The 139,141-nt window shown below is 42.7% G+C and overlaps 12 protein-coding genes across 21 annotated transcripts in view; 8 read left to right on the forward strand and 4 right to left on the reverse strand.

Moving 5' to 3' along the window:
- Positions 1–7,286: 7,286 nt before the first annotated feature.
- LOC118794796 (insulin-like growth factor-binding protein complex acid labile subunit) lies at positions 7,287–11,291 on the reverse strand. Of its 2 annotated transcripts, none has more exons than XM_036553062.1 (2): positions 11,221–11,291; positions 7,287–10,536 (listed from the first exon to the last, which is right to left on the reverse strand). In XM_036553062.1, exon 2 carries the CDS (start codon positions 10,529–10,531, stop codon positions 8,729–8,731), a length of 1,803 nt encoding a protein of 600 aa, XP_036408955.1. In that variant the 5' UTR covers positions 10,532–10,536; positions 11,221–11,291; the 3' UTR covers positions 7,287–8,728. The 2 variants fall into 2 exon arrangements, with proteins under 2 accessions (XP_036408955.1, XP_036408956.1); XM_036553063.1 differs by having other exon boundaries at positions 7,287–10,531; positions 11,221–11,273.
- Positions 11,292–19,474: 8,183 nt separating this feature from the next.
- setd1a (SET domain containing 1A, histone lysine methyltransferase) lies at positions 19,475–37,893 on the forward strand. Its single transcript, XM_036552471.1, has 21 exons — positions 19,475–19,495; positions 20,654–20,798; positions 21,328–21,426; positions 21,542–21,812; positions 22,095–22,219; positions 22,384–22,634; positions 23,518–25,390; positions 25,651–26,697; positions 27,968–28,150; positions 28,543–28,630; positions 28,751–28,920; positions 29,348–29,393; positions 29,488–29,698; positions 30,705–30,793; positions 30,968–32,487; positions 33,593–33,935; positions 34,303–34,475; positions 35,025–35,135; positions 35,363–35,482; positions 35,992–36,129; positions 36,370–37,893. The coding sequence occupies exons 2-21, from the start codon at positions 20,661–20,663 to the stop codon at positions 36,541–36,543; spliced, it is 7,170 nt and encodes a 2,389-aa protein (XP_036408364.1). The 5' UTR covers positions 19,475–19,495; positions 20,654–20,660; the 3' UTR covers positions 36,544–37,893.
- Positions 37,894–40,346: 2,453 nt separating this feature from the next.
- On the forward strand, positions 40,347–57,376 carry hsd3b7 (hydroxy-delta-5-steroid dehydrogenase, 3 beta- and steroid delta-isomerase). Of its 2 annotated transcripts, XM_036552474.1 has the most exons (8): positions 40,347–40,447; positions 41,581–41,734; positions 45,061–45,384; positions 47,492–47,647; positions 49,515–49,623; positions 52,876–52,975; positions 54,831–54,993; positions 56,862–57,376. In XM_036552474.1, the coding sequence occupies exons 3-8, from the start codon at positions 45,228–45,230 to the stop codon at positions 57,269–57,271; spliced, it is 1,095 nt and encodes a 364-aa protein (XP_036408367.1). In that variant the 5' UTR covers positions 40,347–40,447; positions 41,581–41,734; positions 45,061–45,227; the 3' UTR covers positions 57,272–57,376. The 2 variants fall into 2 exon arrangements, with proteins under 2 accessions (XP_036408367.1, XP_036408366.1); XM_036552473.1 differs by lacking the exon at positions 40,347–40,447 and having other exon boundaries at positions 41,492–41,734.
- Positions 57,377–64,611: 7,235 nt separating this feature from the next.
- LOC118794257 (TBC1 domain family member 10B-like) lies at positions 64,612–80,341 on the forward strand. Its single transcript, XM_036552472.1, has 10 exons — positions 64,612–65,040; positions 68,148–69,089; positions 70,303–70,402; positions 71,178–71,285; positions 71,949–72,055; positions 72,438–72,552; positions 72,729–72,794; positions 73,381–73,570; positions 73,759–73,913; positions 75,868–80,341. The coding sequence occupies exons 2-10, from the start codon at positions 68,170–68,172 to the stop codon at positions 76,765–76,767; spliced, it is 2,661 nt and encodes an 886-aa protein (XP_036408365.1). The 5' UTR covers positions 64,612–65,040; positions 68,148–68,169; the 3' UTR covers positions 76,768–80,341.
- A 2,732-nt stretch (positions 80,342–83,073) lies between these two features.
- On the reverse strand, positions 83,074–88,595 carry LOC118794211 (myosin regulatory light chain 2, skeletal muscle isoform type 2-like). The gene is made up of 7 exons (XM_036552417.1): positions 88,552–88,595; positions 87,117–87,212; positions 84,982–85,057; positions 84,281–84,385; positions 83,975–84,053; positions 83,676–83,724; positions 83,074–83,570 (listed from the first exon to the last, which is right to left on the reverse strand). The coding sequence occupies exons 1-7, from the start codon at positions 88,552–88,554 to the stop codon at positions 83,469–83,471; spliced, it is 510 nt and encodes a 169-aa protein (XP_036408310.1). The 5' UTR covers positions 88,555–88,595; the 3' UTR covers positions 83,074–83,468.
- A 4,184-nt stretch (positions 88,596–92,779) lies between these two features.
- On the forward strand, positions 92,780–100,122 carry cd2bp2 (CD2 (cytoplasmic tail) binding protein 2). 2 transcript variants are annotated; one of them, XM_036553057.1, is made up of 7 exons: positions 92,780–92,831; positions 93,515–93,590; positions 94,153–94,285; positions 94,502–94,659; positions 96,157–96,715; positions 97,798–97,883; positions 99,518–100,122. In XM_036553057.1, the coding sequence occupies exons 2-7, from the start codon at positions 93,516–93,518 to the stop codon at positions 99,626–99,628; spliced, it is 1,122 nt and encodes a 373-aa protein (XP_036408950.1). In that variant the 5' UTR covers positions 92,780–92,831; position 93,515; the 3' UTR covers positions 99,629–100,122. The 2 variants fall into 2 exon arrangements, with proteins under 2 accessions (XP_036408950.1, XP_036408951.1); XM_036553058.1 differs by lacking the exon at positions 92,780–92,831 and adding an exon at positions 92,858–92,987.
- Positions 100,123–101,459: 1,337 nt separating this feature from the next.
- prr14 (proline rich 14) lies at positions 101,460–113,150 on the forward strand. The gene is made up of 10 exons (XM_036552846.1): positions 101,460–101,581; positions 102,690–102,862; positions 103,330–103,501; positions 106,198–106,238; positions 106,375–108,620; positions 109,284–110,310; positions 110,636–110,771; positions 112,122–112,234; positions 112,566–112,634; positions 112,820–113,150. Exons 2-10 carry the CDS (start codon positions 102,720–102,722, stop codon positions 113,148–113,150), a joined length of 4,278 nt encoding a protein of 1,425 aa, XP_036408739.1. The 5' UTR covers positions 101,460–101,581; positions 102,690–102,719.
- Positions 113,151–114,764: 1,614 nt separating this feature from the next.
- Positions 114,765–118,392, reverse strand: LOC118795137 (transmembrane protein 265-like). Of its 2 annotated transcripts, XR_005005784.1 has the most exons (3): positions 118,058–118,392; positions 116,857–117,214; positions 114,765–115,454 (listed from the first exon to the last, which is right to left on the reverse strand). XR_005005784.1 is itself a non-coding variant. In XM_036553511.1 (2 exons), the coding sequence occupies exons 1-2, from the start codon at positions 117,055–117,057 to the stop codon at positions 115,296–115,298; spliced, it is 360 nt and encodes a 119-aa protein (XP_036409404.1). In that variant the 5' UTR covers positions 117,058–117,419; the 3' UTR covers positions 114,765–115,295. The 2 variants fall into 2 exon arrangements, 1 of the variants encoding a protein (XP_036409404.1); XM_036553511.1 differs by lacking the exon at positions 118,058–118,392 and having other exon boundaries at positions 116,857–117,419.
- A 1,558-nt stretch (positions 118,393–119,950) lies between these two features.
- rusf1 (RUS family member 1) lies at positions 119,951–125,904 on the forward strand. Of its 3 annotated transcripts, XM_036553218.1 has the most exons (15): positions 119,951–119,979; positions 120,503–120,664; positions 120,981–121,058; positions 121,546–121,660; positions 122,030–122,075; positions 122,176–122,208; positions 122,308–122,413; positions 122,838–122,939; positions 123,369–123,439; positions 123,724–123,908; positions 124,074–124,131; positions 124,380–124,444; positions 124,555–124,701; positions 124,819–124,884; positions 125,563–125,904. In XM_036553218.1, the coding sequence occupies exons 2-15, from the start codon at positions 120,521–120,523 to the stop codon at positions 125,646–125,648; spliced, it is 1,302 nt and encodes a 433-aa protein (XP_036409111.1). In that variant the 5' UTR covers positions 119,951–119,979; positions 120,503–120,520; the 3' UTR covers positions 125,649–125,904. The 3 variants fall into 3 exon arrangements, with proteins under 3 accessions (XP_036409111.1, XP_036409110.1, XP_036409112.1); XM_036553217.1 differs by lacking the exon at positions 119,951–119,979 and having other exon boundaries at positions 120,091–120,664; XM_036553219.1 differs by lacking the exons at positions 119,951–119,979; positions 120,503–120,664; positions 120,981–121,058 and having other exon boundaries at positions 121,246–121,660; positions 121,968–122,075.
- Positions 125,905–126,161: 257 nt separating this feature from the next.
- zgc:113090 (uncharacterized protein LOC553741 homolog) lies at positions 126,162–129,683 on the reverse strand. Of its 2 annotated transcripts, none has more exons than XM_036552550.1 (3): positions 129,606–129,683; positions 128,104–128,302; positions 126,162–127,854 (listed from the first exon to the last, which is right to left on the reverse strand). In XM_036552550.1, exons 2-3 carry the CDS (start codon positions 128,291–128,293, stop codon positions 126,917–126,919), a joined length of 1,128 nt encoding a protein of 375 aa, XP_036408443.1. In that variant the 5' UTR covers positions 128,294–128,302; positions 129,606–129,683; the 3' UTR covers positions 126,162–126,916. The 2 variants fall into 2 exon arrangements, with proteins under 2 accessions (XP_036408443.1, XP_036408442.1); XM_036552549.1 differs by having other exon boundaries at positions 128,104–128,305.
- Positions 129,684–131,056: 1,373 nt separating this feature from the next.
- Positions 131,057–136,199, forward strand: elob (elongin B). Its single transcript, XM_036552558.1, has 4 exons — positions 131,057–131,127; positions 133,256–133,390; positions 133,955–134,063; positions 134,803–136,199. The coding sequence occupies exons 1-4, from the start codon at positions 131,125–131,127 to the stop codon at positions 134,913–134,915; spliced, it is 360 nt and encodes a 119-aa protein (XP_036408451.1). The 5' UTR covers positions 131,057–131,124; the 3' UTR covers positions 134,916–136,199.
- Positions 136,200–137,819: 1,620 nt separating this feature from the next.
- The window catches only part of LOC118794315 (protein ALP1-like), a 2,910-nt gene continuing 1,588 nt past the window's right edge, over positions 137,820–139,141 (forward strand). The window contains exons 1-3 of one of the 3 annotated variants that reach the window (XM_036552546.1): positions 137,820–137,942; positions 138,342–138,445; positions 138,919–139,141. The exon at positions 138,919–139,141 is cut by the window's right edge and continues 99 nt beyond it. In XM_036552546.1, coding sequence (XP_036408439.1) covers positions 138,926–139,141 — 216 coding nt within the window. In that variant the 5' untranslated portion in view covers positions 137,820–137,942; positions 138,342–138,445; positions 138,919–138,925. Of the gene's footprint in view, positions 137,943–138,302; positions 138,446–138,918 lie in introns of those variants that run through there. The other 2 variants (XM_036552545.1, XM_036552547.1) reach the window with 2 other exon arrangements.

A 139,141-nucleotide genomic window follows, 5' to 3' on the forward strand; every position in this document is an offset into this window, starting at 1 on the left:
AAGAATGCTAGACATTATACAATTTAGCACTGTAAGAGTGATTCCTCACTCGCCACAAAGGATGAGTTTCCCACTCCCTTTTCTCTGCTTGAGATCAGTGTGTGTTTGTGTGTGTTTTAGGAGTAGCCCAAACTGGCACAGCCCCTCACTCTGAGATTCTTGCCCAGAGGCACTGCAGCCATTGTTCTGCCTCTGCTGGTGCCGCACTGTGAATCACTGATCTTGATTTGCAAATACAACATAATTACCTCCCCTGCTGGATGAAGCACAAGACTGTGTATATATTTATCCTCAGCTCATGATCAGGAACAGGCTCAGCACGTGATACAGCCACAACAATTTAAAGGAGACCAGTTCTCATTATTAGCACTATATTTAAATCCTTCATCACTTTGGGCTATTGAATTGAAGTCAACAATGAAGTCGAAGCTGGTGACAACATTGTTCCTTTGTAGGGCAGGGATGAGACAGATGCCTTCCAACACTTCAGAACAGAGTAGACAGACATTACAGTTTAACAATGGCATTTTTGCTTAATTACCAAATTAAGCTAAGTACATGAATGCAATGAGTTCTGTGAGCTGAAATTGACGGCTTTTTACAAGAAGTGTCCCCAGCAATGCCACTCACAACGCCATAGTTCTCAGACAGCCAGGGGGCTTCACTGTTATGCCGACTGTGTCACATCAAATGTACTTATCCTCCCTGCCACTAGGAGGCAGCCTCTGCCCAGCAGCTGGCCCAGCAGGTGCAGGTGCCTCTGCAGTTGAGAGAGAATCAGCAGAAAGGTGGTTTGGCAGAGAGCACTGTGCGCCGTCATCTCTAACACATACGCACACACGCAGACACAACAGTGGTACAGCACAACAGAGCGTTGAGAGAAACACAGAAAAGCAAACGCAGTCCAGGACCACTGGAACAGAATTTTTATTTCCACCCTCTCTCAACATTGTTTTTGGCAGTGCGAGAAAGCACTGGGTTTTGTGCAAGTGCTTTGGATGCGCTTGGTGCCTTTTGAGCCTTCCAGACTGACCTCGTCTGCTGTAGAGCTTCAGCGTCTGGACCCCCCTCAGACTGAACCCTCTCCTCTTGCACCCAGCGCTGTAGGAGTGGGGAAACCCCAGTAGGAGACACCAGGAGGACACCATAGACATTGGATCCATCCGTCCTCCTGGCCATCTGTGGGTCTGAGGGGCCTGTTATACCCCACCATATTGAGTGAGCATTGGGGGCCCTGAGAGTTAAGGTCAGCACATGCTGCAGGCCACACTCCTGCTCATATTGCATTACATTACATTCATTTAGTAGAAATTCTTATCCAGAGTGACTTCCAGCACAAAAGAACAGAACTGTATCCATTCAAGCTGAATAAGCAAGTGTCAGACCAGGCTAACAACACTCCCAGACTAGTGAGTGTGAGCATAACACTGTTCTTGTTAACTTGTGCAACTCGCCTAGACAAGTGAAGCCAAGTACGCCACCATACATCACAGTCACTAGATCACATAATCCAAAGCATGTGGAACTGACATGTAGTCTGCCAGGCTTGCTGTAAGACAGCGGTGTCACTCGGAACGTTGAACACTTACATTGTTTTCTTTTCAGGAATAGATAGATATTTACCTGGTGCAGCTGGAGGGGGCTGTGAGGTATCAGGAACTCTTCAGACGGCAGCCTACAGCCCAGAGCCATCAACACCTTTCAACCAACAAATGCAGCACCCAACAGAGCCAACATTTCCCATCATCACAAGGCTTTCGAATATACATAATTCAGAGATGTATTTTTCCAACAGAGCACATGTTTCCGAGGGAGGAAAAGTAATGATATGAGCATTGGCTGGGTGGTTATGTTTGAACATAGACACTCCTGTGGTCTTGTGGTTAAAGACCTTGCTTAACCTCAATTGCCTCAGTAAATTTCCAGTCATTATAAATGGACAAGAAAGACAAAAAAGACCAAAAAAGTCAGGTGGTCCAAGGCAGACTTTTTACTGAGTAAAAAAAAATTTAAAAGCCTCTTTTCACATGGCTATACACTTACACATTTTGGCACACTTGCCTTTATTCAGGGTGTACTGAGACATTAAAAAGGCAAGAAAGCACTCCTTCATTTTATCTTTTATTATAAATGAATAACTTTAGAAATGAAAGCTATGTAAGTTATTCTAGATAAGTGAGTTTGCAAAATGATGAAATAATCCAACAGTAACCTTAGATCTGTACAGTTGGGCTGCTTGTATTATGGGAGTGGGTTTACTTCAGACAGAACAGTGGCGTGGGAAATAAGAACGCAATGTCAATGAGAGGAGTGAATGGCGAAATCTGCTTTAAAGCCTGGATGGGGGTTACTGACTGCTGTTGTTGACAATGCTGAATCACAATGGTATGGCTCCTCTCTGAAAGTGTGTTTGCCTCTCCGCTTAAGATTTGCAGCTGGCTTGTGTTCTTCCATTTATCTGCACACAGATTGAGTTTGTCATGTATATTAGCTGTACCCACAGTGCTAATTTGCTTTTCAAGATATCAGACCCCTTTTTTGCAGCCCTGGGGAGCTTGTACAAATACAATTCTGATAGAAATCAGCACAGGATGGCCTCTGTACTGTTATCACATCTTTCATGTCATCAGTATTATTATCTGATTAATGACCTTTTTATCTGTTATATCTGATTACTGATCTTATGATGCAGCGTCATTTTCTATTCTGATTAATGATAGCTATTTGCACATACATTTGATTGTCCAAACAAAAATTTGTGTTGGCTTCCCATTATTATTTTTATTTATTTACTTATTTATTTTTGGGTTGGGGGGCAGGGTTTGGGATGACAACCTGAAAAAATAATCGCCCCTTTAAGTAGATAAAGCACGTAAGTATCAGACAAAAACCACTGCATAATCTCCCACCAGGGGCTGAGTGTATAGTGCCAGTCAAAATTGTGTAGATACCTGATTAAGATAGTGGGAAACATGCATTCAAAGTCATTGTGATCTAAAGACTTATGCTTAAATGGTTGAAATTTGTTTCTTAGACAAATACAAATAGTGAAACAAAAAGTTTATGCCTATGCATGAATTTACTTACAAAAACAATAATAATTCTAAAAAATATTTTCCGCTCCTTTGAAATGATAAGATAGTTCTGATTTGTTTAGCACTTTTTGGTCACTGCATAATTCCATTTGTGTTAATTCAAAGTTTTTACGGCTTTACTATTATTGTGAAATGTTTAAATAGTAAAAGTAAACCCCTTCTATGTGTAGGTGTGTCCAAACTGTGTCCTGACTGGTACTGTATTCTCACCTCAGTGTGAGGGGCCATAGTGCCCACCGCCTCTGACCTCTCGCAGATCTGCTCCTCCATCTCCAGCTTCTGCCTGTTAAATCCCGCGCTCATCCCTAAGGCCCTCTGCAAAGCCTGAGGCGCATCACAGCCTCGCACCGCTCACTGTTCCAGACAGCAGGAGCACAGGGACAGTAATGTTTCTGTTAGGTTGGACAGAGATGAAGCAGTAAGAGACAGGCTGCGGACAAGTGGACAGGCATGCCATGGGCCTCCTGCTCCAGCCAGTGGTTGAGTAGTGGCAGCCAGGGGGCGACGGCTCCAAGGGGTGTGTGGAACAGGATTCTGAAGCTGGTACCACCTTGTCTGCTGTTCCCTGACCTTAAATTTTTTTCGGGGGAAAGCTGGCATTCAGTCAGTCATTCATCTAAACCTATCCAGAGAATTAAAACCACTGAGTGCCCCCCTGAGAATGTTTTTCCAAAGTACGGGTACAGGTTCTGCTTCCTGTAAAAACTGGTTCTCAGAAGCAGTTGCTGTAGAATGAACATCAATGTCAATATTTCTGAAGCAATTGTGTCCATTCTCAGACAGACTCAGTAGTATAGAGTCAGTCTCATGTTTGTCCAATACTATACAGTAGCTTTCGGCCCGATTTTGGCTTAGCAGTTCTGAACTAGCAGAGGCCTCTGTTATACGTGTTTCAAGGGTTCCTAATGCCGGCCCTGTGGAAATGTGGAAACACATATGATCCTGGATACAATGGCCACAGGACATCTTACCAGAATGGTATGCTCAAGACCCTGTCTTCGACATCAGCAGCCCCTGTTAAAGAAGGGTACTCATAAGCAACTTTTATAAATTTAAGAGACCTCTCCAATCTTCAATGATCGGCAATTAGGATTTCAGTGTGAAATGACCTCTCCCCAGAACGTGCACAGCAGATTCTCTGTCTCCTCAAGAAGAGGGGAGTACTGAGGTTTGCAAAATGTGAACACCTCCACACAATTCAACTGGGAAAGGAAAGCATGGGTGTTCATGTCTGTGTGTGCGCAGGCTTTCTTTCATAAAGAGTAGGGTCGATGGAGGGCTGGAAGCATTTCCACTTTTTACACCTAGATGGTTTGAGTGAAAGCCGAGAGAAACAAATATTAAGGAGATTTTACAATGGGACTGCACTGCAATCAATGACGAGAAAACATTTCTCATTTTTAATGCCTTTAGACATATGCGTTCATCAAGCCTGAGCAGAACAGAGAGGGGCACAGATAACTGAGATTTCTATTTCTGTGTGTGGATTTCAGTACTGTGTAAACTGTGAGCTACTGTATGTATGTCACTTGTATCAGGGCCTCTGTTAAGCAAATAAAAGTAAAAGTAATGCCCTTCTCACCAATGGTCCTGCCTCTGTTTGTTAAGCAAATTTAGGACAAGCTTGTGTAGTGATATCTTTACAGTACATATAACATCAAGATTTGTCACCCGTTTGGTTACGTTTAACTTTTTATAGCCTCTTTCAATTTGGTGATTAGCTGCTACTTTTCATTACTGTTTGTCTATGATAGAGAGTATTCTTGCAATGGAAAGAGGCCATCCTATATGAAAATGAAATACACTATAATATATTGTTCAGCACAAGAATGTATAGCAAATACATTTAAAATACATTAATGCAAAGCAGAAATACTGTATATTAAACATATTAAAATGGTAATATTTGCATAGTTTCAATATTATTGAATGAGCTAAAATATATATTCCCTAAAATGTGTTCCCATTATGTTACTTTTTTGAATGGCATCATCTCCACAAGAGGCAGATTTATTCTTTGATTTATTATCTGTCTTTATTCTTTACATCTGTGTCTTTGCCTTTTGTCTTTACATGCTTGTATTTTATTATTGAAGAAAAATCTTCTTTTATCTATATTAAAACACTCCATTCTTTAGCTCTATACTAATTTGATACCCCTTTGCAGTGTGAATGTGGATCCAGGCTAGCATGGCTCCATGAGCTGGGGCCGTAGTGAACTGATTGAAATATGCTGTGTTTTATTTCCCCACTTTGTATATTTTCCTACCTTGCAGACTGTGCAGGTGCAGCAAGAATTTTGCCCAGTCTCAGTACGTTTTTGTCCACAGCAGCATATTTCCAGTCTTGATCTACTTCCTACATAAGTATTTTTAATTACATCAAAATGGTTTCTGAAAATATTATGCTCTAATTCATATCGACTCACGTTCTGTTTCAGGGGGTTTCTTCACAAAGCAGCAAAATCTGATTTAATGTTGCAGCTTTGATCAAGTACACGTTATACTTTGCTGTGGTAGAAAATTCTAAAAAAATAACACCACATTGGTACAGCATAATTGCATTTCCACATCCGAGTAAGAGCTGTAGCATGTGATGTCATAGTGAATCCTGGCATCTGCCCAGGCTGACATGACTACCTGGAGTTTGCCTGCCATCAAAGACTGAGATTTCCCCGAAAAAAACTAAATTCCCTATTAGTGTTGACACCAATGGAGGCCATGCTGGTATGCAGTCTGCTGACCCCAGCCATGGCTCTCTTGTAAGTAGGCCAGGACTAGTAATAAAGCAAGTGGGCTGAACTGAAATGGGTCAGGGTGGCAACAGTGATTGTGAAAAAACACCCAGAACTTGAGCTAAGTGAACCAGCCAGATTCCACCATGACTGTGTGAAAGGAGCAGAAAACATCATTTTGAGACATGAAGTTTCCTGCAAGGGTTGGATCAAAGCTATACTTATATATTTTATACTGTATTGAGAATGCTTTTGCCATCATGGGCAAGCTTCCCAGAAAGTCAGGGGCACGGGCTCATCGGGGACATGATAAGTGTACCACAGGTCATCAGCTACCCACACGGTTATATACTACTGAAAGTTGTGACTATGAATGCTGAGAAGATGGAGCTGATACACCAATAAGGATCAGGTCGGAGCTATGAGACTCACACTGTGTAAACTCCCCACACTTGCTTAGAGAACAACTTCCATTCCACAACTATCCATTACTGCCTTGGCAGTAAAATTCAACATGCATAACAACATTATTTCAAATTTGAACATTTCTCAAATGGTTATACATAGTTGTCAATATTTACCTCCAAATGTGTTAGATGTTATTATTACAGTTATATACACTTATCAAAGTAAACTGGGGGAAGTTCAGGTAGTACCATATATGAAAAGTTGTTAATGTCAATGAGAAAGTTTTTTGGCTGCCAGGCAGGAATGGAACCAATTGTGTGGTAGATTGTAAGACATGTCAACCTGTTAATGTCATCGGATCTTGAAACCATGACTTACACAGAGTTAATCCTGGTGTGTTTTACTTTTCATCGTGTCTCTGTCAGTGGTTGCATGAATGACATTCATGATTTCTTTCACATACTAAAGCAGGTAATATAGAAATAAAAAACCTAAAGTCTCCAGTATCTCATCTGGTCCTCGTTCCTTTAATTGTGGACAGCTAATATTGTTTGCTGTAATAATCATTTGCAGAAGTCAATATTTAGTCTAATCTCATTTCTGCCGGAACACATTGAACCCGCTCCTCTCAGTAACATTTATTTAAGGGGGAAAGTAAACAGTCATTGTTTAACCTTACCTTCAGTTTTTACTGCAAGAGAAGATTGCTAAAATTGAGGATTCCAGACAACCATACAATACAATGAGAACAGATAATATTTGGATTTACAGTGTTTTTAAGAATTTTATATAAGCATTGCAAAAGCATTTTAGACAGTATGTACATCATGTTATTTTCTACATGGTAATTTTCATCCAAACAACTGAAACTGATTTAACAATTGTTACAAATATGTATATACTTGATACAAATATGCAGATACTACTTAGATATGGTACTTGGTACTAGGTACTAGGTAGTACTATGATACTAGGTAGATGCAACAGTGGTACTCCTTACTAAAAGACAGGTGAAGTAGATTTGAAACAATGTTTTGATATTTGCAGAGGTTTAGATCAGTTCTTATGTAAATGCACTGATACTTATCATTTTGTGCAGAGCTGTGAATAGCACAAGGAATCACAGTGAACAGTTTCATGACATTCATTACTGATAACAGTATCATAGGATAACTATCCAAATGATAATTGTGGCAGATGTGATTTAAAGCATTAATTTCTATTGAATTTGTGCCCTCTGTAAAGGTTTGGAACCAAACAAAGCCATGATGTTGTTAATGTGGATATTCATCAACTGCAAAGCATGGCTTGTATTTGATGTTCTGTCACAGTGGGTTCTCTGTTGACATTTTGGTTTGTTGGACACTCACATATTTGAGTCTTGGCTCCAACACCCGCACCACTATATTTTGGAGAATGTCTAAAAATAGCCTGGCTATTGGATCTAAATTTATTAGAAACAGGCTTAGCAGAAAAGGGTATTTTATCTCTATGTGGGTCTGACACCTGGGCATTAAAGTATCAACACGTAAGAAAGAGGATTGCCAGTTTTACATGCATTTTGTTCAAATGTGGAATCTATCATCTATCATCTATCAAGTGTAAATTAATCCTGATTAAAAATCATACTATGAGAGTCAGTGAGTCAAAAATGATTTGTGTCCATGGAGATTAGGGTTGTGTGATATCCGTGTTTTCCTATAGTCCATTTTGTGAAAATATTGCTATATAATATATTCTGCAATCATGGAGAGTAGGGGTAGGGGTGTTTATTAAACTTTGTAGTAGGGTGACAACTTTCACTTTGAATTATCACTATATTGCCATGTTAAATACATTATCGCTACACTAATCTTACAATATACAACAAATAATGAATCTTGAAAAGGACATTTTAAATGTTTATTTTTAAATAAGATAAATAACTGTAAGGTATCAATTCGGTATGTCTCATTTTGCAATATGCAGCCATAGCTGTACCTGCCCCCATATTGTGTGAACTGCGAAGGATTTGATTTACAAGCAAGAATGAGGGGCTGTTGTATACCCATCTTTTGATGAAACTTGCTTTCTGCAAAGCTGACAGGTAACATTGCTGATGACAATCGTCTCTTTGAACCAAAAGAAACTCCCAACTTGTCAAAGCTTTCCTTTGTTACAAAGTCATTCCTTTATCTCAATCCAAGTGCAGGCAACTACAACAGTAGTTAAAGTCTCATTAGTATAAACAGGGGCAAAATGATGGCAAGATGAGAGAAATGGCCTGTTTTGTTCATTTAAATGGGTTTCTGTCCTGTTCTTATGGCTTAGCAACAGGGAGTATGGATGGAAACAAGCGAGGTTGTAGAAAAAAATATTAAAACAGCAATCTCGGAGAACCACAGCGACAGAGAACAACAAGAAAGCCTTGTATATTTTATCATGGACGACAGAAAAAGAGATTCGTCCTGCACCCACCAGCTCCTACTGTGGCACATGTGTTTAAGGGGGCTCAGCAGTTGTGGAAGTGTTCGCTGCTGACGTCCCTCAGGTCAGTGCCGGCCAGGCTGGGAGGGCTGCTGCAGGTGATGTTGTTGTAGATACTGATCACAGTGTGCGGTTCCTCTCCCTCCACCAGGGTCTCCACCTGCCGGGGCACCACCAGTGGCTTGCTCAGACTGTAGTCCCGGAGGAACTTGGCGCTACAGTCACACTGCCAGTGGTTACCCGTGAGCCACAGCTGATCCAAGCTGTCGGGAATGGCTGAGGGAAGGCTGCTGAAGGCATTGTCCTTCAGGTTGAGGTAGCGCAGCCTGGGGAGCAGCTGCAGGGTGTCGTTCTGCAGGGAATCCAGGTTGTTGCCGGACAGGTCCAGCCAGGAGAGGCGCTTCAGGGGAAGCATGGACTCGGGGGGAAGCTGCTGGAGCTGGTTGCCAGACAGCAGCAGGTAGTCCAGGTTCTTCAGGCCGGAGAAGGTGTGGGAGGACAGGGACTCCAGCCGGTTGAACCTGAGGTCCAGCTGCTGAAGGCCCTGGAGGTCCATAAAGCTTTGGCGCTCCACCACGGAGATGTTGTTGTGCTGGAGAAAGAGTCGCCGTAGCCCTGTCAGTCCGACAAATGCTTGGGTGGAGACCTTGGCGAGACAGCTTTTGTCCAAGTGAAGACTGTGGAGCTTCGAGAGGCCCTTGAAGACCTGGTCGGGAAGAGTCTGGAAACAGCTGCCAGACAGATTGATCACAGCCACGTGAGACAGGCCCACAAAGGTCCCCATCCTCGCCTCTTGGACCTGGTTGTGCTCAAGCTCCAGCACCTCCAGGTGACCCAGGCCTTCAAAGATCCTCTCCCCAAGCGCTCTTATCCGATTGTGGCTGAGACGGAGCTCCTCCAGGTACTGCAAGTCACGGAAGGTCCTGGGTCTCAGGGTGGCGATGGAGTTATTGGAGAGCCGCAGCACGTGCAGGCTGTGCAGTCCCAAGAAGGTCTCGTCGTGTAAATCGGTGAGCCGGTTGTTTGTCAGGTCCAGCCAACGGAGGGACTTCATGCCCACAAAAGCCCTGGGTGCCACAGTAACAATCTGATTCTGGGCCAGATAGAGCTTCTGCAGCTTTGGAAGCTTGAGGAATACATTAGCCTTGATAACCTTTAGGCAATTTCCTGTTAGGTCCAGCTCCCTGAGGTCAGTCAGACCATGGAAGAGTTGTGGCTGCAGGTAGGCCAACCTGTTCCCCGCCAGAATAAGCTCCCGGAGGCCCTGGAGGTCCTGGAAAACATTTTCAGGCAGCACAGCCAGTGAATTCCAGCCCAGATTGAGCAGCCACATGTTTGAAAGCTTGGCAAACAGCCTTTCCTCAATGCGCATCAGCTGGTTGTTATGCAGGCTGAGGGAAGCAAGGCTCAGCGTGTTTTGGAAGACAGTGGCAGGGACAGAACGGAGGCGGTTGCGCTCCAGGTGAAGGTGAGCCAGTGAGCGGAGCCCCCGGAAAGCCTGGGCATCGATGGTGGACAGCTGGCCGCTCTGCAGGTTCAGGAAGTCCAGGTTGCTGAGGTCCTTGAAGGAGGCGGCCAATAGGGAAGTGAACAGGTTGCCGTCCAGCCACAGGGAATGTGTGGAGAGCGGCACATCGGAGGGAACCTGGGTGAGGTTGCGCGTGCTGCAGTAGACGTTGAGCTCAGAGGTGTAGTGGTCGTGAAGGCAGGTGCAGCCCTTGGAACATGGAATGGGCTTCTCCGTGGGGTCATCAGTCTCTGGGTCAGAGCCTGGAGACATCCCCAGTGCTCCTAGTACCCACAACACCAGCAACAGTGAAGTGTTCATCTGAACTAGAGAAAAAAGATGGGTTAGCTTCCAACATAAGACCCTGTCCAACAAATTTTACATGTTGCTTCACCTCTATGACTAAACCTACACTGCCAACTCTGCCTAATGTATTTCAAAGATCATTATTTATTTTCACTTTCAAACATACACAATTATTAACAATGCAATACAGCTACAAGTTTGTTTAGTTTCTGTTCAAGAAATCATATCCACTAAAGTGTTTAGTAAGGAATGGTATGTAGGTGTTCATGGTTCCTGGAGTAAGTAAGTTCTGGATAAGTGGTGTAACATTTAAACATGTTCTAAATAATAGACATGTATCCCTTGAATAATGGTATCCTGACAGGATAACAATGCTTTTAACTCCACAGGGAGGCATCTCTCCTATCACAGTAATCATTACTCTCTGGTTGCTGGAAAAGACTCTTAATTACCTAATGATGATGTAATGTAATTAGTGTGCATTTCCTGCTGTCTGACTCACTCTAGGGACATCTTACTCTAGGCACAGAAAATGCAGCCCGTTTCTATTATGTAAGTTGTATTTATTCATAATAAAGTAATCCAGATCCATTCCAGTGATTTCATAACCAATTATGCCTGTCCTAAAGTAGATTGGTTGCATGGCAAATGTACCTAGTGGGACAGCGACAGAGAAAGCACCTTTCTGTGAATATATGCCTTACCTGCTGAATCAGCAGTCTTGTGCAGAATCCACCAGGCAGCTGCTAAGAGGACGGGTGAACGTGTGTCTGTGCACTAGCAGACCTGCCTCTTTCTACCCCTGTCCTGCCAAAAAAAAAGAACTAGATCTACTGACCTCAGTCTAAAAATTAACCTTTTCATTCCCCTTCTAAACTCTCTTCGAGGAGATGCCATTTATTCTTTTTATGTAACGATATGGTACAAATTCAGGTTTTCCATTTAGTTATATATCTGGTTCAACCATTAGTTATTTTGGTTCTCAATGGTGGATAGTGTAAAAGCAAATTGAGAAAATCCAACTCCAGAAAGTTACCTGAACTGAAAAGTCCGCTGCTTAGGGTATCTGGTGTTTACTCTGATGTTGGTGGATGAATTCCCGCTTGTCATGTTCATCAATGTCTTACGTCTTACGTCCAAATCTAGTACGCTAGGTACTCTTTTTCAGATCACAGCTATAAATTCTGCAGCCTGCACAGTCCTCTGACAATGGATATTTATGATCAAACACAGGGGGACTGCTACTGTAAATGTTGATAGATATGACAGTAGACAGTAGTCTTTATTGACTCTATACTTGCACCTTCAGTTTGCATGTTCAAATATTGAACGAAAAATATGCTGTGATACTTTGAATAATGTGAAGATACCTGACCTGCCTGTTTTGTCCACATCTCATCATAAGTGAAGAGCAAGGATGACGCTCCCTAGTTGATATCTGTTTCCCACATCATGGCATGAAGTCATGTAGCATTTTTAAGGAGGATGAATGGGTTAATGAGGTTAGCGTTGCAGCAGTCTACTGAGTCAAAAGGATTCACCCAGCCTTGCTCTGTCGCTCCTGAAAAGATTGAGTTTACTTTTGCAACAGTCTCATTGATATTGTACACAGAGCCAAGGCTAGCTGAGGCATGATAGTGCGCTGCCCTTCGTTAACATTACAACTTTTCAAATCAAAGCTGAGAGTGACAATGAGAGTAAGAACGAGCATGGAAAAAATACTGAAAGACATTTTTATAATGTATTTATTTAATGCCACAGTCTGTGAAATGTGACCCTAAAACTGAGGTGTCCACCAGCCCTGATCAATTATTTCATTTCCTTACTATGGGTGTTGGGGGAATAAATGGGCTCAATCAATGGGAAGGAAGCTTTTTCAAACTTTGACACATCTCTGGAAAAGTGTTGCAAAGACATGCTGCTGTGCTCAGGAGAATGTAAACAGATGAAAAATCAAATTATTATATGAGTCAGAGCATGCTGCAGGGAAGCATCGTCCTGAGCCATAGAGTGCTATGACAATCCATATTCTCCCTGTGGGCACGGAGAGGGAGGATTATCCACTGGATGAGCAGATGAGCAAATGTTTGGGAATGACTGCATGGATGTTAGCTGAGTCATGGTTTTGACAGTAACTCCACTATGAAACTATGATTTTAAAGCTTGGGAGATTTTCATTTTGCTCCTTCATTGCAGCTTGATTCCCAGAACTGGATTTGTTCCCAGGGCCATCCAGAATCAGACAGACAATGTGTAATGATTGTCACAGGAGATTCACAGTGAAAAGAGCGCTGCTGGACTTTGAAACTGAGTTCTAGGAAGAAAAGAAGACAGGATGTAATATGAATTCAAATTTTGCAATACCATCCGTGCATTATTGCAAGTTAACAGGACAGAAAAAAGGGCTATATGAACTTAAAAAGGTCTTATTTACCATGTGTTCAACACAGGCTCCCTGGAAATTTGTATGTTTTAACTAGAAGATGTCATGGGAAATCATTTTAAACATAATTTCAAACAGTATGTTTCAAGTTGAAATATTAACCAGCGAGAATGCATATATATCTGTACCAGGGTTCAAAGACCTTCATAAGGCCTGCACATTGACACATACAGTAACAAGGGGCAGGCCATGCAACAGTCTTGACAAAAATAGTCTCAGTCCTGTCCTTGTAATTGTTTTTTCCCCCCAACAGTATAGAGCCAATCTCACTTGTTATGGGTTTCAGACTGAGTTAACATTAAACGTCCAAACTTTCAAATACAAAAATAATTTAAATGACTCTGTACACAATGATTAAAGCATTCCAATATAAACATACAATTTGTATACTTTGAACGGTATACTGGCAGGGTAGTTTCTAGAAGGACCACTTTCTGATGGACCAATATGAAAAAGATTGATACTTGCTACATATACGGAATAAGGAATAAGGAACTACATGTGGACACAGACACACATTTAGATAGATGCCTCTCTCTATACCAGACATCTCTTGAGGTAGTGATAGATGGTGTAAATGTTAATGGTATTGCCAGCAAGGTGTTGATGTTGGATGAGGTTTGTCCTGCCTCATCTAAAGCTATCATAAAGCTGCAGTGGAAATGATACAGCAGAGAAGATATTCCTTTGGTTACACTGTGTACAAACTTCCCAGAAGGATCAAGGTGTGTTTGATGACAACTAGCTCAGGGGCTTAAGTCCTCCCAGACTCGCTGATATGGTAGTGGCATTATGTCTGTGCCAATTTCACATATGCTTCTTCACAGTAACTAGGAGCAAAAGTTTAAGGGAAATGGTGGCTGGATTAGCTATGAGACCTGATAAAAGGGGTTCCCAGGTAACATGCTGTGAGGTAGGGCGGTCCCCTGCTAGGAGCAGGTAGGGTGATGGCTTCCAGGTTGTCAGCCTGTACGGGGATGTGCCGGCTGTTGGAGGATGATGGTTAAATGAAATAAAGGATAAATGATTAGATATTGATACTTGTTGAAGGCATCTGATTTTCCTGGGGGTAGTAGTGGATGTTACCTGCTTGTGCTGGACTTTGCTACTTACTCATTTAACAAATTACATACTATTTATCAAACTCCCTGTTAATCCAGTCACAAGGAAGTTCCTCGGGCATACCTATATTGTCATCTGAATTTAAGTAGAGAAAGATACTCTCAAAAAATATTTTCCCTAAAGCCTTGTTGCTTCAATAGAAAACATGAGCCAGTATCATTGTCCCTTCTACCACACAAAGTATCCATACTGTGGAAAGCAAAGTTACATGATAGCTTGTAAAAGTAGGCTAATTGCTTCTAAAAGAGGATCTAATGAGAAAATGGAGAGTTTGCCCCCTTTTTTGTAGTCCTCTTGCTTTTCAAATGGAGGGGAAGCGTTTGTTAGTGCCGGAGGCAGCCAGCAGGATTCTGGCATCCAAGTTTGGACACATCAAGGGTGCAAGAGGAATGCTGGACAACTGGTTACTGATTACCAGCCCTGAGCATTCCGGTAAAACATGTCTTTTCTTAGCTCACCCCATTCTCCTGGATTATTTAAATGAATATAATCTTACAAATATAACCTTGAGGTGCAGATATTTCGTTTGGTTGGCATATTGGGACGTTTTGTGTGGCACACGTGTGTATAGATATGACAGACTGCTGAAATATAAGTCAGATGAGGTTTTTTTAAAATCTTCTTGTAATAAAGCAATATTATCTCAATTTTTAATTGTTTAATTTAATTGCCTTACTATGTATGGACACAATTGTTTACCTGAAAATTCCTGCTTTTTAAGTAGTACATGCTTTACAGATTTTTCACTCAGATTTATATCTCTACGAATACAAAAAGTGATTGATATTTTCACTTTAAAGGTTAGAAATTGATAAGTGTTTATGGAGTAAACAGCATCCTCTGCTGGTGAAGTTGAGAAGAAGACATGTGCCTTATTGATATACGTGTGTATCCCTTTGTTCAAAGGTAATGTTTGGTTTGGTGTCAAAATAAATAACCAAGTTAGGTGCAGTCAGATTAAATGATGGACATGTGTGGAAACCTGGACAGCAGTGTGGTATAGAGGTGAGGAGCAGGGTTTGTAATGAAAACGTTGCTGGTTTGATTCCCTGCTGGGGCACTGCTGTTGTACCCTTAGGAAAAATACTTAACCTGCAATTGCCTCAATAAATATTCAGTTGCATAAATGGATAAAACTGAAACCTGCTGCATGTAACTCACTCTGGATAAGAGCATCTGCCAAATGACAATGTAAAGTAATGTAAAAGATGGAAATGGTCTGTGAGATGACAATCTCACTTTAATAAATAAATGTAATACAGGAAGGTGTGCCCAGCAGCACAGAGGTTCTAGCCTAAATATATTCTAGGGTCAGCAGCATTTAATCAGCAGATATGATTCCATCGGCTGCAATGCAAACTGACATATTTGCTCACATTAGAATGGTACACATAAAACTAAGGTGAGTCAGTGGAAACAAGGCTTTAAATAAATGTTGAGATAGTGCCCCAAAGCTGGTACTACAGCAAATTACATGAGCACAGCAATGCCTTTAAAAAGTAGTTGTTTAGTACTTTAAACCCCAGTTTAGTACTTTAAACCCCAGTCATGTTTAAGTAGACTGCCATAGTCCATACAGACACCAAGAGGTATTGTTATGCTTCTTTCAACAATCCAAAAAGTTCTGAAAGCTTTGCACTGTAAACAAAAAATGTTCTGTGACTCATCAACGGCTATAACTTAGCAGTTGGCAATATTCATGTCCTCTGACATTATTTTGACTAAGAGTTTTAGTTCATATTCACCTATACCTCAATATAGTCTGAGTGGTTGTATTTACATATGTATACTTCAGGTAACCCTTAGTATGGTTCTCTCCAATACAAAACAAAGAATTGGGCCAAACACGGTTATAGGAAAGTAAGAAGCTTTATTATGATGTTGTAGAATGTGGAATGAGGAGCACAGGGTATTTCACCCACACATACCTTCCACAATTAAACTGAGCTGAAAAATGCATTTGCTTTTTGTTTTATTGCATTATTATAAGTGTTACAAAGATGAGATTTGAAGATCCATTCCAAAACTGCTATTAACATTTTCCAGCTGCAATAATGTTGTTAATTACCTTTTTAGCTTGTTAATTAACAGATTATATTATGTAATGCAAATTACATGCAATTTAATTTCTGCTCACATCTAAAATTAAAAAACAACAAAAAAAGAAAATAGGGTATAGGAAAAATAGCATAGTCATTTCATCTCCTTCACTTTCCATGCTCTGGGTTAGTTTCTACATTGATTACTGTAAATGTTATGTATGTATAAAAAGTTGAAAGAACTTCTTTGTTGAGCTATGTTGGTATGTAGGGCTGGATGATTTGTGCTGGAATGGATCCAGGGTCACCCACAGAAATTCACAGAAAGAACACAAAACATGATTTTAAAGTGGGTACACTTTAATGTGGCCAGTGAGAGATGTAATTTTTGCATCTGTATCAAAAGCATATACATTTATGGCCACACTTATACAGTTCCTGCTTCATTTGAGCTACAGAATAAGTGGCAGTCCATGTTCTGCACTGCTATATTGGCAACATACAGCAACTTTTCAACCTCATACTACGAGAGCAATCTGGGGAGTAATGCAGTATGATTGTGCACTTCACCAAGCCTGGCAGACCACAGATACACTACAGCATATACTGTCCTACAGCATATACTGTTGGAGGAGCAACAGGAAGTCATTAATTTGAGGTTATATTCTGTTCTCCCACCTGACAGGTGCACTTATAGGTGCTACAGAATCTTGGTACAGACTTCAGATGCAACAAATGGAACTGAAAATGAGAACATTCACCCATGGTTCTTTATAAAGTAGAACTTACCATTCCGTTAAGCCTGTCTGTAACCCAACAGGGCTGCACGCACTGATTAATGGCCTGTCCATTGTAAAATGGAAATGACATATACAACTTGCAGTAATGTAAATCAGGTCTTTGTTTTATGAGAATTCTTCTTTCTGGCAACAAACTATTTTCTCAGTCAGTCTTAGTAACACAAAAACATGTTCAAACACAATACAGTGAACATATCAAGAAATTAAAGATCTGGCTCTTGATTTTTTTTTTTTTTTTTTTTTGAAATGTCACACATTCAGACTCAAGCCAAACAGTCCTCCTGATTCTTATGATTTCTGAGACATAAAAAAACATGCATATTTTCTAGTAGTGTCCATTTTGTGTGTCTGTATCTTCAATTACTATACATTTTCCAGTTCAGAATTAGCATGTATGAATGAATGCTATCAAAGAAATCCTGGATAATTTATTTTAAGATCAGTGTTTAAGGTCATCCTCCAGGCTGCTCCCACTGTCTTACAGGAAATAGTGGGTGACATAAGGAGAAAGAATTCAGGTAAAAGTAATGGACTGCATGCATATGCAGATCAAACTTAGAGCCTCTACCAGCCAACAGAGGTGTAGGAAAATATGCTGAGTGAATGTGTAACACAAACTGTATTTGGAAGAACACATTCTTTCAAATGATGAACATTGCATGGGTTCACTTTTGGCCAGATGGTTAAAAAGTCTTCATCCACTATTATTGAATGATCAGGAGTGTCTTGCAGTAAATGAGGCCAGACAATCTTGTCAGCTGTGGATTCTACTTGTGGCAGACCAAATTTCTTTACCTCTTCTGCGAACATTTAATGCTGGACATCAGCAGAATCATAGATTCTAATTTAACACTGTAATTAATGTGGAAGTGTGGTGCAGTGATTGGGAACTATAGCTGACACAGGCAGACACGGGTCTGAGTATCATACCTTTAACTGACTCTGTAATAGTTTAATAATCAACTGGACAGAACTGGCAGAAGTAGCTACTGACGTACATACCTCTGGAAAATTCTACCAATATATTGTACGCAAATACTACTGACACATAATGAAGTGCATGCATGACCGGCACACCCAAAAGGGCAAGGCTCAACCCAGGCGTCTTCAATGACCTTCCGCAAGCCATAACGACTTCTCTTAACATCTACACCTCCACCTCCCTCAGGCGGTAGCAACACGGAAACACTGGTCAACTCAATGCCGCCCGTCAGTCACAAAACCGCCTCAACGGCTAACTAGGGATATTGAAATCATCGAGGCGTGATGGTTAATTGATTAATACAGGTTAAGTACAGGCAATACATATCGTGAAAATAACCACATTAACCATTTGACATGTCCCACCCCATTACAGTTTCCAGTATTTTACTAATCTCTAGGTAGCACACATTTCGACATCTAAAATATAGCCTACCGCTATATAACTTTGTGCTCGCAACCATCAGCAGCATTGTACCATTTTAATAACATTATTCTTGGTTGGTAAAGGTTTGGCGAAACTTTGCAACAAGACGACACGGCTAACATAATCTTTTATGTCATTGCAAACTACTTTATCTGCACATGGCACACAGTTCAACACGAAGAGGTCATTTAATGTCTTCACGTTGACTACTGCACTTGTAGCTAGTCCCTGAAATGCTAGAAATCTAGGCTGAAGTGGATTTAGCAAACTCAAAGCTGGTTAGCTCACTGCAGTTCCCGAGCCATATCGACAGACTTAAGACATTACCAATGTAATGTTACCTCTGTTACCAATGAAACCAGTCTTAGCTGGTTTAATCTTAGCTAGCCAACTGACAAGCTGAGCCAGAGCAAATCTACAACAAACGGCAGGCTGACTAGCTAAATGGAAGAAGGGTTAGCCCACTTAATTACCTACATCGAGGTTGTACACTTTCAGGCTCGTAGGTAGTGATACAATTTTACTTTAAGCGAGGGGGGGATAACGTTAATTTGCAATATCCACACTGCACAGAAGATTCGCACTGCTTTAGTCAGCTAGGTTAACCAACTAGATGCTAAATAACAACTAGCTACCTAAATTAGTTAATCCTAGACACCGACTGCATAGCTAGCGGGCTCCAGCTACGTATTATGCAACAATGGAAATAATAAAATAGCAAACAATAGCATACAGTTGGCATTGTTTTTATGAATCATTATCTGGAATATCACTCCCTCGCTAAAATTTCAGGACACCCACGAATTGGGACAAAAACTTTCCTTTGTTGAACTAACTAGCTAACTGACTAAATACAGTCAGACCGTTTTTGAGGAGTTCTCACATGAAATAACATCATTAATAACAGTCGCAGATTCGCCATTTACATGCACGCGAAAGTGTGATGAAATTGTCATTCATGTTGGTAGCTTGTCGATTCAAATATACCAAGAATATTTTTACTATAACACATGATCCTTTTATCAAGGCAAATGTGATAATGTAACGTGAAAATGGTTTTATCATTCATATTAATTTTCAAGCGACCGGTTGAAGTGTGTGGAAAGTGCTACAACCGAAACTCGAATTGATTCGCAGTGACTGATGGAGAACAGGCGAGGCTCTCAGGTTAGTACGCGATGGCCGCACACTGAGTTTTTCTTATATTTCAAAGTAAACACCGAATTAATGCTACAATTTATGGTATATGCTGCAATATTATAGCAACGGAACATTAGCGACGCCCTCAGTGGCTGGTTAGACGGGCCTCACCCGGAATCGGACTCGTTTTTCTGTCCAGGGCACTCTTGTGTTTTTACCGTCCGACCTAGGCCTATCTCGGAGCAGCGGGTTGGTAGTTTCGGTTGCCCGCCTCGCCCGAATCGATAGCGGTGTGTCAGTAGCTAGTATAGGTGAGATGGGGATTGATCAGGGTGAGGTAGGCGGACTCCAACGTAGCTAACCAGTTAGCAAATAGCTACAGTGAATTTGTTTATATCTGCGACTCCGTCACTTAACTACGATATGGTTTAAGATAGCTAGCTTGCTGTATTGTAAACGAGTATAGGTAGCTAATAGCAGCATTATACTTGGGTATAAGAATCGCAAGGTTGTCCGTATGTAAAGTTTTGTGCCGGCATGTTAGCGAGCGTTTTGCCATAATAAACAATGGGGAAATATGCTTGGCTTGCTACCCAGTCATCTAACAGTTAGCTCGCAAACTTAATTGAATTATATTTAAGTTAGCTAGCCTGCTAGGTAGCTAAAGTGGATTTGTTATCAGTAGCATAACGTTATTTAACCTCGATTTTTGTGATGACATTTTCTGCCTAGCTAGTTTTGCCTGTCCAAGCTTCACCGGGGAAACATTTTAGCTAGCTAACGTCACTTGTATTTATTAAGTTAAACGAATTTTTTAAGACAATACACTTAAAAAATATATATATTTTTTAAAATAATACTTTAGCCAGTGACGTTATACACCGTGCACAATGTGACAGTGCACATTTACCTATGCAGCAGTGATGCTACCAATGCAGTGTGGCTCGTCTGAATGTGGAGTTACCGGTATACGCGATAACCAGTCTAGTAAAATAATGGGAAAGTAAGTTCTGCAGCTTGGCATTTAGAATGCAACACTTCGCATCACGTCCGGTATCTTGTATAAAATTAACGACGTCATTGTTTTGATACTGGACCAAAATATATAGAGCAGTTGTATTTGTCTCTTTCACTAATGGACCGCCCAGTGTTACCAACTCTAAGGACGCCCTTTCTTTCCCTTAGTAATAGCATGGATCCAGACAGCGGGGCCGACAGTCAGCGAGCTCTCAGTCTGCAGTGGAAAAGCTACAAGCTTATCCAGGACCCTGCCATTCGTAGGGTCGCCCAGAAAGTCTACCGATACGATGGGGTGCACTTCAGCGTACCGGTCAGTGTTTGAATGAAGCTGTGTCGGAGGGGTGTGTGTGTGTATGTGTGTGCATGCGGCTGTTTGTGAGAAAATGAGCATTTTCCTTAATTGTATATCGATACGTATGTGTCTGTTATTTACATGCTTATTTATCTCAGTTGCTAAAGCGTGACACTGCTGCTAATGATCTGCTTTATTATATGTAACCTGTTGCCTTTTGTCATGGCACTGTGGATGCTGATTGTAAATGCATTGCTGTTGTAGTTATTGAGTCGCTGAAATTAATAGAAAGCCAACAGACCATATTTAACATGTGACTGCTCCAGGATCAGTGTGTTGTGGTGATGTTTGGATGGTGTTTCTTTCTGTGCCACTAGCTTTGGCCTAACTGATCCAGAAGTTAACAAGCACAGTTGGATATCAATCAAAGTATATATGCTAATGTGCTTTGGTGTCTATGTTAGTGGTTAAATCCCAGACAGTCTCCAGAATTTTATGTAGTTCCCTATTGTAATGAGGCATTAACACCACTCTCTGTCTACCCAAGGACTCGGGGTTCACCCCGGTGGGTGAATTGCGAGACCCCAGACCTCGCAGAATCTGGTCCAAACACACAGAGCTGTCCCTTCCAGTGCCCAAGTTTAAGGTCAGTTCTCCCGCTACTTCTCCTGCACCTGTGGCATTATCATATCATTTTCATTACTAGCAATGAGAACCACAGCAGGATCTTACCAATAGTTAACTTTCTTTCTTTTCCATAGCTGGATGAGTACTACGTGGGCCCCATACCTCTGAAGGAGGTGACCTTCGCGCGCTTGAATGACAACATCCGGGAGCCCTTCCTTGCGGAGATGTGCGCCAAGTTTGGGGAGGTGGAGGAGATGGAGATTCTGTTCCATCCCAAGACTCGCAAGCACCTGGGCCTGGCCCGCGTCCTCTTCACCAGCACCCGAGGCGCCAAGGACACCGTGAAGCACCTCCACAACACCTCTGTGATGGGCAACATCGTCCACGCCCAGCTGGACATCAAAGGTACTGTTTCGCTGATCACCTCAGCCAGGCAGGTAGTGTTGCCTCCTCAGTGGAAGTGCTTTGTGCTTCGGCCATTTCCAGCCTCGTCATGTACAAGTTTCCAATCTCAGTCCTTAAAGCATCTGATTTTTGTAAGATATTGTTATTTAGTGTTATTTTTTCACCCCAGTGGAGGGCCTCTCTCTTACAAAGATGCATTTTAACATTGTTCGTGGTGAATGGTGAATTTGTTTAGAATGACTAGAGTGTTGTATGTCTTCTTTCCATTTTCCCTGTGTGCAGGCCAGCAGAGGATGAAGTACTATGACCTGATAGTGAGTGGCTCCTACACCCCTCAGACTGTCCCCACTGGAGGGAAAGCCCTGACCGAGAGGTTCCAGCCCCCTGCTCCCTCACACCCCGACACGGTGAGGCTCAAGACGGCGTGGAGGGCTGGCGTATGGTTGAGCTTAAACGGATACTTTCTCTCAAGGAAATCCATTCAGGTTTTTTCACCTGTGCGCATGAGTACGCTGTCCATTCTCCCTCTTGACTGTGTCCCATCTAAATTCTGATTCTCTCCTCTGTACAGTCTTCAGATATCCGGCGTAGGCTCTCCACTGACGTCATGGGCACCAGCATGGGGGTACCTCCTCTCACCCCCGGCAGCACCACCCCCTGTTCTTCAGACACAGGCTTCAGTGAGCAGCGACTGGACACGCCCCCCTCCTCCATGGGGGGCCCGTACACCCCTGGCTCATCTGCCTCATCCCAGGGTGGGGGCACACCCTATACCCCCCGCTCCGGGACTCCCTACTCGCAGGACTCAGGCTATACTGGCAGGTCAGTTTGGTGCCCTTTTGGGGCCCTGTTCTATGTAAGTGGGGTGTGTGGTGAAATTGGTAGCATATGGATAGGACTTTGAAATAGTTTGTTAATGTATTATTGCTTGGTTAGTTGACCAATATTTTCATTTATGCAAATGGATATCAGTACTATGATTGAAGAAATGGTTTGTATCTAAATAAAATTTCTGTGGAGAAAGACTGTCTTTAAGCAGAGTTTAAATACATTGATTACAGAAATTGTGTGCATAATCATGTTCAGCATGTTACCAATATTCTGTTAATTAGAAGCAGGGCCAATATGGTGGCTTTAAATTGCTAACATAGCTGGAATGTGCTTTTTTCAAACTTCCAAGACCTACTTCAATGAGCATTTTATTTCAAGCTAAACTGCTCACAATTTTAACTGTCAGAATTTTGACAATTAGGTTATTTTCAACAGACACTTGACAATGTCTACTTCATATCCAAAGTCCTTACTAATTGGTAAATTATTTCGACAGTTTCTCAAGATTGACATTTCAGGCTCTAATCGTGTGGAAGTTGAGCAGTTTTTTTGTGTAGTTGAGGCAGTAGATAATGCAGCTGAAGTGGTATGCACAGCATCAGGGAGCTCTGTTTGCTTATGAAAGCAGTGCCAATGTAGATCACCAGTTATTTGGATTACAGCCATTTATTCAGGCTACAACTGAAATTTTAGGTGCTCTGTATGGTTGTTCGATTACTGTTAACTTTTTAACTATTGTTTACATTTTCCCTTGCAACATTTGAGCTGACATCTCATTTGCTACCAGTGAGTGTCAGCTCTTGTGTTTGCCAGGGATTTTGGGTGCTTACTGTACATTTGTGTGTGTGTCTTGAACCTGCTCTCTCTCTTGTAGGCATGGCAATGTGGGTTATGGCGGTGGGGGCACCTACCCTCCACCGGACCTGTTACCCTCCTCCTCTTGCTCCTCCTCTGCCGTTTCGTCCTCCTCTTCGCTTGGGGGGTATAAGCCCTCCCGTTACCACGACGATCCCCACGCGCCTCCTCCGGAGCACCTCCCCTACCACCGGGGTCGCCCTTCCTTTCCTCCGGCCGCCCCCTACCGCCCCAACGAGCCCCCCTGCTACCCGCCATACTCTGGTGCGGGAGGAGGGGGCCCCCACATGCCGCTGCACCCCCCCTTCCCACCCCCGCCACCCAGCTCCCACCAGGAGAGAGAGAGGGAGTGGGAGAGGGAGCGGGAGCGCGACAGAGACTCGGGGGGCAGGTACGGCTCCGGAATCGGCTCCCGCCGGTCCTCCTACCACCACCACCAACAGGACGCGAACTCCTCCTCCAAGTCGTCGTCGTCGTCGTACCATTCCCACCACCACCACCACTCGGAGCGGCGGGAGGACAGGGGCCACCGCAGCGGCAGCAGCGGGGGCGGCTCCGGCTCCGGCTCCCGGTCCGGAGACCACGGCCACCAGCGGCACCGGAACCACCACCACTCCCACAACCACCACAGCAGCGGCGGCAGTGGCAGCAGCAGCCGACGCAGAAGCAGCCATGACAGAGACCGAGACAGGGACAGAGACAGAGACCGCGACAGGGAAAGGAACCGGGACAGCGACTACGCCAACAGCTCCAACTCCTGCTACGGTCACACCGGCCCCAACTCTGGCCCCTCTTCCGCACAGGTGTCCTCCAACAGTGTCTCCCCACCCCCTGCAACCTACTCCTATCCCTCCTCCAAAGACCAGCCTCCGCCTCCTCCTCACGACCTGCCTCCCTCCTCGCACCTGGAGCCCCAACCGGTCTTCCGCACACCGCAGGCAGGGGGAGGACCCGGCGAGCGGGGGGCGGGGGGCGCCGGCAGTGACAAGGACTATCGGGTCATGCCCCACCACACCTCCCTGCCTCCTCCAGCCCCCCCTCCTCTACCGCCTGCTTCAGTCATTGCGGCCGCAGTTGCTGAAAGCTACGGCTCCGTGGACTACGGTCAGGAGAGCCCCAACCATAAGGAGCAGTGGGTGAGGCCCAAGCGGCGGCCCACCACCCCACCCTCCCCCCCTCAGACGACCCTTCCCGCATCTCCCCCCCACCCCTCTATCACGTCCTCCTCCTCTCCTTCGTCCTCGTCCCTTCCCCTGCACTCCTCCTCCCTCTCCCCCCCTCTGCCGCCCCTCCAGCGCAACTCCTCCTCCCCCGAGCCGGACTCCACCAACGAGAGCCTTCCGTTCGTCTACCACAGCAGCAGCCTGGACTCCCGCATCGAGATGCTCCTGAAGGAGCAGAAGGCCAAGTTCTCCTTCCTGGCCTCCGACGACGAGGAGGAGGAGAAGAAGGCCGAGGAGGAGGGGGGAGCGGTCGGGAGCGCGGGCGGGGACGAGCGAGCCCCTCCGGCGGGGCAGGAGGGCCGGAAGGCGAAGCAGAAGGAGGAGGACAGCGAGCGGGAGAGGCACAGGAGGAGAGAGGGAGGCGCGGGAGCCGGGGAGCAGGAGGGAGGCCGGCAGCGCAGGAAGGCGGAGCGGGAGAGGGAGCGGGACGGCCGCCGCAGAGGGAGGAAGGAGGGGGGAGAGGGGGAGGCGAGGAAGAGCCCGGCGCAGGTGGCCGCCGCTCCCTCCTCCACCTCCTCCACTCACACGCCTCCCCCGGACTCCACCCCGACACAGCTGAGCCGCGCTGGAGCGGCGCACGGGCGAGAGGAGCCCCCCCACTCTGGGCCGACAGACCCCCGCAAGAGACATGGGGCGCACACACCCCCCACCTACAACGGACAGGGCCAGGTAAGCACCGGCTATAGGACAGGCTCTGTGATGTGTGTGATGTGAATGATGCTGGTGTTGAATAGCCCAGGTGTGCATTACATATTAATGGTGCTTGAGCTTTTGAGAACAAATGAACAGCACCATGCCAATGCTGTTGATCTTTGCGAGTGCGTATAGTCCAGGTTTTATTGTGTGTATATGTATGAGAGCAGTGTTTGTGCGTGGCAGTGTGCAGACAGTCAGCATGCTTTAAAGGCCCGTTCTCTCTTCCCCGTCAGCCGTCCCCGCACTCCTCTGGTGAGGACATGGAGATTTCGGACGAGGATGATGAAAACGCAGTGGCCACGAGCAGCGCCGCCCCTCCCTCCTCCTCCTCTCCCACCCCCTCGTCTCAGTCTGCCCCGCCCTCCCAAACCGCCGACCCCTCCTCCTCACCCCCCGCCCTCTCCGACTCTTCACAGCACTTTGGCTCTGTCCTGCCTCCCCCCATGCCCTCATACCCCCCTCACCTACCCCCACCCCCACCTCCAGGGTTTTCCCTCCAGCCCCCTCCCCCTCCCGGGATCCCCCCACCCCTCCCTCACATGGATCTGCACCCGGAGTACCCCCCTCCCATCCCCCCTCACATGTACGACTACACCAGCTCCATGGAGCTGATGAACCAGTACAGCGGCGGGGCGCCCATGTCCTTCCAGATGCAGACGCAGATGCTGAGCCGGCTGCACCAGATGCGCATGTCCTCCAGCAACGGCACCGCCTCCCCCGGCGACGGCCCCCCCTCCGACTACCCCCCCTCGTACCCCCACGGCCTCTCCCACCTCCACTCCCTCCCGCCGCCCCACCCTCCCCCGCACCCACACCACCCGTACATGGACCAAGAAGGCGGGGGCGTGCACTACGACCAGGATCACCGCTACATGCCTCCCCCGATGCCGTACGCCTACCCCGACCCCCACAACCCGCAGCTCCCGCCGCCCCCCCACCACGGCCTCCCTCCCCCCCACTCCCCGTGGCCCCCTCACCTCGTCCCCCACCACTACCCCTCCTACCTGCACCCGCCCCCGGGCACGCCGGGCCCGCCCCACTTCGACGCGGCCGCCGCGGCGGGCTCCTCCTCATACGGGGCGCGGTTCGGGGGGGAGGACGGCGCCCAGATGGCTGCACAGTCCCAGAACCCCCACGAGGTCACGGTGCAGATGGTCCTGGCCGTGCTGATCCAGGAGATGAAGAATATCATGCAGAGGGACCTCAACCGCAAGATGGTGGAGAACATCGCCTTCGGCACCTTCGACGAGTGGTGGGAGCGCAAGGAGAGGAAAGCCAAGGTAGGGACCGCCACTGCTGCAGTCATTCGTTGGTGGTTTGTTCTCGTAAGCATGGCCATCAAGGCAGGCTAATGACGCTCTTTATGAACACACAAGACGGTAGCCTTGCATGCCCCACGTTTTCAATTTGCATCAGTTTGCCTGTGAGTAAGCGGTGGGAAAGCAAGGACAATGGTGATAAAGGCACATGCAGACATACATTTTTAATATGCGTAGTTCCTCTGCTTTGCAGGAGTGGTATGGTGAAGGTGAAGCAGGCGGTTATATGAAGCTGGGATTGCTAGCTGCATATGATAAACTAGTAACAGGTTGACTGTGAAGGCCTTGCACGTCGTCCCAAGAGAATTCGTTATTGCATTTGACAAGAAACCCTGTTACGAGATTTAAAAAAAAAGCTGTCAGAGTATGGCAAGTGCAGTCAGCTTTATAATACATAAATGGATATGCACAGAACTAGAAAATCTTGTCTGAATAACAAATTTCTGCCAGAATTCAGTTATTCTTTGATCTGGTATTGTATTCCCCATTGTGTATTCCATGCCAAGACAAATCTAAAGGAGTGCCTGACATTATCCCCCTCTAGTGGTGGTAAAAATAAAGCACACATTTGTGCGGTGAATGTTTCACATTACTGGTGTCTAACGTCAACGGACTTCCAGTAATGTTAATTGATTCTGTAGAGCTGGCATTTTTGCTCAGCAAGCTGTAAACTGTCAAATGGAAACTCAAGAGTGTTTGTGTAATATTTAGCACAGAGTCTAATATTCTGTCTGCTGATACTAAAATAGAGGGTAACCACCTTTTATGAATGTCACAAAGTTGGAATGCTCTAAGCAGCAAAACTTTATAGATCTGAAAAAAGACTAAGAATTTTAAGTTTCTCTTCTTGATCTGAGTCCCTGTACTAATGATATAAGCAGTCAGAGGAGCAGTTTCACAAAAGAAATCAAACTTCATTTATCCACAGTTTGATCAGTAAGAATGACTGTAGAAGCTAGTTTTACATCAGATTTTGTGTGCAGAACGTTTGCCACAATTACCTAAAAGTGCACACATGCTAAAAAGCATTCACTCAGAGTTATAAATGTAGGGAATATCTGACTAGAATTTTGCAGTGGGGTCAGAAACTCTTTGATCCTGAAAAAACTTGGCATTTTAATACATTCATTTAAACCAGGTAACAAGCTGAAATGGGCCTAATGACCTGTGTCCTCCTCATTATCCTGAAATGTGGACATGTTTCATGGCTACGATCCCCTTCCTTCCGCAGCCTTTCCAGACGGTGGTGCGGGGTCTGTCTGCGGTGCGCGAGGAGGAGAAGAAGGAGAAGGAGGAGAAGGAGAAGACGAGCAGCCGGCCCCGGGAGCCCCTGCTGTCTCTGGTGGACTGGGCCAAGAGCGGAGGCCTGGAGGGCTTCTCTCTGCGCGGGGCTCTCAGGCTGCCCTCCTTCAAGGTACCTGCATGCCCACTGCGTATGACCACACAGTGCATCAGCACTGAGCTGTCTGTGTGTACATTCAGCATGTTACAGTACTAGCTAAAAGCTTTGACTCATCTGATTAAGATAATGGGAAACATGCATTCAAAGAAATTTTGATCTGAATGCTTATGCTTAAATGACAGAAATTTTGTTTCTTAGCCACCAACTTCACTATTTATATTTGACTATGTATGAATTTCTTTCCAGAAAATATTATTATTGTTAATATTATTAAATATTATTATACTATTATTCTAAAGTGTGGAAAAATAGTAAAAAAAAAAATAAAGAAAAATTCTTTTGTGAGTAGGTGTGTCCACACATTTCATTGGTATTGTATATGAATTATGTGTGTGTTCCTATAGGTGAAGAGGAAAGAGCCCCAGGAGCTCACGGATGGTGGGGAGCTGAAGAGGCCCCGCCCTTCCACCCTACCCGACGAGGAAGACGAGGGTGAGCTCTTCATCGCGCCCCCCCGTGCTCTGCATGTTGTAGGCACACTGACAGAACAGCAGCTTGTTGGACGTTTCTGTGCTCCCCTTTCACTCCTCTGTCTGCCTCTCCCTCCCGCAGACTCGTACCAGGAGAAGGCTCCAGGAGCCGCCAGGGGGCTGGAGGAAGGGGACGAGGGCACAGAGGCCGACATGGACGGGAGGAGAGAGAGGAAGAGGATGAAGAGGCAGAAACCCCTGGACCTGGACAGCGAGGGAGAAGAGACCTCGGATGGATCCTCCTCAGACAAAGTGCGTCTCTTTCCAAAGTCTCCCAGAATAATCTTACACCTTGTTGCTCACTTCCACTTTGTTGGGTGTATTTACTGTATACATATAAAACTTATGTTCCGTTAGAGTTCTTAAAGTTTAGGAGTACAAAACACTGGGTCAGACTGTCTGGAAGTCTGGATTCAATAATGTTTTATTGCAAGTGTTAGTAGTACTAACATTTTTTGGAAGAGGTAGGAAGAGGTGTACATGCCAAGTGGTTGTGGTGAATTTTCTGTGTTTGAAATGAGTTATTTTACCAATACATCTATTTTTGCATTTTACGTGTTTTTATTAAGTCCAGATGTTTCCCAAATACTTTGAAGGAGATAGAAAGTGGAGCTATCACCATTGCAGATTATTAGGCCTCTGCATAGAGCTCACCACACCGTTGTGATTACCTTTGCAGGAGGATGATGACGATGAAGACAGCGATAAAGAGGATGAGTCTGAAGGTAGCCCACATCACACGCTTGCCCGTATTGTTCCTCTGTGCTGTTCTTCACTGCAGTGTCGCCGTTAACCCGGCTCTCTCTCTCTCCCCCTTAGACGAGGCAGTTAGCGCTGATAGCGACGATGAGAGTGGCTCCTCTTCCTCTTCAGAGAGCTCTTCGTCGTCTTCCTCATCTTCCTCCTCCTCCTCTGAAGACGAAGAGGAGGATGAAGAGGAGGGCGAGAGAGCACTGGACAGTGAAAGCGCTGACACCATGGATGAGTCTACGATGGACAGCACACTTCTGGATGGGGAGAGAGAAGAGAGGTATAGTGTACTGAGCATTTCTCGGTTAGGGTTTAAGCAGATTTTTTAATCTGCATTGATTTAATAAATAGATTTAATATCTGCATCTGGAATTACTGGATTAGTGGAATATGACGTATGGCATATTTTTAATAAACTCAATAATAAATGTAGGTTAAGTTTGTGAAGTTTGCATGGGCTGTTGTATCACATAACAGTGAAAATATTCGGTATAATTTAAATTACAAATACATTCAACATTCTTTGTTGTTGAAGTTTAATGTTTAACCTTGAAGTCACTATAGAGGAGTTCATGTGTGATGTTTGAAGCTCAGCTGCCCAACTGTGCAAATGATAAACATTTTCGTCCCCCCAAAGTTAATGAACCACAACAGCAGGCTTATGCATTTTGATCTTGAAGAGAAGAACAAACGAAGTTGATGAATAAATTAAAGCCACCAATTTAGACAGTGAACCAGTTGCTTCAGTCCTCTGTGTAGCTTTTCTCCAGCTTCTTAAAGTGATCTTTATGTAAATTGTGGGTCACTGGTATCACGATTGTGAGTGAAGTTACTGTGATTTAGTGATTCATCAGATCCAAAGAGAGATATAAATTGATGGACTCAGATTTGATTGAAAGGTCATTGAAAGGTCATGGGAAATACTGATTTGTTGTGAATAGGAACTCTTGAACATTGCTTAAGTGGCACTCTTTCTGGCCTGGGCTGGGAAAGTCAAGATTGTGGAAATTCTAATCAGTGCATGTTGTCATTCAGTTTCCTGTGTTGCATAAGAAAGAACATGTTGAGGCGATTTTATTTGCAAAATGGAAAGTAAGCACAAGCACACTTTAATGTATATTTCCTGAAAATACTTTGCGATTAAAATGTGTTTTTCCAGGGAACAGCATGAATGTATACTCTTCACTACGCTTATAACTCCAGTGTATTCATGACTTCATATTTAACTGCTGTTTGGTTGTAATGTTTTTTGTGGAGGGAAAGAGACATTGTCTGTGTTGTTTCAGGGAAAGACGCCTCAACCAATCATCTCTGGCTGCCACTCCAGGGGGCATGAAGGCCATGGAACCATCACACAATGCAGAGGTCGAGTCAGGTCAGTCAGAGGTCATGGGTCACAGTGGGATTGTGGGAAGTAATGAACAGAGCAGTTATATTTCACTGTGTGTTTGTGTTGCCTGTTCGACTCAATGAGTGTATCTCAGATGAGATGCGAGGGCACGAAACGTGAGTAAACTGAACTGCAAATTTCTGTCACAATTTTCCTCAGTGAAAATGGAGGCCCGAAAGACGGACATGGCAGAAAAACAAGCAGGAGCTCTCTCCTTCTTGGAACGGCGCCCCACGTCACCTCCAGCCCCACGTCCCTCCTCCCCCATCCTGCTCCTGCCTCCTCTCAAAAAGCGCCGCAAGACCGTCTCCTTCTCCACAGAGGAGGCCGAGAACAAAGCGGGCCAGCCCTCCTCCCTCCTCAGCGACCCCCTGTCGCCGTCTCCGTCCCCCACCCCAGCACAGTCCCTCCTCCTCTCCCCTGTCAAAGCCCAGCTGCCAGAGTCCATCCTCACCTCCTCCTCCCCTGGTGCCACACCATCGCCCTCTGCTGGGCCTTCGTCTGCTCCTTCTAAGCCCCTTCCAGTCCTTCTCCCCTTCGCCTCCAAACCGGGCGAGGCCAGCACCCTGTCCCCATCCCCTTCCTCCTCCCCTGCTTGTGTTCTTACCGTTCCCCCTCCGGTCCGCTCCTTGCGTCCGGACGAGCCCAAAAAGAGCCCCGGCCCCCCAGCGTCCCCCCAGAGCGCCCTGGCCAAGTCCCCGCCCGCCTCCAAACGGGGCTTCATCAAGGACACGTCCCCGAAATCTCCGGCCCTCTCCGCCCCTCCTGTGTGTCGTACTGTGCAGAACTTACCTCTGGATCACGCCTCCATGGTCAAGATCACCTTCGAGGAGCCGGCCCCCGTCCCCACCGCCCCGGCCCAGAGGGGTCGCCCCAGGGGCCGCCCCCGGACAGTCAGCCTCTCCGCCGCACCCGCGGCCTCCGTCCCTCCCAAAGAGGAGGAGGGCGAGGAGGCCGAGGGCCTGAGGGAACACAAACTGAGACTCAGGGAGCAGCTGGGAGCCTCCAGTCTGTTACAGCTGGCCTCCGCGGCCGGCACGCCTCCCCCCGACCTCTCCGTCCTGGCGGACGTGGCTCTCAAGCTGGACCCCGAGGCCCAGGATTCGGAGGAGACGGAGACGTCCGACGAGGCGGAGGAGCAGCAGCAGGAGCTGGAGAGGGGCGCGGAACGGACCGCCGCCCCGCTCGCCCCTCAGCCGCCCGCCCTCAACCCGGAGGGGCTCTTCGTCTGGCAGGAGCACAACTACTCCAAACCTCTGACCCTCCCCGCCGCCCCTCTCGCCCCGGCCCAGAAGAAGACCAAACCCGAGCCGCAACCTGTGGTCCTCGCTGCGGAGATCGACCACCACACCATCACCGGGGTGCTGGAGGCCCCCGAGGAGGTGATTGGGGAGCCGCAGATGGCCAGGGGGGATGCCTCGGAGCTCTACCCGCCTGTGGACGCTCTGACCGAGCTGGCCGTGCTAGCCGAGGCCGGGGATGCTGAGGCACAGACCAAACCCTCTGTTGTATCCCCCGTCAAGAAGAGGGGGCCCGGAGACAGAGACGTGGAGATGGAGGAGGTGGGCAAGGGGAAGAGCAAAGACAGGAAGAAGAAGAGGAAAGAGAAGCAGGAACAACAGCAGATGAAGAAGCAGAAGGAAAGACAGAGCAAGAAGCAGAGGAAGAAGAAACCAGAGGTAAAGGGATGTGGGAAATCGGGACACTGGCGACAGTCGAGATGTCTGTAAAATATTGTTAGACTCTTTTGAACAGGCACTCTGAACCGTGTTTGATATGGGAGTCCATTCATTGAGATTCGTTTAATTTACATATGCACATGATTTTGAAGTAGTGTTTTTTTGCGCCATTTCCTGTTTACAGATACTTTCTTCAGCTTTTAATTTGCATTCACCTTGGCTGTATGGCATTTTACTGATTCAGTTTTCACCTGACACTTAATGACATGCCCGTAGGGAGTCGGCCCCCTGAGGTGTGATCTCCTTGAAGTGCAATCAGGAGCTGATACTGCAAGTTTTTTTTGACAGTTGAGCGTTCAATAGGCTTGTGCCGCTTCTGTGGTTTTCCAGGCCAAAAATACCACAGTTCTTTGTGTTACCTTCGTAGTTATTACGCTTACCACAGAAGTGCGATAAATCACACTGCAGCTGTTTCAAAGTACTTAACATTTTTAAAAATTGCCTCGGTAGAAATATATCAGATTCGTAAAGCTAACTGGTTCTTTCATGTATTTTGGAAAATAGATTATGAAATTAGCTGAGCAGACAGTTAAACTCAGGGCGGAAAAAAAAGTTGCTTTGCTTAATCTCCCTGATGGTGAACACCATGTTTACCCACTGATTTCAGGAGAGATTGCTGCGGTGTTCCACATGGGGGCATGTGTGTTTTACAATGGCAAGATTGTCCTCTGTTTTTTAGCCAGCTAGCGAGGCTGTCTGGCGCATTATAAAACACATACTGCAGTGCCATTTCAAATTCATAAACCATTATTATACATGCCGGTATTACCAAATACCAGCATAACCTTTGAATTATTCATTTTTGTGTTATCATAATAACAGTTAGTGAAGAGTATTTTTGTGTTCAAGTAGAAATTATGCATAGTGGGAAAATGTGTTTATTTGGTGGTCCATATGAGGGTAACTAGTTGTAAATGATTTGCTGATCTCAGGAACTCTGCTGCACATGTCCGATGTATGTCCATTCATTAGAGTGTGGCGTTTTCATCCTGTGAAACATATTCGGTGTCATCAGCTTATGACTCTCTCTTCCGGTGTCTTTCAGGAACTGGACCTGGAGGAAGACATAGACGTGGAGCAGCTGGAGCCAGGGGAGCTGAGCAACTCCGAGGAGGATGAGGAGGACGAGGAAGAGCGGGAGCTGGAGGAGATGAGGAAGAGCGAGCGGCTGAGCCTCCAGCCGGCCCGGCCCAAGCCCGCCGGCCGGCACACGCCCAAGCGCTACGAGCAGAGGAGCGAGTTCGAGCAGATGACCATCCTCTACGACATCTGGAACACGGGCCTGGACACGGAGGACATGCGGCTGCTCAAGATGACCTACGAGAAGCTGCTGCAGGAGGACCACAGCACCGACTGGCTCAACGACACGCACTGGGTCCACCACACCAATATCCTTTCAGTGCAGGGAGCGCTGGGAAAACAGCGCCCTCCTGCTGTCAGGTAGGGCTGTGCACTGTGCTGAGATGAGTGATGGGGAGCTTCAGACCTGGAGGCCTGTGGAGCCTCTTGTTTTCCTTCTACCCCAGAGTGCATTCCCTAATTTAAATCAGCAGGCTGTTACACTTAGTCACAAGGTTTCCATTTAAAGCTTATTGGAATGTGACCCTTTAGGTTACAGTTGTATGCAGTCGCCTGCTTTATTAGTAGCAGATTGGTGTCATGCAGATATAAATCACAAAGGAATGGGCATGTCCCTGCAGTTAGGCGCCACTCTGCCCGTGTCCAGTGGTTGTGACCTTTAACCCCCATCCGCACTCACCAACATCCCGAACCCGCGGCGTAAGAAGAAGAACCAGGACGAGCAGCTGAGGGAGCACCAGACCGGCTGTGCCCGCAGCGAGGGCTACTACGCCATCAGCCGCAAAGAGAAGGACATCTACCTCGACATCGATCCCGTCACCTCCCAGGAACCGGACTACGACAACACGGTACCGCCGCCACACCCCGCGCGCCGTATGAATGCAGCTCTGTCTGAAGGGGGTGACCCAAGCCCAGCAGTTTGTGAGGTTCAGATGCAGGCCAGAGTGGTTAAGACATCATCCTATTGTGTATTCATTCATTTGGCAGCTGATCCAGAGCAACGTACCAGGCTAATATGGTGTGATAGATACAGCATGTCATTACAACAGTAAGAACAAGGGCAGAGAACTGAAGCACATGTAGTGTCCAACATAAAATAAATAATGCAAATATTAGTTTTCATCGGTATTTACGGTTAAGCTGCCAGATTCCTAAGGAGTGGTATCAATTCCAAGAGAGATTAGATTTTGATGAATTTTTGTCAATAAGTGGTGTTGAAATTCATGTTGAACTAAATTCAGTCAGTTTCAGATTCAGTTCATAAACTCAGTAGTCGAGACAAACAAATTATTATTTTTGGCACTAATATCACTCTGTAGATGCCAGAGTGACACAGGCCAGAAGGAGAGATTTGCTGGCATGTAGGCTCTGATCTCCCTTGTCTGACTGTCCTTCAGGGCACGAACCGCATATTGTCCGAGAGGCGCTCGGAGCAGCGGCGTCTCCTCAGTGCCATCGGGACCACAGCTGTCATGGACTCTGACCTGCTCAAGCTGAACCAGCTCAAGGTAGGAGCCCCAGAGACGGGCATCACACGCCCCTCTCCTCACAGTCCAGCTCTCAGATACAGCCATGCAGTTACATTAACACACGTAATTTACACACCCACAAAGTGACCTTAACAGTCACATTCTGAAAAGCTCCCTTTGATGAAAAGGACAGTTTGAGCGCTCAGAATGGGGCAAGTGGACGTTGTGAAATAACGTCGTAACGTGTCTCTGTGCCCCTCCCGCAGTTCCGGAAGAAGAAGCTGCGATTCGGCCGCAGTCGCATCCATGAGTGGGGGCTGTTCGCCATGGAGCCCATCGCTGCCGATGAGATGGTCATAGAGTACGTGGGCCAGAACATCAGACAGGTACCGTGCACGCCCATATTATTCCTCACTCACTCATTCTGCCTGCACGCTGTACACCTAAAGAAAAGGCCCTGTATCCTGATGACATGATATTAGACATGAAAGGTCATCTTCTGAGAAAGAAGGATCAAAGGAAAGTGTGTAGTCAGGTATATTAGGCATTTATTAATCATCGATTATGTGAGAGAAAAATCACAGGGTTTTTGTTTTCAAATATGTATTCACAATTATACAAACCTTCTATAAAAGCTTCCAGTTAGATTTACGGGGTAAATGGTGATTGTAAGGTAATGCTACTAACAAAATCGTTAGTAGCATTACCTTACAATCACCATTTACCCAGAGAACATCCAAAGCCTCTCTGTAGCGATGAGCGGATGGTGGTGATCTGTGGATGGCAGGCTAAAGCTGCTTGTCGAGGAGTTTGTGTCATTTCCCTATGTTTGTTGGGTGTGTGCACTTGATTACTTGGCCCTGGGTGACGATGCTGTGTCACTGCTTACTCTCAGATGGTGGCTGACAACCGAGAGAAGCGCTACGCACAAGAAGGCATTGGGAGCAGCTACCTATTCAGGGTGGACCACGACACCATCATCGACGCCACCAAGTGTGGCAACCTAGCCCGCTTCATCAACCACTGCTGCACTGTGAGTACCTCCCCGTCATCCACCAGGCTGCATGCTCTGTGCCAGTCATCTGTAGATCATGGTGTAGTTTCTGATGCCTGTGTCTTTCACTGTTGCGCCACAGCTTACTGAATGTGAACCCATCCTCCTGGTTCACCTGGCCCTTTCTGTTGTTATCTTGTACTGGTTTCCTCTTCTCCTTCATCATTCTTCTTCCCCCTCCTGGGTGTTCTCCATCCCTCATTCCCTACCCTTTCACAGCCCAACTGCTACGCCAAGGTGATCACCATTGAGTCTCAGAAGAAGATCGTTATCTACTCCAAGCAGCCCATCGGCGTCAACGAGGAGATCACCTACGACTACAAGTTCCCCATCGAGGAGAACAAGATCCCCTGTCTGTGCGGGACAGAGAACTGTCGCGGCACGCTCAACTAGTGACTGACCACGTGCTGGTGACCACGCCTCCACGCTGCCTGGAAGGGACAGGGAACCTGTAACAGGACGGTCAGCTGGCATAGGGCCTGTGCAGATGGCCCTCCCACCTGTAGCTCTCCCTCCTTTCCCACATCCAATCAGAGAGCTCTTCTCTCTGAGTGAAAACGCACACAGCCTCCTCACCCTCTTGCCCTGGCACACTCTGGCCCTGTTTCGTGTAGTTGCTGTTGCATATTTGCACAGCTTTTGTTTTTTTTTCCCCCCCTCCCAGAGGGACACGCAGCCAAAAAAAACATGCACATCCCCCCAAAACCTGCGCGAACAGTTTAACAGTAACGGCGTCGCGACCGAATTTGGTACCACGACTTGAGGATTCTCTGAAAGCAGTTTGCAAGTAATGAAGGAGATAGAAGGGTGCCCTGAAAGGTGAAATTGATCACTCCCAAAACTGCTGTCTTGGCCGTCAGAGTTGCAGTGTAACATAACTCCTATGTTAGTACCACTGTCCTCTGTGTGTTAGACTGAAGTTTTCATCTGGGGGGCACAGTCTTGCCCTCCATGGTAATGCAGCTCATCTGTAGTAAAGCTCTTAAACCTGGTAGTGTAGCATCCCTGGATATCCTGAGCTCCAAACCCTTGAAAATATGGACCCCCTGCTAACACACAGACGTACAGAGAAACCATTAAGGGTTTGCAGCATAAAAGCCAGGCTAATGAGTCACACACATCCCCGTTTGTTTGGACAGAACATGCGAGTTTTTGAAGTCTGGGTTGTTTAGGGTTTTATTCACTATTGTTTTAATGTTTTAAGTACAAAAAACTGTAAGTACCTTACAGTAAAGTGGGTTAAAGTGTGTCCACCGTCCTTAGTGATCAGTGCTTCACCACTTCTTCAAGTCTATAATCTATTTTCCTTGTGTGACTTTATACTGATTCCCTTGTAAGCACCTACATGTTAAGAGATGGCTGCACCGAGTTCCCCTGCCCTACATTTGAAGTGTTTTGACCATTCTATGTTAGGACAAACTTTTTTATGTAGAAAAAAAGACCGTAGCCTCAGTTGATTTAAATACTATTATTGCTATTAATTTTAGTCTGCAGGATAGCACAAGAGGGATCACTCTAATTGTACATTTTTTCCTTGATGGCATACGCAGAAATGTTTTTACTGTCGGTTCAGCATGAGCAGAAACAGGTGAACATTTATGACAGCGCTGGCGGTTTCAAGCGGCCTTTCTGAAGTCATACAGCTGAGCAGTCTGGGCGTTTCGCTCTGTCTGTTACCCGAGGTTCCGTGGAAGTCAGCCTGCACTTGTTGGCCAGTCAGCAAGATGCACTGGGAAGAAATGCTTCATGGTTTCAACATGAAACCGAAATGTCTGACAGTTTTTCCCCTCCCCATTTGAAGAACCAGAGCAAAAAATTCTTTATTGACAGGCTAGACAAGGTCACAGCTACGTTGGATTTGTTCCAAAATTGTGCAAGTTTGTATCTGATAGACTTTGTCCCCATTTCTCCGTGTGTGTTTTGAGGGGAAAGCTATATAAATTAGTGTCAAGAGTTGAGTTATGAACAAGTCTTTATGTGTTCACTCTTTATCATCCAAGGAAATCTGGGTAATCTTTCTCTCCTGGAACTAGGGTACCGGTTTCTTTTCCTCAAATGCTGTGCTTAGTGTCATTTTAGAAAGGAACTAGAGGTGACTTGACAAGCTAAGTTAAATCTGCTTGTTCATCCAAACAACTTTTTTTGTAAATTGTGATTATCTTTAGCATGGGAAATGAAGGACAGACGAGCGCCTCCACCATTGGCAGGCTGGAAAAGTTGTGTACGTGAGTGTCTGATTCCCAACTGCCTGTGTTACTCTGGCCTCTGGGAATAAAAGAGGTGTGGCCATATATCTCTTCTACCATTTGTTGGTTCCTGTTAGGCACCCTGAACTCAGGCAGTGTCAGCCATGGTGTCAATAGTTTCTCATTTTATTTTCTAAACTTCTTTTCAGCAGTTTGTTCATAAGAAGGAAACCTGTAAGATATTTCTAACTGCAACAGAAGCCGTTCAGTACAAACCAACCCACAGAATTATAACAAAAAAGGGGAAAAAAGTTCAGAGAATTAAGTGTAAATATTGTAGAGGTGTTTGTTTCTCGTAGAAACACACTGGTATCAGTCTGTAAATACGTTCTTCTTCCTTTCCTACTCCCAGAAAAAGTGTACATACCTTTCCATTCAGTTCTCTTATTTTTGTTTTGTTGTTTTAATTTGATTTATTATTTTAATATTATTTGCAATATTTCTCTTGTATTAATGCGTTGGACCCTTTATTAATGGTGCATTAAAATATTTTTTAAAAAAAGGAAGGTATTTTGTCATTATTCACTTGTTTTCATTGTAGGTGCAAATTTCATCGGGAATCTGGGTGTAGTGGAAGTAATGATGAATGATTATTTCAGCAATCCACAGGCTAAACATAGCTCAAGCTAAATCCAGCTCAAACCAGATAACACTGGAGCTACATGAAAAAAAAAAAACTAAATTGTCAACTAGAACTGTTTATTTGGGAGCCGTCTGGATTGTTGCAGGCAACGGTCATGCTTGGCATTTCTCTTGTGGAATTGTGTCAGACTTTCCTATTGTGCTGATGGTGGTTATAGGGTCACAGCCTACACAGTGTAATTTGATAACTGTCTTATGGGTTTCTGTGACCTCACCAAGAGCATGCTGTTTTTTGTGAATCTCACACTGCTGTTCTCAGCAACATTATGCTCTCAATGGAAAAGGTAGATGGAGCAATCAACTCCTCTATCTGCTAAAGGCTGACAGTGGTAGAGAACTAGCACAGCAATGTTGTGTTGGTTCCTGTTTAAACCAAATTTTTCATTATTCTGAGTCATTTTGAGCTTTCCAGCCCAAAATACAACCTAAGTAAGATGATTTTAAAATAATAGCCATTTAAAATGTAAATTATGCTGGATTGCTTGATTACTGCCGAGCACTGGTCAATTGTATGTCTGTTTGCTTGCCTGTGGTTACACTCCACGCTGAACAGAAGTGCAGTATAAGATGGTTGCATGCCAACCATTATCATGAACATCTTTCTTCCCCACAAGTGGCAAAGTCTTTTTTTCAGTCTTTTTTCAAGCCTTCTATTTTCACTGTTTCCCATGTGAGTATGCCTTAGTGAGAAGGGGTTCTTGTGTTGGTTTTAATCACTCCCATTGGCAGGATTTTTAGTCATTCCAAACACTGACAGAATAATTAATGAAATTAACAATTAAAGAATGGAAGAACTGAAGGAATAAACTAAAGTACTGCCATTGACCTACACATCTGCTAAAACTGAAAACAGTGGAAGGTCTGACATTTTTTTAAAAATGAAGTAATCATTAAAATTACTAAGGTTGACTGAGGTTGTTTTTGACCACAAAAGGTCAATGGGGAGAATTAGTGAAATACAAAGACCTTAATTGCAAGCAAAAAGAATAATCCTAAGGGATTCTTTTTTAGGCATTACATCACTGATAAACAATTGTAGAGTCACCTAGACACTAGTACAGCTTCTAGCTCACTGCAGCTCATTTACATTTACTTCACATTTATTCATTTGGCAGACGCTTTTATCCAAAGCAACTTACAGTATAGTACAACACAAGCAAAAAAAGGCATCACTCTGTCAGAAACAGGAACAGAGTCTGACACAGAGGAAACAGAAGACTGAGGTTAGGTTGAGACCTCAGCCACAGGACTGGGTCAATTTCCTGCAAGCAAAAATAGTGAGATATGACAGAGACAGACACACTTAAATGAAGCCAGGAAGAACAAGATGGATGATCAACTCTACAGAAAAGGGATGGTGAATGCAGAGAGCTCTTGAAAACCAGAGGAAAGAGATGGAAATAACAGAGGTAAAAAAAAACTGATAGAGAAAGAAACATCATTTTGTTTTGACTTTAAGCTGCAGGACATGTTCATGGTTTCTGTTAACTGCTCACATCCTCACTCACATTTAGCCCACATCCTCACAGACTACAGCCACTTGACAATTTTACTAGCAATGTTTCTCATTGTAGCGAAGGGTAAGAGCAGTCACCCTGCCTGGCCTCGAACCCAGGTCTACAGGGTACCAAACATGCAACTTTGACCACGACACCAAAGAGCCAGGCTCTTTGGTAGGGCAGTCAGAGTGCATACTCATCCATAGTGACGGCACCCCGTCACACTCATGTCAGCACAAACCTATTACATTTGGTATTGACGTTATATCTGAAGGGCTGTGAGGAAAGGAGAAAGATATAATATTAATGTTTGAAAGAATCAAGAAAAAGAGTACAAACATTAAAATGAATAAAAATAAAACTGAAAGTGATAGGGTAAAAGTATATTCCATGTACATTAAGTCCTTGTTTCAGCAAATGGTACAATATTTTCAGTTTTCACAGTGTTGTATGATGGTTACTTAAAAGATGCATGGAAGAAACACAGTAATGGAGATGCCTCCACTGGTGGATCCTCTAGTATACTGGTATACTCATTTTTAATGCAAATTGACTGTGTTGACCCTGTGCTCTGGTAAGGTAGTCAGGCAGAAGGTTAACACAGGATACCTATGCGGCACTAGATACCTGATATCTTTCCATTTGGAGTATCGATTTCAGTAAACTGTTGTTGTAGACTCTGCCTCTTGGTGTGGCTGTTTTAAGTCAACCTTTTTTTCTCCTATCCACAGATTTAGCATATAAGTACATGTTAAGCAAAGTCACTTGTGTTTATTGACTTTAGTTAGGAGACATGCTGCTTAAACATGAGGCTGATTAGAATGAGTTTACCATTTGTTTGTATGTCGAAAGAGAGCAGTCCATACAAACAAATTCTTGAATGTACTAAAAGTCAAATTGGCCTTGTTGACCAAGGTAATCAGTAATCAGGTAGGACAGAGCATTGGCACTAAAACTGAAAATCACTAGAGCTTTGCTTCAGTCTGCTGACTTTCTCTCTTGCTAGGTTGAACCTAAACAAGAATTTTATTTTTCACTGTCAGTATTCATGGTTTCTGAGTGAGGAAATACCCATAAGGAGCACAGTGGGAGGAGCAGAGAGGGAGGGAAAGGGCAGCAAATATCTCCGATAAGCAGGATCTCTGGCGACACTGCTGCGTCTGAATGATAAACTGGATCCCTGTCCGAACATATGCAGTAAGTGCATTATTATTGTGAATTTGGAATTGTGAGTAATATGTATACATGCTGGTAGCACATTGTCTGGAAGTCTAGCCAGAACCATGAGTCATGTTATGTGTATAAACAGTTGGATTGAAACCTGTCTGAGTATTAGATAGTTTTCTTTACAGAGTAATAATGAAGCTGACACAGACATACCCTGACATAACTTTCTTTTAGAGTCAGCATTACCTATATGTCTCAACACTGTGACACTAACCAGAAGTATTTTCTGTACTGAAAAATTTTGAAGTAAAGATCAGGAGTTAACATGCGTAAAATCAGAAAAGTAGTCTTGCCATTAACCAAAGCTCCCTACAGGGGAACAGGGGGAAGAAGAATGTTTCTTTCTGCCTTTCGATTTAACAGATCATGTATACCATGCTTTTTGTCTGACCTACAGTGTTGTTATATAGACTCTATAGATTTTGGCCTTATTTCGGTGCCTTTCCGGTGTTTGTACATGTTAATTTGTAACTGTGTGTAACTGAGTCTGCATTGATATATAACATAACAAGGTGATGAAAGTCTCACCACAATCAGAACTTTCTGTATGTGTGTGTGTGTGTGTGAGAGAGAGAGACTTTTGTAAGGGAGGGATTCTAAGACGAAGTTTCTATGCAAATAACAGTGACCTTAAACTTTAACCGTTGTTTTGTGACTTTATCAAAGGACACGCAGAGGACTACTGATTAGAGAGAGGGCAAGCACTGAATAGAAGTCAGTAATGAACTGGAAAAAAATTAGAGCAGAAAAATTTGAAAATTAATTTACGGAGAAGAAAAAGACCATGAATGGTCACAGATGCTACTACTGTCACACACTCTCTGAGTATTCCAGTAACAGAGGAAGAGGTGGACATGGGAATCAAGCACCTCTGATACACAACGCTAAACAATCACTGCCTGATCGGAAAAAAACCCTTCCTATCTCGCAACACAGCATCCTGTACCATTCTGGTGCACACAATAGGAAGCGCATGTATCATCTCTCATAGTGTCTTTTGGGTTTTGGCAAACATTACCATAACACAACAATCATTAAACTTCTACAGCGCAGTATCCTACACAGGACAGACATATTCAAATAGGGGTACAAGGACCCCCCAGGGGAACTAGAAAGAGTTTTTGGATATGCCTAGAAATGAGACAAATAATCACAAATGATAATGGAGCTGAAGACTCAGATATTATAAAAGGGTACTGGAGTAAATGTTTCAATCAAAAAGGTCTAGAATAAGGTTGGAAACATTTTCTATAGAGCCACTCAGGCCTAGTTAAGTAAAACAAAAAAGAAAGCAGAAAATAGTTAGGTATAAAATGTATGGTTGCAAGAGGCCAGTAACTATGCTTACTTACAACTGTAGTTGTCACCTGAAAAGAAATAACAAATGTTAAGGTAAAAAAAAAAAAAATCAAAAGAAGATGTTGAATAACATGTGTTCAATATAGTCCTGAGGCGTAGATGTTGAAGCAGTTGACACTTGACAAAAAAGTCACATATGTCCAATACTTGGTCTGCTTCTGGCTGGTGAGGGAGATACAGTAAACTTTTTCTCTCAACTGAAGGTACATGACGGTTCAATTCCCATTCAGTGAGTATCACTGCACTGTGGAACAAGAATAGATAGATCATGTTCCAATGACTGTTACATGCTCATTAATACTCCAACGTTAACACAAAAATTCAAGTATTCTAAATACGACAAGCCATGTAAACACCTTACCCGCAGAAAAACATTCCAAATAAGCCATTATTCCAGGTAACCCTCTGCGAAATGGAATATTGAGCAATGTCAATACGTCAGTTTTAATGTTCCTCCCGCACATGCACATTTTAAACCTTTCCCAGCAAGCATGCCTGTTGTGGCTGTGTGTGGGCGGCCCGCAGCAAACCCACGCAGACTTTCTCATGGGGATGGCAGAGGGCCTGCCCTCAGGGGCTAACAGTGACATGGGCAGCCTGCTCTGGGTTCTCATAAGTAAACATAGTACACAAGTGCACACTCACTCATCAGTCCCATAACACACCCATATGTGTGTATGTTTGTATGTGTGACAGTGTTATTGGACTGATGAGTGAGTGCGCACTTGTTAACTCCTGACCTAGAAAGGAAAATAAAATACATTCCTCGCACAATAAAATGCAGCTATTTTTTAAATAAAGAGTTGTCAATTTGTAATTTCGTTGCCTTTTAAGAAGTAAATTAATTTTCAATTTAGTTGACACACTTTCCACAGCCCATCGTCCTAGTCCAAATGGGCTTGCCTGCTGTTTGTCCCATGTGTGTTTCCTGTGAAGTCTGGAGTGCTGGCCTATCGGCTAGCCACAAAGGATCCAGCACTCCGATGCTCACAATAAGCATTCTTCAAATCATTCCCGTGTAGGGCCGCTATGTTAGGCCCCAGTGTGGGGGAGCCAACTGTGGGTCCCTTGAGAGTTTACTGCCAGCCCACACTGCTAACAGAAAGCTCACAACAGGCATGCACAGGGATGTTTGCTGGTTGCTGGTCATGTTTATCAAAATAACTTGTATGTTTGGAGCAACGAGGAAAAATTCATTTGCAGTAAGTTTTTTTTTTTTTTTGTCAGTGGGCCAAGGAAATCGACTAAAAAATAATTCAAATATGAACATTTTATGAGCGGTCTTCACAATTAAGATACTTATGGGGGGGGGGGGGGGGGCATTCAGGGTTGTCTTACAGAGTTTATTCAGTACATTATATTGGTATTATTGGTGGTCGTATTTCATATTGCGTGCAAACAGCTTATACAGAATATGACCGCTATTATCCGGACTAGGGTGTGCGTTTAAAACATCCTCACTGTAAACAAACGCTTCAGAACACGCACTGGACCCTGTTTGCTTGGCTGGGTGTGTCGGTAACTTCAGCGCAGAGAAAGGCCGATCGATAGAACGACTTGCCGATGACCCTGAACGCTGAATAGTTTTGCATAGTTGTGCTGTTTTTGTATGGTCGAGACAAACGCAGCTTTGCCATGGGGCGTACGTAACAGTAAACAAAGTGAGGTTCTGAAAAGCACTGTAAATATCTGGAATAATACTTGACCTTATGGTATCTTTCCACGTTTTAACACTGGCTATTATAGGATAAGTTACGATGAACATCACATTTGTGTAGATTATGGCCTGTAAGGTAATTTCGTAATAAAATATTGCGCACCGGACACGTTTTTCACAGTTGCTCATTCACTTCATGACCAGGCAAAACGCACGTAGGGCTGTCTCTCTCTCTCCCCCGCCTCCTCTTCTCCCTTTAACTTCACTTTCTCTCTGGCAGCTTTTGTCTTTGCGTGGAGCTGATCTGGTAAGAGGAGTCAGATATCATCGCTACCTCTGGAGACGAAGGGGAAACGACCTACGAAGAAACTGACCAAGGATTCAAATATATTTAGGCAGCTAGCGACAGCCCATACCTCAAAAAACTAAGAGCAAACCGAAGCAGGCATGTCTGAAGAACGTGGTCTGATATACTTGGTCACGGGTGGGTGTGGATTCCTCGGTCGGCACCTGCTGCAGGTTTTACTGGAGAAGGAGGATCGATTAATGGAGATTCGACTCCTCGACAAACACTCAGACCCTAGTCTACAGGATCGCAGTACTGGTAAGCTTTGTCACTGATAATTATTGTTTATTTTCAGTGCCGCTGCTGATTGTAACAAACTTACTTAATAATAAAGTGGTCATTACTTGGCTCACTTTCACAAACCGTCTTTCATGCACTTCCAGCCCTTCTACTGAATAGTATCAGATAACTTCCACTGCATTTACAGCAATTAACAGTGCTAATCTCGCTGGAATCGCGGCAGACATTTCCTAGACGGGTTTGAAGGAATTTCATACTGTTGTTGTGTCAGCCTTTGGGTTAAAACAGTTCTGCATGACAGTGAACACGATTGCGGTCGTGGACGTAACAACTGAAAATATGGATTGAATCGTAATGGGTTGTTGGTAAATCTGAAATAGCAATGGACTGTGTTGAGATTGTAAAGGAATAAACTTTGACGATGTCAGAAACTTCAACTTCAGACTTCAGATGAGTCTTAAATTGGTTTATTTTAATTCCAAGCCTTGAACTAGGCGTGAAGCTAAATTACTGGGGAAACCGGAATGGACCAGACACCGTGGCAGTGTGTGTCGTATTGGGAATAAAGGCAGTAAAGGGATTAGGAGTGGCGAAAAAATTATGGTTCAGGGCGGTTGGGGAGGAAGAGCGGGGAAGGGTGTGAAGTGTACCCTCTTTGACGCACGAACGGTGTGCCGGAGTGACTAAGTGTGAACAGCGGAATGGTTTCCTTTTCTGTGGAATATTCCTTATGAATCATATACGCACCTTTACTGTGGCATCTGCCGGCTTGTACAGTTGTTGGAGTTCTGCTTCTCAGTTGTTGTAGTGTCTTGCATAACACTGTAAGAATGAGGGCCATGCTCTGTATGGGGGCCTCCTGAGGAGTTTTCATTTTTTGAACCTGAATGCTTGGTTTTGCAACTCTGGTCCCTTTGAAACTTTTTGTATGGATATTTATTACTGTGTGTGTCTCGATTCTGCACGATTTATTATTATAATAAGAAGTCGTGTTGTACGGCTTATGAGAACTTTGTTACATAGCCAATACAAAATGTCAAATCTACATTTACATTTTTACCAAATCTAGAACTTTGGCACTTCTCATGCTGTGCAGAGTCAGGGCAGATTCATTGATCTTCATGTCATCTGGATGGCCCATCCCACTTACTTTTCCCATTATATCAGCAGATCTGCGAAGCAGTCCAGAATTCTGGAGAAGAGGAATCAGATAAAATGGCTTAGAGTGACGTGCAGACCTGCATAGGAATCAATGAGTGAAGTAGATGTACGCAATAACGATAACCGCTGTAAGATAATTTGAGTAGTAGTGCTTGGCAGGATGATAATCATCATAGCACCTAAACAATGCCCTTGATTTTATATGGATGAACTGTAATGAGCAGAGATTTGGGGTGAGTTTATCATAATTATCTTTCCCACGGTGGTTTGAGGTTTGCTGATTAATCTTCCAAAGAGTATCATTTATCTGCATTGTGAAATGGGGGAAGCGGCAATGTCTGAACAAAAGTACGGCGGAGGGGAAACAAATGTGAGGGAGGGGGAAAAAACAATACTGAAAATCTTTTTCTTTCCGCTCTAGTTTACAGTAAGCCTGAGGTGAACTAAGGAAGTGGAAGTCTGGAGGCGTACTGAGGGTTTTATTGCAGATAAAACAAATTTTTTTCTTTTTTTGGTTGTGGTAGTCAAGGGGAGCTTAGGGGTTATGAAGCTACTAGTTTTTATTCTTTTGTCTCTGGGAAATGCTGGGAATTTCCTCTCATCTGTCTTCTATGTTGACAAGAAGGATATTAGAACATTCCTATTACAAATTCCATATACAAATTTTCACACCTGTACCATGAAAGGACCCAATGTATAAAATGCAGTGTAATTTGTGGTACAGTATATGAAATCACAGCAACAGGTACTGAAAGAATGTAGGTTAAGTAACCATAGTTATTTAACCTACATTCATGCAGTTGGAGAGCCATGCATGTGTGTAGTTTACCGTGGCAACACTTTACAGGTACAGAAACTATGTTTCACCTTCAGTGCTTGTTCCAGTTCTGGTGTTTTATTTTCTTCTCTGTCTGTAGTTCTTTGAGTCATTGTGTTGCGCTATGTCTGTCTGTTTCTTTTTCAGAGACGGTAAAGGTGGTGGTGATACAGGGTGATATTACAGACTACCCCACTGTGCTGGAGGCATCCAGGGGTGCAGACGTGGTCATCCACACGGCCAGCCTGGTGGACGTGTGGCACAGGGTCCCTGAGAAAACCATCTACACTGTCAACGTCCAAGGTGATCCGGGCGGGAGAGGAGGGAGGCCTTATTGGTTAATGGGGCGGAAATGTAGCATAGTGGTAAGGAGCAGGTCGAACCAGGGATTGAAAGGAATCGAGTTAGCAACCAAAAGGTTACTGATCCAATTCCCCACTGCAGCGCTGCTGCTGTACCCTTGGGCAAGGTACTTAACTCACAGTTGCGACAGTAAAACATCCAGCTGTATAAATGGATAACCTTGTAAAAACACTGTAACTGAAGTCACTCTGGATAAGAGCGTCCGCTGAATGGCAATAATGTTATAATGTAATGTAATGGGAGCAGGGAGAGCAGAGCAGACAATATGACCTGAGCCGGTGCTGCTTGATCGCTTAGTAATTGGAGGTGGATGAAACTGTTTTGGTTTTGGAGCCGAGTGGGATAAGGTGTGGTGCTGGATGATGAAAGGACAGAGCAGTGTGGGAGGAGCGTAAAAGACATCTTTCCCATAAAGTGTTTCAGCAGGTCATGCAGAACTCCACACGGCCAACACATGGCTCTAGAGATGCCAAATGTTGAGAGGCTCCAAACTATTAAAAAAAAATGTTGTAGCTGCAGAATCAATTTTCTGTGGAATTCCGACTAAAAAAAAAAACTCCTCCACAGTATAACCCTGTGACTTAAATGTATTGCACGTTTGGATAACAAAGCATTTGCTCTTACTAAAAAAGCTCCCGATAATGTTTGTCACACATAAGTGGCTAACCTCCCCTGATACCCTCACGTGTGCATGTCATGTGCCGGTGCTTAGGAGCCTGAGCTCTGTGCCAGCAGTGGTGCTGCACTGAATTCTGCAGCGTCTCTGTGTGATGAGTGTTGTTGACAACAGCACTGCACCTCGTAGACCTGAGGAAAAAGTTATGAAGGTCTCTTGTGTAGTCCCTAGGCAGTAGGAAAAAAAAGATCAGAGTTTTTGACTACGTTTTGTTTTTAGTATTCCTATGAACTCAGGCGTGTGTCCAGGTCCAGGCCCTCAATGTTGGGGATCCAAAGTTCAAGAGGGCGTATAAAGTGGGCGTATAACTCTGCTCACAGTCCTCTTTTATGTCTCAAGCCCAATGGGAGCTTAAAGCAGCATGTCATGTCCGGGATTAGAGATATGGAATGGACTGTTTCAGTATGGTGCTGCCAGTGGGAGGCCTAGAAGGAACCAGGGGTGGACACCCCGGCTTCAGAAAGTGAAAGCCCTGCCACGTATTTGTTCTAGCCATTCACTAAACAAGGTGATTTCACAAATTAGCTCCTCTACCTGGCTGAAGAGTTGTGCTAATCAAATTCAGCTGATGTAGTGCGTGCGTGGAATATGTGGCAGGACTTTTACTTTCTGAAGCTGGGGTGTCCACCCCTGGAAGGAACCAATCGATCCACCTCAAATGTTCAGTTTTTCCAAAAAGGCAGACATCAGCACTGTTTTGCCTTTGACTTTATGGACCATTGCCAGTGTGCAGGAACTAGCCTCTGCACAACAGTCAATTAGACTTTTGATGAACCCTTGAGTTACCCTTCTACACAAGTCAAGGAAATAAATCAAAGATACGTATCAGTAAGAATGTCATATTTTGAAGTATTCACCCACCCAGAAAGTTTCCAAATCTTCCTGGAAGCTCTAGTCTGAGGAATGTTTCTGTCTTGTGCAACATTTGTTCAGGTGTAGTTTAAATATTCTGTGGTCTGTAAATTGCATTTAGTGTTTCAATCTTGCATTTATGAGTGAGGTTATTGTATCATGGAATGTCTGCTCCCCTTGGTAATCAGTTCTGTGTGTGTGTGTGTGTGTGTGTGTGTGTGTGTGTGTGTGTGTGTGTGTGTGTGTGTCTGCCTGCCTGTCTCGTCCTCTCTCTTTCAGGAACTGTAAACATGATAGATGCATGTGTGGAAAATGGGGTCCAGTATCTAGTGTATACTAGCAGCATGGAGGTGGTGGGACCCAATATCAAGGGGGACCCCTTTATCAGGTACCTTATGCTTTCTCCCTTCTTCCTTTTTATATTGAAGTCTATTATATTTTTCCTCTTCTCTCAATCTGTTGCTTGATTTTCCCCTCTTCATCCCTCCCTCTGTCCCATTTGAAATTTCCTGCCTTACAGTAAACTCATTCAGAACTCATTTTTTATGCAGTAAAGGCCCACATGGGCTTTGCTGACCATTCATAAGGGGTAACATTCACTATTAAGAACTGTTTCTCAAGGGCAGCAACAGTGTTTGCTTTTGCGTTTAATAAACAGACTTGTTTATATTCGTGTGTATACGGCTGTGTGGCATAGTGGTTAAGGAGCAGGACTCGTAACTGAAAGGTTGCCAGTTCGATTTCCCGCTGGGGTACTGCTGCTGTATCCTTGGGCAAGGTACTTAACCCACGATTGCCTCAGTAAATATCCAGTTGTATAAATGGATAACATTGTAAAAACACTGTAACTGATGGAAGTCGCTCTGGATAAGAGTGTCCGCTAAATGCCAGTAATGTAATGTAATGCCAGACTGTGCAAGAACTCTTAAGGGGACTTGTTAATAGGTTCCATCAGTTCAGATTTAGCTTCCTGGAAGTCTCATGTTTGTGCAGAAATTTGAAATGTTTTTTTGTGCACAGTATTTGGCTGTGCACACCGTGAAGAAGCTCAACAAAGCCTCAGATCTGGATTTTTATGCTTTTGACGCAACCCTGTTTGGGATCACTGATTGCACATTGGGCTTGTCTCAGAGTGGCAATCTCTGCACTCATGTAGGGCCACTGGAGCAAGACAAAAGCAATCATCCAATACACTCGCTCATAGCCAGTAGCTGTTTTTTCCCCTCTACAAGTCACACCATAGTTCACCCACCGTGAAATGGGCACTCAGTGTGATAGGCACCTGACAGTGACCTAGCTGGTTGTGAACCTGAGTCATAGGGTTTGGCCTGCCCTCAAAACAAGCGCCTTACTGACTGAGCCACACACTGTCTATCAGCCTGGTGATGTCAAATCACTCATTTACTTGCACGAGTGATAAATCTACTTCAGGCGCACTTTGGATAACCTATTAATTATGTTACATGACACGGCAACAATAGCAAACTAACAGTAGACTTCAGAAAGTCTAAGTCGTAAGTTACAGGCTGTCGGTGTAAAACAGTTTACCTCCAGGTGCTCCATCTGATACCTCTTGACCAGTTTTGCAACATACTGCCAGTATGACACTGCATTAGCTCTCTTCATCAACCGTGCTATCTTCATTTTTTGGCTGCAGAGCAATGTGATTTTATGTGGGATCAGATTACAGATTCTGCTCTTGTCTTTCATATTTCGGTGTCATTACACATTTGTACCCGCACCTGTTGAAAATGTTTGTTTTCAAAGTATGTTCTCACTTGGACTTGGTCATGTCCTGTCCATTGTTTTCTGTGGTTTGCATGCGCCTAACTGTGACAGTGGGGTGGGGTGTTTCTTTAGAGAGACTGTGCAGTCACCTGCTTTCCGTAACTAGTTGTAATGAATTGATTTACATTTACATTTATTCATTTGGCAGACGCTTTTATCCAAAGCGACTTACATAGGTTACAGTTCTTTACAATGTTATCCATTTATACAGCTGGATATTTTCTGAGGCAATTGTGGGTTAAGTACCTTGCCCAAGGGTACAGAACCGGCAACCTTTCGGTTACGAGTCCTGCTCCTTAACCACTATGCTACACTGCCACCCACCATGATTGTTGGCTGCATTAAATTTGCATATTTTGTACTGAAACCATCACCTTAATAAATCTGGCCCAGAGCTCTCACGCCCAGAGGAAGCCCAACTCCAGTCCGCATTACAAGCAAAAGCCTGTTTCTGCCTGTTACAAAGATACGAGGAGCAAGGGGAAATCGGGGTGGTGTTGTAGCTGTTACCTTTGGCTGCTGTTTGTATCATTCACCCAGTTTAGCAGCTTGTTCCATCCTCCCAAAATGGTCTTTTTTTGTCATACCACAAAATGTAATTGGGGAGAGGAGAAGGCCTGTTTTTGAAATAGCTTAGCGCATTCCAGGCATCCCACTTCCCTGTCAGTGCCAAAGAAGCATTAACACCAGGCACTGAGTCCGCAAACACTGAATCATACAATCCACAGCTGAACCACACATGCATTCAGTGCCCGACAGTGATAAATTTTTCTTGGTATCCATTTAGAATCTTTAGAACAGATTACAGATAGCCTATAGGCCTTCATCATCACTATTATGCTCATCAGCATAAGAAGCCATTGTTTTATTTTTCCAAAACAGCTTCTCAAGTGTGATTTTTTTGTTGTTGGGACAATATTGTCCCCAGATTTCTTTCAGAAAATGGACAGTTGCCTACAGATTAAAACGCCAACTTGTGAATTAATTTTCCTGTTGGCCTATTAAAAACATTTCTTGGAGGCATGACCAGCTGTCTCCAAGCATTTGTATCACATTTGACTGGGGCTTCACCTCAACATGAGCAAAGAAAAAACAAGAAAATCTCCCTGTCTCTGTCTCTCTCTCTGGCCATCTGGGTGTTATTTTGCTGCATTCCATACATTGGAATAGCTGTTCTGAGTTTTTAAAAACAACCCTAGTCCCCCCATTCCTCCCCCCCCCCCCCCCCCCCCCCGCCTTTGCGCCTCATGGTTGGGTTCTGACAGCCGCACTTTTCACCTTTATTATCCTTATATTAAGCGACTGTCTCTCTTTAACAATTCAAATTTATCCAGTCGATATCTGCTAGTGCCAGGGGAGGTTACATTTACATTTATTCGTTTAGCAGACGCTTTTATCCAAAGCACCTTACAAATGAGGTAGAGTGCAACACAAGCAAAAAACAATGAAGAGCCAGATGCTTGCTTGCAGCTTGATTCCAGGTCAAATCAGTCATTTGGCTTGCTGGTTGTTTTTCCTGGCTGTCTGTGACATTTGTTATCCTGAACAAGCATGTTCCCTTCCGTCCCTCTCCCTTTCCTCTGACTTTGATCAGAGAATACATTGTTAGTCTGTGCCAGCCAGCAGCTCTATTACTGTCTTTTCAGACCCCTTTTGTAAAACCTCAGCTTGTGGCATTCGCAATGTGGCCTTTGACTCACTGTTGAACACAGACATTGCGTTGTCTCTGTCCCCTCCCAGTGTCCTACCTTTCATCCTACTTTTATCCCACTTTCATCAGCTTTAATGAGTACAACTGATCTATGTGTATGTTTCCATCTTCTCAAATATTCTCTCTCTTTCCTTTTCACAGAGGGGATGAGGACACTGTGTACAATGTGTGCCATGAGATGCCGTATCCCAAGAGTAAAGCAGAGGCTGAGAAACTGGTGCTGGAGGCCAATGGCAGGAAGGTATTATATATATACACATACACAAACACGCCCACACATATATAACTCAACAGGCTGCCGCACCACAGTCAGAGTCCAGAGTAAGAGGACAGTGTATAAGTATAGAAGCAACAACAGTGCAAACACTGTCTGTTTAGTCTGTTTAGCACTGTTTAGACTTCACAGCATTGTGAAGCATTCACTTTTGGAAAACTTGTCAGGGATGAAATACTACCTTTTTTGTATGTGTGCGCATTTTTTTTTTCATTTTGATTTCATGTTTGGGTCATATTCGGCTTTATATTCTTTTCAGGCAGTTAGTACCATGACAAGCACACGTACCTTATTTATGGTGTAGTGCTTGTGTGTGTGTCAGTATGCATGTAAGCACTGTACCAATGAAGATAAATAAAAGATTATGTCGCTTTCGCTGTATTAATATTATTTGCATTTCTTCACAAGGCGTTAATAGTCACCAGTTGTACATTAAGCTCATCCCCATGGCAGCTGCTGAATTTGCAGAAAAAGGCAAATTCAGTTATACAATAGAAGCACACACCTACTGTGATTCTATTCCATACTACATTTCCCACAGTGCACCAGGAGGCAAACTTTGTCAGAAGAGGGGCCACTATCTGAATGGCGATTAACTCATAGGTGCCCAGATGAGTTGCGTTGTGCTGAAAGTAGTGCAGCCAGGAGACCCTAGCTGACCCACCCACACCTTCCCTGCTGGAGCAAAGCTAATGTGGGCTCCTAGTCTTTGTCAGCAAATCGTACAGCTGGGTAAGAAACTGGGCCACGGGGCTCAGTCTCAGTCTTTAAGTCTTTATTGTCTGAGCCACTCAGGCTCTTCTTAACATATAATGGAAAGACAGTATAGATATCAGACTCAGAGTGAACTTAATTCCAGTAGCAGGACAAAGGAGGGCACTTCTTGTATGTGGCACCCAGCATTTACATAAAAACCCAGTTTAGATAAAAATACTCTTTTAAGGGAGGTACCTTTCTCAGACACTGAATCATATGGTCTGTAAAGCAACACGCACATATGATATTTGTGTGATATTTTTGTCATACATTTTTCTGGGCTTCTATTTGGAATTTTTTTCTTTAGAACAGCTGGCATACAGCCTGAAGGCCGCCATCGTCATCATCATCAGCATGAGACACAGTTGTTTATTTTTCACAGCTGACATATTTTTCAAGTATAGTTTGTTTGTTGGGACAGCATTGTTCCCAGATTTATTTGAGAAAAAGGAGAGTTGCTAAAAGACACCCCAGACGTGAAAACAGGCTCACTAAAAGCACACATAGTCACCAGCACCTGCATCTGAGTGAGTTTTTTTCTCTTAGCTAAAAGACAATAGCTAAAAACCATATCCCAACAGCAACAAGCTGCAGTTTGATGTTGTCTGTATTCTGCAGAATTATAAGAGTCACCAGCTCATTTTGAAATTTGGGTGCATATGTGATCACATCATTGGTGTTACTTCAGCTACTGAACCTATCTCCAGTAATCTCTGATTGGACAGCCCTTAACCACAGGCTGAAGTGACAGTGACACACGTTGACCTCTGACCACTGAGCTCTTATTAGCTTGGAAGTGCAATACTTGGAAGCGTGATGTCATCGTCACTTCAGCGCAGTTATATCATTATGCAGGGGTGAGTGTCCTGCAGAGATAACTGCAGAAGTGTTATCAAAGCTGCTACTGTGTAATTCAGCACAAAATTGAAAGGTACACGGTACAGTCTATAGATGCAGCACATCTCCTCGTACCTTTCTGAGTAGTAAAGATCATCATTGCGTCATTGCGCTGCACCTGACAAAGCCCTGCCCCCTGTCCCTCTTTCTCCCTCCCTCTGTAACTCAGGTGAACGGAGGGGCGATCCTGTACACCTGTTCCTTGAGGCCTACGGGGATCTATGGGGAGCACCACCAGCTGATGCGGGACTTCTACAACACGGCGATGCGCGCAGGGGGGTACGTAATCCGGGGCGTCCCCCGGACCACAGAGCACGGTCGCGTCTACGCAGGTGGGCATCGAGGGAAAGGGTTGCCACGGCAGCGCCAGCCGACACACCGCACATACAAACTACTGTACCAGCCGAAAGTTTGGATACAACTTTTATTCTTTTATTTTTACTATTTTCCAGTTTCTAGAATAATAGTATGGATATCAAATTTCTGAAATAATACAAATGAAAATGAATAAATCTTTAAAATAAAAATTTTTTGGAAAGAAATTCATATGTAGGCATCAATTTCACTTTTCATGTTTGTCTAAGAAACAAATTTCAAGCATTTAAGAATAAGTCTTTAGATGAAAATGTCTTTGAATGCATGTTTCCTATTATCTTAACCACATGTGTCCAAACTTTTGACTGGTACTATACAAGAAGCAATTGTTAACAAAAAAGTTATTTTGAAAACCAACATACAAGAAAGGAACACAGCCACAGCAAAATCAACTGCCAGAAATGAGACCGTGCTCTCTTGCCACACACCCGTATTTGAACAGTCACCCTGTGAGCCAAAACACAGAAGCTCACACCCACACTAACATGCACAACCTGTCCATGACTGAGTTGATGTCAGGCTAATGTAGCCAAAGGCATGAGCACTCATACTGTTGTTGAGCATCTGTGGCTGTTCTCAGGAAAATGATCACTCCATCATTACCAATTACCATATGTAAGTTTACAATTTATTTCAAAATTAACCCCAGGGCAAGCAGTGGCCGTGCAAATTATGTGACATGGCTCTTACTAAACAGGTACATTTGGGAAGGCCCGATTGTTCTAACAAAACACTTGGGTTTTATTTCGTTTAAAGCACACTCATTACAAGCTGCCCATTGAACTTGTTTTAACAGGTATTTATGTAAAAATAGTTGGAGCCTTCACAATGGTTGAATGACTAAAACAACTTGATGCTTTTTAAAGCAAATTTAACAGTAACAATTCAATATAGATCACCAAAATAATCATTGCTACATCCCTCCATACCATGGAAGCAAATTATTTTCATTTATATCTCTAAGCCTGGGATAACACTTCAGATTACCAATAGTTAGTACATTTTTGTAACATCTCCAGAACGTTAGATGTGAAACCTTTAATTACCTCTGCACGACCTCTGCTCGTGGGGTGGAATGGGTATACAGAGGGGTTTCTGAGGCTCACTCACTTGGCAAAAATGTTTTATCAAATTTGTTTTGTCTAAAACCAAAGAGTGTGGGTGCACTTCTGCTCTTGAACAAAAATAGCAGTGTCTGAGCTTGCCTTTGAGGTTAATTGTGGACATCACTCACAAGTCTAGTTTGTTTGTGACTCATTTTTCCCATTTTTGCCACATGAAACTAGGAGCCAGGCTGACATTGATTTACACTGGACTTTGTGACTTTTGTCCGTTTACTGTGGAGTTCATTTAGTTTGAAAGTGCGTAAGCCTGTTTCAGTTTGTTTGACTTAAAAAAAAAATTGTAACAAAGTTTATAGGACACAGTTGAACAGATGGTCTTGGAATGTCAGAGCTAATGAGTTAATGGTCCCTATAAGGTTAGATATCACACTTGTGTAAATAAAGCCAAGCCAAGGTCAAGTTCATAGGCATTTGTATGGGTTGTTATCAAGTAGTTGCAGGTTTTTGAATCCTGGATGGACAAAACAGTATTGAATTTTGTCTTCCAGCACCAGTTTGTATTAAGATGACTTCAAACTTAAGTATGCCATTGTAACAGCCAGTCGGATGTTAAACTAGTCTTGCCGCCAGAAAAATGCCAAAATGTCATAACCTCTTTGTTGTCTAACCTTTGTAAGCTGAAACAGTGGCAAACCTAATGCTTTACATAGACTTTAGAGTCCACAGCCCTCCCTTAACCTCCACATCATCTCTACCCTCAGGCAATGTAGCCTGGATGCATCTGCTGGCTGCTCGATCCCTGAGAGAGAACCCTCAGAGACTGGGAGGGGAAGTGTACTTCTGCTATGACGATTCGCCGTACAAGAGCTACGAAGACTTCAACATGCAGTTCCTTTCACAATTCAACTTCCGTCAGGTGCGGGTGCCCTTCTGGCTTCTGTGGGTGATAGCGGGTGTGAACGACCTGCTACATCTGGTGCTGAAGCCTGTGTGTAACTTCACCCCCCTCCTCAACCGCTACACACTGGCTGTGGCCTCCACCTCCTTCACCGTGCGCTCTGACAAGGCCCAGCGCCATTTCCAGTACCGTCCGCTGTATGACTGGGACCAGGCCAAAGCCCGCACACAGAGCTGGGTAAACACCTTTCCCCAGAGTAGCAAGGCCTCCTAAAACAGCTGACTTTTCTCATCCACTTCAATGTTTCAGTGAGTTCTCTGTAGGGACACTGTACTTGTCATTTCTGAGCCTCCCATGTTTTCTTCTCTCTCTCTCTCTCTCTCTCTCTTTCTGTTCTTATTCAGTTTTCATTGTTTCCATTCCTTCAGTTTTGTCATTGTTTTGATCTTTTTTTGATTTTGTTCCAGCAGAGACCAAAAAAACATGCAGCTTGGCAGAATAACACTACGTATATCTGTCTCATTCCTTTCATCTCTCCTGACGGCTTCAGGGCCACATTCATGTTTACCATAAACAATATGAAGTATCACATACAGGTATAGACATGCGTAGCTGCGTTATTAAGTTTCATTTTCAGACGATCCAGTTAACAGTCTAGAAACTGGTATACATGCCCACTCAAGCCTTGCCAACATAGTCCTGTGGTAGGAACACCTAGGGCTGACTGGACCAGTTCCTGCTTCTCCTCATATATCGGTGTCATTAGTCAGCTGTCAGCTGCATTTCTCTGTAGCCGTATGTCATGACAGGCTACCTCACCTTTCCTGACATCATCTCACTTGCACAATGCAGGCATGGCCCCTACTGCTATTTTGCCTCCATAAATAAGGCGCTCCATCGGCTCCCCATTGCCCAGTCACTGATTAATTACAGGTATTACCAAGTGCAGTTCTGTTTTGTGAAAGGTAATTTTTTTTAAAAAATCTCTCACTTTACAAAATCTCCCTTTTGTTTGACATTAAGTGGAAGGTGACAACACTGTGTGTCACCTCAAGTTTATTTTGAAATTTTAATCATCAAGATGGACATTTTATGTTTGCTTTTTGTGGGCAGTGATTACTGAGAATGGCTGTTTGTATTCAGTGATTCTCTTAACTGAGTTATCCACATGAAACATCATACCATAAGGGATCGTGTTTCAATTTAGATTGAATGCCTGTGTATATGTTATGTGCGCTTGTATTACAGTCTCTACGTGCAATGAGCACATTTAGCTATACAAATCAGGTCATGACTCTCATATAGCCTGTTCATGAACAGGTTTGTTTGTCTAAATGTGCAAAATGTACAACTGCATATTGCATATGTGCATAGCTATGTAAAATGTGAATAAGATTTGCACAGTCTATAGGGCAAAATTTATGATGAAGCATGTAAATTTATTGTTTTTATATGTTTTATGGAATGTTAAAGTTGAAGTCTGGTAAAGTGAGAGTGAATTCATATGTTAGTTCTAAGTTAATTTCACTTGTTTTTAAAATTTCACTTGCTTTCAAAATGTAAATTGAAGAATGTATTGTGTAAGCTATGTATTTCATCCTGGGACAATGGCGTCTGCTAAGCAATATAAATTGTCAGTATTTATTTTTGTAATATCAAATATATATTCCTGTTTCAAGTATATTAAAGATTATATTCAATTATGTCTTTGGTCTTACTTGTCTGAACAATGCTTCTGACAGGAATGAGGCAGACATGAGTGTCAGGCCCATGTTGCTGATATGCAGACACTGGAAAATGTGTGTGTGTGTGTAAATGTTATCACTAGTTAGGCTCAAGTTCGAAAGTAAACTTGAATTACTTAACCCTCCAAGCATTCTGCTCTCCTCCCTCCACAGCTGGACCGGCTCAAACCCCCCATGTGCACTTCAACACGGTGTTTCCCGGAGTGCTCCACAGCCCCTTTAGGAAACAGTGGTTCCAGTTTTCCATAGATACAGTGTAAACATCAGCGAACACAGTCTGTTCAGAAAGACCATCGTGCTGTAACCTGTTGAAAAACACAGGGCTACGCACATGAGCCTGTAAAAACATACATACAAGAGGAGCTCACAGTTTTTGGGAGTTCTGCCAAGCCACCAAGTATAGGGCATCTAAATCACAACAGCTGAAAGCCTACTATTTTGATCCTGCTTTCTTTCTCTCTTCATTCCTTTTTACTTTCTTTCCTGTTACTTCACTGCATAGTTCTTGATGGACAGATTGACAAATTTTGCTCCCATTTTACAACCTTAGCGGGCATAGTCCATAGATGTGCATAAAATGCTGCAATATTTTAAGCTTATTCTTTTTATCTTTTTATCTACTCTTTTTTATGTTAATCTTATTTTTATCTTTTTTTTATCCCACACTGACAGATATTCACAGCTGTTACTACTTCAACTCATATACTGTCAGAGATTGTATACATGCACAACTAATTTTCCCGCCTTTTTCATGACCACACCCAGTCATACTAGATATAATAACAAACATGTTCGCATGTTCACATTGCATAAAGGTCCACACATGAATTAATTAGACTGGAATTTGCCACATGTATTGTTCAGTGTCTAAATGTGTATGTAGTGCTTTTTGTCACCCAGGGTCATAAGCCCTGCCCAATATTGTGTTTTGAGCACAGATTTCCAAATGTGTTTTCACATTTTGACATGACCTTTTAAATAATTTACTCATTTCTCTCACATTTTTCTGCATTAACAACTAGGGGCTGGCTCTAGCGATTCATAAACTGGTTTTCTTAGTTCTTGATGTGTGGCCTTGATCTGTGTTACATGGCCTTCATGAACTACACCTCTTCTGTAATGTTTGCATAATGAACATTGCTCAAATGTGCTTTTTAGTCAGTCACCGGTCACTCGGGTTGAAAGCCTTTTGGTTACCTGTAACATTGTGTCTTTCTTTGAAACCCTGTTGCCACAGAATAATTGACAAGACATTTGATAAAAAGATAACACCTGTTTTTAAGAGGTGTGATATGGTGGAGCAATGCATATACTGTTTCATCCATGATTAAAAAATAAAGAGAAACACATGGGAGTTTCACTTGGCAATATTCCAGGATAAATTTCTCAGATGTTACGTATGATAAAGTGTCTCTCTGTGGGTTTGGTTTTCCACAGCATGCACTCAGTCCTTGCATACCTGTATCATTATTTTTATGTTGTTTGGCAGATGGTAATATTCTGGGGAGAGTTACAGTATAATATCAAACATTAAAAAAACAGGTTCATATAACACATCATAGATACTGGTTTGAGTCCTACCTATCTAAGTCACATTGACTAACCACTGGGATATCTCAGGGGTTGGTGCTTGGCCCCCTCTTCTTCTCACTGTACACAAACTCACTGGGCCGAATCATTCAGACGCATGGTAGGCTTCTCCTACTACTGCTATGCCGATGACACCCAGATACCCATGTCTCATTCCACCCTGATGATCCCATGGTCTCGGCCCAAATTTCTGCCTGCCTCTCAGACATCTCAGCCCGGATCAATGCCACCTTCAACTCAGCCTGTTTAAGACGGAGCTCCTCATCATCCCAGCCAGCCCGTCCATTCAGCCCGACATCTCTCCAGCTAGGTCTGCAAGGACCTAGGGGTAATGTTTGACCAGCTATACTTGAAGGACCACATGGTGATGAGAGCCAGATCATGCAGATTTGCGCTGTACAACATCAGGAAAATCAGGCCCTATCTATCTGAGTATGCTGCACAGCTCCTTGCCCAGGCTCTTGTTATCTCAATGCTCTATTGGCTGGCATTCCTGCATGCACTATTAAGCCTCTGCAGTTGAAAGAAAACGCAGCTGTGCCTCTGGTTTTCAACCAGTCCAAGAGCACTCAAGTTACACCTCTATTTGTCTTGCTCCACTGCAGGGCCAGTGCTATGGGGGTGCTTAGGGGGACAGTGCACCCCCAAACAAACCGCAGTGCACCCCCAGTTGTCTCCTTGTATCCCAATGTCTACATACAGTAGTATTTATTACATTTTTTTAAGATATGACACATATCTTAAAAAAATGTGGTATTGATATGACATTTTGGCCCCCCAAAATTCTGTGTTGATTTAATTAAATGTTTATATAATTATTTATCTAATTGAAATATATATTTTCTTCTTTTATTTTGTGTTTATTGATTCGGCACAAATGGTCTTGCAAATCATTCTAATTATCATTCTATGGATTGAGCATTGCATTCTATTTTCTTCAGTAAATTGTGCCATCTAGTGGCAGAGCTTGGCGATGTCATAAATCTAGATCTGATGTTGGACAAATTACAGTGGGGTAAATGCACATTCAAAAAAAGGCCAGCAAAGACAATATATTTTAGATAACATTTTTTGTTTGTATTTTATCTTTTGCATAATCAGTTTGCTTGGCAATGCCAATATCTTGCAGAGGAACATATTAAGAAGAATTATGAATATATGTAAGGTGTTTAATGAACGTAAGAGAGGTGTTGGGAGTTAGATAGATAGGACTGGAGAATATTTACAAAAACAGAGTCTTAAGTTCATAGCATTCTTTCAGACTCCAGTCATCACATCTGGTAAAATCTGGAGTTGATATCAAGTCCTCTCCATAGAAAGAATAGAGCAATACAGCATTTTATACTCTTCCCAGAATATCTATGGATGGTAGAGATAACTTTTAGCACTTTTAGCACTAATATGTTGCTTTTACTCACTTGTAGCAGCCTTTTAAATTTTATCTTATTCATCACACATACACAGGACCAGCGGTCCACTTTTGCACTTTAACACCTATTTTCATTATGTCTGTATTGTACTACATTGTGTATCTTTTTGTATTTTTAATCATATGTAATGTCTTATATCTACAATGCTGGTTAAAAAATTTTGAAGCCAAAAAAAAAAATTCCCCAAGGAGAAAATAAGGTCAATATTGCATGGAATTGCAAAGGTCTTGTTGAGTGTAGGATGAATGCTTCCCTTTTCACTAGACACAGTGTGTGAAGTAGTGGTGAGTAAGAATTGCACCTCTGGTGGCAGGTTGTGGTATTGTGTTCTGGCAGGTCCTGAGTTATTGTAGCAGATTGTAGGGGCATGTGCCACTCCCACTACTCTGGTCTGTTTTGGAGACCTGCCAGTGTGACTTGCACCGTAAGAATGCAAAGATTTACTTTACACTCACTGGTGGAAGGAAGCAGTGAACCTATAAAAACTGGGAGAGAGATGTTTGTGAGAGATGGCTGCAGTGAGCTCCAACAAGTGAGAGACTCGGGTAACATTTCAATCGTTGTGACTGTTGGTTGGACAGCGCTGAGCACAGTTTGAAAAGTAAAGTGACGGTCAGAGTTTACCTGACCAACATGACAGGTGAGACCGAACATACTCCAATGCGTCAGCTTACATCAGCATGGGGAGATCGTCCTCCTCTGCTTCATCTTAAACCGAGTAAGTTTGTTCTGACTAAGTCTTTTAACTCAGTCACCTAGGGATAATTATGGGTCCTCAAGGTCAACTTGCTCATTACAATAAAATGAATTAATCGAGCCTGTCAAGAGTTGCACGCCTTGTTCTTTTCCTCCTTTGCACCATTTCTTACTGGCTGATCAAAGTGGGGTGGCACTGGTTGTGTTATCAACTGAACAAGTAACCTTACCTTGAGATATTAAATTAGTTCACAGACACTGGTGAGAGTTTGATGTGCAAATATAGTACAGGAATGCATTCACTTATCTGAAATTGCAAACTTTTAACAGGATTACAGCTGGTGGAGCTAGCAGATGTCACGTCCTCTCTTCCCGAAGCCCACAGGAAGAGCTAGAGTTGCCGCATTTCCAATGGCCGTCATATGGGTCTGTGCTGGGGGCACATCTGAAGGAGTGCAGGATGGCGTGCTGAAAGCATCCTCACCAGAGCCATAGAAAGCCATCCTTAACAGCAAGCAGAGGTGCTGCAGCACCATGGACAGTGCCCATCTCACCTGGGCTGCAGCACCACAGAATGGCCCCACTCCAAAAACCAGCAGTCAGTGGACAACTACAAACACAGGCAGCCAATGCTCTTTAGGTGGGGAATACAGGCCTATCCCTGACCACACCTCATCGTTTCTCCAGGAGCTGCGGTGAGATTAAGACTGTTGTGTTTTGTTTTTGTTCAGCATACCGGTTTTCTCTTGCCTTTGCTTCTTTAGCGACTGCATTAGGAGCAGAATTCAGAGTCAAATTTTATGTTTGATAAAACTAAACACCTGGCTCGTATCACACCTCAGCTGCTAACGCAGCCTGGACTGCTGTGACTGCCTGCCGAATGGACCCCTTGCAGGACAGTACAAGAGCCAGCCCAGGAAGGTGGGCTAAGCCTGCGAGGAACAGAGGGGTTCATTCACTCAGAATGAGTTAGCAGACTGCCTGATGTTTTGTCACTATTTCCGCAGAATATCTTTAACTCACTTAACTTTATAAATGCTAGGGCTCTAGCCTGTGTCATTTGGGCTAGTATTTATATAACAGGAGTAACTGACTTCAATGGGATGAAATGATCATCCTATCAATTTCAGGTGCACTCAGCTTCAGGAATCAAATATAGACAAAATGAATCATATATAAATGCTTCAAAAATATGTATGTTCAAATAACATCTGAATATGTATTCATGCACATGCTTTATAACAGTGTAATTGCAGACATGCAATTACAGCACACATTAAATAACAAATTTCCATCATAACAAATAAGACTGATTCTGGGTGTGAATATTTTTCATTGTGGTCACACCTCTGCAGCAGGTTACAGACTGCATGAAAGCAAATGTATTCAGGTTCATTTGGAAACAATATACTCAAAAAGGGCACTTTGTCTCATGCTTGTGAATTTTTTTCTACATATAATTAGTCAAAACACCAATAACACAGAGGGAAAGCAAGAGCCCAGCACATTGGAGGTATGTGCTCTTCTTCATACGTGTATATTCTCTGGGGAACCTTAAACGCAAAGTAGTGACAGCATATTTGCAAGCTGATACCAAGGTCTGCATGCAGTAGTGAGTGGAGCAACGGAACTAATTTCATTTTCTTCCCAAATTAATTCAAACTTGATATAATTTGTCTGGCCTTAATTGAATCAAACCAAGATTCAACCAAACAAACAAACGAAGCTGTTTTGAAAACACACAAGATGGATCACTTGCAAGTGACTTTTTGTGAAAGAGCGCCAGGCCTTGTATTTAAAATCAATTTTAAAAAATCAAAGAAACGTGTGCTATTTTCATGGCTCGTTTAACGCTGTTTCAACTATTTTTTGCAAGCATTTTTGCATTTTTGCTTTGTTTCCACTTTATGAACTGAGATTAAACAAAGGAAATGAAACTATTGCATTTTTATCGACTTATAATGCGGTAGATATTTAAAACAAATGTGATACCTAGAACTGAAAATATTTTTTTGCATGAATCAAGCAAGCTTTTCATCTGTTTCTCTCTCGTAATCGCGCACGCCTCCTGCTCCGTTCGATGTGGGAGGGGCTTAGGAGCGCGCCCTCAGCGTGTCTGTCCGCGAGGGCTCGGCAGCACGTGCAGGAGCGCGCACGTAGCTGTCAGAGTTGCGATAGGAAATACGGACGGGAGGGCTAGTGTGTGTGTGTATGTGTGTATGTGTCAAAATCTCACACAGGCTAAAAGAAATAGAGTGAGTGTAGGAAATTACACGACGCGGGCAACGAAAGTTATCGAATGAGTAATCGCGACTCGATTTCGTGAGAAAGTTATAGTGACTAGCCCCGCAGGCTAAAAACTAACGATGCCTAGTTAGATGTTAGCCAGTTAGCTAGACGGCTAGCTTTGGCAGACATTTGTCTCGCCAACCCTTTTTCGCCTTCTGTCTCTGCCCTCTCGACTGGCTTTACTCACCGGCGGGAGGGGCCTGGGTAACAGGAGCTGTGGAGGGGCGGGCAGCGATCTAGACCCCCCCTGGGCTCCCAGGCGGACGTAACAGACTGTACACACCGGCCGTGGGTAAGTATAGCAGCGGTGGGGCGGCAAGGCAAGGCCGGGGATGGAGGTTGGGGCCTTTGCCGGGAGGGAGTGGACCACTGATGTGCTTGTTTCTGTGCGCTGAATTAGGAAGTTGTATGAATGTGAAAGTGGGGCCTTCAGTAAGGATATGAAACGGTCTAGCCAGCTCACCAGCTCTTTACCAGTGCACCGGATCAGCTGTTAGACAGTTTTGTGTAAATATTAGCTCGCTAGTTAGCTTGGTAGCTAACTACAGCGATCAGTTTAGCTAAATCAGTTCTTACAGTACACGCAACAAATAACACAGCCAGGCAAGTTATGCACACTGCCGGTAGCTGCCGGTAGTTATACTAGAGAGTGAAACTGCACTCGCTAATGTGGGTAATACAGTGACCCTACTGTATTATTAAACTCTAACGGTGGCTAATGTTAGCTATCTTGTTGGAGTAGTACACTGCAGCGTCACGTAGCAGAGAAGAGCAGAGCATTATTCCAGTGGTCATTGCAGACCAGCATTGTTAATAAGAGAGAGCCAGGTCTGTCCTGGTATTTTTTAACTACATCTTTAATACCTGTGTCATGCATGCAGCATTATTTGACATTGTCTTATAGAAGCTAAGTGAATGGCGGCGAATGTCTTTGAATCCGAAAGTCAATACACGTCGGTGGGTCATTGAACACGAACCGCGGAGAGCACAGGGTTGGGTGGAGTCACATTATTGCTGAATACTTTATAACTGTACAACACGTCAACACGCGTCTGCACTGTACTGTATTGCTTTGTGATTTCTGAGGTTTTGTATTCTCAAAGTCAGATGCGGAGTGAAAGGACGTATTCTGAAATTGTATTTGCGTGTGTCTGTGACTAACATACAGAGAAACAACTTCCTCACTGCCTCTGACAGACCACTGGATCTATTTATACAGCAGGGAAGTAAGAGAGACTAACTGAGCTATTTACAGCAATGGAAATAATATTAGTATGTTTAATGTATGACTGATATCCGTCACTTGGACCTATTTATTGAAACAAATAAAGCACTTCACAATATGTGTTACAAGAAATTGAATCCAGTATTTGAAATGAAATTGGCCACAGTCAGTTGACACCAGACAAAGTCTAGCCAAAATGTAGAGAATGGTGTAAAACAACAGATATAGTGAATAGAGTGAATAGATTTGTTATAAAACACTTTATCTTGATCTAGTCTTACGCCATTACTTATATAAAGTTTTACACAGGGAAGGCAACTTGCCATGTATTGTGTTGCCTAAATACTATGTGTGTACTGAGTTATTTCCAGTTTAATTCCTTTCTTTATTCCACTGCTATTGCTGTAAGGTGTTCACTGAGTTAACTGTCAGCTCCGTGGAGCTTATTGTGCGGTCCTCCGGACACATATTTGTTTGGACTTTTGAGAGGAACTGATATTTAAATTGTAATTTTAACATTTTGTCACTGAAAGTTGTAAAGATGACTTTACCTGAGTGAAACATTTACCCACACTGTGCGCTGTTCTGGTCTGCCCCGTTTGTCAAAACTTAGGGCACGTCTTGCATATTTTGAGCTGTTAAAAAAAGCACTCATCACTTTGCTCCATTTTGTTTGTGTAGTTACCGGTGTCTTCTCAAAAAGGAAGTTCATATACATTGAACTAAATCAGTGTTTCTATGATAGTAGCACTTTGCACTTGTACTGCATTACCACAGCTTGGTCAGTAGATATGTGAGTTGCTATAAAACTGTTCTGTATATGCTATGCCTTAAAAGAGTTCTATAGCCCATTAAGTCATGCTGACTGGCAAGATAAATATGACATTATATAATTGTATTAACCTATGTAAGTAACCTAAGTAAGTCGGTAACCTAAGTAAGTCGCTTTGGATAAAAGCGTCTGCCAAGTGAATAAATGTAAATGTAAATGTATTATAATAGACCAGTTTGACTCATTTTGAAATACCACTAATATGTGGAATTAATCCCCACCCCTTCAATAATAAATTAATAAAGTATTGTTATTTTCATTTGATCATGTGTAACATCTGGTAAAAGAACACATTGGATGCCTTTGGTTTTATCCAAACAGCAATGCAGTAAATGGATCAAATCGGAAACTGTTATATTGGCATTAGCATGTCATACATCTTGGGTATTTAGATTGTAAATGTTTGGCATATCAGATGATCTTCAATCCAGTCTCCAAAATTTTGGGTAGTAGTAGACGCAGACGGCGTGGAGTGTAAGCAGAGATGGCCCTACAGTACATTGTCAGTGGCTTGATGATAGTTTCCAAAGCACAAAAAGTTGTTGCTGCTACCACGTTCGACCTTTAGGTTTGTTTTAACTTAAATGGAGTTTATAATCTGGTTGACCCAAAATATTTAAAGGAATCTACAAGTTTGACGCTTTCTTGGTTACATTGTGATCATCAAAGATGGCTACAGGTCGGAGTCCGTGGGCGTATCTGTGGACTGGATGTGTTAACTTTGAGGAAGCCGTCATGCCACTTTGAACAATGGAAGATTGAGGGTTGATAAACTGCAAATGATTTTCAGTCAATAAAGAGAGTGAAATTTTGACAGTCATTGCTATATGGATTTCACAGGACGTCATGTAAGCACGAATCAAGTGGCTTGCTAACGCAAAGATATACAGACCATGTAATTCCATTCTGTATAGCATTAGAGTATTCATTGTTGAAGTAAAATGTGCTAATGTTATTCTAGCATAGAGCCCTGGTACTTCACAAAGCACTTTGCAGTGAAGGGAGTGACTCAACTCAATTATCATCAATATGTGGCACCCACCTGGATGATGCATGGCAGCCATTTAATGCCAGAATGCTCACCACACATCAGTTAAAGTGGGTATGGAGGAAATTATTCACAGTTAATTGGGGGGGGACTGTTAGATTCCCTGGCTGAACAAAGCTGGATGAGGAAATAAGCCTGAACACTGGGGAAGCCCCTCTTCTTTGTAGTAAGTGCCTTGTAGACATTAATGACAACAGTGAGTCAGGACCTTGGTTTTAATGTCCCATCTAGATGATGTAGTAATACTTGTTACTAATCACTTTCCCAATCTTTCTCTTTGTCTCTTTCGCTCAGGCAGTGGCAGCAGGGAGCCGCTATGGCTGACATCTCCACCCTCACCCCTTCTCCCCCGGGTTTGGGTGACCCCCGCACCTCCCCAACCATTCCGCACCCCCCTAACCCCCCTCCACATCCCACATCGCCTACAGACCCCCTCAAACAAACCCCCGTCCCCAAGTCTGCGTTGTATGGCGACCCCTCTATGATGGTACCCCCTCTGAAAGCACGAACTGGAGTCAGAGAGACTCCTGGGGAGTCTTCGCCCAAAACTCTCCTGCCGGAATCAGCCGGGGACAGCGTAGCCTTTCCGCCAGCGGACCGCTCCAAGGCAGCGGACGAAGGCAGAGATGGGGCTGAGAAGGGCAGTAGGGAAGGAGCAGTAGCGTTTTCTCCCTCTCAGCCAGCGGAGCTCCAGGGCAAACCAGAGGCAGGAGATGGGAAAGGCCCATCCCCTGATCTTAATCCCAGCCCTAATCTCTACCCCAATGTTAATGTCAGCCAGACCCCTAATCCAGCCACTGAACCCCTACCCCCCAGTCCTCCCCCAGCGTTGGCCGCCATCTCCTCCCAGCCCCCCACTGACGTCACCCCAGCAGCGGGCACAGCAACAGCAGAAAAAGCACAAAATCCCCAGCAGCCGCAAGACCACAACCCCCACCAGCCCATCCCTGACCAACCGCAGTCCCCAGGCTCCCCCAGAAGCGAGCCTTGCGGCCCCATCCCGCTCGTCCAGGAGCCAGCCCCGTCTCTCGTCCTGCCGAACCCCCACTACCGGCCGGCCCCGGACACCCTGAGCTACCTGGAGTCGGCCAGCCTGATGTCGGGCACCCTGGAGTCCCTGTCGGGCCTGGGTGAGGACGGCAGCTCCGTGGGGTCGGACTCCGAGGTCAACGGGATGGTGCTGCGGCGCACCGACAAGTACGGCTTCCTGGGGGGCACGCAGTACAGCGAGGGCAGGTGAGCCCCCCGCCGCCTGCGCTCTCTCCACCTCGCATCGCCCGCTGGTATCACGCCTCACGTCACTTACAGTCACATTAACAGAGCCTTTTTTTATACCTGCTGACACAAGGGGAAGCAGGTGCCTCGCTGCTGGCGCCGGCTTTCCGTTTTTCCCGGTTATTTAAAGTAGCAAAGTCACAAGGGGTTGTAGTAAACCACAGTTATCACCACTGGTTTATCATGTGCACAAAGGGTGCTTTCGCTTTAATGCTCTTTGTACTATGAGACCCTGCTACATGGTAATATTTACCTAAAGCAGTATAGGCATTGTCAGTGTGTAGGATACAAAGTGGGTAAGGTGGTCCAAGATAGTGAAAATCAATGACTGTTACAAGACACTGTGAATCTGTAGGACAATGTATATGAGATCAGAATCTGTAAAAGTACCACTAGATCATCACTTTCTTTTTATTTTAAAAATATGCTATTAATGTTGATAGCGTCTGTTTAGCATCTAACTGTCGTTATCATTGTTCCTGCCGTGATTATGAATGTTTTGTGTGCACAGTAATTTTTTCTAAATCATGTCATTCCCTGCCTGTGTGGTAATGCTGTATTTTTCCTTCTTGCAATTCTTGGATTTGATTAACACACATCATTTCTGCTTAAATGTAGAAATCGGTAAAATGCTTGAAACAGGAAACAGCATAAGCTGCATTGTGACCCTGGCCTAATTGTCTCTTTGCTGATGGGCATTAGTGATTGAAGTGCAAAATGCACTGCTTTTTTGTATTAACTACTCACAATATCGATACAGTGAATAGACAAGATTGACCAAATAATTTAACGGAGCCTCAGTTTCCCTATTTCAGATTTCAAATCTTTCACGCCTTCTCTCTCTCCCTGTTCTCTCTCTCTGTCCTGTGTGTCCTTGTGGTCTCTCTCTCTCTCTCTCACTCACTCCCTGCTATGATTCAGACAGTGCTGAGGGCAGGTTGTGACTCACTGGCTGCTCGCTGTCTGTCTTTCCCATCTCTCTCTCTCTCTGCACACTGTACATGTACGCTCGTATCCTCTCAGCGTTTGCACTTTTATCACTGTGGCATCGCGCTGTCGGTTGCACACGACAGGATTGTTTTCGCCAGCAGGGCCGTGGTTCAGTGCAGAGGTGCTGTAGGGTGCGTGTGCATGCGTGTGCGTGGCATTGACCCTCTCTCCCCCTGTGCGACAGTGAGCGGGAGATCAGGGTGGACGTGGCAAGACAGAGAGAAATGAAGTGGCTTGAGATGTTCAGCAATTGGGACAAGTGGGTCTCCCGACGCTTCCAAAAGGTGCTTTCCATCTTCCCTCCTCAGTCATACCAGCAGACACCTTTACACGCAGGGATCTGCACACAGTCATGCAGACCATGCAAACATATGGATATATCTGTATCTATATGCATGTTCAGTATAAGTTGTCGCACCTGTGCTTCTCTCTGTGTGTGCTGAAGTGTGTGCGTGTGTTAGATTTGCTCTAACCAAAAATTTAAACCCAAACCAAATTTGTAACCTTGTGTCCAAATTTGACATTAGCCCAAGATATAAATATGTTCATAAACTTCGCGCTCAATCCAAATACTGTTAATTTTGTTTGAGGTGAGCCAAAGCCAAAATCATAGTGTAGATTTGAGCCTGATTCCAGTTGGAGTACAGTATTAAAACTTTTGTTGAAGTGTTTGTGTGAGTGTATTGTATCAGGTATATGAGCTGCACTGATGCACGTATTCGATATGTACTGTAAGTGTAGCTAGTCTCAGCGCGCGTATGCACTTGCATGTGTGGTTTTGTGTGTTAGATTGCAAGAAAGTGGGTGTGCCTGCATGTATATACGTACCTCTGTGTGGTGTCGCTGTGTGTGTGGTATAGCCAGTGCGTCAACGACGGCATGTGTTCGCGCATGTTCTGTATCTCATTGGTGCTCTATTTTTTCACTCCGAGGCCTAGATTCAGCCTTAGCGTAACGCGGCTCTTTCATTTCTCTGTGTAACGAACTGAAAGCTAAGCACAGGCAGTTGCAGTTGTGTGAGCCTGGGCTTTACCGTGTCCCAATGCGTGCCTGTCCCAGGTGAAGCTGCGCTGCAGGAAAGGAATCCCCTCGTCTCTCAGGGCCCGAGCCTGGCAGCTGCTCTCCAACAGCACCGAGCTCCTGGAGTCCAACCCCGGCAAGTTCGAGGTACTTCGACCGACGCGTCACGCCCTCTGTTGAAGCTGCGTGGCTGTGGGCCCGCCTGACGCAGCTGAACCGCGCAGCACCGCAGTCGGTGTTTCCCGGGCGCAGCTGCGCGCAGGCCGTGTTCTAATCCTCTTATCTGGGCCTGGAATCTGGGCCGTCTGCCTCTGCGCGCTGGGCTGCCGTGTGCCCCGCTCCGCCGCAGGTCCACACAGCTCAGCCAGAGGCCCGCAGTCAGCGCGTCTCTCTGCGTCAGCACCCACCACGGGGGGAGCTGCCGGGGTTAATCTTAGCCTCCCGGGACCAAACCGTGCAGCCTCCTGACTTAAATATCTGCAGCTCAGGTGCTAGTTTGCATGTTTTTTATGAAACCTTCAGTATTTCCTTCCCGTTTGCCAGCTTGAAGTAAAACTGAAGACTGAGCTGAATAGAAACTGTTCTTCAGACTGCACCTTCAAAATACACCTATATATTAATGTGACTGTAATGTCAGATTAGAGGTGTTTGTGAAATAGAGCTGCGTAGGTTACATTTTCCATAAAAATCAGAACAGGTAAGGGGAAGAGGTAACTGCAGTCAGTTTACTGTATATTTTTACTTGCTGTCAGTCTGTGTTGCAGTTTTGCACTGAGTGTCCATATTATCACCACTCTCTCTGTGTGTTAGGAGTTGGAGAGGGAACAGGGAGATCCGAAATGGCTGGACATCATTGAGAAGGACTTGCACAGACAGTTTCCCTTCCATGAGATGTTTGCTGCACGCGGAGGACACGGGTAATTAGCTAAAACCGCACTGTTCTTATGAACCTCCTTTGTGCCAGTGTTCAAAAATTATGGTGTTTGGTTAGTCAGTGCTTCTTCATTACCGTCAAACTCTGTCACTGTCAGTGTGCTGTGGCCTTCGGTCAGTCAGTCAGTCAGTCAGTAAGTGGGAGCTTATGTTAATGCCAGTCATATTAATTACTGTGTCCACCTAATCAGAATATGGTGGTTCCTTCTCTGGGACTGTGAGCCTCCTCTGTGACTTGAGGTGTGAGCCTGTGCTGTTTCTGTGAGCTTGAGCTCGTTCTGTTCCAGTCCTGTGAGCGTGAATCTGTCTTCCACTTTGGTCTGTGTGTGTGTGTGTGAGAGCCTGTTCTGTGTCTCTGTGTCGTAGGCAGCAGGACCTGTTCAGGATACTAAAGGCCTACACGGTGTACAGGCCAGATGAGGGTTACTGCCAGGCCCAGGCCCCCGTGGCTGCTGTACTGCTAATGCACATGCCAGCGGAGGTGAGTGAAGAAGGGAACAGCAAGAGTCTTGAGATGATATTAAGCACCGACTTCTGTAGTGTGATGACTCCTTGCGACTGTCCTGTCCTGTTCCACCGTGCTCACAGCACATACTGTGTGGATGGAGGCTGCGACTGAAGTTCTGTGTGGGACTCTTTATTTTGTCTTCCTGACAGCAAGCCTTCTGGTGTCTGGTGCAGATCTGTGAGAAGTACCTACCTGGCTATTACAGTGCTGGACTGGTGAGTCTCCCTGAGCAGAGACACACAAACGCACACATAGGAAGAAGACGCCAGCGTATTGAATTGTGAAATGTCATGTCCACTGTGCCACTGTGCAAAACTGAAGAGAATCCCTGTTTAAAGGTGGTGTAATTCTTACTTCTGCCTCAGATCACTAGGCAGCCCTCTTATACACCCATCTAAACCAGCAGAGATGAAAAGGGAAGTGCTGGCAGGAGTGCCATAAATACAGAAAAGTGACCTTTGCATGGCCAGTCTGGCTGTAAATGTCTTCAATGAGTAGCTTTTTCCAAGCTTTTTTTTATTATTATTTTAAGTACAAACCAAGTATATTAGTAGTCAGAGAGGGTAAGAGACTGTCAAAATATGGCTTGAAATTTAGAGTAAAAAAAAAAGCATACTTCCATGTCATTCTTTAAAAAGGAACTGTGGCCTTATAAGTCCCTATATATATAAGTGTTAATAATAGTATAACATTATTCTTGTATAATTATAAATGTAAAAGAAGAAAAGATGAAAACATTCTTTCCTTCTTTCTCCCTCTCTTCTTATGTCTACTGCCTCTCCCCCATCCTCTCTCTCTCAGGAAGCGATCCAGCTGGACGGGGAGATCTTCTTCTCCCTGCTGCGCCGCGTCTGCCCCATGGCCTACCGCCACCTGAAGAAGTTTAAGATCGACCCCATCCTGTACATGACCGAGTGGTTCATGTGCATCTTCTCCCGAACCCTGCCCTGGGCCTGCGTGCTGCGTGTCTGGGACATGTTCTTCTGTGAAGGTCCGTCTCCCTCACTCTTTCTCACCTCTGAGTCTTACTTTCCCTCTTTGTGTGTGTGTGTGTGTGTGTGTCTGTTTACAGTGCCCTCCATATTTTTTAATAGCCTTCAGTGAATACTGTGGAATGTGTTTGTGGGTTGTGATGATCGGTGCTGGGCTGAGCTCACTGGCTGACGAGGTGACTTTCAGGCGTGAAGGTGGTGTTCCGGGTGGGGCTGGTGCTGCTGAAGCAGATGCTGGGCTCGGTGGAGAAGCTGCGGGAGCTGCAGGGCATGTACGAGACCATGGAGCGGCTGAGGAACATCCCGCACGAGAACGTGCGCGAGGACGTGCTGGTGCAGGAGGTGCGCGAGACACTCACGCACTCACAGAATACACACGCACGTGTTCACGCACACACACACACACACGCACACACACAGGCACGTTTGGTTAAATACACACACACAAGTACACATTCCTGCACACACATGCATATACAGTGTCTTGTACAAAAGTATTCAGACCTTTTACTAATTCTCACCTTTTACTGAATTACAAATGATACGTTGAAATTTTGCTCTGTGTGATATTTTATTTAAAAACACTGGAACTCAAAATTATTTGAGTGACAGGTGACATTAGTTTCATGTCAGGAAATACTTGCATTATTGCACTATTGCATGTGCTCTGGAAGCTCCGTGTTTACACGGATGAAAAGAAATTACCCTAACGAGGACACAATTGCCTTACCTTTGACTTCTACCTGTGAACCATTAAAGTAAAATAAAATAATAATAAAAACCCCCTCTCTTTAAGAATCATCGGTCAGACTAGGAATCTGAAGGAAAGGTGTGAAAATGAAGAATGAGAATTCTACAAAACTAAGAGATGTAATACAAATGCATAAATTAGGAAAAGGGCAAAAGTAATAGACAAGTGTGTGAATATCCCAGTAAACATTGTTGGATCAATACTCAGGAAGTAGAGGCTGCCAGCTTCACCACCCAGGAACTGTATAGAAAAGGCCCATCCCTTAAAACTCAGCCTCCAAGCAAGAAGGAGACTTGCAAGAGAAGCCATGGAGAGGCCAGCAATCACTTCGAAGGTGTTCAGTGGCTGAGAGTAGAATAAAGATGTGTGAGTCTACTGCATAAAAGGTTCTGCATAAATCTGGCGTGCATGGGAGGGTGGCAATAAAAACACCATTACTCAACGCACCATTACTCAGAGTATGCCTGGAATTTGACTGAAAGCATGAGAATAACCCAGCTAAAATATGGGAAAATGTTTTGTGGTCAGATGAAACCAAAAGAGAGCTTGTTGGCCAAAATTCAAAGCACTGTGCGGCGCAAAGCTAACACTGCCTTTGCCTCAAGAGAAGCCACTCCTACATTGAAGCTTTTCATCAGCGGGGACTGGGCATCTGGTTAGCATCGATGGAAGAATGGATGGAGCAAAATACAGGGAAATACTGCAAGAGAACTAGCTTCAGTCCGCTAAAAGCTGATGTTTGGGAGAAAATTCCCCCTTTCAGGAGGACAGTGATCCCAGACACAAAGCCAAAGCAACATTGGAGAGGCTCAGAAACAAATAGATGAATGTCCTACAGTGGCCCAGTTAAAGTCCTGATCTCAATTCCTTTGAGAATTTGTGGTACTATTTGAGAATTGCGGTCCGCAAGCGTCATCCAACCAGTTGTTCATTTTTCTTGGAAGTATTTTCTGACATAAAACCAATGTCACCTTAAAATAATAAATTTTGAGTTTCAGTGTTTTTGAATAGAAAATGTCACACAGTGATATGTATCATTTGTAATCCAGTAAAATGTGGGAATAGGTCAGGGGTCTCTGCTTTCGCAAAGCACTGTACACCCACCTCTTCAGGCTCACCTCAGCTTACCTACCCAATTGTGATCGTTACTTCCCCATATGTATAAAGTGTGGAAGTTTACTTCAGGGTATGCGTTAGCATTGTGTTTGGAACGGTGTAGTCCCACTGTTGCTTGTATTGTGTTGCACTTAGATGTTGATTTGGGCATGCAGTTGTGTTCTCAGCACTATATTTGGCACTGGCACTTCATATGTGGTTAGTGGTGTCCTGTTTGGGGAACTTTTCATGCCTTTATTAGACGCACTCTGTCTCTGGATAAGAGCGTCTGCTAAATGATGATAATGAGTGAATGTCATACACACACACCCACACACACACGCAGACTGATACAGCGTCACACGCGCTCGCAGGATGCCAGCCAACAGAAGAGGAGGGCAGGCTTTTAGTTTCCATTGTTTGTGCTGATGTGAGTTCCCCTCACCGCAGGTGACCTCGCTGGCGGTGTCGGAGGCTCTAATCGAGCGGGAGAGCAGCATCCAGGTGCGTAAGTGGAAGGAGTCGCGGGGGGAGCTGACGCACCAGCCGGGCCGCAGGCTGCACGGGACGCGCGCCCTCCACGAGCTCAAGCAGCGCTCCGCCGCCATCAGCTCGGGGGGCAGCTACTCCTTCCTGGGGGGCCCTGCGCCCCCGCCGGGCCCGCTCAGGGCCTCCTCCAGCCTGCTGTCGCTGCCAGGCTTCCGCAAGTCCAAAGCCCCCTTCCGGTCGCCTGCCAAGAAAGGCTCGTTCTCGGGGAGCTCCGGGTTCGAGCCTTTTCAGACGCAGAATTTCCCGGGGCAGAGCTCAGCCGAAATGCTGACCCGTAAGCCGTCCTCTAGCTCTGTCGCTGGAGCTCAAAGTCAGACCCAGACTCAGAGCCCTCTGGTAGGGTCAGCCCGTGGCTCAGCCCAAGGGCCCATTCAAAACACAGTGGCAACCCCCCCACAGAGTGGATCAGTTGCCCCTGCACAAAACCCGGCTCCACCACAGACCCTCTCACCCACTCCCAAAATAGTCTCTGAGCAAATCACCCCCACCATCCCGTCCCCCACCGCCAATAACACCCCTCTGCCACCTTCCGTGGGCGGAGGCAAAGGAGGGGCCGCAGCGGCAGCGGCAGGAGAGGAAGAGGGGAAGAAGAAGAAGAGGAGCAAGGAGGAGAAGAAGAAAGAGAAGGAAGAGGAGAAGCAGAGGGCCCGAGAGCGGAAGGAGAAGGACAAGGCCGAGAAGGAGAAACAGAAGAAAGACAAGGAGAAGAAAAGGGAGAAAGGGGGCAAGAAAAAGGAGAAAGGAGGGGGTAGTGAGGCAGAAGAGAAGAATGGAGCCATGGCACCGAAAGATTCAGCCTAATTCTGAGAGGGAAACAGGGCAGAACTCATCCTGTCATCCACACAGACAAAAGGGTACAGTGGAACAAAAGAAGCCAGGGGAAAGAGACAGATAAAGAGAGAGTGGAAGTAGGGGGCTGTTGTATATAATGTATTTGATCACGGAGACTACATAACGTTACTAGCTTTGGACAGTTACAATGGCTATAACTGGATTTTAATTTATAAACATCCTTCTGACTGTACTCTTGAACTGGCTCCCCCATACTTCTCATAATAATCAGAATGGCACAATAATACATGTTCCACTTCTCTCAACCTAAACAAGAACTGTGTGGCTCCATACAGATTGTGAGTAACGATCTAATCTTCTGATTTTCTTACTTGTGTTCTTTGAAGGACAAAACTTGCATAGCGCCGCGTGGAATTTTTGAACTCAGAGTTGGGCACAATTGACAGGGATCCACATGTGTGTAAATAGACCGCCCATTCCGCCATTGAAGGACCCCATTTGCAACCACACCCACTCATTTCCTGTCTGCGTGGGTAGGTTGGTTGTCTAACCGGAATGCCTAAAAAAAGAAAAAAAAACATTGTCGGGTTCAGCCTCAGAACCCACCATGCCCCTCATGACGACAATAGTGATATCGGCTCCTCTGGAGGATGTATTTATTGTTGAGTGTTGTGACTGCGTGTTTTCGTAGTGTAGTGGAACCTGTTCTCTGTCTCCCTAACCGGTCTTGTTGTGTCTCTCTCTTTACCTTTCTTTTCTGTATTTCTGACCCTCCACTGTTGTGCATCTGTCCCAAAGCAGAGAACACTCCCTCCATCTCTCGCTGTGATGGAGCGGTACTAGAATAATTCAGAGACTCTGTAATAGAGGGAGAGAGGGGGAAAGGGTTCGTCAGATCGTTTGTAACTGGTGTGCAAATAATCCCAGCCTAACTGTTAGATGTGGTGTTTTAGGCTGTCCTAACAAGAGTTTGTTACAATTTTTGAATCATCTTTTTCTTTAAATGATTTGTTTTTAACATTTCAGAGTCTGTTAGTTCTGTAGTTCCGTTCATTTGTGTAAGTTTACAGTAACATTGAGGGGAAAAAAAACTATAGTTACTTACAAAAAAACTATCTCCCTGTTGCTTAAGAAAGAACTCATCTCCCTTTATAGCTATAAAATAACTGGAACTCAAAGTAAGCCAAATAAGCAGATTTGTTACTACACACTTAATTAGTCAAAGCTCAGTCACATTTAGCCTGACATTATGTTCAAGGCTCATCTTCTAAAGAATGCTAATGAAGTCCATTTTCTTCAGACTCAAATCTACACTCCAATGTACTGGGGATAAGAAATGTCTGGGATGGTGAAACCTTGCGAGTTTTACTGAATGAGTAGGTGTAGATATTGATCTCTAGCCTCTGCTTTAAAAACATGAACATGTTAAGAGTGTAACAACGTCTTATCTGTTTACAAAGTATTTATGTGTTTGACCTGATATTAGTGAGCTGATCATTAATAGATTGAATTTCTGTACTACCAACTTAAAGGAATATTACAGCACACTACTAGTGTGTGTCTGAGGCTATGACATTTAAAAATAATTGCACCAACCTAATCTTAATTTAAATGATGCGCCACGAAAGGACCGATCTCATAGGTATTGGAAGTGACTTGTGTTCAGCTCATATTGTCTGCTCAGACTAGCTCCCCTTTCACCTGAGAAGCACTTGAGCTTTGTGTCTGTAGTGTAATGTAGCATTAACCTCGAGCAGACACCTTTGGGCTGTAATATATTTATATATGAAGTTCATTAATTTAATCAGATCCTATATATTGTGTATTATTTTTACTTTGAATGTGATTATTTTTCTATGCGATCAAAAATACCTGCTTAACTGGAATGAGGGTAGGTTTAGGAGTCCCAGTGTTAAGGCCGTGTCAAATAGCTTTTGAGTGCACAAAGAATTTTTTTTCGCACGTTCCCCTAAAAGGCCTATTTGTGCAGGAGCACAGTCCAAGGTGTACTTTCCTGAACCAACAATAGGGGGCGACAACAGCTTTCCATCAACTGCAGTCCTGCCTCTTTCAGGTTGTTGCCATTTGTCAAGGAGGTTACCATGGAAGGCTGTTGGCCCTCTCTCTGATTGGTACTGAGAACAGTTACCCAACCTGTGCTGCCGTCATGGCTAGCCAATGAATAGTGTATTTATTTTTTAGATGCCACTGTATCCCCACTGCTCCAATGTTCAGTTTTAGCAGTATTAGAACAATATGAAAGGATCAAATGCTGGGGGAGGGGGTTGAGTGTAGCAATTGACGGTGTAGTATGAATAGTGCAAAGTGAATGCTAAAAGTTTGCTGATTTTTTACCACAGTTTAGAAAGGTTGCTTTAATTAACAGAGGTGAAAATGAAAGAGGTTTGAAAAATGGGTGGACAGCATTGATTTACGTAGTTTGGTTGTCAGGCGCTGGGAGAGAGCATTTGATTTAACTGGGAAGTCTGATTCAGTTGCATACAAAGGCGCTGAAAGCCTCAGTATTAGCCAAATTGAAACCTGTGTTTGAACATAATTAAATAGTCTATCCCAGTTTGTTGCACCAGAGTAATTAAGGCCAGTACTCGTGTCACACTGTAGTTTGCAGTTGTAGGCAGGGCTCTGTATTTAATTTAAGGGTCCAGACCCCTTCTGTGGGGGTTGGGAGGAGTTAAGTCCTGTGCTGCTGTCTCATCGAATGAGGTATGCATGTATCCAGTCCTGGAAAAACCCAACTGTAATTAAGGGTTTTGATATTTGTACTGTTTCAAACAAATATTGAAGAGACTAAAGAGATTAAGGGAAGTGTTAATCAAGTTAAATTCAACATGTGCAGAAATGGAAAGAATTTGTTTAGTGTGGTGTATGTTATTTTATTTAATCTGGACTTAATATTTTAATAATTTTAGTTGTGATTTTGGGTTGCAAACTAAACGCCAGAGATGTATAATAACCAAGACATTAACTAACTCATAATGATTTATGAAGTGTTTTATGCATTAGACACTATTTTGATCATGGCTGATCAATAGTGTTGGTGAGTTACTGTAATACTGAATACCGGAAATGGCAGAGTGCAATGATACGGTACTCTCTGCCATTAGTACCATTATAGATGCAGTTCAGGTTATGAGGGATTTGCAAGTTGTCACCGTAGCCAAATTTTAAGGGTCCTGTGTCTTCCACGGTCCTAGTCGGTGAAGTTGTTCCATTTTGTTGGCATTCTGACACTCACCACTTTGTGTTAGCCTACTGTAGACCACACTGCACAGGAATGAATGAAACTGCAGGTGGAGAAAAGGGGGGGGGCATGTTTTCCTTGTATGCATTTCCTGAACTTACGGCACAGTCATCTCTGCTGTTGATAAGTGAGGGGAGGTCCAGCTCTACATGTGGTGGCCACTTTGCCCTCACCTCCTCTCCTGACCTGGGTTTTTTTCCCTTTTGATAATGTTGTGAGGAGTCCTACATGAATACTATATAAACATTCAGAACGCTGATACCAACAGACAGAGGCTTTCACAGGTGTGATATATCTCCGTATAGTATGTGGCATCATCAGAACGCACCAGATCAGCATAGTGACGTAGCTCACCCTGGGACAGTCTGTGTCCTCTGGAATCAGTGTTTCTGAATGCCTGTGTAGTTCTTAAGTACAGTGTAGACAGTGTTACCTATAGTTCTGTGGGACTATAGTTTTATTCCTCACACAGTCATCCTACCATCTCCCAGTTCCAAGGTGCAATCCCTTTAGACCTTATTTCAGACCTCTTAGATCGATACGCAACTTGCAGGCACGGGCACTCTAATGATATCAGCAGGTTGGGAGGTACAGCAGAAGTGGATACTGTATAGCCTGCAGACCTGAACAGCGTCTCTTATCTTGTACTGAACATGACTATGCAACCTGTACCCAAACGTGATTTATATACTGCCTGCCAGAACTCCATCACCTTCTCTGGTGCCAATGCATAGCCAGGAGCCACTTTGCTCTGGGCATCACATGACTGCAGAAGTCAAGGGCGGCTCTCACCTGTGATGCAGACCGTGAGGCTGTGGGACAGTGTTGAGCTGCCGCACCTGTCTGACCGTCTCCACGGTGACCTTACTCCCCAGCCCTGTTTTCTGGGCCCCCGTTGCTTCCCCTGGTGTCCGCCACGCTCTCTGTCTCTCTCGTACTCCATCCGACCCCTTCGTTAATCTCAGCATTATTTAATCGCTTACTTATTTCCCTTCCTGGGTTGACCGTTTTACATTGGCTGTAAAATTGTTTGCTTTAAACGGAGAGTGATTCTAAAGAAATAAAAGCTCGAGGACAAAAAGGTAACAAAGAAAGAAGCTTTAGAAGGGTTGAGAGGAGCAGGTGAGAGCGGGAGGCGGAACAGAACCTTAAGGATCACAAGGGATTCTCCAGTAACAGGGCTGTGCACAGAACACAGCAGAACTGAACAAGAGACTGGAACCAAACAGACGTATACATGTCTGCACATTCCTGCACTGGTCGTGTTACCTGTGTGTTTGGTTGATTTTTTTTTTTTTTTTAAAGTACAACTGTTGTCTTTGTTTCGTTTTTTTTTTTTCCTTATTTTTAAATTTTATTTTGGTGATCTTACGTGCTTTTATTTTTTATTTGTCATTCTTGTTTCTGTTTGTATGTCTTATTGTTTTAAAGTTTACAAGAAACCATGATTGTTCAAAATTAAATGAATCCATGAATAATAAACATCATTCTTTAACTGCAGAAGAAAATCTACACTCCAGTGTACCTAATAATAATGATGACGACAGTAGTGATGAATAATAAACAATAATCTATTATGTGTCTGTTGGTGGTGTAATTATTTTGTCCGAAATATCTGTTTGCTACACAAAAATAAGTTATCACATATATATGAAAACTCAGGTTCCTAAAATTAATGAGGGGAATACTAACCACTCAGTCAAAGACTAATAAATTGTTGTATATAGTTAGGTTAAGTTTACTGTTGCTCCCTTGTAAAATTTCATGAATTGGCAATTGCAGAGTATGAAAGGGAATGTAGCAAGCTTGATTTAACGAGCCAGCTAGGTAGCCTTTCAGGCCATGACCAAAACAGAACCATTTGCATTCCTTGGAGTTTTATTAGTGACATTTGGCTTGTGAATGGATCACATTACCCTGGTCCCTGTTTCAGTCAATGAGCAGAGGCCCATCTGCTGGTGACTCAGCCATTTTTTCTCCAAGTTCAGTGACTTCTGTGCTTTTTCTTAGGTCATACTCCTAAACTAACCACAGGGGAGTTCTTGCAAGCAGTCTTCTCACAGTGGAGTAGGGATTGGTGGCCCATCAAGAATTGATAGGGGATTGATAAAACCGATCTCATCATTAACATTGGATGACTCTGTTAGGAAAGGGTTGGCCCTGAGTGGTGACATGTGAGCAAGTCAGGTGAACAGGATTGTCCATCTTTGTGCTACATCAAAGTGCTACATCTTTGAATATACATTGAGGTGGGTATGCTCCTGCTCAGACTAGCGTTTCCTTGAGGGGGTCAGTCTGACCCAGACACAGAGCTCAGTCTTGTTATAAGGCTATGGCTGGAATCCATAATTAGGATTCTCTCATGGAGGCGCAGAGTATCTTCTTGTTCTGTTTGTCCTTGCATGCTGACTGTGAGTGTTTCCTCACATTCTGATGGTTTTCACACCACAGTCACTGTACTGCCAAATGCTTTAAACTGTGCCGTGCTGGCTACCCTGTCGTGAAAGCACCCCACCCCTCTGCCCAGCCCACCAACATGAACAGAGGCACTGGGGTACGAAAGAGATTGTGTTTATTTGTTTTTATTTCAGAATTGGTCAGACAGACACTGGATGAAGCCAGTGGGATGGAAAGATAAGGGATAAGGAGGAACAGATGGGAAGGGGGTCAAATGAGAGGAAGAGAGAGAGGGAACGAGGAGACTTTTGTTCCTTTGGCCCTCTTTCTCTTCCTTCAGAAGTCTTTCATTCACCCTCTAAAGGCTGCCATCACTTTAAGGAGACAAACCCTTTTTTCCTCTCCTTTTTCTTTCTCTCCCTTTTGCCCCTCTCAGTCTGCACTCCCCTTTGTGGAGACAGAGCGTAAAACGGAGGAAGAAAAGTGTTCTCTATTATAGAGTAGAGTTCCTCTGTTCTTTCTCTGTCTGATGGTAAGACGTTGTCGTATGTGCAGTGAGATTACGGCCATTGCTTTTCTGATGGCTTAGCTGTTTCAGTTAAGCAATCATGCATCCGCTGCACCACCCTGACAAGAACCTCTAAAACAGACTTGCAGCAGATTTTGTTGTTCAGCCTCCATAGTTAGAACTTGGCAGTTGCATTAATGAGGAGATACAGAGGGCAAGAGGGAGGGATGGAGAAAAAGAGGAGGAAACCAGAGGAAGTGAAAGATACGTAGAGAGAGATTTGATGGTATAAGATCTTTTTATTGAAAATGATCCCATTTCCCTATTGACACTCACACATGCACAAATCCATAATCCTCTGAGCTCTCACTTGGTGTCTCAATGACAGAGACAAGTCTTTCTTTGTGAGTGACAGAGGGAAAAGAAGGTGAATGCCCAGGGGAGGAAAAGGTAAAGGAACCAAGGAGTGGGAAAGAATGGTATCAGGGAGGTAGAGTTGTGAGGGGTACTGTTGTTCGTCTTCATGCTTGTTTTTTTTCTTTTCTACTCCTCTTTCTCCTCTCCGTGTGTGATGACGTAGCAGATGTTCTTGTAGTCCACGTTGCCAGCCACATCAGGGGGGAAGGCGGCCCACAGGTTTGTCATCTGTGGAAGGGAGAGAGAAAGGTCAACAATACAGTGGTGAAAGAAACAGACAAGCGCTCACAGCTGAACAGTCTGAGGCAGGATTCAAAAGGAGGGTGTTCTCACCTCCTCTGCGGAGAACCTGTCGCACTGGGTGGTCAGGAGCTCCTCAAGGCTGGGCAGAGAGAGAGATGAGAGAGGTTGGTATAGTGTCTTACTGAAGGGATTCACACCACACATACAAAATCAAACTATATATCCTCATCCAGGACAGAATGTTTTTCTTAAATTTTTATAACATCCTTAATTTATACGGTTGGGTTGAGGGAAATTAATTATATTGTTCAAGGGAGGGGGAGCAGTGCCCCACTACGATTTTAAACCTACACCCTTCTGGTTAAAAGTCGAAATCTCTAGACACTCACAATTCCTTCTTGATGCTGCCGGTACCCTCGGGGTCCAGAACCTTGAAAGCGCTGACAATGACGTCCTCGGGATCAGCACCTGAGAGAGAGAGGGAGAGAATTAGTCTGGCATGTATTACTGACACAGAGAGCGTGGGTTCGTGCTATACGTCCACACAGGCTGGCAAACCTCTGCAGTGCTTTCACTGTGGGGAGATTAAATGGTAGTGGGGGGGGGCACATGTAGGAAAAAACATTACCCCTTCATCTCGAGAGAGAGGGAGAGAGAGAGACACACACAGAAGTAGAATCAAGAGTGAAACCTACCCTTCAGCTTCTCGCCGAACATGGTGAGGAAGACGGTGAAGTTGATGGGGCCGCTGGCTTCCTTGACCATGGCTTCCAGCTCCTCATTCTTCACGTTCAGTTGGCCTGGAGGGAGATGAGGGGGAGGAGTGTGAATACTGCGGATGCATCCTGACCAGCCTGATTCTGCTTGTGTCAAGATCATTTCCATACAGTGCCATACTCTGCATTATAAAAGTCTTTGTCAGTGAGCTATTCAAACACTTACAGTATCAGTCAAAAGTTTGGATACACCTGATTAAGATCATGGGAAACATGCATTCAAATATATTTTGATCTAAATACTTCTGCTTAAATGCTTGAAATTAGTTTCTTAGACAAACACAAACAGTGAAATTGATGCCTCTGCATGAATTTCATTCCATAAAATTTATTTTTAAAATTTATTTTTGGCTACTTTGAAGAATCCAAAAAATAGATAGTTTTGATTTGTATAACACTTTTTGGTAACTGTATAATTCCATTTGTGTTAATTCATAGTTTTCTTGTCTTTACTATTATTCTAAAATGTAGAAAACAGTAAAAATAAAGACAAACCATTCTATAAGTAGGTGTGTCCAAACTTTTGACTGGTACTGTACATCACATGTACATATGACACAGGAAGTGCTACATTCACTAGTGTTACCCTTCATGAGTGTGAGAATAAAGCAGACAATTACCCATGGAGGCCAGCACGTCCCTCAAGTCATCCTTGCTGATGATACCGTCTCTGTTCTGGTCAATGATTGTGAAAGCCTGACAGAGAGAGGGAGAGAGAGATGGGAGGAGATAAAGGGTTAGCACATTATGGACTCATGGAAGCTGGTGCAGGCGACAGGCCACTGACAGAGGGTAGACTCAGCACTGCCAGAGGAAGTTCAGCATATGCAAAATATATGAGCTCATCTGAGTGGGCGCTGATGTTCAAAACATGAGGTTAGTGATGTAATCGAAGCACCAGTAGACTGTGTGTGTAATTAATCATTAAAAACATGGTACCACATAAACAGAAGAGAGGGTCAATGTAGTCACAGGATGTATGGGTACGACAGGATGTACACTTAGTGAAGATATCAGTTAATCCACGGTGTATACAGAGGCGTGTTCGTATTGATTGTGAGGGAACCTATGGAAAATAGGTTGGAAAATGTACCAGAATGATAATTGAACTATATAGGTGCAAGTGTGTTAGGGTCATTTTTTGGCCTTGGGGAATTCTTTGAATTGCCACATAATTTTACATTTACATTTATTCATCTGGCAGACACTTTTATCCAAAGCGACTTACAAGTGAGTTAGAGTACAACAAAAAACCATAAGGAGAAAACAATATTAGAAGCGTTGCATGACCAGGTTTCAATGGTTGGCCAGACAAGGTACAAACTAGCTGGTAGAGATAACGAGTGCGTTAAACCAATAGATTACTTTTTTTTTTTTAGTTTAGTAGGAAACAGTTTTGAGACATGAGAAATTATTTTAAGGGACAGTATTTCAGGTGCCCAGGTGAGAGCAGAGGAGCTGTGTCTTCAAATGTTTCTTGAAGACAGTGAGGGACTTGGCAGAACGGATGAAGTGTGGAAGTTCATTCATACTTATACTATGTTGAATGCTCGTAAGAGGACACCTGTTAAAGTGTTCACCAACCCCCATTGGAAAAGCCATAACCCCTGTAACCTAAGATGCCACTCTAGTCTTGGACATAAAAGGCAGCTGTCCAGAACCTTTCATGTCCAACATGTTAAAACTGTCCCAAGTGCCATGTCAGACATTCCCTCAGAGTCACTTAAGGAGTGGATATCACTTACACACACATGCACACACACATGGTCATACACCATACACCCTCCATGGTCACCAATCCTCACCCCATGGCACTCAGACACACACACACTCGCACATGCTCACTGCATGCACTGAATTACACACACTTATTCTCATCAACACTTCATACTTCACACCCTCACTCTCTGTCATTTTTCTTCCTCTTTCCCTCCCCCTTTCTGTCCCGTCCCGTCCCTTTGTTTTTTGATCTCTTTACATCTCCTACTCACTAGCATCTCACTAGCTGCTCATGTCTCTTAGCTGCTCCTGGTAAACATTCCAATGGAAGCAAATAGGAGCAAGAGCAGGGATAGTTAATCTCTAAGAGGAAGGATGGGCCTGAGTATTTTAGAAGGTGAGAATATTATCCAAGGGGGGGGTCAGAAAATGTTACATTATATTATTGGTGTTTAGCAGGCACTCTTATCCAGAGCAACTTACAGAGGTTACAGTTTTGTTATACAATGGTTATACAGCTGTATATACATTGAGGCAATTATGGGTTAAATACCTTGCCCAAGGGTACAGCAGCAGTGCCCCAAAGGGGAATTGAACCGCAACCATTTGATTACAAGCCCTGCTCCTTAACTATGCTACACTGCCACCCCAAAATATGAGAGGGAAGTGCTTACACTACACTATTCAAAGTAAGAATAGGAATGGGAACTAATTAAGGAACCAAATCTACTTCAGCAGTGAATTATTAACCATGGTTAAATTGCTAAAAAAAAAACCTGATGTAGACCATTTCATTCATGTGAGTAAAAAATAATAATAACAATAGTAATGAGTTGCCTTGCAATGACCCTTAGTAACCAAATAAAACATTGCAAAAGTGTGTGTTGCCTTGTCATATCTTTGAACCATTGTGTATTGTGCATGCCAACAATGCCTCTGATAGCAAGGTCAAGTGAATAATAAGATCTGCTCAGTACTCGCACATAAAGTTACTGCAGAGTGTAAGAAATGCTGCAAAGTGTGGGACTGTCCTCACCTCCTTGTACTCCTGAATCTGGCTCTGCTCAAACATGGAGAACACGTTGGAGGAGCCGCCCTCGGCTGCCTGCCTCCTCTTGGCCTTCTTGGGTGCCTGAAGGACAAACATGCACAGCACATGTCAGACATGGTGTGTCTTTGTGACCGTATTTATGTTTTAACACTTCATGCAGGCACACGGAATGGGCACAGCGACGTTGGGCTGTGCCCAGAATGGGCAGAATGGCTGTCAGGGCCCAGAATGGCTGTCATGAAGATGCCATCCAACACACACTGAGCCACAAAGATGACAGACAGGACCACTTCCTCTGTGACATGCCCAAAGACCACATTCTAAGGCAGTTTAAAGAGTTGACCTTTAACTTCCATGCTGAATTGTCCTTTGCTGAGTGTGAGTGAACAAAGCACAACATAATCAAGAAATTATCCCTGTAAGATCGATTTCAACGCACAATATTTTAGAGACTTTGAGATAATGAAGTTATAATGTGAAAACACCTTTCAAATGTCCAGTTACACTTTGAAATTGCATAAAACATAAGAAAAGGCTTGCAAATATGTAGCTATGAATATTTAACCCAACTGTACATGTGTTTGTGTAGGCCTGCTCTAAATCTTACCAGTATTGTAGATTAATCTGCATAAAATCACCAAATCTCATAAATGCCATTTGGCATTTTCTATTACACTATCAGCTTTTATAATGCTAGCTTAACATATTTGTTGTCTCCTAAATTTTCTTCCATATTAAGATCATTTGGTTCATTAATTTGTTGTTTAAGCAGTACAATAATTGCTTCAAGCCCTGTGTTTTGAAATTACTGTTTACACTTTAGTCATATGAGATTATGTTTCATTAGCTATGACTAGGCCTTCTTTTATGATAACCATTGGGAGTAACTGTTCCTCTGCTTGACATAGCACATTCCTGTCCTTCAATTAGTTTGAATCTAATCCCAAAGTACTTTGTTTTTAAATCTGAATAATGTTTTTTTTCTTTTCTGGTTAGTTTTTTGTTGTTTATTTTTCTAATTTCAGTGACCACCAGCTCTTGATGTCAAGGCATGGAAAAATGTCAAAACTGTTTACATTCCTTGTGCCAAGTTACAGACAGAATGCATTGCAGTTAGACTGAATGGTGGTCTTAAGATGATGTGACATCTTTCCCTGTGAAAACGCTGTACATCCAGGAATGAAACAGCACAACTGCAAAAATATTACTTTACAAAGCATCCAAAATTCAGTAAAGCTCCAGAGAGATGAACCATTCATCCTTGAATTCTTTGTTTCAACGCAGAAACCAAAGTGACGAGAATTAATGCATGTTATTCCTTTTATCAGAGCTGTTTGTTGTAGAGCTGTTTGTTGTAGAGGTTCCCAGGTGGAAGATGAAGAAGGTTGGGATGCAGAGAGGGCGGATTGGTGTTACTCACCATCTCGAGACGGTATGTGGAGTTTGGACGGTCAAGAAGAGAAGACTGTGTGAAGCCGCATTAGTGTTGGGTCTCTGGGGGTTTATATAGTGGCTTGGGGTGGGCTAACTTTAGCCACACCGTCAAGTTTGGCAGGGTAAGAGAGAAACAGATCAGGGGCAAAGTGACAGGGGGACACTAGGTGGGATTGATGATCATCTTACAGCCTTTCAGAAATAGATCCTGGAGTCTTGGAATGAGGTGAACTCGATACTTAGGTCCAGGCCAGAGTTTAGCGTCATTTGTGGACAAATATGGAGATCCCTGGCACGGAGGACTGTTGGTCTGCTGAACCCCTCCCTCTTTCCCTCTCAGTCACCTTCCTCTGGAACATACTGACTCTTTCTGTTGGTCTTTTTCTTGCCAAGTCTGCTCAGACATAACATGCGTTCTCTCCTATCTGCTATCACTTATCTATTATCTGCTCTCTGCTATCTGCTATCTGTCTATCTGGCTTCCTATTTTGCTATGTTGAATTGGCTGGTTTTCATCCAGCCTGGTGCAAATCTCAAGTTCATGGTTCTTTTGATTCATTAAGCTGTGTAAATATTACAACCCAAGCCGTATCACAGACCTTTCCTGATATCACATCAATACCACACTCACATGAGGAGTGACAAAGAAATAGAAAGTAGTAAACAGTAAATAGGAGTATGTGTGCTGGGGGGTGGAAGTGGGTGTAGGGGTACATGTGGCTTGTGTATGGCATTGGAAATAGGTAGTACAATGTATTCCATAAGATTCAGATGTGATGTGGTAGAACGCCTCCAACATCATATTTTACATCACAAACTCTCCACAATTTCAGTATTTTGTGCCATATAAAATGCAAGGACATTATATACATAACCCCATTTTATTTGTGTCAACCAAGAATCTCAGCAATGTACAATTAGAATGATGATGTACCATACAATGATCCCTTATTTCTCAATGAGAGTTTAAATTGAATCAATTCCAGCTGGAGCCATTTTACTGGGAGCTCACATTAAAATAGCTTTTGGAAACACCCAGTACAGTATTCCCCTTTGACGCATGTCCAGTCACCCACCCACCATGTTGCTATATTTGAGTTCTGCATGCCAAGCTATCTCCAAGAGTGCCGTAAGCATTTGGCCACGAACAAGTTTTGTGAATGCCTCTGTCACCCTGCCATTACTTCTGTTTCTCTTCCCCTTTGCCAAACATTTTATCTCTCTGTATTATTGTTTCAATTAAAGGCCTAACACGTTAGGACAGAAAGGCTATGGTGGTGGATGTATTTGGTGGACACTCTGAAGGTACAGAATAGCCCCTCTGTTGATGAACCAACTTCATTAATGCCTTCATCAGCGTTTTCAATGAAGCAACCCCTCACTAATGAACCAACGTCATAAAAACATTGCTAAGATAAGCAAAAAAAAACAGTAACTGTTGTAGATACACAAATTGCTCACAATGAAAGCATTACCTTAAAACCTTAAAAACATTACCTTGTATCTTAGCATAAAAAAGTTAATGTGTTGTGAACATTTTAGTCCATGTATGACTGCACCCATATGAAAATGAAATATATTGTGCATTTTGCAGATGCATTTGAAATATATTCATGCAGAGGAGAAACATATTGCACTATACCAAACCAACAATACTTTACATATTTTCAATGTATTGATCAGGGTAAAAAATATATAATATATAATACAATAATTTTGTATGAATAAAAGGGGATTAACTGGGAATGTGAAGGAGAACTTGAGCGGGGATATACTAGAAACCGTTGTAGCAGACCAAAATAGAGGAATCCAGCATTCATATAGCCTTCTGGAAATAATTCCTTTACTTTCCTACTGCTCTTTATCTATTCTTCCTCCTGATTTGCTATTTTTCCTTCTCCCAGCCTTTCCCACAGTTTACTCTGTCTGGTCTCCTCTGTCCATCTGTCCTTCTCTGTCAGGGCAACGTACTGCAACAGGTGAGGAAATTCCACAGTCCTACTGTGGAGGTCAGAGCTGTAATTATACATCTCGTCCCTGTTACCTCCAAGGAGTCACTCTTTGGATTAGAGGACAAATGAAAAAATTCCAGGCTCTTCTCAGAAGCTAATTCATACAAATAATCAGTGCCTGAATGAAATGAAACATATTCCCATTTCTCGCTCTCACTTGCATGATAGGATATGGATGAGATTGGATGCATTGAAACGGGTTTTATTTCATTTGAGCACTTAGACAATTTTTTTCCCTCTGGACATATTCATACACCTCTGCTTAAACAAACACAGTGGAATAATACATTTGCACTCAGAGGTGCCACATTAAATGCAAAGTCCATGCATAAAACATGAAGAAGACATGACTGAGATGAGAAATGGTGAACTATATATAACCACTGCAGCTGTCAATCATGATCATTGTCATAATAATCCTAATTGCTGCAAAGACCGCAATGTTACGCCTTCAGCCTATTTATACTGCAGTAACAGAAGCTCAAGTGTATGCATAGTCGTGAGAAATACCAAAACAGGAAGTGACAAAGGGAGTTGACCTGTGCTATCTGGGACATCTTGCCTAGCAGAACACACTTGCAAGTGGCAAATATAGAGGTCCTATTTGAATTCCTCAAGTCTGTGCATGCTTTTTGCTTTGTGTGTCTTATGTTTGCACCTCTTTAATTTGTGGATGTTTGTAAATCTGTGACTGTTTCGTGTGTGTGTGTGTGTGCGTGTGTGTGTATTTCTGATTTTGAGTGCCACCTCATGTCTATGGGCAAAAATATGTTTCTAAAAAAAAATGTGTTATTTCCCCTCCTTGAGCGATTCTCATCCCTGCCTATTTACACACATACTTTTCATTACATTACATTATTACATTACTTTTCACTTCAGCAACTTTATTTACTTCTTGTCATAGAACTGAGAGGAAGGCTCTTTGTTAATCCAAGAAACAAAGTAGCTGAAACCACATGTCTGCCAAATGGTTTTGATGTTAAATATAATTTGTGCTGACAATAAAAGTGTTCGGGCTGCAAACAGCTTGTGTGAAATGACGTGTGGTGTACTATGATGGTGTTTGGGATCTGGCAAAATAGTGACACCACCTGGACATGAAAGGGATGACAGAGGACTGGGTAAACCGTGTAAGTGTTCGACACATAGCTTGCCAAAGGATGCACCTGACGAATAAACCAGGGAGATAAATTATGGGCAGAGCTCTTGATAGTGAAATTGTAATAAGGGAACTGCACTGGCTGCTTTTGTAACCCACAGTATATCAGAACAGAAAATAGCCCTGGGTGCAACCTTTGACCCCATGAATAGAAAATCCATCAAAAACTAATGAGGTGACTATTGTTTTCTTCCTTAAGTGAGTTTTGCTTTCTGGGTCAGTGGATTTTACATGGATGCATTATCCTGAAAAAAAGAGTTGCCGCAGTCCTTTGCAACTGGGTACAGCGTGAAAAGGAAAGGGGGGTGCGGGGGGGGGGGGGGGGGGGGGGGGGGCAAGTCAAGATGGTGAATGTATCCCTTTTCCCCCCAATGTGATTATAATGTGTTAGAGTGATGGCTACAATACCAATTAGAGCGTAATCAGAATGTGGTTTGCATACATTCTGGTCCTTTCGATTTGAATACTGTTTCCAGTTTAGATGGATGGTTGCCAGCAAGAAAGAAATTAGAGCTAGTTTATTTGTGATGGCCAGCTGCAGAGACTTCCAGCCAAGAATTTAACAGGCAATTTTCTCTGAAATCAGATACAGTTGCCAGCTAACTGTCACTGAGTTCCAAACCTCCATGGTGAGGCTGGTTGTAGATGCTGACATTCTAGCGTTACATCTACCTACCAAGCTAAATATTATTGGAACATGACAGAATCCAACGTTTATATCTTTGCATGCTTATGATTTTTTTTCCCCTGAATGCTCATTTTTTTGTTTTGTTTTCAAGTAATTAAGGTTCTCAGTCCAGGGATTTTTAACAAGAGAAATGTAAACAATGTTCCATTTGAGGTTTATCTTCAATGTTTATCTTCATTAATGGTTCTGTGAGTATTCGTTTAATTTTCTTTTATCTCTACTACCTCGTCTCACCTCTAAGCGCCGCTAAGTTACAGACGGCGTGTGCTTCCCACGGGTTTGGCAGAGGGTAGGTGATTTGAGAAGAAATCGGACATATTTGCTTACATCCGTCTCCCTTACGTCAATTCCTGTTTGGGTTTAGTTGAATGGCGGTCATCTGAACGCAGCCGCGAACGCGTCCACGGGTGAATATTAGCAGTATCTCTTATACCAACTATAATTTTATGCTATTAGGTACATAAGAGATCAGTCTGCCGGTGTCATTTTCCACACTTTAAATCTCATGCGCATGGCGTGGCGACGCTGCACAGCATGTCAAACTAGCTGGCGTATCTAGATAGGTGAGCATCGAGCTAGCTGTTTAGCTACTGTAACGTAGCTAACTACGCGCATCTTTAAAAAATAAATGGCTAACTTTAGCTCTGTTCACAAGTTATAGGTTGCTAGCTTGTTATGCAGTGGTCTTCATAGGTCACTGCAAACAGCTTTGATAGCTAAACTGTAGATGGGTAGAATCTGTCTTAGATGGTTACCAAACTGGCTTCTCGATGTCGCCTTTTTTACTAGTGGTAGCTAGCTAGGTTGCTATTAAAACAATTGCAAGCAGTGGTCTAGGAGCACGTGCTAACCGAATGACTTAGTAGACAAGTGTTTAGTTCTTGTTCGCTAGCTAATGTTAGCTAACTAACGATATGCGGTTAAACCTCAATGCACCGACAGTGCAGACTACGTTGTTAATATTGTACCAGTACGTTCAGCACAATCACACACTCTCTGAAAAACACCAAATTGACAGCAAACGGTTTAACTAGTTATGCTCACGTAACTGTTGGTTGAACTTATTGTTCGCTGGTTCTCTGCCCCTCAGCATGTCAAAAAGAAAAGTGACTTTCGAAGACTGTGGCGAGGAATTTGATTTGGAGGACGATCTTCCAAAGAAGAAGGTGAAATAAGATATTTCCGGCATGATTAATATTCTTGTGGTTTTTAAATCACGTATACTTATTCATGAACTGTAGTTTGCATGACTGGATGTTAATAATTCCCTAATCCATGGACGCAGTTTCTGAGACTAGTCGTTATTGTACTCTGTAGTATTGTGTTGGACCCTATCTGCTGTGCGGATAAAAATGTCAACTACTGTCCTGGATGTTGATCCATATGTACACTTTGTGCCTGAGGTTGATCAGAAAGGACTTTGTCAATGATTTTGCGCTATCCAAAGCATGATCAGGAAGCATAGTGCATTAGAATCCATACAGCCTTTTTGTATGGTCCTGCTGCTTGACATCTGCAAGGTATGAAGACCTGACTCAACAGCTGTTTTGGCATCGCTGTTGTCATTGTTGGATGGCCATGGCATGACGGCTGGTACGGCAGCTAGGAGCTAGCACTGCAGGCTTGACTTTTCACTCCGTCTGCCAGGTTTATACTGATAGTTTTCTGTTCAAGGAAGTGACAGAATGTTTACCTGATCTCTCTTGCGCGTACTTGCCCTCTTACCAGATATGTGAGGGTGTGAGTGGTCCTGGCTCCAGGTTCAAGGGAAAACATTCCTTGGACAGTGATGAGGAGGATGAAGGAGAAGATGGGGAAGAGAGCAGAAAATATAACATATTAGCTAGTGATGATGTGGAGGGTAAGTTTCTGAAGGAAGCTGATTGTTTGTGTGTAGCTGTGCATCTGCTTGTATCGTGATAAGAGTGGTGCGGTTGGGAGCCTGGATATATATCACAATTTATTTGTTATTATTGTTGGTGTGTCTTGCTGTGAACATCACCCATATGAAAATTGTTTGATTTTTTTTTTTTTTTTTTATCTGGAGCGTTGTGTCTAACCAGCCTCTGTGTTTCAGGTCAGGAGCAGGCCACGATTGACTGTGATGAGGGGGTGCCCATCACGCCCTTCAACCTCAATGAGGAGATGCAGGAGGGCCACTTTGACTCTGAGGGAAACTACTTCGTTAAAAAGGATGAGGAAATTAGAGACAACTGGCTAGACAACATTGACTGGGTAACCTCACTGCTCGAAGGATGAGCTGCACTATGTTACGCTAACGAGTTCAGATCAACTGCTGATTCCTGTTCTCAGTGGGCAACACTCAGCCTAATTCTGTCAAACTGCGTGACCAACACAATGGCAAAATTACTATATTGGCATGTTAATGGTTCCAGTAGCATGACATATTTTGCTTTTTGGAAGCCCAGAGGCTCCCTTGGCAGTTTGTTTGTGGTATATTTTTTATTGTGTAAACATATAAAAATGATTCTTCCTTGCATGAAAGCATCAAATAAGAGCTGACATTTGGTTTGTGGCAAAACAAGGTGGTAGTGAGGTCTCTCCCTGGAGTCTGGACAAGAATATAAGTAGACCCTTCTCCATTAGAAATTCAGAGTCCAACAGCTGAGTTATCGGAGTATACTTAGTATAATTTTTCTTTTTAATGTAGATAAGCTAGACTCACTGCTTTCCAGACCTAGTAGTGTTGACTTCTGTATTCCTCAGTAGAAGAATGGGTCATATGTCTTGCAACTAAAAAGCCTTGCTGAACAGAGAATGACCCATGATTTGTGAACAGGATAGGAGGTCAGAACATCAGAAGAAGGGCACAATTTAGGGATGTCTCCCTTTACTTTTATTACCCACGTGGAACTCATCCCCTGCACTTCTAGGTTTGTTCAGGCTTAGAATCTTCCTGCTGCCACCTTCACCACTGGGTAGCACAGAGCTGGAGATGTGTGCAAATTTAACTGTAAATTTAACATGTAATTTTTACTGATTGTTTACTGATTAATGATTGTTAGATTGGAGCTCATGCTAGCGCAGCCACACATTTTCTGTCTTTCCTCTTTCACCATTTATACATTAGGTTAATCTCACTAGGAAAATGTCTGCACTCCTGCCGGAGCCTATGTCCAGAAGCAATCCTCCAATATGTATGCACACCAATGCAATTATTTTCCACACTACAAGTCACACAGTACACTATAGTAATGGGGCTGCTCATTGTAGGATGGTCGCTACTCCTCTGACGCCATGGAAGCAACTTGAAGGTGTTTGAGTGTCGGGAGCTGTGTGACAAGGGAACCCTGGCCAATCTACCCACCCCTTTCCCCCAGTGGGAACAACGTCATTGTCAGCAGATGACACGGCTAGTTTTGAAACCATGGTGTAGGACTTAGTCTGCATCACTTGGGACACAGGGAATACATTCTACAAATTTAGGCTTGTTTATAAACATATATATGTTTTGTATAATTATATTTTGGTGTCAAACAATGCATTCGGTGAAATTGCGATCAGAAGATACAGGCTAAATGGAGTTTTCTGTTGCAGCCCTATTTAAGTCATCTTTTAGATTAACTTTCTGACAGGTCCCTCATTCCTCATGCAAGCTCCAAAATTGAGCTCTAAACACTTGTGGTATAAAATAAATCTTTGCCCTTTCCAAGAGCGGTTAATTATGCATTAAGCATTCTTTCTCTCTCTCTCTCTCACTCTTTCTTTCAGGTGAAAATCAAAGAACAACCAGTGAAGCGAAAGAAGGGCCTTGCTGCTAAGAGGAGGAGGAGGGAGGGGGATGAGGATGAGGCAGAGGAGGAGAAACAGAGGGAGGAGAAACAGGGAGACAGTGAGGAAGAGGCAGAACCAGAACCTGCAGAGGACCCCTTGGCAAATTACAGCCGGCGTCAGCTCACAGAAGCTGTCGTTGAGTTGCTGTTGCCCGGAGAAACCGTTGCCGGGGGGCTGAGGCGATTGGGTGGCTTAGGGGGTCGGAAGAAGGGAAGGGGTAAAGCTGAGGATGGGAAAGAGGAGGGGCCAAACAGAGATGCTGAAAAGCTAGACAGGCTGACAGCCTTAGCAGACAGATTGGTGGGGAATGGGGAGTTTGAGATCTACCAACAGACCTATGAAAGGCTGGCATATAAATTGAAGCGGATGGGTGGTCAAACTGCAGGTGGGAAGAGAGGGGCTGATGAGGACGTTGAGCTCGACATGTTCGCAGACCAGATTGATGCGGTGGATGGAGAGAAAGGGCAAGAGGAGGAAGATGAACATGAGGGGATTGGTGAGTAAGGAAGTCTGGCGGTTGTGTGTGTGTGTGTGTGTGTGTGTGTATATATATATATATATATATATATATATATATGTAATGTGTTCTACATAAATGCAGTGAACACAGTATCGGCTCAGTTTGGTTGATTCACAATATGAAGCATGTTACTAACCTATTATATTTGGTAAGACTTCCAAGTTACAAGTCAGTAATGCCCTTCTTAAATTATGGGATGGAAGCTTAGCGTTATACAGAATTAATGCTGTATTGCCTGCTTAGTGTCATTAGTGAGTAATTGTGCCTACTATCGAATGGTAAATGTGCAATATATTTCTTATTTTACATTTCTTCCCCATGTAGTCAACCGTTTTTCAGGACAGACATTTTTCTAATCTTAGGCATATAGTATTATTCCTGTAATGTAACAAAACCCGAGTGTGGCTCTGACATCTTTCTTGCTGTAGACCAAACGTTGATCTGTTTTGGTAATCCTGTCATTAGCAAAGTATGCAATCTAGTTTGACTGCCTAGCTAGTAAGCAAAGCAAATTCAAACTGCTCTGCTAAATTGCGAAGGCAGCAGGTTTTGCTAGCACGCTAGCTACAGAGAAGCTAATTGATTATGCTAATGCAGTAAGGTGGTTATATGAAGCAGGCTGACCAGGTTATCCAGTGTTATCTATCTTTTCAGCTGGGTGCAGTTGTGGTACATTTATGCAAAGAAAGGTGTTAACCAAAGCATTTCTGCAGTAAAACATTTATGGCACTCGGTGTTCTTTGGCTGCTCTTTCTGTTGTATGATGTAAATTAATTTTGCACCACAATGGCATATCAGGTCTTGAGGAGTTTAGCGATACCGTTCAAAGTTTTTGTTAAAAATAGTTCAAAGAAACAGTTCCTAAAAATGTAATGCCTAGGTTATAGTTGCCTGTATAATACACCATATGATTTCAGTGAAAACTATAATGTTTATAGATTAATTAATATGCAGTGTTTGCCCTTATGTTATGTCCTGCAGGTATGTGTGTTTCAGAATGTATTAGTATTTGTAAAAAAAAAAAAAAAAACATAGCCTTGTTATTTTACTCTGTGCAGACAGTGATGAAGTGATGTGGGAGTACAAATGGGACAACGATGAGAAGTCAGAGCTCTACGGCCCCTTCAGCAGCCAGCAGATGCAGGTGAGACTCTAATCTCCCCCACTTCTCTCTAAAGGCCAATGAGCAGGCAGGCTGCGGACTGTGAGATATGTACAGACAATCTGCGCCTTTACAACTCGGTGCCTTCCTGGAAGCGCTGTTGTGAACTGGATTGACTTGAATTGAATTCCATTTTCCTTTAAATGCAGTGTTGTAAGCAGAGGCTACCCTCTTGAACAAGGGACAGAAATAACTTTTTTCCCCACCAAAAATGCAAGATTAATATTGGATTGAGTTCAGTATTCCCAGGGTATTAATGCTCTGTAAATATTCAGTGTTCAGGATTATATGCTTCTTGTTGGGAAGAAGGTTGAGAAAGACTGTATAGGCCGTGTACATGAGTGTTGATGTAAAAACAAAATCAAAAGGCACTTCAGAGAAGGCAATCTCACTGACCTGTGAGACCAAAAATAAATTAGTTATTAGAAAATTGGACTTTTTTAGTATGGTAAGGAATGTGACTGGTGCTCTGAACAGCACTAGTCTATAGTAATAGGATGGGAGCCAGGTTGTCATTTTATCAGGTCAGTTTTTTAAAGAAAAACCAAAGGCGATTGTGGTTATCTAGCAGGTCACAGTATAAAACAGAAAGTAACCTAAAGCACATTCCTCTCAGTTTGTGGGGACTTACCATTATTCTACTGTACAGTTTTAAAAAAAAAAACGAGCAGCCAAAAAACCTAAGGCCATGAAAAGCACTGCTGCCAAAATACCCTAAATTTCCATTGGGATTTCACACAAGTAACTAAATTTGTTTTCAGAGGAGTGAAACAGCTTACCTCCTTTTGACAGGGCAATAAAGGGATGACAGACTATTTTTCGCTCATATATACATGCACGACAACTGATGTTTTCCTGAAGATGAAACAGATAGTTGCTCTGATGTAAATAGTGTAAACAACCACTCAGAGACCCCCATCCTCATCATCTGAGCCAGAGACTGTCGGCCCAGGTAGTTAGTATATATATTCAGAAAAAGAGCTCTGCATTGAACTGTAATGTACAGGAATATGAATTCACTCTGCTTGCATTTATTCTTTCCTCCCAGCACTGAGAGCATCACTGACACTGGCCATGATCTAATTGATCTTTGGTCCAGATTTTTGCAAAAAATATGGCATCAAACCAAAAATCAACACAAATCATACCCAGATGCTACAGTGGAGCGTGGAGGCAAAGCCAAATAGAGTTTCAAATCGGATTTGTGAACATGCTGTTAGAATTGAATTCCATTAACCGAACTCCCAGGATTTCCAAATGTAACAGCTACTACCATTTCCATGGTTTAGGTTTGATTATAAATAGGTATTCTTTGAGTCACTCTCATTTCATTCTGAGCCATAGTGCTGGAATGATTACAGCTGAATGTGTCACAGATATTCTCTCAAATAACACCTTCCCTTTCCTCCTCATGTGTGTGGTTGTGTGATGTCACATGAAGTATGGACTTGCTTACTTGCACATTAGTACACAGCCAACACTTCAAGCCATCCTATTGTAAAGAAACTATCCCACCATACAATAATGAAAAATGCAGCACTGCACTATATATATGAAATGAATAATGTTGTCCTGATTCTAACAGTAATGAACTCTTGTCTTTTTTTGTCTTTTAGAACTGGGTGGATGAGGGCTACTTCAAAGATGGTGTTTACTGTAGGAAGGCAGGACAGGAAGGCGCACCATTCTACAGCTCCAAGAGACTGGATTTTGAGCTCTACACCTGACACACTGACTAGCATACCTACAGACCAGCAAAACAGCGTACAGTCATGATCATGAAAACGTACATGAAAACACACACACACACACACACACTTATGTAAGTTTGTGTTTGTTTTGTTTGAAATTTTATTGTATGACACCATCCTGATGTTTTTAAATAAACTGGATGGGCTCAGGCCAAGTCTTGAGTCTTGTAATTATTTTACATGAGATCAGACGAGCATGAAAAGGAAAGGAAATGTAGTGCTTTCCATCTGCTGCTTTTCATATAGTGGCATGATTTTAAACTGGGGTTGCAGGTATGCCATCTGCAAAGTTAAGGGGTTGGCAGGGCATATACCATACCCATACAGCATTTGTAGTTGGACCCTTCGGAGTTTCCTACAGATGTAATCACAGTGACCCTGAGGACTGACTCATTGCAGACGTTAATTTCTGTTCCATCTAATCTCATTTGAAGTTTGTGAATTTTTAGAATGTGTGGTTACAAAATAAATGCCCAAACCTTTTAACTTTTTATCTTTTGTTTCTTTTTATTCTCCCTTTTAATTTTTGTGTCATCTTACATCATAAGTAATGCTCCAGGTCCCACATTGTCATGTCCCACCTTTGATCTCTCCCCATATTTAAGTCATGTGGACCAAGAACATTTTTAAAATGCTGTAGTGAGTACTACTGTGCTAACAGGCTTTCAGGGATGATGGTCAAGGATGCTAGGTGGCTAAGCTACAGGGGAAATGACATGTGTAGTCCTGTTTATCTTTTTAGAGGGGACTGATTGGCTCATGATAATGAAACACTAGACTTTACTTTCAGATAATATCCCATAAGTTATTGGCTAGGCAGTTTCTTGGGTTTTTTTTTTTTTTTTTGAATTTTCACTTTTAATTGCAAATACAAATGTAGTTGTCAAAGTATTAGATCAAGTGGAAATGAGTTTTAATGCTTATCTTTAAAAAAAAAAAACATGTCCTCTCGTGCAGAAATGCTTTCTATAAAAAAATAAGCGTCTGACAGTTCTGAGAAATTAAGTGTTTTTAGAAGCCTTTGAATTTAAAAACAAGTAGTCATAGCTTCAGCTAGCTAGGAAATAAGGATGACAATAGTTTACAGTAGTTTGCTACCTACCCAATTATATTTTCAGTCTTTTTTCAGCTATAATACGGTCCTGTTATAATGCATTTTAATAGCAGGACTATTACTGACTTTTTAAGCCAACTAGATATTTAAAACAAGTTATACAGAAGATTTTACAAAACACTGGTAAGTTGCCTTGGAATAGCTAGCTGAAGCGCCTGTCCCGTGTAGGTGAGGCAGTATGACCCTGACTGTTCAGTGCAACTAGGCTTCATTCTAACATCAATAATTTATTGGAATAAGAACTTTTTAAAGTGTTTCTAATGACTCACAGAGAATACGACCCGAGTAGGTGTGAGTAACTTTTGGCGTTTTGCACGGTGAAAAGATTTTTATGCGTTCATTCAGTCATATCTCCTGTTTGTTACTTGCGCCTTCTTCGTGTTACTTTCGCTTGGTTGGGCAGCCCGACAGGCGTTTTGATTGGTCAAACCGAACACCTAAGTTCAAGTGAGGACAAAGACCGCTTCTTCTATTCGTTATTGGTCGACTTTCACCTAAGATGCTCTCTATCACAGAATACCATTGGTTAAGACTATCCATCATAAATTTTTCATTGGTTTATCTCCATAATGAATACATATAGGGCAGGTTGAATTTGAGCTCATTGGCTAATGGTTGGTTGACCGTGGGATCGGTGATACCAGGGTGTAGGTTGTGAATGCTGCGTTGCGGGGAAGGAACTTGAATGAAATGGTTAAATTTGGGCGCCGTCTGCCGTATCTTATTGTAAATTAATATTTAAGTGTAAATTATGTTATAGTTGGCTAATGTAGCTAGTTAGCTAGCTACATAAGTTATATCTCCTAAGTCACTGGGTGTGTATATTTCAAAGTTATTACTTATGACTCTGAAAGTAGTAGCTGTATTTTTTCCATCTTTATTACTAGAATAGCAAGCTAGGTAGCTAACGTCAGATAGCAAGCTATTGTTGCTGTTTCCTTTTGCCGTAAAGGGTAGGTAGCTGTGATGCTGTTAGTTGCAGGGCATTGCATCGCTTGATAAGTTTATCTAGCTGTGAGCGAGCTAGCTGGTAGTTTTTAAAAAGCAGCAGCAGATGCCTGGCTTACACATGTAAGATAAGTAGCTAGCAAATTTATTAACTTCTGCCGGGCCAGACCATCTAATTATCCGATAATACTGGGTAACGTTATCTGTGTGTCGGCATCACTGTTATTAAGGTAACCATACCTAATTAAGTGGTAGGTTCATTTTATTGCAACGTTGGTTGGTCATGGGCAGCAACATTGTTATTTGTTCACTTCTATCACTGCTAACTTACCGAGTAAGCCCACCAGCTAAATTTATTATCAAGTAAGTATTCGCTCAATTAGGTGTTTGGTCGAGGTGCCCTCTATTACTCTACTAATTGGGTAAACGTAGAGAAAAGTGGTAGGTGGTCTGTTCGTTAGTTACGTCCATTAGTTTAGATAGCTAGCATTGTGTAGCGAAGTTCATCAACCAGCCAGCGATGTATCGAACTGCTTTAGCTGGATAAAGTTGTCTCTGGAGAAGTGGATTAACGTTAAATGACGTTCCTTCAAAGCTGACTAGCTACCCGATTTGTAAACTGAAGCTAAAATCACGGAAAGTCAGACTACGATCATATTTGTGTGTCTTAATGCTTTTCTGACAAAAGTGGTTTGCATTGGCTAGCTGTTTACAGTATTTTTTGTAGCAATTGCTTGGGTTACACTGTTTATTTGATAAAAATTCCTTTTTCAGAGAGACTTCTAAGAATGTGACTAGTAAAAGTTGCAAGTTAAAAAGCGAATTATGCAAAAGTTAAATGGAATATACTGTAAAAAAAATTTTGTTACCTGTGACTTCATGTAGTTGATGAACATTAACTCTTTTGTAACCATTGCACTATGACAAGTATGTCCGTGTGGAGATGTTTAGCATGTTGTGTTTGTGTTGTCACAGAGGTAGAGGCAGCAGGGGGAGAGATTGGGGATGATATCCACCCCTCCTTCCTTTCACCCCCAAGTTGTATGTCCGATGGAGGGAGATGCTGAAATCCGCCCTACCCCGCTCTGCGCCCCCTGTCCCAGCAAATCTCAACATCACCTTCACTCCCTTCCTTCTGCCACACACAGGTACAAGGTTTATGTTTTTTTTTTTTTTTTGTTCTTTGTTACTTTATGTGCATTAGGTTGCATGGATACTCATCTCTTCGTTTCACCTTCAGTGAATACACTTGCACTTGGAATCTGCTGCTTGGCTCTAAACAAATGTTTTTGTCGCTCAACTTTCACACACTGCTCTCCCAGATTAATCATTGTTACTTTAGTGACCTCTTGCAGAGTAGCCCAAATTCGGGATTCGGTATACTTCCCACAAGAGTTCAGTGTAAACTGACTGCATAGTTTTGTCGTGCAAGAGACTCATTCATGTGTGATTATGAATCTGACCTATAACTTGGCCATGCTGCCTTTCCCTTGAGTTACCAAATTCACGGGCCTCTTCTGTGATGACCTTTGTCGTGGTGATGTCATCGGTGACGTTTTAAACCTACGTACGTGCACCGCTCAAGTTGTGGTTCTCTCTCTCGCTTTATCAACAGGCGCAGAGATGATGATGGAGGGAAAAGAGAAGCAAGCAGAAGAAGCGGGCGCCTTCAGGTTGCCAAAGAGCAAACGCAAGATAAGGAAGATGTGCAAGAGAAAAGGAGGACAGTGCAGAGGAGAACCAGGCTGAACTCTTCTCTCACAAAGAAAAAGAGGGGTAGTGGCACGGTGAGTTTCTAAAAACTGGTTTTGCATCTCTTAATACGGTGCTAATGTTGTGTCCATAAATTCAGTAGGAATAGGTGCTGCACACTATCTATGTATATGTGTATGTGCAAGTGTATACTGTATTATACAGTACCAGTCAAAAGTTTGGACACACCTAATTAAGATAATGCGAAACATGAATTCAAAGACATTTTGATCTAAAGACTGCAAAAACTAAAAACATTTTTGGCTACTTTGAAGAATCTATAAATATAAGACAGTTTTGATTTGTTTAACACTTCTTTTGGTTGCTGCATAATTCCATTTGTGTTATTTCATAGTTTTGATGTCTTTAACATTCTAAAATGTAGAAGATAGAAAAGAAGAAAAATTACATTACCGTTACGTTAGCTCAAAACCTGCTTTCCTCACATCCATGTTGGATCCATAACACAAAAAATGATTTTGTTAGTTTAGCAAAACTGTGAAAGTAAAATTACTACAACTTCCAATTTTGTTGATTGTAGCAATGCTAAGAACAATACTTGTACTGAAGAAACATCAACTGTTATTTATATTCTTTATTTCTTAAACCTCATTTGAGGTTCTGACTGCATCTGACTGAATTTGGCTTGTTGTGAATTTTTTTTGAAGGATATAACAGTCATAAGAAATCAGGAAGATGTTACAGAAATTACTTGCATTACATTAAAGAAGTAAATTTTCTGTTATAATTGGCCACATTTCTGTGATTGAATGCATGTGGGTGGCAGTTCTGCGGAAGATCAAACAATAGGATGCCCTTTGGGCGAGCGAGGTGGCATGGGCAAAGGATCTTTCTATTTGATTATTGTCTGAATTAAAATTATCACAAGCTGTCATTATCTTAATTCAGATTGAGATTGTGTGGTTTCTTTCTGCTTTTGTGTGAGATCAACTGCAAAAAGGAAGCGAAAGGCATTGACTCAAACTTAAAGTATCAATGGCTCCATGAAAAGCAGGCCGTTGCTTTGGTGCACTTTATTTGGGACTCCCTTTGTCCTTAGTCTGGAGTTTGCAAACTGCTCCAGGTTAAGCAAAAGCAATTCTTTAGGCAGTTGCCTTCAGTGTTGTGCAGCTGATTGAGTTGCCTCATCATAGATTGCCTTTAGATTGACCTGTTTCTTTAACAATATCTGTTGATGTTGGCTTACCCTCAATTTTTGATGGATTATTTGGTTTGGCGGAAAAAAAATCCAACTTGTTCTTTAAAAGTGACACTGACAATTTGCTTACTGGATAGTAAGCAAATGTATCTGCCATATTGTACACAATGTCAAATTATCATAACACCAACTCCTCTAATATATAAATATATATATTATATATGGTCACAGTCATTGAGAGGGACTAAAGGATCACAGACAGATTAAATGCATTCTGAAAGTATCTTGAGGCTAATTTTTATTATATTGTTTGAATTATAATGTATTGTGTTCCAAGGTGGTTGTTCAACTGCTTTTCAGGTTTTTTCACTGTGTATAATTTTTTTCCATTAATGAGTATGCTCCCAAAATTAGGTTGTGGTCTGAGCTGTGATACCACCATATTCAGTTCCTTTATTCTGCAACCTTTTTACAAGACTAGTTCCCAAACCACTATAACACAATTGCTGCCTTGCATATTAAGATGAAATTGGTTGTCCTGAGATGTAGTTTGGGTCATGGGGAAATTTTCATAGCCTTTCTAAGGCTAAAATATGAGTGTATTCTCAATGTATCTAATAAGCTAATTACTGTTGGATAAAGTGATTTTTGTCCCCTACGGTAATTAGAGATTAGTTCAGAACTAGTCTCTTGTTATTAATGCGATTGAATATTTTACTCATTATAATTGGGTTGAGCTGGGGCTCATTATTGGCTCGGCTGGTTAAGATGCCCATTCTGAGCGCAGGCTGAGTTCTGTGGTTTGGAATTGATCCCAGCCGTGTCATCAGCTGACATTGAACAGGAGCTTTTGGCAGTAGAAAATGAATAAGCCTCATACTGCTGGGGTGTGGGTGGGTATCCTGGTGGAATCTACTTGTTGCACCATTCTTACACACCCTCAGACTTAATGGGCAGCTGTGAGTTGCTTAGGTCACATTAGGGACAGCTATGTAGCATAATGGTTAAGGAGCAGGACTTGTAACCAAAAGGTTGCCGGTTTGATTCCCCACTGGGGCACTGCTGCTGTACCCTTGGGCAAGATACTTAACCCACAGTTGCCCCAGTAAATATCCAGCTGTATAAATGGATAACATGTTTAAAAATAACTGTAACCTCTGTAAGTCGCTCTGGATAAGAGCATCTGTTAAATGCCTTCAGCATTCCGCTACAAGTGCAGTGCTTGCTGCAGCAAATGCAAGCCTAGTATGTACAGTTTTTTATTACAAAGTACATACTTTAAAAGGGAGAAAAGCAAAAAAAGAAAAACCAAATGCAAATTGGTTAGCCTGTTTGGTCTGACATTTGTTCTGTGCATGTATGTGCCCCAGGCTAACATGATGATATAGTGTTAAGTTTAATTGAGGGGTAAATAAGTCAGTCATCCTTCACATTCCTCTGCTCCCACACAGAGATAGGATTATTTTGATTGTTAAAGTTGATCTCTCGTGAGTACAAGGTATTCCCCTTGAGCTGTTTCTTTAAGATCAGAACGATTCAGGCAGTCTTACCACATGTCACTTTATGTTACAGGAAAAATTTTCCAGATTGGGTACTCAAGGTGAAATGACAAAGTGAGTATGGATTTTCATAGAAACCAGAAATTTCATTCCACATGATGTATTCTCTACACTTACACCTTTACATATTGTAAATATTTCTATATTCATTATTTGTTAATTGGATGTTTTGTTTGTTTTTTCACTTCAGGCACAAAACGGGAAGGGGACGCCGGCGCAAAATGGTACCAGCCACCCCCACAATCCTAATACAGGAGAACATGACAGGAGAGACTGACCTAGAACCCATACAGTCTGAAAAGGAAACAGAAACTGTTGAACCTCCTGAAAGCCCACCTCCTGTGAAGGGATGGATGATTGGCCCCCTCTTCCGGTCATTCAAGTCCAAGATGGCCAGCTTCTCAGAAATGGTTATGAGTCCTGTTCGTCTTTTCAAACCCAGCTATTCCTCAGCACCCTCCAGTACACAGCCAGATCTTCAGGGTCTTTGCTTAGAGAGCGCCACTGACAACTGCCTCAGCATGGAGGACCACAATGGGCACTTGTCAGAACAAGAAATGGGAGGGAGGCTTGATAGCCAAAGACTGTTAGAAACAGAAATTAAAAGTGAAGGCAGCCCTGATTCAGGGTTGTGTCCAGATGAGGGGCATATGGGAAAAGATTTCCATAATTGCTTTGAGTCCCAAACCGTCCATGGAGAGGAAAGAAAAGAGACTGAAACAGGATGTTTGAATCGTCCTCGCCCTAATTTATTGCAGGAACGGAGCTCTTGTGTGGATGAAGGACAGACTGCAGTCCGAGAACACTCCTCCGTGAGGAGACTTGACTTTGATACAGAAACAAAAGTCGAGAACTGTGTTCAAGAGGAGGAATGTCTTCATGCAACAAAACAATGTTCAGGCAGTGTCACATCCAACAAACTAGAGGGACAGACTTGTGATCAGACACTTTCTTGCAGCAATAGTGGGAAGCTGAACGAATCCCCTCTTTGTAGGCAAGATAGTCCCCTCCGCAGAGGCAGCAATAGGTCCACAATTCACTTAAGTACTTCCAAGGAACAGCAGGCAAGAGAAGGTGTACACTTTCAAAAGTTACGTGCTAAACGCCTCTTTCCGGGTGATGCTGTGTCTCCTAGTCGTCCAACCAAACGTTCACCTTCATCTGCTATTGACTTTCAGACTGCCCCTGAAGAAAATACACTTTTGACAGATGAGCCATTGGACTTTTTCAGCCTGAAGGAAGATTGTACCCTTGGAGAAACCTCAGAGCCTACTGCACTAGAGAGAAACACAAGTTCTCTGTCTAGTCCTTTAACCACCTCATTTTACTGTACACCCCCTGAATCTGTTTTGGAAGATACGGGGAACGGAAGTTTTGGGAAGCCAAGAAATCTGGAAGATAAAGATGACTTCCCTTCACCCTCACCTGACTTTAGGGATGTAGCAGCAGTTGAAAGGTGCAGAACCCCAGAGGACTGTGTTGTTAGCCCGTCACCAAGCAAGTCCCCTTTCACTGCAGCAGATCATCTTGGCAGGGTTTCTGCTAAAGTGCTGGAAGACGATGGGGAGGGAACTCGAGAGAGGGAAGGACAATCTGGAAAACATGAGACTCATTTACAGACTCAGTCCCAAGTCTTGAACTCTTTTCAGCTGAGGCCCTCACTGAAGAAACCCCATGATGATCAACCTAAAGAAGGGCCAGGAATTAGGGTGTCAAAATTAAGACGGAGAGAAGTGCAGACTGAGGCAGAAACTGGTCTGGAAGCACATGGAAGATTAAAATACGGAAGAGGAGGAAAACAAGGAAAAAGGCAAAAAAGCAAAACCTCAAACAACGTGAGAGAGTTACTAGCTGTAACCACTGGTGTTGCCCAGGAAGATGCACAGTCAGGCCAGACGGAAGTCAGGGAAGGGACTGATTCTTCTAATAGACAGCTAATAGACAGTGATTCTGATGTAAATTTTACTTCCATGAGTGCTGATTCCACAATAAGGGCATCCCTAGAGTTTAAAGATGGTAACAGCAACACAAAGGACAGCAGTGGTAAAAACAAACTAAACATGACTGCCACTGTGAGTATGAGTAGAGTTGTAAGTAGATGTAAAAATGCCACTTGCCATAGAAAATTAAAAAACATTAGCGGTACAAGTGTTCATACAAGCTCTACAGACAGCAGCACAAACAAGTCAGAGTTGGAATCCGTAGCCCTAATGGAGAATAATATACCATCTCCAAACCTCCCAACACCGTTATCTGCAATGATGATCACAGAAACAAAAAGGGAAAAGGAGGAGGATTTTGGAAGCATTGCATCAGACACTATGACTAAAGGAACAGGACCCCACTGTCCAAGGAGGGAACATCAGCATTTCAGGAGAAGGAAGCGGAATGTTTCTCCAGGAACAGAAATGGATTTCATGCTGAATCAGAAAAAGGGTATACGTGTGCAGGAGACTTTCAAATATCCTGTACATGAAATTGTTCAGCGTGAAAACAGTGAAGAAAGTCAGAAAAGTCAAGCAATTGGTCCTAGTACCCAAATAAATGTAGGGAGGCCAAGGAAGAGAACAAGGAGTCTCAAAATAGTAAAGACAACCAGAGAAGATGTACAGGACAACAAAGAAGGTGGTAAAAATGAAAGGATTGCAGAGATGAATTTGAAAAGTGAAAGAACGCAGACAAGAGATGAAGAGAGACGCCCTCGTAATCTGGAGCTCCAGGAAGAAGTGATATCAGAAGGAGCAGGCATGGCTATTATTCTGCCAAAAAGGGAAACAACACCAGGGCTTTTGCCTGTCCGTCGAAGGGTTGGGCGTCCACCCAAATCCTCTCGACAGCAAGAATCCAGCAAAGATATTTTGGACCCTTCAGAACTGCAAGGAAAGCTTTACTTGACATCACGTAACCTCAGCCATGTACAGACAAGAACATCTAGGAGGGTTTTTCAGACTCAAGCAGACTTAAGTGTACCAGATACCGAGAAAGCGCAAACAAGCCTGGTCTTCAGTGACACTATTCAAAAAGAAACAGAGAATGAGAGGTTGATGGAATGTTTTAGTGGCCCAGACCCATCATCATCTTCTGCTACCCTGGGATCAGGAATGACTCAGTCAATGAATGATTGGAGCCTCCATGGTAGTACAGTGGAAGACCCCTCAACAGAAGAGGATATGACTGTGTTTTTGCCAGTGCAAGCTGATACTAGATCTCAGGTTCAGTTCAACAAGTGCACACTGAAGAATGAGGAGAAAGAAATGGGAAGCACTTCCTGTACTTCTTCAACAACTACTGTCATGCATAATCTGTGTGGAGCCGAGGCTGTGGAAGGACAGGAGGAGGTGGAGTCCAGGAAAGTGTGCATGCTAATAAAAAAAGGCGTGCAACTAGAGAGAAGAGGGAGGAGACTGAAGCAGAGAGACAGGCTAAGAAAGGGGGAAGACTCGCATAAAAGGAGAGGAAGGAGTTGGTTGACAACTGGATGTGAAGAAGCGGAGCCCCTGACCAAGATGGAAGAGCAAAAGAAGGAGGCTCATCCATCAGAAAAATCAGGTAGCAGCTCCTTACCCACCCGCCTGTTGCGAAGCTACTCTTGTCCAGAGATCCCCTCTCTCTTCCTCAATCGCCCTCTGACAAGTCCTCTGCTGCCTTCAGCCCCGCACAGCAGACTTCACCCCACACCTCTCCACCAGTGCCCTTCCATTGCTCCCCCTCCTTCTCCGGCTAAACGTGCTCGTAGGCATACCGTCTGTAGTCTGGAAGTGGAAAGAGAGATCGCCCCCCTCTGCCTGCGTAAGGAAGTTTACCCCACTGGAAGGCGGAGTCTGTACTGCACACCCTTGCATCCTACCTCCTCTGCCTCCCCCACTTCCCTCACTGCCCTCGCCTCCTGTTTTCTGTCAAGTCCCTTGGCCTTCCTTTCAAGGAAACAGGATGGGAGCAGCTCAAGTGGGGGTGCCGCTAGTAGTAGTAGTCGTAGTCATGATGCCACTGTCCCCTCCTCCAGTGATGTCATCCCCTCCTCTACCTCCCCTATTGCTTCCCTGGTTCATCACCAAATCCCTGGCTCCACTTCCTGTACCCTCCCCAGAGCTGGCCAGTCCTCTGCCTCCGTTTCTCCTCTTTGCAGGTAATTGTTATATTATGAGCATGATTTCACAGTTACTGCTACAGAGGCTACATGTCACTGAAAGACGCACCATTCTTGTCTCTTATAATGTGGCAGCTATATTTACAGATTACAAATTCTTTACACATCAACTTTAGGTGATTTTGGATTTTTTTATGTTGCCGTTTCACTCTTTGTTCTTTCAGTTCTTTGAATGGACTTTTTTTCCCTTAAGTTCTTTATTGAGCAATTGTATAAATACTTTGTTTTGTCTTAATATATATTGACTCACTAATGATTCATAGTTTAGTGCATGTGAGTGAGTAACCATTCCCTGCTTCACCAGTGTGCCCTCACAGCTTCCATTAGAGGGAGAGAGTGAGGGTAGACCGGGTGAGGATGAACAAAGGTGCTGTTTCGCTCTGGAGCGGGAAGGTCGTGACACACAGGATGAAAAAGCATTCTCAGACTCTGAAATTAAGGTAACGGTCTTCTGTCTGAAAGTGTAGCGATTGACACAGATCGAGTGTCAACTGTCTTAATTTCAGGAAGGAATTTTGAAACATCTGTTATTGTTGTTGGGCCAGCAAAAACAGTCTTGGCCTCCATGCACTGCCATTGGATTTTGGTAAACAACAGATGTTTGCATCACAGCTATAGCTCAAGCAAAGTTATTTCCCTCATGAAATCCGCTTGTTCAGCTGCCACTACCGGATAGCCCAAAACTTTGGACTTACCCAAAATTCAGCCATGTTATGTGTGATGGTAAAGTAGCACTCTCTCCATTTTTCATTTGTGGTGTCAGTTTCCAGTTAATTGTCATGTTACTGAGGTTATGAGGCTAAGGCTATAACATTCATTCATGACAGAATTTTGCAATGAGTTCCGCAACCGTGACACATTCTGCAGCTCTGAAATGCATTAAATAATTATTCAACAATGATAAGCAAGTTAAAAAGACTCTTAATATGTTTTTGTCCTTAACTTACAAAATTTATTTTGAACATAAATACTTGGTTTACTTTAATATTGGTTAAACATTAAAAAGAAACACTGGAAAGTTATGAAATGACATGTTCCGCAACATTTCTGCTATTATGCATCTGGTTACTGTCAACTACACAAATGTTCTCACTATTCAACATTTAGTATGTTGAATCTGTTACAGGCTCTTTGACATAGAATCACCTAAGGCTGATGTAAGCTAATGAACTCATTGTCGTCCACACCCTGCTTAGTTTTCGTAAGCTCTCAGTCCATGTTCTGTAGTGTTCATAGTAATGACAAATTAACTGTTCATTTGTAGTCTTTGTTTTTAGACACAGAATTTGATTCATCCCTAGCGACAGTGCTGCTCTGTGACTAACGGCTGCTATGGCACAATAAACAAAAGGCACAGTGCTGAAGAACAAAAATGGATCCTTTTAAGACATGGCGCAATGTAGAGGGTGTTCTCCATAAATCATGTTTAAGTGGGTTTTTTGGCTCATCAGAATGACAGATGGGATTAAAACAATTCTGTGGAGACTTAGAAACTATGGTGAATGGCATGCACTTGTCAGTTAATTTTAACCATGTGTCTGAATACTTCAGCGGATACTTTGGCAAAAACAAAGGGATAGACTGAAGAGTGGTGTTATGTAATTCTTGTACACAGTGTTTCGAGTAGCACATTCCTTCTTCAAGTACACTTTTTCGGGTTCAGCGTACACATGTTGTAAGATTGCACTGTAGCCATTTGCATACTGTTTCAAGGGCATGCTTTTATTCCTTCCGCATTACTTTTATAATGTATTTCTGCCCCTCCTCCTCCCCCTTCCTTCATAAAGCAGGTTGCCAGTGCAAAAAAAGGTGAACGTGGCAAAGTGTCACGCATCAGAATTCGAAAAACTCCCCCCAAACCACCCACCAACCTTACCCCCATGGGCCTTCCCCGACCTATCAGGTAGGAGATCTGATGGTGTGTGTAACACAATAATACTAGTTGTAACAATAACATTATTATGGCAATAATACCATACTGACACATCTCATTTGTTGACCTAAGACTCTGCTTGGACTTCTCATAGTAGGCCAAGGCTTTGAAAGAGTTTAAATTACTTAGTTAAATAAAAGGTTGGTTTTAGTTGGTCATATTTGGTGGCTTTGAAAGCAGGCTTTGAGAAAAGGGCCAGATTTGGGTGAGGTTTTCTTTGGGAAGAAGTTTGTCCACCCTCTTGTTCAGAACATACAGTCTCATGGACACTGACTGCATGTCAATGCTTGCATCTTAACAGGTTGAGGAAGAAAGAGTTCAGTCTCGAGGAAATTTATACCAACAAGAACTTCCGTAAACCACCAGAAGGGTGAGGTTTAGTAGGCATTTCTGTCTCTGTATTTTATTCTTTTCCGTATGCAAAATGTGACTTTTTATGATGGTTTGTGATTTGCAGTATTTAGCTTTCTGTCAGTTCCCAGCCTGACATTAACACATCTGTTTCGTCTCACTATTTGTCTCCCTCTCTTTCTTTTCTTCCCCCCTGATACCTAGGCGGCTAGAGACGATATTTGAGGAACCAGTGAGCAGTCGTGATGGATCTCTGTCCATGATGGGCCAACGCCGTCTCAAACGATTGGTGGAGTTCCCTGAGCTGGGTGTGGCTAGAAAACCCAGAAAGCCTCTAGCTGCGTCTGGGAGCGGAGCTTCCCGGAAGGCTGGGGGGAGCTCCGTTTTGGGCAGGACTCGGCGGGGAAGCGGTTCTAAAGCCAAAGAAGGACTGTTAGAGGAACCTGATTCATTGCTGTGTTCCAAGCTTGACCAACTGGATGCCTGGATTTCATTTGACCAGGACTTTCTGTTATCAGAGTCCAAACAGGTGTAGCTTGTTTCACTAACTATCAACCAGTACTGTTGCCCATTTTCCAATGGAAGCACAGTTTGGTTGATAGCTTTATTCTGGTGTAGACACTGAGCTAATGGGGGTTTGAAGCACTTCAGGTGATAACACGGTCTCAATATTGCATTTGCCCCTTTATTTCACGTGTTTCTGCATATGTATTTGAGCCCTGACCCATTGAACATCATGCTTTTATTCTACTTGCTAGACCCTTTTTTGTCCATTTTTCCTGATTTTTCCTGATCATCACTCACTTGTGAATGCTCGACTTATGAGTTCTTCAAAAGATTTTATAATTCCATTTTTTATGAGGCATAAATCAATATAGTCTATATTCGTCTATCATGAAAAGTTTAAAATTTCCAGAATAGTTTGGATTGGTGTAGATCAGTGATTCCACGTGGTAGACTGAAACCTGAAAGCACTCAAAGATGTCGATAACCTGCGCACCAAGGTGGCTTTGCTTCCCAGTCTAGTCTTCGTCTTTGCGTATTTAATGTTGCAGTGTAGAGTGGTGGTGTTGCTCAGTTTTGCTGCACATCTGTTAACGTTGCATGCAAGACAGAAAAGCTGTAGGCCCAGTGCCAACCAACCAACCAACCATCAACACAGTTCCTGACCAAATTCAACTAACTGTTGCCAGTGTTTGCCTTTGGGGCCCAGAATTGCCTAGTGTGACACATGTATCGCAACATACATTTGTAAAGATGATTGTGAGAATTGTTAGTCAGCAGTTTGATCTTGTTTCTTTTTTGTTTGGTGCATTTTAGTAAGTTATAGGGGTGTTGCTGCACATTAAAATTTATTAAATTGCCTTGCTGTGGAAGGCTCAATTGTTTTTAGGAATTGTGTGGAATGTCAGTATGTTGTTGTTTGTTTAATGTCTTTGCAGTTATTTGTTTTTTCCCACAGAAATATGATGTATGTCTAGAAAGTTATCAAAATGAATTTGTGGCCAAAAATGGTCCTCTAAAACAGGGTATTTTTCACGAATTTAATTATGAGTACACTTTTTTATTTATGTAAAGTATACATGGAAACCTATCATGAGTTTTTTCTATTTGTCCTGTGCCTATACCTTTCCTAGGCCAGGCTCCCAGTCTTGAGTTCCATGTCCAGTTCTAATTTTTGATATATTGCAAAATAAAATGATTGAAAAGAAACCAGGATAAAATATAAATATTGCTTTTTTACATGTGTTGTTTGTATATAGGAAAAAAGAATTGCTCAATGTTTTTTTTCTATTGAATAAATGTGGTATTTTTATGGTCTGTACATTTGTGTTGTATTACTGACATATATGATAATGGAAAGTAATTTTTAGTTGCACATAACAGCATTTTTAGTTGCATTAATGAATTTCTTGAATGTATATTAATAGCAATATTAGGAAAGCTCTGACAAACTACTTCAGGACATAAATACAGATTGATATTTTTATTACAAAAGCCTTTACAACATGCAATGCAATATTTAAAAGCACAATATTAAAACATGTAAATTTCATTTTGACAAAAAAGAATGTAAAGTCTTTAAGTTAAAAGCAGCTAAATGACAACTTCCACAAAATTATTCTTTTCCATCCTTCTGCTTCTGCTGCATCTGTGTTTTCCTTTACCACTATACATATTCACCTTTTCAGTGATTCATGTATATCAGCAAATGTCCATTAAAGTACATATTTATTAATGCCCTTGTTTTGTCATTTGTTTAACCTTGTTTTATGTTTTATCAAGGTCAATAGCTTTGTCAGCCACACTGAATTTGTAATAATTCCAGAGTTGAATAAAAAATGACTGTAGCCATCTGTAAAGTACATTTAATTCCACAGCATCTATGGACGTATCCGTAACAGTAACACTCTAATAAAAGGTATTCAAATGTGCTCTGCTGTAGTAACTACAAATATTTTAAGTGCTGTTTACCACAGCTGTTGTTTGTGAAATAAACCTGCATATCACTGATACAAAGGAGTAGTGAGAATTTGGCCAGCATCCTTGTGCCTCGATTTTAAGGTGTGAGTTTGAGGCTTGAGGCTGTTTCTCACAGAAGTCCTACACAATTTCACAGTACAAACTTCAAAATTTAGTATTCTTTGCGCATCGGGAAGCGATACTAAGTTAGTATTGGTCAGTTTATCAGCGTGAGTAGGTACGACACTAGGGCCATCAACACTGGGATGAGAACGAGGAGCCCTAGCCACGTTGCAATGGCAATGATGCTGAAGCGTCTGGCCTTGAGAGAGTGAACCTGGGCTTTCTCTGGGTCTGTCTGTCGCCACTCTCGCACCTGTGATAGAAAAGATTGTATCTGTTGGTTGACCCAAACAATGAGTAGCTACTAGGATAGCATATCTGATACCATCTTAATGTTATGTTTGCTTGATTAGTCTGTTGGGTAGTTCCCATAGGCTAATGTCAAGCTACATTTTGCAAGCAGTGCCAGAGGGAGAAATCCTATAATCTGAGAGAAATTACACAAAATTTTGTAAATGCAGATTGACTGTAAAGTACAATTTATTTTTGATAACAGGAAAATATTTCCAGTTTCCCCCTTTTAATTTATTTTAAAATTTGTTTTGGGATTTTCGAATATGTACTGCACACATTTTGTATGAATAATCATATAATTTACTTAACACGTATACAATGTAACAAACAGTCATGCATATATGTAATGTGTCGTAAGTTGCTGCCAGATGTGAACATCTGCTAAATAATTTATCAATGATCAGCAATGTCACCATTAAAAATTACATTTGAGCAGGTACTTCTGGTAAATTTGAATGCATTGAAATTGGTTTCTATATGCCTTGGGCTGTCAGCTACAAATATTGTTATGTAGAAACTTCCAAAAGTGATTTAAATGATATTATGAATTACCTTCAACAACGTAGCTATTACTAAATTTTGTAAGTGCAGATTGATTATAAAGTACAATTTATTTTTGATAACACGAAAATATTTCCAGTTTCCCCTTTTAATTTATTTTAACAACTGAATGAGAGAGTACTCATTCTCCAACTGAATAATGGAATGTAAAATTAGATTCTTCGTCTGAGCAATGTCTTTCAAAACCCAGTTAGTTTTCAACAGTTTGTCAAATTCTAAATCATATGATGTTTCTATTCATCAAAGCTGAGAATCTATACGTCATTTTCCCATGCTTCATGGAAACCACCAAACCACCATGTTGAAGCCCAGCGTAGATAGAGGGTGAGAACATGTGGTCTGGTTACAAGTGGTTTTGTTGCATCAGCTGAATTCATTTGTAGGAGCACAGAGAACGGAAATAACACCACGTGACATTTATATGGTGAAGCCATTTTTTAAAACTGCATTATCATTTCCTTTTTTTCCTGCCTTTTTCCCTTTTTCAACCCTATTTAGGAATCACCAATCATATATCAACCTTATCTAATTGCTATAATCTCTGCACACATATCGGAGAACTGAAGAAAGATGAATACTTTCCTCTAAAACATCTACAGCAAACGACCAATCACACATCTTGCCATCTGACCCACACATAACCCCATTAGTTCCATTTTTTAAATTGTGAATTTCAATGCAAATCCATTAATTTTCATCCATGAAACGATTCTTAACATCTAGATATGAAACTGGCTACACATTCCTCAGTGACTACAGCACTGGCTACACATGGTAATGATTTTAAAATATGAATTTACCTTGACAGAGCTGATCAAAGACAGAATGCCAATACATGAGATTCCACAGATGATGCTGGCAATGGCCAGTCGCCTATAGTCCTTGATCTGGCTTTTGGGACTGTCATCTCCACCTCTTGACTGATGGCCCGTGCTTTGGACAGACTGCAGAGGAACCACCTCATCTGCTTTCAGATCAGCAGCACTGGAAGGGCTGGACATCACTGCAAAGGTTTTAGCAAGAAACTACAGAGGCAAAATGAAACTGTTCTATAGAATGGAGAAACCGGATGCTGAGAGGTTTGAGAGTTTGCACAGATGGATGGAGGTTTTATCGTGGGTAAAAGACAGTTGACAGCTGAGGTTACATGAGGGGAATCTGGGCGCAAAGAATACAAGGCATAGAAAAGGCAATGGGGGACAACAGACATTTGTGAAATGTATGAGTATTTTTCCATTTAGACAGTTCCCAGGACATTTTACAAGGACGTGAACACGTGTGGAATGAGGAATATGCAGTGTTGCCTAACTACAACAGAACCTGCAATAGCTACTATGATTACAGAACAGAATGATTTGGTTATTCGCCAACATGTGTAGGTCTCTCTTATCATTGAACTGCTTAAGTCCCTTTTTTTCTTTTCATTCGTCTTTAGGGAGACAGCGAGATTAAACAGATGACCCACACACACACCCGACATGTTGTTTTAATTCACTCTTCAGAAATGAGAAAAACATGGTTTTAGACTGTAGGTAGTGCGTTATAAAATGATCAGTCATGTAACAGTGTTGGTAAGTTGTTTGAAGAGCAGTGTTTACATTAGTAAAAGCACATGTACCAGTTATAGTTCTAGCCTATCACTCAAAAATACGCAATGAAACTGCAATGTGAACACACCATATTTGAATCTTCAATATCTTAACTTTCTTCAGAAAATGCAGACGTATTGTTATTATTTCTCTGAGGCAGCATCACAAAAAGATTCCCTTTGTTTTGTAATAATTGATTCCCCTTGCTTATAAGTGTTATGATATTAAAATATACTGCCCATCTATTCTATTCTTATATTTTTGTAATGGAATGTAATGTACCTCAACATCTTTAACTAAGTCTGTCCAGTACTTGTGGTGTGACGTGCAATCATACTGGAGCATAACTTCAAACAGAGTATCATCTGTCCTACTGTGAGACACAAACATCCATCTGACATAAGATACTTACAGATTTTGGCGTCTGAGCTTGAAGAAGAATTCTCCCTCAAGGTACAGAATTGCCACTTCAGATGAAAGTTTCAGTTTCCCTAGGTCAAGTATAAATCCACAGACAAGACTGCAACAATGATGTTGAATTTATCTTGTTGCTTTTTTTTCTTTTTGGAGGGCGGTACAAATGTATTCTTTTGTTGAAGTGAGCTTCAACAGCAATTCTTGCTGAAGCAGTTTCACAACAGAAAGAATGTTTTTCAGGCTTACTTTCAAGACATTGTAATCTCGCAAACCCGGAATCTGCCCTTCTGATTTGGCTTGATAATTGTTACCTTGAAAATGTATTGTACACTACTGCACCTCGCACTGTAGAGAGCAAGCAAGGGGAGGGAAGTTTTCTTTTTCATGTGACCACTCCCCTTTCCCCCCTCCTTCATCTCCCTTTATCACATTTTAGTCATTTGTCCCATCCCCCCTTTTCCAGATTAACTATTTTCTTCCTTCCTCTTCTCTTAGTAGTTATTATTTATCTTGCACAAGAGAGCCCACATGTTAACAACATGATTTTATATTTGTTTTGCTTGCACACTGTCCATACAATTGACTGCATTAGAATTGTTGTTTCCTCAGAATGTTTCCTAAGCACAGACCGATGAGTCGAAGAGTAGTGATTTCAGTCATATTTATATATTGTTATATTTACAACATGACTTTATTGTTGACCTTCCACACATACATAATGGCTACATACATAACAGAAGTCTGAAATTGACAACTGAGGGTGCTTCTTTGATGGTTTTTCACTCTCTCGCACTTTTAAAGATGTGTCCCAAACACCCTGGAAACTTACGGACCCATGACTCAAATGGCAGTGATTGCTACAATCGTCGCCCCAGTCTCTCCCTTCTGTTTCCCAACAACAAGCAGGTTGTGGGCATTCTGCCAGTGTATTATACATTAACCTCAGTCAATCACCATGACATGTGTGGCCAGGCTTGCCATAAGGTGTGAACCACTGTAATCAGATCTTTTCTCAGTGACTCATAAGTGCACATTAATTTTCAGAAAGTTTCTCTTTCTCATCCTCCGCCGTCTTGGAACAGTGTTAATATAAAGTCATTTCCAGTAAGCATGTGGTCACTGCACACCCTCCTCAGGCGTCCCACCCCCAGCTTCCTGTTCAGATTTGTGCATGAGTATTATGACGTTTTTCTCTCCCCTTTTTTGGTAATGCATGTCACACACACAGTACAGGGGGGAATTTTCTGAATTCTCTATTAGTGACAATACACATACAGTAGATGGTAAAACAATTGCTGAAAACAAGGATCAACATGAATGCATTCTGGTTACACACTTTTAATACCGACACAGAACTTACTATTCACATACTCTGAAGAAACTGTTTAATCAATAAGATTACATACACTGACAACAAATAAAGCCTAAATAGGCCTACACTGTAGATAACCAGCACCACTCAATAATGCTTACAATGTACACCAAATCACAGCGCCATGTTATACACAAGTCGTATCCTGACTTGTATGTAACACTGATACACCAAAAACAACATTTCACATTTCAGCGCAGGAGATGACAATTCTGAATATTTGCAAGAATGAAATCTCTACAGTTCCTTCCGTTAGAAGTGACATGGTTATAGTTTCATAATTCTTTGAAAATTAAAAATGGTTTAAACCGATGTCGATATTGCACAAATCAATGTTATAAAAACGTAGTTGATTCAATTATTTATTATTATTTTACAGTAATACGTGTTACATTTTTATGACCCTAAACTGGGTTGGGAAGAGCGTAGCAGTTTTGCGACAGTCCCCTGCTGTCGGTGGACAGGATTGTGAACGATATTCTGCAACCATTGGCCAATGGGAGCCGCCCAGCTGACGTGGCGGTAGGATAAAAACACGGAAGCAGGTTGGTACTTGGTAGAACTGTGTGGAAGTATGCACGTATTTTCTCTGTTTTAAATATTTCATATTCCTAACGTTTTGGCCCTGTGATTAGGGAGACTTTCATTTATACACGTGCACCGCAATAATAACAGCAATAATTAAAAGCAGATGCAAACTAGCTGGTTTTGCAAAGCCACAGTTGCAAAGCAGTTGTTAGCTTGACAACCATAATTTTCACATGCATGTTGGCACACCGCATGTAAATTTCAGTGAAATGTTTACCAAAAGCAATTGAGCGAGTCAAAAAAGTGTATTTTCTAATCGCACGATAGCCAGCTAGCTGGAATTCGAGTTCGACTAGAACGAGGCTACCTGTTCGTACACACGCAACTCCTTATTGCAACCATATTTTCTGTTATGTTTCTGTGTAACAAACAATTGCTTAGTAACTATAACGATACGAGGTACATTTGGAAAATAACGAACTGGGCTATGCAAGTCAGCTTAACCTTGCCTTGAAGTGCATTGACTTTGTATGCATGAAGTCACCCATAGGCTCAGTAATGGAGGGGGAAAATGTGCTGGCGACTGAACGGTACGGCTCCCAGGAAAGATGGAGATACCGATTAAAGGACGGAGTACTGAAGAGAGAAAGTGAAGGGGAAGACCCTAGATTTACAAGAAGCTCTGTAGTTGGCGTGTTGAAAGTGAGTAGCTTTTTGTATGGCAAAACATATATACAATTCTGTTTTGTACCTCTCAATGATCCCCATATGGAGACTTACTCTAAGAGAGTCATGAAATACCAAACCATGGAGGATACCAGCACTTCAAATGGAGAGAGAATTTTCTCGGCATAGGTCTATGGCATGAGTGCTTGTGGCAGGGGACAGCACAACAGATGTTTAGTAATGTGTTCGCATATGTCAGGAAGCTCAGAATATGCACACTCTGGTTGATTGGCAGCAGTGTCCAGTCAGTCTTTAAATGTCTTTTTTTTGTCTGATTCCTTCCATCTTTCAGAGCATCTTCTTGCCGCAGGGATATCCAGACAGTGTCAGTGAAGATTACCTTCAGTACCAGTTCTGGGATACAATGCAGGTCTGTCCATGTCTGTTAAAATCAGAATAACTGGGGAGGAATTATTATGGCAACCATGAAGATGGAGAGGCATAGGCTTCTTTATTAGTGGTAAAAAGGTGCAAAACCAAACAGAGGTGACGATGGAGGTGATGATGGATAATGAATTCAGCTGTCTGAATAACTGACTTGTCAAAATATATTGTTGCATATCACTTTGGGTGTAAGTGGCTGACATAAAGGTAGTTCCTCCCTTTATCTGTCTGAATCACTACCTGAATCACTTCCTGTTGAATCACTATTTGTGCCTTTATTGTTATGCTTTGCATCATTTGGTGAGTATCATTATGTATATTTATATATTTTTTTCCTGGGTTCAAGTTTGCTCGTTTCCATATGATGTTGTCAGATGATAGTTAATCAGATATCAGGCGTATGGATTTCAGCTGGTTTCTCTCTCACTTTCTCTCTCTCTCTCTCTCTCTCACACACACACACACACATGCAGGCTTTCTCCAGTTCTCTTTCAGGCACTCTGTCCACTCAGGCGTCACTTCGGGGTGTTGGTGTTGGAAATCAGGAGGCCACAGTTGCTGCTGCAACTATTACCTGGTTATTGAGAGGTGTGTTTCTATCTGCCAGTGCAATTGCTATTCATGCTCAAATCAGTCAGCATGTAATATTGTATTGATTGTCCTCTTCCTCTTACTGATCTGTATCTCTGACGGCTTACGCTGGTCTGGAGATCCTCAGTGTTATGATTTTTAGTGGAAATTTGGTAAACTTATGAACCATTTGTGCCCCAGTTTGTGTGTATTTGTTATTAATGTATAATATGGCCAAAAGCTAGTGTAACCTGCAGGAATATAATCTCTGACCCAGTGTGAGCGCATAGGTTGTATCCAGTCTCTCACTTTCTCTCACTGTAAGTGTGAATGTGCTGTGGTGTCCCGCCAGTCATGCTGTAGTAAGATCCTTTGTCGTCATATTAGATGGTACTGGAATGCTGGGCCGTATCCTGTTTGCCTGGCTTAAAGGGTGAGTGTGATATGGTCACCAGTCATTGAGGAATGCCATGTTTCAGCCGTCAGTTTTTAAATCCTACAAAATATGTTTTTTGATTTCTGTTGTGTTTCAGGAGTAAATTGGACTGTGATGCCAAGAAATGGAGGTGAGCAGTAACTTCAAACCCATATGCAGGGAGTGGAAAGGCAGTTCGAATTGTCTTCTAAATCTGCATTTATGCTGCATTTCCTTCCTTATGTCTCAGGCTGGTAGCTGATGTTCTCAATGATATTGCTATGTTCATGGAAATTGTGGCTCCAAACTTCCCGACGTGCTTCACTCTAATTGTTTGTACTGCTGGAGTCTTTAAGGTAAGTACATACTAACACTAGCCAAACGTAGTACCAAAGTGAAATCTTCCATGATAGATTTCACAACAATACACAGAACCAATGTACATAAATTACATGCACTAATATTATTCCATCAGCAAAGTGTATAGATATAGATATACAACAAAGTGTGTTCTCTCAACGAAGTGCGCACATATTGTAGCTAGAGTACAGTATCTCATTAATATTTCTAGTAGTGTTAGTATATTAACTTGTGTGTTAACTTGAGCATTATAGTTAATATGCTGTAGTGTTAAGTCCGTGATTCGTGCATGAAGCCACTCACTCTGTTAATGTGCATGTATTGTATGTTACACTAACCCATACTCTGTGTGTATATGCTTGAATTCACGATATCTTAGCTGTTGTGTTTATTCACTGTGAACCTTCTTTCTCTCATCAGTCAATTGTAGGGGTAGCAGGGGGAGCCACCAGAGCTGCTCTGACTGTGCACCAGGCTCGCAGAGACAATATGGCCGATGTCTCCGCTAAAGATGGCAGTCAGGTTCTCTACTGTTACTTCACTTACATAATTAAAGTGTTTCTTTTCACTGCTCCTACTTTCTTATTTTGTTGTTAAATTGGTTTTAGATGGTGTAACCTGGTTAAAATCCCCACTGCTGTGCAGCTGAAATTGGGGATATTACACAGGTTTTGATAGCAATAGGGCTGCATCTATACATGATGCAGAATAATACACAGGATGGAGAATAATAGCGTGTTTAATACATCTTAACCAACTTTATTACATTAAAATAAAGAAATAAAAAGAAAGGAAAATAAGGAAATACAGCGGTTTGACAGTAATTATCTATATAGGTACAGTCTAGTTGCATAGTTATAGGGTCAATCAATGAGAAGGTGGGCCATTGTTTATCGTATTGTGGTCTTCAGTGCAATTAAATGCGTTAATCACGGTTTTTATTACTCCCAGGAAACTCTAGTGAATCTGGCAGGGCTATTAGTCAGCCTCATCCTCATTCCCCTGGTCACTGACAACGCATGGTGAGTCACTGCCCTGTATATCTCTTTTGTATAAACCTCTGCATTTGTATGGCTATGTTTAGAGACTGTGCAGTGGACAATGAAAGTGAATGAAGCTGCACCCTCTTCATAGATGCCTCATGTCTGAACCTCTGTTGTACTCTGGCACTTGGCTTATGTACTTTTTTTTTAGGTTTTAGACACCCAGTGTGAGTTAATCTGTCATTTATTTGTCAGTTGTAATGAACTGCAATGTTCCGTGTGCATTTGTACTGTATTTAACATCCCCCATTTGTTTTTCTTAGGTTGACCTTTACCCTCTTCTTCTTCTTCACCATCCTCCACCTCCTGGCCAATTACAGGGCAGTTCGCTCTGTTGTCATGGAAACACTCAATGAGGCTCGACTTTCTATTCTGCTCCACCAGTATCTGCAGGACAGTCAGGTCTTGTGTCCATCAGAAGCCAATCTAAGAGAGCCTGTATTCCTGGGTACGTTCTTTTGACCCATGGATTTCCCTCTGTGTTTAAGCTCTGGCAATAGTCCATATCTTGGTCTGTTATGCCTTAATGTGATACAGCTGAGTGTGGTTAAGTCACTCGGCGGTACATTATTGTTACTCATTATTGAGTCAGTGCACTTTATTTTCATTTCAGAGTTCAGGAGGAAGGTTCCCATTAAACTTGGAGTAAGGCTTGGAGAACTGGTCAACAAGTATGTTTGTGAATTCCCTTTATTTTTTACACAATACACTAAATAGTTAATTATAAATTAGTTTATATTCTTTCTTTGAACAAACTGTACAAAATTATACCCTATCTTATTTGTAACACAGAAATAAATTATTTCCAAGTTCTCAGATATACATACTCCCAATCATGATGGCTACATAAATTAGTGTTTACTCGTTATTGTAAAAGGAATGTAGTATAACTGAAAAAGACCATTCTGTTACTGCATAGCCCACAGGAACTCCAGCTGGCTTTGAAACACAGTAACAGTCCATACCTCATTGGAGTCAAGCATGGTATGTATGGAGTCCCTTTTTCCTTTAACAGGAGTGTTAATGTACTGAGGTCTCCTGTCACTCAGTGTTAGTGTGCAGTATTTAAGCTGTTCCCTGCTCATCTCTTTTAGGCTCAGTGTGTGTTTGTTTGGGTGAGGATGCATCAGCACGTGACGAAATCAGGGCGGTGTGTCAGGCAGTGTGTCTGAGCACTGTGCTGCTCTCTCCCTCCACGTCGGAGGGAGCTTTGAAATCACTCTCAGCTGCACGTACGCAAGGTAACTTACTACTGGGGTTGGCCATAACATAAACCTAAAGATGAGGTATAGCAATGATTCATCTCAATCACTGTGCCCTGTCTTTCTCACACTCCATAATCTCTTTCGCTTTCTAAGGCCTTTGGGAACTGGTGTCAGAAAGTCACAAAGTGATTGACCACATTTTCCCCCAGTTCCTTAAAGGTAAGATGAAAGCACTTAAAATGCATTAGAAATGTGACGGGGACCACATAAAGCATCAGGAATGTGGAGACCACTGCAGGAAAACACAGAACAGTATACCTTGTGTAGGCACTAAGCAGTATGCGGCATGAACAAGAATGTTGCATAATTCAGTCTGGAACACTCAGAATCCAACCTACAGTAACCTTTCATTTAACTGACAAAATAACCATTAAAATGTTTCTTAAACAGCACACTGAAATGGTGATGCCTCTCAAAAGGGGTTTATTTGCAAATTAAACAGATGTTCAGATGTGTCTGCAATACGGAAGATGATTAGCTTTCTGACTAGTAGCAATCTTCATTCAACAGATATATTAACTTTGGCCATACTTAATGTTGAATTTGATCATGTTGACAGATAAGCATTGAAAAAATGAATTCTGCATGAAAATGTTTGAAAGCTGTCAAATCATCCAAAGTGGAATTGAAGGGGTGTGGATACCAGCAATCAAATCACAAGCTCTGGATCATGAAGCATTAGTTGAACATAGTAATGACTCATAAAATGGCTTATAATTATAAAATGCTTTATAAAAACAATTAATTAATTTGGTTATCCCAAAGAGTTCAGTCAGTGAATAGGTCACTTTATATACACAGAATCATCCAGTCAGTGTTGACTGACCTGTATTTCAGGTCTTGAGGCCAGCGGGTGGCAGGTTGATCGTACGCTACTGGACTGGGATGAGTGGCGGGTGGACTGGAGAAAGAAAAGTGACTGACACATATTGAGGCTGACAAACTGGTCAAGAGCCTGAGAGGCAGGAACACAGGAGCCAGTCTGCACGTTGGCAGCAAACATGCTATACATATTTGTCTGCGCAAACATCGGGGCCAAGATCTACTCTGATAAGAAAGACATAACCCTTTCATCACTGTAGTCCTTCTCTTGCTGAATGAAATGGTGATATCATGTCAATGACATACGTAAATCAGGTAATGTCCATTTTGGATTGTAATAAAAAGTTCATTTAGACATTTTCATGGCAAAGTGTTTGCCTGTCCTCTTTGTTCCCTTCCTTTAATTTTTTTTTTTAACACAAAGGCAGTGCCTAAATATTTCAAATAATGCAATCATGGAAGCGCAGAACTTTAAGCGTGACTGAATTTCACTGCTTATTTGGCACTTTTTTTATTTTAAAATGTTGTTGTGCTGTGTAACAGTAAGTGCAGGGTTTGCAGTGATTTATCCAGATACATTGTAGTTAGTTTAATGTAATGACTAGGCTATCCATTTAAAAATTAGTTTTATTTATACAAGTGGTTTAGTGAAATCAAATATATAGGTACTTACATACAGAGGGATCACTGTTAATGGTGATCAAAAATTGCTGTTAAATAATATTTAAATCTTTTGCTCATGATTTATTCTTACATATCCACAATACCTCTTCACTGTTGTCATGCTCCCACACCAACAGCAAAACAATGTTTTGACCAACCATGTCTTCACCACTTCTGTCCTGACATCACATCAGACCTGGTTAATTGAAATGTTCCATGTTCACTAAACTTTAGTGTGGGAGTATTACAACATTGTGCAGCTACTTGCACATTAGTCACAGTACTCCACACTCATAAAATACTCCAGAAGTGCATACACTACGGCTGCTTATTGATGTATTTTAACCAACTTCACCATCCAGATGTTTGGATTAAACCAAATAGCTTCATTTTAGAACAGCGAATACTACCCCTTCACTGTATCCCATTCATACCTCATTATCAAACATCAGTAAACATGCTTCAGAGTGCCATTACAAAAGGAAAAATCCATGACATTTCAACAACAGTGTTGTTAGTTTATTGTTCATGACAAATCTTTGCAAACTTGCCTGTGCAAGACCTCACACACAGTACTTCCCAGCACTGTGACACCACTTCTGCAGCCACATAGCACACTTCCTATTTCACTATGAGAATCCAGTTGGGAGAATAGAATGATGACACAGGGGAATTTTTACTGTGTCTCAACTGACCAAAGCTCACTTCACACCAGTAAGGGATCTCCCACATGTGTTTTCTGGTGTCTTTTAAGGTTTTCGCCACGACTGAAACTCTTCCCACACTGGGTGCAGTGGTATGGTTTCTCTCCAGTGTGAACTCGCTTGTGTTTTTTAAGGTCTCCTGCTTGACTGAAGCACCGCCCACACTGCACACAGCAGTAAGGTTTCTCTCCTGTGTGACATCGCTGGTGTATTCTGAGATTTGCTACGCGACTGAAGGTCTTCCCACAGAGAAAACAGATGTGTTGTTCCTCCTTCCTCTTATACTGCTTGTGTTTTTTATTATCGGACAACGATCTAATAATTTTCCCAAACTTGAATCTCTTCCCTACTGTGCTACGTTCTGGCTGAATGTAGATCTGTCCCTGAGACTCCCTTTCAGAGTGGTACAGTTCTTGATTGGGTTCATCTTGTGCCAAGTTGCCAATTGCGTCTGCACAACCATACAAAGGAATTTGGGCAGCGTGCTGTTCTGACATGGAACATTCCGGCGGCTCCGGCTCCATCTTAATTTCATCGGAGGCCAGGCTGGGCATAGTTCCTGAATTGCAAGTGTTTGGAGACAGCGTGTTGGGAATGTTCACGGTGTGAACGGAGTCCACGTCAGAGTCGTTTTTCACACTGCGGCTTGTGAATATCGACTGGGCTGTATCCGACATCTGAGTCCCGCACTCCGACCCCAGCGCGCTCAGTCCGAGCACTTCGCACTCAGCCTCCGAGTCTGCAGAGTGATCAGACTCCAGTCTTCTGAGTTCTTCATCCCTTTGCCTAGTCCTCCTATGCCTGATCAGCGCTGCTTTCTCTTCATGCACTGTGAGCTCTGTGTCGTCCCTCAGACTGCAGTTCCAGTCCTGCTCATAGTGTTGCTGATCAATGGGAGACCTTCCCTCAGAGACTGCGAGAGACAGAGAGTGTGGACCTCCTGAGGAGAAAGGGGTAGACATGTTTACAAGCCCATACTCAGCTGTTCAGGAAGACAGAACATTTAAAGTTTCTCAAAATTAAAAGCACTTGCATAAAATAATAGCCGTATATATATCCTTTTCACATGCACCATTTTGACAATACTACTTAACAACACAAGCTACTTAGTGTAAAATGGTTTGATAGAGAATTTCGCAGGTCAAAGACTGGGATTCTGCACACATCCATGTTCTGTCTCTGGCCTCACCTGTGCTCACAGTCTTCACCACCTCCTGGAGTTCCCACAGCCTCCGCCTCAGGCTCTCATTCTCCCTCTGCGTCCTGGCAGTCTCCTCCTGGTACTCCGACACCGCCTGCCCCACCACATCCAGAACCTCGTGCACAGCCACAGCCAAGAGCTGCGCCACACTTGCTTTCAAACGCTCGATCTTGGACATTTTCCTCAGCTACTGAAACAAAGCAGATTCGATTACGCATATTTAGCACACTTCTGGGCTGTTAAATGACCTAATACCACACTCACCCACTGACACTGAGTAAGAGTTTGGGAGTAGGAGCTTTCTGTAACAGATTTATGAGTCCGCATTATGAGGCCTGACTCCGTGTGTCATTCTCAAAAATAAATCTAAGCCTTCAGGACAGGACCAGACTCACTGCATCATTTTTGAAATGAAAAATAAATCAGTGAATTGGAGTCTGGGTGACTGATTACACTGCCCTTAAACATCTTTTAAAAAGTCTGTGACCTGAACCACTGTGGCATGCATGAATTATACTTACACAACTCACACTGTGAGTGTGAATCACACTGTTAACTCATTCCTTTGTCACCTGTCTGCCCCGCTCTAGCCCATGGGGCCCTGGATGTTTTGCACAGCGTTGAAGATCAGGCCTTGACTGGATCAGGCTCCATGGACTTCTCTGGCCCATCCACTCACATTCTCAATGAAAAAAAAGTCCTTACACCCTACCCAACCACTCCATGTTGGACTGACTGCACTCAATGACTCATTAATGACTCATATCTTTTTGAGCGAGGGAATAATGTTTATGCGCTTCCCACTCTGTCTCACTTCGGGCCATTTTTCTGTTGTTAATTGTCTCTGGAAACAGTGATACGGTAGGCTATACACTATACAACCGTACCTGTATAAAAATCTGTCAGCATCGCGTCTGTCAGATGATGATTTATCTATTGGCTGATTACAAGAATTACTGGAACCACTAGATAACCCATCTCTAACGTCGTCCTTCGCAATATTGCATCCTGTCTCAGAAACTGTCCTTGAAACGCGGTTTTGGCAATAACACTTATCAGCTGGGACCAGATCGAACGGGCCATATTTCCAGATCACCCATTGGCTAACCTAGCTAAGTAGGCAGCTATACCGGTGGATTCAGACTGACAGCTATTCTTCTTCACGACTTTCCGTCCTTTGATCTTAGAATTTCAGGCCACAGATTACTTCCTGAACAGCGTAAAACTGGTATTTGATGATGTCAGAATTAAGTGTTACCGAAGCTGCGGTTCGGCTCTTTACACAGCTGCTAGTTCCTGACTCGCTAGCTAACGTTACAGCATTTTAGCCGACGCTCCTCACATGCCAGGTCCGGTCTTCGAGCCAGCGAAAAGCGTACACAAAAGCAAGAAGGGCCTAGGTCGTTGTTAGCTTTTCTGCAACCATTTATTTTAAGATAGTTAAACACCATGTAATGTAGCTAAGTATTACCAATACAATATGTACTAACCTGTGATTTAGCGTATATTGATGAGAAACTTCACTTCATCCAAAGCCAGATCGGTAGCTCGACTGACGCCGATGATCGATGATGTAATACACCGCACAGCCGTGTTACGACAAAACGGTGCGACCAAACGGGCGTTACTCAGTGTATGACGATTTAAATCCCGGTAAACGTGATGCAACGCAGTAAAACAACATTTTTTGTAATTCAAATGAGTTTGTACAGTTTAATTGGACATAGACTACAAAATTAAACAGCGAATAATGCATTACCGATATAATTAACAATTATAAGTTGTGCCTGAGCCATAAAGACTTTGTTTCCACTGTTATATGGACCTTGGTGGTATAAATGATTAAGATAAAAGTGATGTTCACATCTGGGGAATTCTGATATGTACTAGCTCAAGGATACTTGAGCTTTGGGACTTTATTTAATATGGTGGCCATAAAGTTTTGTACTTATTCCTACTCGCCTTTGGTGTCGTTTGTTTAGAAGTATGCAGTTTGGAATATCACAACATGGTATAGGTTAAAATTGGAATAGAGAATCCTTGTGTTTTGTCAGTTAGAAGGATAAATAATAACGAATTTGTTATCTGGTGTTCTAGAATAACTTCACCTTTTAACCCTTGTGTTGTCTTACTTTTTAAATTTGAACATCTATTATAGTATTGGTGCCTCACCTGTTTAAAATTGAGCCTTTAAAACTCATTTTATGAATATGTTAATAAACTGTGCTTTCCTACTTTACAGTGCAGAGAAACTGTATTTACTCAGTGTACACCACTCGTTTTTAATACAAAACATACATAATAATTTATTTCTTTTTGCTTTAATTGATATTTATCATTATTATTATTATTATTATTATTATTATTATTGTTGTTGTTGTTATTATTATTAATATTATTATTAATTCCCTGGGTAGTGAAAAAAACAAACACAATCTTAGGGGTCAAAAATGACCTGTTTCCAAACACCCCTAAGTTATTATAAATTTTTTCCAGCATGAAATTCGATTACTTTTCCTAGAGTGACCATTAGAAAAAGTGAAACATTGCCCTTTTTTAAACTGTAAAACACAGTAAAACTGTGAAGTAGGAAAACAATTATTATGTGACATGTAATACTACTGCAACAAATTCATGGAAGATAACGTATTCATAAAATGAATTTTAAGGGCTCAATTCTAAACAGGTGAGGCACCAATACCTACTATAATATATGTTCAAATTTAAAAAGTAAAACGCCTATTGAAACAGCTTCTGGAAAGTTAATTAATTAATTTTGGTGTGAATGACAATACGTAAAGTTTGATCCTCTGTTATGTGTTGCTATGTTACTAATTTAGTATATTTCTCCTAATTTTTGTTTTCAATGGAAAACTAAAAATACGATTTACAATCTGTCAACCTCGCGGTGGTTGCCGGGACAGTGGAAGACAGACGGAAATGGTTCGAGTGCACGTAGTGCACTGTGGGACAGCGGAGGAGTTAGATGAGCTCAGCCACCTAAGAGAGATGGTAAGTGAATTGGCAGTCTGATTTTGAAATGAATTTCATGTTTTCGGCCATTATAAGCTTCGTTTTCAGAAAAATTATTCAATTAAAACCTATGTAAATTTTGAGAAAACTCACTTGTGAAGGGAGAGAATGTCGATAAAATAACGGCTTTCGGTCAACAGCTAGCTGACTATGTTAGGTGTATCAAGATAGCTAACAAACTGCTAATACGCTAGCTAACCGGAGGATGGTGCGTTTGTTATGATAAGATGCCGTGCCGCAGACTAACTAAAATGGAGGCTCGACACTTCAACAAGGCCCAACGTTTATCGTTAAAATATACACGCCCTCCCCTTCTGTGTATTATCAAATAGTTAGCTAGCTTGCTGGAAGTGTAACTGAGGGAAAATTGCGCTGTAATGTGAAAAAATGTCATACGTTCAGCCTTTTTTAAACAGCCAGGTACAAACCGGCCTAGCTAGCTAGCGACTTGTCAGCTACATTGTGGGACCTTGATACAGTACTTACATGTTCTTATTGTGCTGATAAATGAGTTAGCTATATTTGAATTCATTTAATTTAAATGTAACAAAGGCAGGCTAATTAAAATAGCATGCTAACGATAACAGTCGGTTGTTTCAAACACTGTCGGTATGCTAGCTAGACTACTGGCTTAGATAGGTAGTTAGCGATCACATACTGTAAGTAGTTTCACATGTGCTCAGTCGGGAGAGTTCTGCATTTTAAAATCGATTATAGTTAATTCACTCATACTAGTACTGTAGCTCGCTCGCGTCGTTGATTGCGTCGTGAAAAGCGCTACTAGAAAAAAAAATCTCTCATTAAAAACAGCCAAAGATACTAGTCTCCTTACCACGAAATAGATGTTTCTTTAATTACAACATGATCGGACTTAGACTTGTCCGTAAACAAACATACCGGGGAAAGAACTAATTTCAGTCAGTGACTAACACAAGTGCATCGACGAGCACCTGTCAGAATGATAAAAAAATAAAGGTTTTACACGTATTATCAAGTCTTTGCATATGTACGATTGAGGTGGACCATGAGCGCAGAACACCCCTCACCCGTCGATGACGCATGCCGGCCTGGTAACCATCAGCCAGAGTTGTTCATTGGGATCAACAGAGAAACGCATAGCCATAGTAAAGGCAAATAACTGTTGGATATCACGCTGAAGACATTGATGTGTCTTATTATGAGGCTTGAACACTGACCATTTAATTGTTCGTTAACGGGGTGAGAAGCTGAACAAATAAAACGAAGCTGGTGAGGGCGGTGCAGTTTACGCTGCCCCCAGTGGTTTTTCTTTTCTGAATTTCAAATAAGAAAACTGGAAACGTTTTTAGAAATAGATGGGCAAAACCTTATAATTACTACGTTTGTCTGATTTATACATGTTTGTAGCCATAAACTTTACATGTTATGTGGCTGTATTTGACAATGGCAACTGCCATTGTGTATTATGTAGTAGTTATCACTACTACACTAGCGTCACTTTCTGTGCACAATTTTAGGTCCATACGTATTTTAATTGTGTTAATATTTAATTGATTTCTCTCATGCACAAAAATCTCTCTGATTGCTCTCAAATCTCTTCAATGGAGCATGGTGTTTAGAACATTTAAATCCATCCGTATGTACAGGTGGGCCTTGTTTTTACCACCAGAGGCATTCCAGAAACACTGTTGCATATTTGTGAATTGAAATTTTCCTTATACATTGTTGAGGCAGTGTTGTAAGCACTTATATTAGTGAACACAGGCTAGAAATCAAATTTTCTCAAAAGGGCTCTTTATATGTGGGATTAGTTCAAGTGTACTCCTTTTGCTAATACTGCAATATGTTCTGGTTCTCACCCCCAGGCTTCTCTTATCAGCCAGGTGTATGTGATATTACAAAGTTATTAACAGCGTTCTTATAAATGTCTGAATGCAGTTTGTCATCAGTCAGACTGTCGTGAAACAGGGACTGCCTACATTTATAAAAATAATATATTTGTATCAAGGGTAACTTCAGTGTCCACTTTTAAACCTCTTTCTGTGTTAGTATGAAAGTTACTTGGGATCTGTTCAGTGTGTCCTCTCTGCATCATCCCCTCCCTCTGTTCACCTTTTACTCCTTTAAGGATGTGTTTCTGATGATCCGGCGTCACAAGACGACCATCTTCACCGATGCCAAGGAGTCGACCACTGTCTATGAGCTGAAGCGCATTGTGGAGGGCATCCTCAAAAGAGCACCAGAGGACCAGAGACTTTACAAGGTATCCAAAGCGTCAGACAAATTTTTATTGGTGTTCAGAGGAGTAAGGGGGTGAATATGCAATTTTTTTTTTCAAACCAGCATTAACTATATGAAATACCCTAATAATCAAGCATGTGTTGTTTGAAATAGAAGAAAAATTATACTGACACTGTGGCAGTGTGTGCATTTCTTGTCACCCTTGAGAAACTGCAGATTTCAGTCTCCAGTCTTTTCCAGTATGCAAGTATTTTCAAAAATGAAATGGTCATTCTGGTGAGGGTAACTCTGTAAGGAGATTCTTACTCTCTAGTACTCTTACTCTGTAATTGCATTTTCTGAGCAGCGTAGCAGTCAGTCAGTGTGTAGTAGAATGGCCCAGATAACAATGTGTTTACACTTAGTTAATACCTCACTCCGTCAGTGTAGAATGCTGTGTGTGCTTGTGTTCAAATCTGTGCATTTTCACTGTACTGAGGAGTGGTTTGTGGTTTCTTACATTCTCTCTGTGAGGTGTTCATAGTCTAATGTAGTCCAGTTAATTCATTGTAATTTTTATTCTGACCTAAGCCTGTCTTTTTTCCAGGATGACCAATTGCTTGAAGATAGTAAGACTCTAGGAGACTGTGGGTTCACTAATCAGACAGCAAGACCCCAGGCCCCAGCCACTGTTGGACTGGCTTTTCGCATTAATGGTGAGTTTGACAATTCATTCAGATTAACGTGCCATGGATTTGACATAATGGTGAGTGTCTGTTGGGCTCCTTTTATTAACTGTCCCTATAGATCATTCTGTCGGTGTTTGTAGTGATCTGTAGATACATCTTGAAAAATCACACCTTTGATATTCCTATGTGTCCTGTGTGTCTATAACTTCAGTGTTGGCTGGGAAATCAGTGGGACCAAATCAAGAGCAGTACTTAATGTAATTCTAAAATTTCTAGTACCATTGTCAACAAAATTCAACAAATGAATTCTTTTATATAGGATATATAAGTGTTTAAAGCAGTATTGAACTGTAGTGTGGGTATGTATTTTGATAGAGAGAGACAGGGTCAAAGGGGCATACTTTGTTGCTCTCACCTGTTTTGACAATGTAACAGCAGCATAGTATTCCCTTTTGACCCTGTCCCTGTCAGTCAAAATACATTTTCTCATTTCAGTATCTGTAATTTTATGAGCAAATAAGTCAGGTTGGCTTATAATTGACAATGCTCTCACAATAAACATTTTTTGTACTGTTTCTTTAATTGCATTTTTATGAGAACAATTGTGAACAAGTTTAACAACTAGGCTCAAGACTCGTGGTAGCGTCCCCTCCGGGATTAAAGTCCACGACCCTTAGTGCTTTGTCTGGCTGACACTGCTGGGCTGCGACAGGAGTGATCCCAGTGCTGTGAGTGGACTGTCATGCTTGCCCCCTCTCTCTTTCAGATGACGTGTTCGAGCAGCTGCGTGTGGAGCCCTTCTCCAGCCCCCCTGAGCTCCCTGATGTCATGAAGCCCCAGGACTCCGGCAGCACGGCAAACGAGCAGGCCGTGCAGTGAGGGCGGGGCGGGGGGGTGCACTGAAAAGAGGAGCGAGGGGGTCTGGGAAGGGTAGGAGGGCTGGAAGAAGGGCTGGAAGTGGTGTTGTTTGTAAGGTAGAATATGGGGGGGGGATAAGGGTATTGGGGAGTAAGTGGATGTATACCTGTGATCTTTGATCTGGCTAAACTATTACTCCTGTCAAATCACATGCAATAAATGGACATGAACTCACAAGATATATTAACCCCCCTCCTCAGCACATGCGTGCATGTTTAGATTGCCACAAACAGGACACTTGAACACATTTCTGATTGACACATTGGCCTAGTTGCAGGCAGTCTTACAGGACAAACCAGTGTAAGGTAGGGCTTATAACACACCTTACATTTTATTTAAAGTGATTTCAGGGGAAGGGTGGCTTAATGTGTATTTGTGTTTATTTGGACATGGGGGCCTAAAAAATTTGAACCCCCTCTTGCAGAATGCAGTTATGTTACTGTGTGTTACCTTAGTGAATATTAATATTATTTAGGATTGTCATGATTTTACAGGGAATACAACAGGGGGAGAGGGGAGTATGTAAGTTTGTTCTGTGTTACAAGAGAAAACGTGCATGGAATCTTAATAAAAATACAGATACAAACTGGATGCTAGAACTTCAGTGTACACTTGAACACAGAAGATGTCACAAAGATCTTGCACCAGAAAGCAGCCCTTTCAGTGTCAACCTGGAACTTTTTTTCCTTTTAAAGTGTTTGATTCTTGTTAGGTCTGTGTTCTCCGTTGGTATCCCACCTTGGTCCTGGAGTTCCTTTGTGTCTACTGGTTTTTTATCTGTTTTGATGCTCTCTCACTCATAGTTGAAGTAATTATTTCTGTAATTTAAGCTTTTTTTTCCTTAATAATGAATTTAATAATTTAGTTCTCAGTTTGGTGTTTTGGGTGACTTGCGCAAGTCTGTAGAATTTGCATTTGTCTTGTGCTATAACTAAAGTCACTGCAGACAGCTGCTCTTTTGCATTTGAGAATTCTGAAATCTCTGAGAATGAGAAAGTGAAAGACTAAATGACTGCATGGAACTCCAACTCCAGGTTGGTAGACCAACAGCGTACTGCGCCGACAGCAGGTTCTTTGTTGCACGTTTGGCACTGACTGACATGGACACGGCTTCGATTGGCCTTTGGGATGCTCCCCTATGTGTTCTGCCGTGTGGTGGAAACGCCTCATGACATAAAGCTCTCTCAAAAAAAACAATACATGTAACTATTTGAGTTGAATAAAGATGATCGCTTTTGTTTTTCAGTTCCTGCGTGGTGGTGTTGGTTAAGCATGCCCTTTGATGTTCAGACCTCGCTCTGTTTTTGTCATGCACATACAATATGTGAGGTTCTGTGTTGGTTTTCTTGTTCAGACCTCGCTCTGTTTTTGTCATGCACATACAATATGTGAGGTTCTGTGTTGGTTTATTAGTCTAGTCCAGTGCAGGGTGACCCTCATATTTGAAATGGGAACAATGCCGGATTTCTTTTGACACCATATATATATTTTTTTTTCTCCCCAAATCTAAAAACTCTTTGCAAGTCTTGTTGACAGGCTACCCATTTTTAACTTACTTTATTAACATTTCCGATATTATAATTGTCATGTACATCCTGTGTATGTGTTACATGTTTGTAATTTGTGTTGTCATGTCATGACTGGATTCTTTCTTATTTATTGGCTTTGCTCTAATGAGTAGTCATGTAGTTTCCAATTGTCACACTGTCTTTTGGACATGCACATGCCATTCAGACAGTGAAATGAATGTGGGCAGATGTGGAAGAATGGAATTTATATTTGGAAAAGATTGTTAAGGAGAGAAGAAATTCATAAGAAATGTGATACTAAATGTGATTTTTTTTCAAGTTGCCTGTAAATTTATCTTGGTCAGTTTTTTTTAAGTGTACTAATCAAAGTCCGTAGCAGGGTAGAAGCTTTTGGTTGTACTTTGAGCACTCCTATTGGAAGACACCAATGTGGACTGCTTTTTTTGAAGGGCTGAGCTTTGTTGGGATTGCATCGTTTTAATGACCGCCAGAATTTAAAGTCCCACTGCAATCAGGATAATTTTGTTCTGTGTGGTTTCTTACCCCAAAATGAGTGAAATTCAGAGAGAGATTGACTTCCCTCCTTTTTTGTTTGTTCAGGTAATTGCCAGAAATGGCTTTGGGAGTCTTGGAACAGGATATACAGTAGGTGGAAGCTACAGACAGTACTGTAGAGGCAGTGGAAGGGGAAATATGGAGAAAAAATATTGATAAATTGTATTTCTGTTTTAAGCAAATGGCCTAGAGGCCTGTTGAAGGGAGAACTGTGATTTGGAGGGTGTATTCTGTTGGCATATCTCAGCTGCATCTCTGCGTCTGTGACATGCATAGCATTTAACTCATTGTCTTACTGACATCTCGTAATACTTCGTGATAACTACTCTGAGCATAGTGATACACTTATTTGGAAGTCGCTCTGGGCAAGAGCAGCTGCTAAATGATATAAAGTAATGCAATGCATAGTTCATTTTTGTAGAAGTTCGGACCGATAGAAACAGACTGATACACACATAAAACCTTGTGTCGCTGTTCAGTAAGATGTCAACATCGGTAAGATATTGACAAGGTTTACGTGGTGAATGCGAAATATGTTTTATCATTTACGTTTAACATTAAATAACGTTACGCCTGTACTGCATCCATGTAGGTTCATGAACTGCATAAGATTTAAAAGAAAATAAATGTTTCGTTTTAAACCTTGTCGCTGATGACTCCGGCCAGATAAGGCTGGAATTTGGTAGATAACCCATGTGGTGACTGCAAGTCAAATACAGTTCCACCTTCAACAGCTGGGCGGCGATAGGTAACATTTGCGCGCTGATAACTCAATCGGACAATGGGGTAACATCTATGGTACAGTGTAGCGCTTATGTGAAAGTTTACAAAAAAATAATACGATTCCATACATCCAAATGCCCGGAGCGACACGGTACGTAAACAGTTAACAGCCTTATTTGAAGTAAGTGAATTTGCTGCCTTGCAGGTTTCTTTTAAAAGGTAAGCCAGCTCAAAAAAGATATTGACAAAGATAGTTGGCTAACTTTAGCTGGCTAGCCAGCTAGCTGGCAGTGGATGTTCAGGTTTCTTCACTCCATTTCAAACATGCCGGTGCAAACCAATGAAACTTTCTGTTATAACTGCGTCAATTGTATTATTTGATCCTAGTTTCTTTTAGCGAGATATCTAGTCATTTAGCTCCCGTAGTCAGTCTGTCCCTTTATGTTATTGACGCTTTGAATGACTGAACAGTCTATTAGCTAAATAGCGATGTTAATAGCTACCTTAACCATGTATATGTCAGCAACATACAGGTCAGATTAGCTATATATGTTATTCTGGTGTGTTATTTACATTACAGGGGCTAATAAAGTAGCTAAAGCCCAAGGTGTAATGTCATGTCCTGCCAATCTAAATAGGCTACCAGACAACCTGCGCATGTCCACGCCGGTCGGCGTCAGCTAGGTGAGTCCCTCAAAAAGCGGTTAATATTTTACTTTTGTTTCATGTAACATTTCGTTCTACATTACGTCAGTATTATTGTAGCTCCTAGCACAGACCTTGGCCCAGTTTATTCTTTTTGTTCTAAGTAGCTGCATAAGAATATGGATATGTGACGTTCTCGCAATCCAGTACCAACCGTAAGAAATAAAAGCCTTTAAGCTGTCTCGCAAAAAAAAAAAAAAAAAAAAACCTTGAATTATTTTTCTGTAATCCTCAGTCATTTCTTCATCTGGATTTTTAGCCCAATTTTAATGCTGTGCTTATCAATGCCAGAAACAAGGTTTTGGTCATTCTGAGGCAGCTCCGGCTTGAGATACAGGTCACCAGCTCTTCTCAGCAGAAAAAAATGAATTTGATGGGGAGTAAGTTTAAACATTGCTGACACTGGGGAAGGTTGTAATATAACTAGCCACTAATCAACCCTTTCCTCACAGCTCTACGATGTACAGCACCGCGTGTGTGGTGTCGGCAGGCCGGGCCGTCCTGGAGATGATCCAGTATGACTGGGAGCCGCTCTCTCACGGGGAGCTGGAGCAGCGGCTGGATCATGCAGTGGAGGAGATTCTCGAGGCGGATCTCATTGAGAAGGCGAGAGCCCAAGCTGGGCCTACTTATCTGCCGCAGCCAGAACCGCCACAACACATTCAGCAGTCAACG

The sequence above is a fragment of the Megalops cyprinoides genome, chromosome 19 (genome assembly GCF_013368585.1).
Source record: "Megalops cyprinoides isolate fMegCyp1 chromosome 19, fMegCyp1.pri, whole genome shotgun sequence".
In the NCBI taxonomy this organism is placed as follows: Eukaryota; Metazoa; Chordata; class Actinopteri; order Elopiformes; family Megalopidae; genus Megalops; species Megalops cyprinoides.

Coding starts and splice junctions, on each gene's coding strand:
- LOC118794796 (XM_036553062.1), bottom strand. CDS start 10,531: ATGAACACTTCACTGTTGCTGGTGTTGTGGGTACTAGGAGCACTGGGG.
- setd1a (XM_036552471.1), top strand. CDS start 20,661: ATGGATCCAGACAGCGGGGCCGACAGTCAGCGAGCTCTCAGTCTGCAG. Junction 28,921..29,347: donor ATGGATCCTCCTCAGACAAA/GTGCGTCTCTTT, acceptor TTACCTTTGCAG/GAGGATGATGACGATGAAGA. Junction 36,130..36,369: donor TCATCAACCACTGCTGCACT/GTGAGTACCTCC, acceptor ACCCTTTCACAG/CCCAACTGCTACGCCAAGGT.
- hsd3b7 (XM_036552474.1), top strand. CDS start 45,228: ATGTCTGAAGAACGTGGTCTGATATACTTGGTCACGGGTGGGTGTGGA. Junction 45,385..47,491: donor TCTACAGGATCGCAGTACTG/GTAAGCTTTGTC, acceptor TTTCTTTTTCAG/AGACGGTAAAGGTGGTGGTG. Junction 49,624..52,875: donor AAGGGGGACCCCTTTATCAG/GTACCTTATGCT, acceptor TCCTTTTCACAG/AGGGGATGAGGACACTGTGT.
- LOC118794257 (XM_036552472.1), top strand. CDS start 68,170: ATGGCTGACATCTCCACCCTCACCCCTTCTCCCCCGGGTTTGGGTGAC. Junction 70,403..71,177: donor TCTCCCGACGCTTCCAAAAG/GTGCTTTCCATC, acceptor TGCCTGTCCCAG/GTGAAGCTGCGCTGCAGGAA. Junction 73,571..73,758: donor GGACATGTTCTTCTGTGAAG/GTCCGTCTCCCT, acceptor GGTGACTTTCAG/GCGTGAAGGTGGTGTTCCGG.
- LOC118794211 (XM_036552417.1), bottom strand. Junction 85,058..87,116: donor AGATTCAGGAGTACAAGGAG/GTGAGGACAGTC, acceptor TCTCTCTGTCAG/GCTTTCACAATCATTGACCA. Junction 83,571..83,675: donor ACAGGTTCTCCGCAGAGGAG/GTGAGAACACCC, acceptor TCCCTTCCACAG/ATGACAAACCTGTGGGCCGC.
- cd2bp2 (XM_036553057.1), top strand. CDS start 93,516: ATGTCAAAAAGAAAAGTGACTTTCGAAGACTGTGGCGAGGAATTTGAT. Junction 94,286..94,501: donor AGCTAGTGATGATGTGGAGG/GTAAGTTTCTGA, acceptor TCTGTGTTTCAG/GTCAGGAGCAGGCCACGATT. Junction 94,660..96,156: donor GGCTAGACAACATTGACTGG/GTAACCTCACTG, acceptor TCTTTCTTTCAG/GTGAAAATCAAAGAACAACC.
- prr14 (XM_036552846.1), top strand. CDS start 102,720: ATGATATCCACCCCTCCTTCCTTTCACCCCCAAGTTGTATGTCCGATG. Junction 103,502..106,197: donor AAAAGAGGGGTAGTGGCACG/GTGAGTTTCTAA, acceptor TTTATGTTACAG/GAAAAATTTTCCAGATTGGG. Junction 112,635..112,819: donor TTCCGTAAACCACCAGAAGG/GTGAGGTTTAGT, acceptor CCTGATACCTAG/GCGGCTAGAGACGATATTTG.
- LOC118795137 (XM_036553511.1), bottom strand. CDS start 117,057: ATGTCCAGCCCTTCCAGTGCTGCTGATCTGAAAGCAGATGAGGTGGTT. Junction 115,455..116,856: donor CTTTGATCAGCTCTGTCAAG/GTAAATTCATAT, acceptor TTTCTATCACAG/GTGCGAGAGTGGCGACAGAC.
- rusf1 (XM_036553217.1), top strand. CDS start 120,497: ATGAAGTCACCCATAGGCTCAGTAATGGAGGGGGAAAATGTGCTGGCG. Junction 124,132..124,379: donor CTTGGAGAACTGGTCAACAA/GTATGTTTGTGA, acceptor GTTACTGCATAG/CCCACAGGAACTCCAGCTGG. Junction 124,702..124,818: donor CTCAGCTGCACGTACGCAAG/GTAACTTACTAC, acceptor TCGCTTTCTAAG/GCCTTTGGGAACTGGTGTCA.
- zgc:113090 (XM_036552550.1), bottom strand. CDS start 128,293: ATGTCCAAGATCGAGCGTTTGAAAGCAAGTGTGGCGCAGCTCTTGGCT. Junction 127,855..128,103: donor GGTGAAGACTGTGAGCACAG/GTGAGGCCAGAG, acceptor CTTTCTCCTCAG/GAGGTCCACACTCTCTGTCT.
- elob (XM_036552558.1), top strand. Junction 133,391..133,954: donor AGGACCAGAGACTTTACAAG/GTATCCAAAGCG, acceptor TCTTTTTTCCAG/GATGACCAATTGCTTGAAGA. Junction 134,064..134,802: donor ACTGGCTTTTCGCATTAATG/GTGAGTTTGACA, acceptor TCTCTCTTTCAG/ATGACGTGTTCGAGCAGCTG.